The 141,869-nt window shown below is 33.9% G+C and overlaps 14 protein-coding genes, 6 long non-coding RNA genes and 5 pseudogenes across 29 annotated transcripts; 4 read left to right on the top strand and 21 right to left on the bottom strand.

Annotated features, from left to right (window-relative positions):
* Positions 1 to 789, top strand: part of LOC146900822 (uncharacterized) — a 1,037-nt pseudogene extending 248 nt beyond the window's left edge.
* Positions 790 to 2,628: 1,839 nt separating this feature from the next.
* Positions 2,629 to 5,296, bottom strand: LOC146900823 (replication protein A 70 kDa DNA-binding subunit B-like; the record flags this gene model as incomplete). Its single annotated transcript, XM_085736981.1, has 10 exons — positions 2,629 to 3,042; positions 3,131 to 3,296; positions 3,339 to 3,394; positions 3,527 to 3,632; positions 3,894 to 4,048; positions 4,178 to 4,307; positions 4,409 to 4,493; positions 4,591 to 4,718; positions 4,817 to 4,913; positions 5,011 to 5,296. Coding segments are annotated over 10 exons (1,623 nt in total), but the record flags the coding sequence as incomplete, so codon positions are not given.
* A 3,032-nt stretch (positions 5,297 to 8,328) lies between these two features.
* On the top strand, positions 8,329 to 13,549 carry TTN5 (ADP-ribosylation factor family protein). Of its 5 annotated transcripts, none has more exons than XM_085734721.1 (7): positions 8,329 to 8,416; positions 9,012 to 9,053; positions 9,471 to 9,556; positions 9,635 to 9,745; positions 11,469 to 11,631; positions 12,137 to 12,217; positions 13,086 to 13,549. In XM_085734721.1, exons 3-7 carry the CDS (start codon positions 9,492 to 9,494, stop codon positions 13,221 to 13,223), a joined length of 558 nt encoding a protein of 185 aa, XP_085590847.1. In that variant the 5' UTR covers positions 8,329 to 8,416; positions 9,012 to 9,053; positions 9,471 to 9,491; the 3' UTR covers positions 13,224 to 13,549. The 5 variants fall into 5 exon arrangements, with proteins under 5 accessions (XP_085590847.1, XP_085590845.1, XP_085590843.1 ...); XM_085734719.1 differs by having other exon boundaries at positions 9,490 to 9,556; XM_085734717.1 differs by lacking the exon at positions 9,012 to 9,053.
* On the bottom strand, positions 12,638 to 13,131 carry LOC146900825 (uncharacterized). Its single transcript, XR_015022385.1, has 2 exons — positions 12,995 to 13,131; positions 12,638 to 12,892 (listed from the first exon to the last, which is right to left on the bottom strand). It is a non-coding gene; the product is annotated as an uncharacterized LOC146900825 (long non-coding RNA).
* Positions 13,550 to 18,331: 4,782 nt separating the features above from the next.
* On the bottom strand, positions 18,332 to 19,364 carry LOC146900826 (uncharacterized). Its single transcript, XR_015022386.1, has 3 exons — positions 19,149 to 19,364; positions 18,834 to 19,022; positions 18,332 to 18,469 (listed from the first exon to the last, which is right to left on the bottom strand). It is a non-coding gene; the product is annotated as an uncharacterized LOC146900826 (long non-coding RNA).
* Positions 19,365 to 21,481: 2,117 nt separating this feature from the next.
* LOC146900827 (Maf-like protein) lies at positions 21,482 to 25,506 on the bottom strand. 2 transcript variants are annotated; one of them, XR_015021039.1, is made up of 8 exons: positions 25,336 to 25,506; positions 25,179 to 25,253; positions 23,939 to 24,022; positions 22,769 to 22,838; positions 22,589 to 22,680; positions 22,396 to 22,422; positions 22,129 to 22,267; positions 21,482 to 21,732 (listed from the first exon to the last, which is right to left on the bottom strand). XR_015021039.1 is itself a non-coding variant. In XM_085731269.1 (8 exons), exons 1-8 carry the CDS (start codon positions 25,432 to 25,434, stop codon positions 21,661 to 21,663), a joined length of 615 nt encoding a protein of 204 aa, XP_085587395.1. In that variant the 5' UTR covers positions 25,435 to 25,506; the 3' UTR covers positions 21,482 to 21,660. The 2 variants fall into 2 exon arrangements, 1 of the variants encoding a protein (XP_085587395.1); XM_085731269.1 differs by having other exon boundaries at positions 22,129 to 22,209; positions 22,381 to 22,422.
* A 3,306-nt stretch (positions 25,507 to 28,812) lies between these two features.
* LOC146900828 (uncharacterized) lies at positions 28,813 to 36,082 on the top strand. The gene is made up of 15 exons (XM_085731270.1): positions 28,813 to 29,296; positions 30,159 to 30,338; positions 30,501 to 30,558; positions 31,335 to 31,385; positions 31,599 to 31,681; positions 32,512 to 32,599; positions 33,551 to 33,592; positions 33,674 to 33,748; positions 33,834 to 33,902; positions 34,373 to 34,488; positions 34,626 to 34,738; positions 35,007 to 35,086; positions 35,276 to 35,396; positions 35,496 to 35,562; positions 35,665 to 36,082. Exons 1-15 carry the CDS (start codon positions 28,875 to 28,877, stop codon positions 35,792 to 35,794), a joined length of 1,695 nt encoding a protein of 564 aa, XP_085587396.1. The 5' UTR covers positions 28,813 to 28,874; the 3' UTR covers positions 35,795 to 36,082.
* Positions 32,576 to 38,472, bottom strand: LOC146900829 (F-box/kelch-repeat protein At3g23880-like). 3 transcript variants are annotated; one of them, XM_085731272.1, is made up of 3 exons: positions 38,151 to 38,472; positions 36,690 to 37,907; positions 36,130 to 36,473 (listed from the first exon to the last, which is right to left on the bottom strand). In XM_085731272.1, the coding sequence occupies exon 2, from the start codon at positions 37,837 to 37,839 to the stop codon at positions 36,700 to 36,702; it is 1,140 nt and encodes a 379-aa protein (XP_085587398.1). In that variant the 5' UTR covers positions 37,840 to 37,907; positions 38,151 to 38,472; the 3' UTR covers positions 36,130 to 36,473; positions 36,690 to 36,699. The 3 variants fall into 3 exon arrangements, with proteins under 3 accessions (XP_085587399.1, XP_085587398.1, XP_085587397.1); XM_085731273.1 differs by lacking the exons at positions 36,130 to 36,473; positions 38,151 to 38,472 and adding an exon at positions 32,576 to 32,681 and having other exon boundaries at positions 36,690 to 37,977; XM_085731271.1 differs by lacking the exon at positions 38,151 to 38,472 and having other exon boundaries at positions 36,435 to 36,473; positions 36,690 to 37,977.
* Positions 38,473 to 40,454: 1,982 nt separating this feature from the next.
* Positions 40,455 to 42,677, bottom strand: LOC146900830 (UDP-glycosyltransferase 72B1 pseudogene; annotated as a pseudogene). Its single transcript, XR_015021040.1, has one exon. The product of XR_015021040.1 is annotated as a UDP-glycosyltransferase 72B1 pseudogene (transcript).
* Positions 42,678 to 44,588: 1,911 nt separating this feature from the next.
* On the bottom strand, positions 44,589 to 49,389 carry LOC146900831 (Clathrin adaptor complex small chain family protein). The gene is made up of 8 exons (XM_085733854.1): positions 49,224 to 49,389; positions 48,979 to 49,065; positions 48,841 to 48,883; positions 48,355 to 48,416; positions 47,750 to 47,846; positions 45,755 to 45,825; positions 45,253 to 45,344; positions 44,589 to 45,033 (listed from the first exon to the last, which is right to left on the bottom strand). Exons 2-8 carry the CDS (start codon positions 49,045 to 49,047, stop codon positions 44,967 to 44,969), a joined length of 501 nt encoding a protein of 166 aa, XP_085589980.1. The 5' UTR covers positions 49,048 to 49,065; positions 49,224 to 49,389; the 3' UTR covers positions 44,589 to 44,966.
* Positions 49,390 to 50,804: 1,415 nt separating this feature from the next.
* On the top strand, positions 50,805 to 52,264 carry LOC146900832 (Putative methyltransferase family protein). Its single transcript, XM_085733853.1, has 2 exons — positions 50,805 to 51,656; positions 51,770 to 52,264. The coding sequence occupies exons 1-2, from the start codon at positions 50,931 to 50,933 to the stop codon at positions 51,806 to 51,808; spliced, it is 765 nt and encodes a 254-aa protein (XP_085589979.1). The 5' UTR covers positions 50,805 to 50,930; the 3' UTR covers positions 51,809 to 52,264.
* Positions 52,265 to 54,536: 2,272 nt separating this feature from the next.
* Positions 54,537 to 56,406, bottom strand: LOC146900833 (tubby-like F-box protein 2; annotated as a pseudogene).
* Positions 56,407 to 58,379: 1,973 nt separating this feature from the next.
* Positions 58,380 to 60,916, bottom strand: LOC146900834 (putative inactive poly [ADP-ribose] polymerase SRO1). The gene is made up of 6 exons (XM_085736982.1): positions 60,120 to 60,916; positions 59,720 to 59,961; positions 59,399 to 59,457; positions 58,795 to 58,938; positions 58,618 to 58,716; positions 58,380 to 58,418 (listed from the first exon to the last, which is right to left on the bottom strand). Exons 1-6 carry the CDS (start codon positions 60,914 to 60,916, stop codon positions 58,380 to 58,382), a joined length of 1,380 nt encoding a protein of 459 aa, XP_085593108.1.
* Positions 60,917 to 66,927: 6,011 nt separating this feature from the next.
* Positions 66,928 to 68,359, bottom strand: LOC146900835 (tubby-like F-box protein 5). The gene is made up of 4 exons (XM_085734381.1): positions 67,920 to 68,359; positions 67,745 to 67,826; positions 67,372 to 67,489; positions 66,928 to 67,272 (listed from the first exon to the last, which is right to left on the bottom strand). Exons 1-4 carry the CDS (start codon positions 68,247 to 68,249, stop codon positions 67,083 to 67,085), a joined length of 720 nt encoding a protein of 239 aa, XP_085590507.1. The 5' UTR covers positions 68,250 to 68,359; the 3' UTR covers positions 66,928 to 67,082.
* A 5,858-nt stretch (positions 68,360 to 74,217) lies between these two features.
* LOC146900836 (tubby-like F-box protein 5) lies at positions 74,218 to 77,707 on the bottom strand. The gene is made up of 4 exons (XM_085736291.1): positions 76,774 to 77,707; positions 76,595 to 76,682; positions 75,531 to 75,648; positions 74,218 to 75,428 (listed from the first exon to the last, which is right to left on the bottom strand). Exons 1-4 carry the CDS (start codon positions 77,116 to 77,118, stop codon positions 74,759 to 74,761), a joined length of 1,221 nt encoding a protein of 406 aa, XP_085592417.1. The 5' UTR covers positions 77,119 to 77,707; the 3' UTR covers positions 74,218 to 74,758.
* Positions 77,708 to 87,176: 9,469 nt separating this feature from the next.
* Positions 87,177 to 89,043, bottom strand: LOC146900837 (tubby-like F-box protein 2). The gene is made up of 4 exons (XM_085736984.1): positions 88,795 to 89,043; positions 88,527 to 88,608; positions 88,140 to 88,260; positions 87,177 to 88,043 (listed from the first exon to the last, which is right to left on the bottom strand). The coding sequence occupies exons 1-4, from the start codon at positions 89,041 to 89,043 to the stop codon at positions 87,611 to 87,613; spliced, it is 885 nt and encodes a 294-aa protein (XP_085593110.1). The 3' UTR covers positions 87,177 to 87,610.
* Positions 89,044 to 91,576: 2,533 nt separating this feature from the next.
* On the bottom strand, positions 91,577 to 94,077 carry LOC146900838 (tubby-like F-box protein 2; annotated as a pseudogene). Its single transcript, XR_015022722.1, has 5 exons — positions 93,944 to 94,077; positions 93,202 to 93,417; positions 93,010 to 93,109; positions 92,599 to 92,716; positions 91,577 to 92,503 (listed from the first exon to the last, which is right to left on the bottom strand). The product of XR_015022722.1 is annotated as a tubby-like F-box protein 2 (transcript).
* Positions 94,078 to 95,551: 1,474 nt separating this feature from the next.
* LOC146900839 (tubby-like F-box protein 5) lies at positions 95,552 to 97,822 on the bottom strand (annotated as a pseudogene).
* A 113-nt stretch (positions 97,823 to 97,935) lies between these two features.
* On the bottom strand, positions 97,936 to 104,445 carry LOC146900840 (uncharacterized). Its single transcript, XR_015021932.1, has 4 exons — positions 103,347 to 104,445; positions 100,465 to 101,691; positions 99,818 to 99,925; positions 97,936 to 98,162 (listed from the first exon to the last, which is right to left on the bottom strand). It is a non-coding gene; the product is annotated as an uncharacterized LOC146900840 (long non-coding RNA).
* A 7,664-nt stretch (positions 104,446 to 112,109) lies between these two features.
* Positions 112,110 to 114,104, bottom strand: LOC146900841 (tubby-like F-box protein 5). The gene is made up of 4 exons (XM_085733739.1): positions 113,631 to 114,104; positions 113,450 to 113,537; positions 113,019 to 113,139; positions 112,110 to 112,916 (listed from the first exon to the last, which is right to left on the bottom strand). The coding sequence occupies exons 1-4, from the start codon at positions 113,961 to 113,963 to the stop codon at positions 112,244 to 112,246; spliced, it is 1,215 nt and encodes a 404-aa protein (XP_085589865.1). The 5' UTR covers positions 113,964 to 114,104; the 3' UTR covers positions 112,110 to 112,243.
* Positions 114,105 to 115,073: 969 nt separating this feature from the next.
* Positions 115,074 to 123,057, bottom strand: LOC146900842 (vacuolar sorting protein 39-like). The gene is made up of 12 exons (XM_085733737.1): positions 122,517 to 123,057; positions 121,312 to 121,523; positions 120,597 to 120,728; positions 120,335 to 120,478; positions 120,052 to 120,164; positions 118,748 to 119,171; positions 118,050 to 118,373; positions 117,089 to 117,310; positions 116,696 to 116,938; positions 116,094 to 116,537; positions 115,701 to 115,799; positions 115,074 to 115,474 (listed from the first exon to the last, which is right to left on the bottom strand). Exons 1-12 carry the CDS (start codon positions 123,052 to 123,054, stop codon positions 115,271 to 115,273), a joined length of 3,099 nt encoding a protein of 1,032 aa, XP_085589863.1. The 5' UTR covers positions 123,055 to 123,057; the 3' UTR covers positions 115,074 to 115,270.
* A 4,379-nt stretch (positions 123,058 to 127,436) lies between these two features.
* LOC146900843 (uncharacterized) lies at positions 127,437 to 129,132 on the bottom strand. The gene is made up of 2 exons (XR_015023032.1): positions 128,807 to 129,132; positions 127,437 to 127,993 (listed from the first exon to the last, which is right to left on the bottom strand). It is a non-coding gene; the product is annotated as an uncharacterized LOC146900843 (long non-coding RNA).
* A 1,024-nt stretch (positions 129,133 to 130,156) lies between these two features.
* Positions 130,157 to 130,495, bottom strand: LOC146900844 (uncharacterized). Its single transcript, XM_085736985.1, has one exon. It carries the CDS (start codon positions 130,493 to 130,495, stop codon positions 130,157 to 130,159), a length of 339 nt encoding a protein of 112 aa, XP_085593111.1.
* Positions 130,496 to 131,009: 514 nt separating this feature from the next.
* Positions 131,010 to 132,780, bottom strand: LOC146900845 (uncharacterized). The gene is made up of 2 exons (XR_015023285.1): positions 132,558 to 132,780; positions 131,010 to 131,258 (listed from the first exon to the last, which is right to left on the bottom strand). It is a non-coding gene; the product is annotated as an uncharacterized LOC146900845 (long non-coding RNA).
* A 3,015-nt stretch (positions 132,781 to 135,795) lies between these two features.
* On the bottom strand, positions 135,796 to 137,606 carry LOC146900846 (uncharacterized). The gene is made up of 2 exons (XR_015022817.1): positions 137,384 to 137,606; positions 135,796 to 136,044 (listed from the first exon to the last, which is right to left on the bottom strand). It is a non-coding gene; the product is annotated as an uncharacterized LOC146900846 (long non-coding RNA).
* Positions 137,607 to 141,869: the final 4,263 nt, after the last annotated feature.

A 141,869-nucleotide genomic window follows, 5' to 3' on the forward strand; every position in this document is an offset into this window, starting at 1 on the left:
TCCTCCTAAGTCAATTCCAAAAAATCCGAAGAAGCCAACACCTGTTGAAGTCCATATACCACACAAAGACCAAATCCCAATTTGGATGCATGGCTTTATTGAAAAGGTTACGGATGTACCCGATGATGGCCATTGTGGGTTCCGAGCAGTTGCGGTCCTACGTAACTTGACTGTTGATGATCACACATTAGTCCGGTACAACCTTTACAAAGAGCTTATCGGTTTAGAAAATGCTCGCTATCGGAGGATGATTAATGATGATAGGCGGTATAAAGAGGTCTTAGACGCTCTATCCTACGCCGGTATTGGCAATGCACCACAGGATAAATGGATGACAATGCCGGATATGGGTTTTCTCATCGCACAGAAATTCAACCAAGCGGTTGTTGTGTTGTCCATTGGGTTAGGACATTATGTGGTCCACCCCTGCCGCCAAGTATCGCTCTGTTGATGTGTCTAGCATATGTGAACGACAACCATTTTATGGCATTGAAATTGAAGGATGATTATCCAATTCCTCCCACTTGCAACCTATGGAGACAACGCCATCGAGAGGATGCAGACAACTGACCTGATAGATATGCCATCCGAATGGTAGATTATAATGAGCTAAGTCGGGCGGCGGGTCAAGAGGTGGTAGAAGATGATGAAGAATTGTACATTGTTGAAAATCTTGATCCCGATGAGAGGGTTGGTCCTGTTGGTCCTGGTCCTAGTGTGAAGGTTGAAGTGGATGATAGTCCCATTGATCTTTCGGCGCCATATATTAGATATATATCGTTAATTTAGTTGAAATGTATATCATTAGGTGAAATGTGTAATGATATAAATTCAACTCTTTTTTGGTATAATGATATATATATATATATATATATATAAATTTTTTTTGATATAATATTTAAGTTAATTGCCTTTTATACATACATATATAATGATTTATTGAAAAACAATGATAAAAACCACAATGACATGCAAATCCGTTTCAGTTCTGTGTACTGGTTGAATCCGAATTATACAATCCGGACATGTTCGGATTATATAATCTGGAAAGCTCCGTGGGTAATTTTGGAAAAAAAAATAGAGCGCGCGAGGAAAGGCATATGGTGGAAAAAGTAATACTCCATCCGTCCCATAATACTTGACACAGTTGACTTTATTACGCATGTCAATGCATAACTTTGAGCTTAAATATCTTGAATAATATATAAGAAAAAATTATGAAAATTTGATATTTTGAAAATACTCATCGACACGAATCTAACGACATCTTATATGATATTATTTATCTTTGTATATTAGTAGAAAAATACGGCCAAAGTAAGTTAGGTCGAAATTGCACATTTTCAAATAGGTCATCTATTGCGGGACGGAGGGAGTAGTCATTAGTAAATTAGTGACAAATATTTGCGACCAATTCATTGTTGGTAAATAATAGTAATTTTAACTAATTCTTTAGTGACAAATATTTCTCACATATATGATTTTTATAATAGACCATAACAATTACTTAAGGGAAATGTTAACTAGTGCCCCCGGGGTACTCGTTAAGACCTTTAAATGACAACTTATCATGAAAATATATGTAATCAATGCATCGGAAATCGAAATATTTGATTTTTTTTATAAAATAGTTTCTTCTTTTAGAATCCTTAAAGAGTGCCCGGGGGCACTCGTTAACAAAACCCATTACTTAAAAAATAATAAACCATAATTAGTACTCCATTCGCTCATTTTTAAGTGTCGTTCTAGTGTGGATTTTTCGTTCCTATTTAACAGTCGTTTTTGTATTTTAAAGGTATGATTTGTCAATTACTCTTATTTTTTTCAATAAAACTAATTAATGTTATATACTGTATTTGGAAAACTAAAGTTTGTTTTTTAAAACAAAGTTTTTTTTTTTTAAAACAAAGTTTGTTTCTTGTTGTCTTAAAATTTAAACAAAATTTGGTACCTTTAATGATGGTTCCATCAATAGTTAAAATTCTATAAATAAGATGAGTAGTAATTGTTAAAAATTTCAAGCGCAAAGTATAAGAACATATTTGAGAGAAAAATAAAATAAAAGACAACATGAATGTTCAAAAGGAAGAAAGAGTGGAAGACTAATTGGAACGGCTGATGGGAGGTGAGGAAAGAGAAATAGTTAAAGACTCGTTTGACAAGATAGAAGATAGTAACTAACAAATGTTTTTTCCGAGAGAAAGATAACATATTAAATTTATTGGAAAGAGAAAGTGTGTGCAACAAAATAAAAATATATTGGTGGATTAAAATGAGGGTAAAATAGGAAGAAAATGTGCAAAAATACACTTTGCTATTTTAGTGTTAATATTTTAAAACGACACTTTAAAAAGAACGGAGGGAGTATAATATAACATACTTACTTTTTTTTGAGAAAAAAATATAATATACTTACTCTTATTTTTATTTAACGATATAATTAATAACAGATTTAACTAGTTAATTAATGATAAACAATTGTATATAAACAGTATACCCGATCCCTTAAAAAAAAAAAAACAGTATACTCGAATATCCCATATATAATTCATAGATCAATTTGATAATGAGAGACCTAATTCATAGACCATCTTAATTTTTAATGATTAATTCAAAGATCAATTTGAGTTATACTCCCTCCGTTTCAAAATATAAGCAAAATACACTTTTTAGGTTAACTAGTATTAAGACCCGTGCGATGCACGGGAAGTTAGATATGACATTGATTAATAAATAAAGTAATCGTAAATGAAACAATAATAGTTGTAAGTGAGCATGAATTAACGTGTCCAAAATAAAACCAATAAAAACTTGAAGTAATTTAGAATTCTCGTTATCACATCGAATAGACAAATAAAAATAAGGTGTCAAACAATCTTGAGGTCCTTGCTTAATTTTGACAACTTTCCGCAATTTAGTGGTGGACGACCGAGTTTGACAATCAACGTCAATATATGTTGCATCTGAGTCGGCGTTTCTCTTTCTCAAAGACTTGGATGGATGAGTATCTTTAGGAATAGAATTAGCTTCATCACCAAGAAGCTACATGAATAATAAACATTCATAGAAATAGTTAATTTAATAAGTTTTATGAATACTTTTAAAGTAGATATAAAGAATATTTAACTACCTTAATGTTATCATCAGTTTGGGGAGTAATAGGACCTATGATATCAACATCATCATCTTCCTTACCATTCGGAGGAGCAGCATGACACTCAATATAATACTTTTTCTTAAACTCATCAATGATTTCATTGTCATCGGACATCTTTTTGACTGCATAGGTATAAAACCTTTGTTCAACATTTTTTTGATTGATCTCCAGTTTGAAAAGCATTTCCTTATCACGTAAGGTGTCAAAATCGGTTGGATAATCATTTGTGGTCTTTTCCTGTTTTTGATTTGGATTAGAAAACAATTTTTTTTGAAAGGGATTAGTAAACAATTAAAACCAATGTTTATTGTTTTAATAATATAACATAAAAAATACAAAAGACAATATACTTAAGTTCATTATCAATACCATTTGTTCTTTTGCAGTCTTTCCAAAGTGCTGTGAAATAACTCCATCAAACAACACAAAGGTAGTTGACCCACTATCATCCATAACATGAATGTGCACCATAAACCTAAAATGAAAAGTGAATATACATGAAAGATTCAATAACCTTATAAGGAATCACTAACCAAAAAAATCAGTGACCAAAAGAATAAAAGTGGTGATGATGCAACTCGTCGTTTATATAATCATGTACATAGTAAGTTATTAGAAAGAAAAAAAATTGAAATTAGATTTGCTAATTATATAAGTAACCGAATAGAAAGAATAATTGAGTTTAGCTTAAAAAACATGAGTGAATCATAAGAAAAATTAATATCGAAAACGTTACCTTTTTGTAGCATCGACTAATGTATCACATTTTTCACAAAAGTGTTTTGTACAAACAGGTTCAACCTTCTTGAAACACTTATCACATGAAACGTAGCACCACTTCTTATTGGTGTCTATGTCAATAATTTTAGCCAAGACAACACATGCACCCACCTGCATAGTTATTAAATTTATTTTAAGAATAATAATTAGAAAATTAAAACACAAAGATATGGATTAAGAATTATTTAACAACATAGTATAATAGTATAAGTCAAAGCAAATCAACATAAAGTTGTAGACCTGTTTAGCTTGTGTAATATCTGAAATTGTCATGTTTTTTGTTTGGAGTAGATCATTAGACAAAGAAAGTGAAGATTGTGCTATCATCTGGGTGACCCCTTGGGTCAAAGATGCATTGCCAGTTTCCATTCTATCGTAAAATATAAGAAAATCATACTTAACAAAAACAAAAAAACTTTCAATAATTATCAATATATAATATATGTGTAATAACGATAGGTTAGTGCATACCCTTTCTTGTAGGTGCAACATTCTTCAATGTTGGGATTTATAAGCAACTTGGTTTCATTGAATGCATTGGCAATCTCATACATACCTATTAAAATGATACACCAAAAGGTATTAAGTAATATATATCATTAACAATACAAAGAAATTAAAAATAATTACCTTTAAAAAGATAATCTAATTACCACCAAAAACTTTAAGTCGACATAGATGCATAACAACTACAATAGGAAAAGTATTTCCATTTGTGCTCATATAGCTATTCATTTGTTCAGCAAAATGACCCCATAAAGTACAAATGATTGTATTGCTCCTGAAATTTACAAAATAATTTTTATTAGACTAAGAATAATAATTAAAAAAACATCTATATATGTAGTTAAAACAAAGATAAAAAAAAACTCCACTAACTCAAGGTCTTCAAGCATCAAGTCCAAGAGTTTAGTCATTTTTCCTTTTACTTGAACATCCTTAATGTCAGTCGTTCCAACCACATGGCCAATGACATCTAAAAATAAACATGGTTGCAGAATCATAAAGAAGAAATCATAAAAATCTAAAAATAAGTTAATATTTAATTTGTAATTTTAGTATAAAGTACTAACCCATTAAAACATCGTTATCAGTACCACCAATAATGTCCTGAAATTTTGTGAAGTTGAACAAATTTGCAGGAATTTTATCATAAGATGTTTTGGTTATAATAGTGCTTCCTATCAAAGTTAGCTTGTATTTGTGATTTGTTGGCTTAAAATTTCCTTTATTAAATTGGACCAAGAACTTTTCTATAGTATATGAAGCACCCTCTTCAATAGAATCTCCAAGTTGTTTGAAATCCTTGCTTTTAATAGAAGCTTGTATCTTTGACAACTGAAATAAATAAAATATTATGTGAATTTATGTGAATAAAAAGATAATGAGAATTATAAAACTGAAACAAATTCTTTAAAAAAAAATAAAGGTGAAACATAAAAAAACAATGATATAATCTTATCAACACGTCCATAGTATGGACAATCATGAATCAAATTAAAAAACTTCTTTTATTATCAATTTATAATAGTTTAGGTTGTTTTTCGGGTGTGTTTTGGGCAGTCCTGTTAGATGCGGCTGTGCAGTTTGGCTGTTTAATTTTTTTTTTAACAGAGTCACCCAAAAAGAAAGTGTAGTGAATTCAAAATAACAAAGAAGATTATAGTGGAGGAACAGGAACCCCGCGCACCCAAAAACTGCTCAGCACCAACCAAAACAAATAAATCCCCACCTCTAAATTTAATAGGCTAATCGTTTAAATTTAATAGGCTAATTGTTTTACTAACATGTTCATATATGGTTCTTTTAATTTAATAGGCTAATTTAACTGTGATGAAAAACAGAAGATACAACTTGTGAAATACATGAATAAATCAATGATCTTTAATAACAAAAATGGATGGGTATAATAGAACCATATAAAAGTATATAGAGGCATGCTGTTTCATCACACATAACACAAACATGTTATAGTAATTCAATACTGGATGCCTCTTTTGGTTTGTTGAAATCAGGAATTTTCCAAAGATTAACTATACGAACACGTATCTTCTAATCGATTTTTCCAGCAACAATGTCATCAATATCAGTAATATGAGAAGCCATTATTCAATCTACATAGAATTGAAAAGAAATAAATCATGGAAAGGTAGACAAAGTTAAAAATATTAATAGAGAGATACTTTAATCGTTGATATAAAAAAGAAGTTAGAAATAAAAAAAGAGATTCAAAGCAAAAAAATATGACGTACGATTAATTTGAAGCAAGATGATTTAATCGAAGGAAGAAGGATGAAGTATGACTTATAAATCCTATTTGATGTTACTTATATTTTGGCATAAAGTGGCACAGATGTAGACAGAGTTAGTTACCAAAGACAAACGTTAGATGAGGATTTTTTTTCTTTGGTGGCACAAATTTAATGAGAAATTTTAGAAAAACATAGTTAAAAAAAAAACAAAAAAAAACATATGAGGATCGGTGTTTATATTGCCAAATAAATAGAGAAAATAGCACTACCAAAAAAACAGAGAAAATAGAAAACAAACTATGATGTTCATCAAACAAAAAACAAAATAAGATTATGAAAGGAAAAAAAAAACTAAGATTATAAAAAAAAACGTATTTAGTAGTTTATGGCACAAATTTAACAAAAGTTTGTTCAATTGCTTAAATATATATTATTAAATAATAATGTGAAAGAAAAACAAAATAAAATTATGAAAGAAAAAAAAACAAAAAAAAACTAAGATTATGGAAGAAAAAAAAAAACATATTTAGTAGTTTATGGCACAAATTTAGCAAAAGTTTGTTCAATTGCTTAAATATATATTAAATAATAATAACAATAATGAGTTGTCAATATTAAATTTAGCAAAAGTTTGTTCAATTGCTTAAATATATATTAAATAATAATAAGAATAATGATGTGTCAATATTAAAATGACAAAATTAACCTCAAATTTTGGCTCCAAAAAGCTGTTTAAGACAACTTAAGACCTTTTATAAATAAGATTCATTTAATGATGTATGTGGTCCATGTGGTTCATAATATGGACCACATACATCATTAAATGAATGAACCTAAAAAATGAATTTTGTTTATATTTTGAAAAAGAGGGAGTAACACTTTGTAATAATTTTTATCTAAAATAAATAAAATTCAAAATTTTCGATCAATTTCGGCTTTGAATGCATGACATTTGAGTTGATAATCAATTTCGTCTCACTACAGTACGGCGCACAACCAACCCCGTTAGCGTTGGGTTTGGGTCCTTCAATTTCAATTCATCACTCACTCAGTGAGTGAGTGAGTGTGGTTTCAACTAATTCGGAATTCGTCAAAACCCTCGCTCGTACTGCTTCTTCTCCTCACCAACATTTCCCATTATTATCGCTTCTCTTTTCCATCGCATTTCAACAACTTCAATCTGCAACGTACTAATTCTTATCTTAAGATTTACAACTAAATCACAAATTTCGTCCTTAAATGTATGGATTACACATAACATATTGCTCTAATTATTACATATTTATTTGTATAAGGCAAAATCAGATCATCTGGGTTTTTATTGCTTTTTTGTTGTTTTTTTTTCTTTATGTGCTTACACATCCTAGTTGCTATTATTGCTTAAGAATATGAGGCTTTGATTTTAGGTTTTGGCAAATGTCAGTAGTTAGTTTGTCAGATTAATTTTTGCTCCTTCGGCCGGGTTTGAACCCAAGACCTCCAACTCCTTTTTCCCTTAGCTCAATGTTTAACATCACACATCATCACTAACAATAAGATTTGACGGAGAACAAAGTTGATCGGGTTTATAAAATTCGGGACACAAAATTGAACACCTTTACAAATCCATAATAGATATTCATAATGAATTTTAAGACTATGATTGATTGCTATGTTTGTGGAAATTCAAAACTAGATGCATAAAATTATCTTTTTAATTATCACTTTAAAAAAATAGTGATACAAGAATTCAGTTCAAGAATGCTTGACATTTTGGTTTTTTTACCAACTTAAATTGATGAGACGATAGCTAAGTTTTCAAACAACTGTACATCATTTGATCATTGGTGTGCCGGCCCAAAATGGGCTATATATCCCCTTTTTTCCAGCTCTAGGTTTGACTAGCGACTTAGTGCCCTGACCGAGTAGTCGATGATTGGTCGGAGTTTAATAACATAGGCTTATGGACTCTAGTTAGGTTTCATTTTGGTACTGTATTATTATGATTTTTTGTTGCTGAAAACTACATTGATTGGTATTGGAGTTTCTGGTGGGTGTCTTACAGAGGCGGATCCACCATATGGTTGAGTGTTGCTGTACCACACTAGATTATTGCCCAATTTTTTTCACACATACTACGACAACACATACTTTGTCTTCACTTCAGTTCTCTCTTGCAAACTCTCTTCTCACATCAGAAATCGCACCCCTCTTCTTCTCACAACAAATTTTTCTAAGCCAAGCCAAGGTAAGTCAATCAATTCTCCAATTTCTCCTTCCGTCTCCAATCACTTGTTTTAGGGTTTCAGAATTAAGGATTGGGAATTGTTAATTCGAAAATTGTGTTAGACAAATTTGATAGATTATGCCTTAATCATTCAAACTTGTTAGGTAGGATCAAATTTGAATATACATGTCTTTACCGTGGATGCCCTTTAACTGTTTGTATAGGTTCTAATACTCTGCTGTATTTTGTGGTTACTGCTGTATAGGTTCTTCCAACTGTAAATAAATGCACATGAATTCACTTTCTAAATGTATACAATGTTGAGAGTAATGTAGGAGTTCCGAAGTAAAACTGCTCAATAATAAATTATAAACCCTTTAAAGGTTTGAGGAGTGAACTATGTAGGACTTTCCAACTGTTGAAACATCACACATAATCATAATAGTATGTTTGTAAGTTTACACCGTCTTCGATGAATTCAGTTTTTTTATTGTAAGACACAAAGAGAGCCAATGACATAAAAAACTTTGAGGTTATTGCTGTTAACATCTGAATTTCCTTACTTTATCAAAATTAAAGGGAAAGATTCAAAAAAGTAACTTCTTGGCTTTGGCAGGAACCCCAATTTCAGTATATATGACTATGACAAGAAAAATAGGTAAGCACAATGGTTAAGGCCTAGAAATTACCCATGCCCCAGGGCATGGGAGCATAGAAAGAAATCCAAGTGCAGTCGTATTTGCCTATTTGCATATATCTCACAATAGAATGTTGATAATGGTAGAATTGTGTTATGGAAAATTGCTTATTTTTCAAAATTATTCATTATTGCTTATTGTGTTATGTAGAATCGTGCATCGTGGTTCTTTCTACAATTGTGTTTACAAAGTCACTGTTCTTATTTTTAGTATAATTTGCATCATAATTTCTTTGAAATTTTAGCCGCACCAATGTTGAATGTCTAGATCTGACCCTGGCGTCATGGCCCAAAATTATGATGAAAAACACTACCACTGTTTTTTTCCCCCTTTTCTTTTCTATATTGGTAATCTAAAAAAGCAAATTGATTTATCAGGTTTTGGTTTTCTGTCTAGGAATGGGTCTTCTCAGCATCATTCGGAAAATTAAGAAGAAGGAGAAGGAAATGCGAATTCTTATGGTGTAAGATTCTCTCCCTGTTCTCTCCACCATTCTAGATTTTACTACATTAATTATTAATTAGTTGCAATTGTTATGCAGTGGGTTGGACAATTCAGGGAAAACTACAATCGTTTTGAAGATTAACGGGGAGGACACTAGCGTCATCAGTCCTACCCTTGGATTCAACATCAAAACCATCACCTACCAGAAGTAAATCTTCTCTTCATTTTTCACCTCACAAATCACTCTAATTTTATTTGTATATCTCTATACCGATGTCCATTTTTATTTTTCTCGTTTGCTAATTATGTTAAGTCATCATTTTTAGGAATTAGGATATGTGAATAAGAACGTGCTTTTGGTCTTTATTTCAATTGAACATGATTTATGAATTTTGCTGTGACAATAGTAATATACTTTTGTTTTATGAGGATAAACATGTGATATTGCTTCTTAATTTGGTACGGTTGTGGCATATTCTAAAAAAACTTTTTTTCCTTTAAATGCTTTGGAAGTATTTGCTTGTTATTTTCCTTTACCATTACACAATATGCAAGATCATTGTTTATGTTGTCAGCCTTTGTTTTACCGAGTTTCTTACGGTCATTGTTGTCAGAATCCCGATCAGAATCGCGAAAACCCATGATTTAGCGATTTCACTCACCCCTAACGATCCGGATTGTGAATAGAATCCTGAGTAACAAAAAAGTGTGTCGGGGTTTTTGGCTTATTTGGCATGCTACCATTTGGGTGTTGTGAAAAGCTAGAAGTGATAGAATCTTCAATAATGTGACCAAAGGGGTTAAGGAATTGGTGGAGGACATTAAGGTGATGTCGTGGGAATGGAGTTTGAATAGATTGAAGATCCCGATGTGTCTTTTCTACAAATGGTGTTGGAATCCTAGGGATTGTATGTTAAGGTAGATACTTGGGGGTATGTTTTGGGGAGTTGCTGTTTTCGGATCCTTTTGTTTTGGTGCCATGCTGTTTTGGCGCTGGGTGGCTGCGGTCTTCCAGTTCAGGGCTGTGGCTTCTCGGCAGTGGGGTCTGTCTGTGGTGCTGTCTGTTCTCTGTTGATCAGTGCCTTGTGCATCTGTTTCTGTTTTTCTGATTTTTTTGGGTGGTTTGGCTTAGGTGTTGGCCTTGCCGTGTAGCCAGGGCCGTTTCCGACAATTTAGAGGCCCAATTGTAATCTTGACCATTTTCGTTAAAAAGAATTAAAAAAAAAAATCTAACATTGGTTCAAACATGACTTTTACCTACAGACAAATAGACACTTACCTACGAAAAATGACATTTAGTGACAGATTTTGTCGTAAGTAAAAGTGTTATTTTTTTTTATCCTACACCCCAACAATTATACCCTTATCCCTACGAATATTTGAGCCCCCCCATAAATTGGAGGCCTAGCTCCATAGAGCTCCTTGCTCTTGCCCAGGGACGGGCCTGCGTGCAGCACCGGCCTTTTCTCCTGTGTTGTTGTTTTTGTGCCCAGCGGCTCTTTCACTTCTTGTTAGGGGTTGGCTTTATAATAAAGTTTTGCGGTTTGAAAAAAAAAAAAAAACCCGAGTTGAGTAAAATCCCTGCGAAATATGATGAAAACGTGAAATCAACGTGATATTGTGTGATTCCATACGATTCTAACGATCCTGGCTTTGAGTCGTTTATGTTTAAGCTTTGTGACTAGGCTGTTTTATGTTTAAGATACGAGACTTTGAGTCGCTTATGTTTATGATTTGAAACTTCGAGTCTTTTATGTTTAATTGGTTGTTTTATATTTGTTTAAGATTTTAAATATATTACTTTTGTTTTGGTATGATTCTTCAATCTGGGTTGCGATCTTATGTTTTACAATCTTGCTATCCCCATTCGATCTGATGCAAGATCTTGATTCTGAAAACCTTGAGGCTTTTATCTAAATTGACAATGGCAGGTACACTCTAAACATATGGGATGTTGGAGGCCAAAAAACCATTCGATCTTACTGGAGAAACTACTTTGAGCAAACAGATGGTTTGGTTTGGGTAGTTGACAGTTCGGATCTGAGAAGATTGGATGATTGCAAAATGGAGCTAGATAACCTTCTAAAGGAAGAGGTTTGTTCAATACAAATGGTTATTACTTGTCAACATAATAGATTGGTTACATCTAAATACTTAACTGAGGATATTCAGTAATTTTCTTAAGGCATATAATTTCATATCCCTTTTATTTGATCTATTGATTAACAAAGACTTGTGTATCCTCTTTGCTAATGTATCCAAGCATAGTAGTTGCCTAAAATGAATGCTTTAGGAATATTTACCAATGCCTTCGGTGGATACAGCAAATCCTGTTTACTCCGTTAGCAGCTACTTTCCTTTCCTTATGATAACTTGTGCATTTACCTTGTTGGGGAAATAGTTTTTAACGAGAGTACCAAAGCAATCTTAAGTTATTTTGATTCTTTAGCACTTGAAGAAAATGCTCGTTCACCAAAACCAGCTATAAATACTTCTCATTGTTAATAATTTGGGATGCTCAAATGATTACTCTGTTCTTCTTTGGCAGATGAGATTGTTTTATTTTGAAATGTTAATTGTTTTATTTTTCATATGACAGAGACTATCTGGAGCATCCTTACTAATTCTAGCAAATAAACAAGATATTAAAGGCGCCCTTGCACCAGAAGAAATAGCTAAGGTAAGCTTAATTTTATCTGGGCATGATCTTGGTAACTTCGCAGGAATTATGACTAAAAAAAAACATAATATGCTGAGAATTGGCTGTTAGATATTGTGAACCACTTGATACTCTTTAACTAGACGGGATTTTTATATTAGTCCTCATAAGTCATAATTATCTTCCTGCAAGGCTGCACTTATCTTAATAACTACTCGTCGGCCTATAGGAAATGTTGCTTTCTATTAAACAAACCTATTTGTGGCGGTAAACAATCATCAAGATACAGATGTTTTTATTCAAGATACGGCTGTTAACCATGTTCTTTGTGGTATGTATGACTACATATAAAATGATGCAGGTTAGGCTCCTTTAGATACGACTCTTTGTTATAACACTTCATCATGTACATAAAAAAATACGTAGGTGCTTACATAAAACTAAACTTAAAAATCAATCCTTGTTAGATGAGATTGTCTACAAAGATCAAAATGATGTAATAACACATACATAGGTGATAACAATTAACAAAATAAAGTCACATCAGTAAAATAGTTCATTTTTTTGACAATATATGGAAACCCTGGATAACTTCAAGAGAAGTGCACAAGCATATCCTTGCAGTAATGTTTCAACAGAACTAAGTTGATTTCAGAAGTTCCAACTTTCAATTTATTTATTTGAAGTACTCAAACACTGCAAGTATTGCAAAAGTTGAATTTTAGCTGTTTTCGTGAAACAAGGGCTACTAAGCGTAAAAATTAACTAAGGTTAGATAATAAGAATTGTAAATTATACCTGAACCACAATGGGTCAAACTAGTTATCTCTTGGGCTAGTTCAATATATACTTTCTTTAGTTTATTTACTGATATGCTCTAACTGCGCAGGTGTTGAACTTGGAAGCGATGGATAAATCTCGACACTGGATGATAGTTGGCTGTAGTGCATACACTGGTGAGGGCTTGCTTGAGGGATTTGATTGGTTGGTCCAGGACATAGCCTCTAGAATCTACTTGCTCGACTAATTATTCTCATGCCGACATCCATGAAAGGGTTCAAAGCTCAAACTTAGAAGAGCATTCTTAACCCCAATATGCTATCATTGGAAGGCATCCTCCCTGCATCTCTTGAGATGTTCCACATCGAATTTTTACCTCCTCTTTTTCTATTCAATCATTTAATCTAGTCTAGTCAGTGTACTAAGCTTATTTACTGTAAGGTTTTTATGTGAATATGAAGCTGGGAAGTAGAGTACTCCCTCCCCTCAGTATCATATTATTAGTAAAAGAATAACGACCTATAATAAGCATCACTTTATGTTTTCAATATACTATTTATCATTTTATTTCAATACTACCTTAAAATTAATATCGTGTGGATTATTCTCAAGTTTATTATACTATACTATGCGTTTATGATGATGTATAGTTAAGTTAACACTCGATAGTGCTGCTGGTGATTTTATCACTCTAGAATTGCAATCAATTATCAGATGTGTTTGTTTCATGTTTCTTTATTACTCTAAAATCACCATATGGCTGCTTCAAATAGCCAGGATTAGCTTGAAATCATTACAAACTCATCAAATGTCATATTGACCCAAATTTACTAAGATTGAAATTTTGATTCAAACAATATTTGGTATCCCTGTCCTCCGCTTTTTGTTCCCTAACATCTCCTACTGGTACTATCAACAAGCTTGGACAGAGTTTAGCCATAGGCATCAGACCTATTGGTGGATTGTTGAAGATCATGTGTTGATGGTGGTATCACCAGCATAGCCAATGACAGCTTCATAGGCGGAGTTGCAGTTGGCAGCGGATGACGAAGGACATTGGTGGTGATTGTGGGTGCAAATGGCAGTAGAGATTTGACATCATTGTACTCTACCATGTTGCACCTCTTGGGAAGTCCACGATGAGACTTAGATGAAGTTTGTGAATTAGGGAGGTGAGGTTTGAACAGGTTCACTGAGCCTGAACAATATTATTTGACCATTTCTTCCATGCAAGTAGAAAACTGCATTGTGGTGTTTGCGACTGGTAACGATGAAAATGAATACTTGTAACAATGAGCTCTTTATGGCAACAAAAAAACCAACAATCAATCAAACAAAGAAGAACCTAATTTGGTACAGTTAAATGATTGCATGCTTAAGAAACTTGCATAGAGGAAGTAACATGGGACAGAGTCGTATAAAAGCTAGCAATGCATTCTAATAACGGTCGAAGGTTGATCATATATTTATATCTGGTTGTTGCATTTTATTAGTGAAAATTTGATTTCATGAACAACAAAGTACTAACTGATTAAATCAAATACAAATCCATACCTGTGATTAAGGATTGAATCCCAAAGAATAATTGACGGAAACACTTTAAAGTACATCTAATACATCTTGAAAAGATACTCCTAACTGATTTTGCAATCAAAATCTACTCAACACTAAACAAGTACCACACAAGGATATAGTTCAACACGCGTTTCATTTTTGAGTTTTTGATTGGTCCTTCTCTTTTCTTTCAGATCATAATACATACAAAGTTCATTGGTCAAACAATTTACAAGCATGTCATCAAATCTTGCTAGAAATTCATCAATTTATGCAATGTCTCTGCTAAAAAATGTCTCTTTTTTAAATTTACCCTTGTGACAAACTCGTACATAATTTTAAAAATTATTTAGTAATATTTTTATTTTTCATTTTAATACATTTTTTATTTTATCATTTTTATTTTAAAGTATACTTTATAGGGGTAAATTAGTAAATTACTTCCTTATCCTATCATGTTGGATACTAGGAGCCCGTTTGATGCACATCATATGATAAAGATAAGATAAGATGAAGACTATTACTTTTTCCATCCTATCCATTTCTCGCGCACCCTATTTTTTTTCCTTCAAAAATGTCCTTGAAATTTTTGGATTTTAAAATCCGAACTGGTGTTTTCCTTTGTTATTAGGTGAAACACCAAATATTTGGACATTTGCCACCGGTTTTTATCGGTGTTATAGCAAGGTAATGTAAATAGGATATTTGACACTGGTTTTAAAACCAGTCTAACAAATCCATTTGACACTGGTTTTAAGGAATGAATCCCATAGAATAATTGACGGAAATCCCTTAAAGTACATCTAATACGTCTTGAAAAGATACTGTTGACTGATTTTGTAATCAAAATCTACTTCAACTAAAAAAGTAGCACAAGGATATAGTTCAACATGCGTTTCATTTTTGAGTTTTTGATTGGTCTTTCTCTTTTCTTTCGGATCATCTTGCATACAAAGTTTATTGGTCAAACAGTCTACAAACATGTCAAGCAAACCTCTTCAAAGATCAAACATACTTTGATCTTCCCTAGGTGTGAAACATATTTTGCTAGTTAAAAATAAACATATATAGTTGTAATTAAGGATTGAATCCCAAATGATAATTGACGACAATAATTGAGAAGAAACCCTTTCAACTACGTACATCCAATACACCTTGAAAAGATATTCACAGCTGCTTTTTGTAATCAAAATAAACTTTGCACTAAAAAAGTAAACCTTCGATTAACCCAAAAAGTCACATGTGTCTTAGGTTAATCTCAAATCATTTTGTTCTTTTTTAGAAAGACGATTGTCCACTACCTCCATCATCTATAGAGGGGAAGCTACACAAGAGCGAAGAGACATCGTCATGAGAGTTTGAATTCTTGAATCAACACAAATGGTTCTGAGACCTCATGAAAATTGAAAAAGGATACAAACCACAATCACCCAAAAATAATCAAACCGAGTCAATCCAATTTTGTGTGACAATCCTGAAAAAGCAAAAGAAGAGTTTGAAGTTATTATGGAAGATGAAGATGATTCAATTTCATTAGATGAAATATGACACTTTTTCATCGGTGTTCATCTTTTTTTGGTCGATATTACACCGACCGACATATTTTTTTGTGGTATATAATGTAACACAATTTTTTATGGCCGATATGTAACTAACCTTTTATAAATTATATATATATATATATATATATATATATATATATATATATATATATAGGGTTATGTTACAAGCCACTCTTTGGTGGTGTCTTTTATCAAGTCACACCTTAAGGTGTGATTTTCACTTTTTAGTTATAACTTTGATAAAAGACACCTTCCCAAAAGTAAGTTGGTGTCTTTTCGCAAATGCTCATAGAGTAACTTGATAAAAGACACCTTCATAAAAGGTGTCTTCTATCATAACCCATATATATATATTTGACTTTTATGTGGTGTACAAGGCACCGACATTTTATTTGGTTATTAATGTTCCGCATTTAATATTAATATATGTTTCGTCAATAATGTATTTTACCTTTCATTTTGTTTTATTTTGATATTTGTTATTTCATAACTTCTATGAAGTTCAACATGTGTCAAAATGCACAAATTGAAGCTCATGTCCGATATTACGCTTTCAAAAAGACAATTAAAGTTTTCTTAACTCTGACATACACAATGGATGACTTGAAGACACAACTTAACAAATACTTTGTGTATCTTGGTGAAAATCATACTACATCTCATGTATTTGTACATGTACCATGTGTAGATCTTGGGGCGGATAAAGATGAAGACATGTGGGGAACGGTTTATTCTCCCCGAGTGATTCGTGACGATAGCGATGTAGGATTTATGTTTAGGTCGATGGTTGAAAATAATGTGTTATATCTCTGTGTTCGTTCCCACTGTAGGTGCCCAGATTGTCAGTAGAAATTTGATGTCATTTAGTGGGTTTTCTTTAACTTTATTCGTGTATTGTTGTGTAATGTCTTGCATAATGCTTCACTTTTGTTGAATTTCAAACTTTCGCGTAACGATAACGTAATGTCGTATTCGTGTAATGTTAATGAATCATGATAAATTATGTAATGTTGTTGTATTAGTTTTAGTTCATCTGGAATTGTCGTTTTTAATTACAAGTCATAATAAGCTGAAAATGGCTTGATTTTGCAATGCAGATTGCACTGTCTGCTGATACCGATAACAACGGTAGTTAACTACCGTCGAATAGAAGTCAAACGGTAGTTATCTACTGTCGGTAGTATCTGTGTCATTTCAATGTGTTTTTAAGAAGAAATGAATGTGAGAAAATCAATTTTCATATTTTTTTAGTGTTTTGGAAGAATGAATAGAAGAAAGAAGTACAAAAAGATGGAACAAATGACAAGATTGATCCAAATGTCAGGTAATATTTTATTAGAGTACCTCATTTTCCACTAAAATAAAGTAGCATAAATAGTAATGATTTACATTTTAGAAATTAACACTTATCTTGACACAAAATATGCAGACATCGCATCTGTATTTCACGGTTCACAATTATATTAATTTAGATTATCATGTTTGAAGATTTTGCAACCCTAATACAAATTTATCTCATTAACGACATAAATTACTTTATTTAATACTAAAACGTAAGTCATTAACCCCTTAACATACACACACAATAAGCTTGTGAAAATCTCCATTCATGATAATCTAAATTATTAAAATTGTGAAACAGACGAATACAATTGTAATACAATGTTTGTCTGCATGTTTTGTGTCAAGATAGGTGTCAATATAGTATTACTTATTTAAATAAAAGGTAAATTGGGGTAAAACAATAGAATTTCATTCTACCAATCCAAACAAAGCCTTTAGAGAACATTGTCTCCTCTTGAATCCGCTGAAATTAATCGGAATCTAATGTAACAACTTTTGAATATTAAGATCACTGAGCAACAAAAGTTTGCAATTTTATAGGGTATTGATAATTTACAAAGTTTACCCTAACATAACAAAAAAAAAAAACACAACTTTGTTTACCCTTCCTCCTCACCCCTACCTTCCTCCCTATTCTGCTCTATATACCTAGCTGACATTACTCTGTGGTGCTTACAACAAAAAGTTTTCCTATCTAATATTTCCAGTCTATTTACCTTTGGCTGCCATTGGTTTTTATCTTCTTATTGCTTTTAAAAGATGTGAAATTAAATTCCCCAGAAGAAGAACTGGACTGGAACTGGAAGAACTATCACTACTTAAGTCTTCCAAGATATCCAATTTTGCAGCAAATCCATGAGAAGAAGCAGAATCTTTGTTAAATATTTGGCTGGGTTCAGCCATGCCAGTTTTGTTGCAAAGTTTCTTGGAACTGCTTCAAATGAACTTTTTTAGCCCAAGCACAAGGAAATAGTTTAACATGTGATTCATTTTGAGCTCTTGATTGATCCTTCACACAGTTCTAACTCAAATCCTGTGCATTCCAAAGAAAGAGATAAACAAAGTATTAGAAAGATTTTGTGTGCCACGAAGCATTAATGCACTTAAGTAGTGTACAAATTTATCAAAAAACAAAGATACTACTTATAAATCACAAGTAGAGAACGAGTATTATAAATTGATTCTTTATGTAATAATTATAAATAGATGATATGTATTAAAACTTGTATATAAGTAGAGAAATATATATAACTATAAGTAGATGAATCTTTTTTTAAAAAAAAAAACAGATAATAATCCACAAAATAAAAGTTTTTAATTCAAAATAAACTAAATAATATATATGAATTAGAGCACTTAAGAAAAAAAAAATCATGTTTTATTAAATATTTACGTACCTCTTTGTTTTGTAATTTAATCAAAGAAATCACACTCGATGGAGATATATTCCTGACATTACCAAAACGAAGTGTAGAGGAAAACATAACCCAGAAATAGGATAAATATAAGACAAATATAATGATTTTGATATGATCAAGCCAGAGTTGATTGTCCTCGTACTGATTTTTGCTGGCTAGCTCACGGATCTAGTGAAGACAAAACAAATGAAGATTAAAAAGTTAACAATAAGCCAACAAAAAATTGATACAATCAATTACAAGTAAAGATAAACAACATAGTTTGAGAAGAATCGAGTCACAAAATTGATGTACCTCCTCCTCACACGACATCACCAATTTAATCATAGAAGTAGATCTGTGTTAATATATCTTATTTACGAATCAGTGAGAGATAGATAAATAGCTAGATATATAGGAAAATATCACGTTAACAATATGCAACCACAAAATAATCAGGGAAACGAAGGGGAGAGAGGGGAAACGAAGGGAAGAGAGGCAAATACATAGATCTACACTTTAAGATGCGGTGCTTCAACACACGATTATGAGGAATTTATAGAATGCGTTTAGGTTAAAATTTTGTGTTATCTATTGGAAAACAAAAAATAAATATATATTTTTAATAAAAAAATGTCATAATAAATATATTTATTTGAATTATGGAAATTAAATTTTATGCCGATAAATAATGTTTTAAGCCCGTTTATTAAAGAATTTGCAACTCGGTTGGTAGAACAATAATATGCGGGGGGGGGGGGGGGGGGGGGGGGGGTCAGGGTTCGAACCAAAAATTCCCCACCTTTTCCCACTTAGGATCAGTTTTAAGCGTATGATAGGATATAAAGTAGGATAAAGATATGATGTAGACATGATAAGAATTATTCTATCTTGTGTTTATTAGAAACATGGGTTACATATGTTTTAGTCCCTATACAATTTTTCATCAATTTTTAATCCCTTCAAAAAAATTCCGTCACAATTTTGGTCCATGTATTTAAGTATAATCATGTGTATCCATCGAAATTTTGTATAATTTTTTGATAGTCGTATTTTGTAAGTTATAAAAATCTCTCTTGTAAAAGTTTAATTTTTTTTTTTAACCTGTAATGAATTAAATATGAATTTTTAAGTTTTTAGCGCTTAAATATTCATATCTTGTTAAAAAGTTCAATTATTTTTTAGATGAGATTGTTATAAAATTATAAATATCGATATAATAATTTATTCAAAAATGTGAAGTATACACATGATTTGATTTAAAAACAGAGACCATAAGTGGTGGTAGAAAATTTTGGAGGGACCAAAATTTCATTAAAATTTTATAGGGACCAAAAACATTTTTAACCCTAGAAACATGATAACAAATACAATAACATATTTAACCCTAATGGCTCATATTCATGATAGGAATTTGAACAAGTGAAGCAGGATATGATAAGTTCTAATATTAATCTTGATGTGTTATCAAACTCTAGATTGAGATAAGATATGATATAGTTATCATATCCTATCTTTTATCTTGCGGCAGCGGACCAAACCGATCCTTAAAAATGTGAATCCAACTAAAAAAAAATGGAAAATATTATGGAACTTTTCTGTAAATATTTCTAGCTATATGAACTACAACAACCTTATTATCTCTAGATTTTTCTTGCAATTAAATTATTTGCTTTAAATGCCTGTAGATGTTCCTATCTTGTAAACCCTGCATGAAGTATATATAGAGCTCATCCAATTTCGAAGGAAATCTACAACCATATGAGTTTTAGGATTGCTTCATAGTATTGAATGTGTGTTTGATTATAAGGATATGTTTGTAGAGTAGAAAGTAAAGGTCATTGCAGTCAAGCAAATCAAACACACTTAGATTTAATGGAAAAGTCTTAAAAGGAAACTTGAGCATGAAGGGGAAAGCAAGATCAATACGTGTGAGATGTGCCGAGAACTTACAGTACTTGTAACTAAGTTACCTCCAAATTTGTCCAAATTAGGTTCTTCGTTTGGTTGGGTTATTAGTGACTCCAATATACTGAGATATAAGTTTAGATTCGAGCAATATTTGGTATCCTTGTCCTCCACAATTGTTCCCTGAGTCCTGACAGATATACTGGTACTATCGACGAGCTTGAATTAAACAGAGTTTGGCCCTAGGCATTGGACCTATTGGTGGATTATCGAAGATTGTGTGTTTGACGGTGGCCTCACTAGCAAGGCCAACAACAGAGCTTCATAGGTGGAGTTGCAGTTGGCAACGGAGGATAAAGAGCAAGGTCGGTGATTGCGAGGGTAAATGGCAATTGAGAATTGGCATCATTGTTCTCTATGATGCTGCATCTCTTGGGAAGTCCACAATGATAGATTTAGTGGAAACTTGTGAATTGGGAAGTTGAGGTTTAAATAGATTCACCAACCTTGAATCAATAAGACTGTTTCTTCTATTGTAAGCAGTAAGCTGCGCTGTGGTGGTGTGGTTACAACTGGTAACCATGAAGATGAAGCTCTTCTCTGACATGTAATGGATTAATTTCTATTTCCACAGGTCGTTTTGAAATTTAGTTCATTTAGATTTCAATATTATTTTGAACGGTTGAATTATGGAATGGCATGGAGCCTCATGCTGAAACAATACCAGAAACAGAAGAGCATAAAGTACAAGCTTTTGTTGGCTCATGATAAACCAAAATTCAGTAAGGTATCAAGGATTCTTGTTTGTATTTTGTATTACAAAATCGGTGCAAATAAAAACATTTGAATATCATCGAGGTAATATCGCAGTCAGCCAGCACATGGTATCAATCAAAATATAGTTTTACAACTACAGCAGCTATAGAGCTTCCATTATGAGTTTCTCTGTAAGAGCTTTGGAAAGTCCCATCACTGTATCAGTTGATCCAACCTACCACAAGGATCACACAGATCATTTGTTAAGAAAACAGAGTAAAAGGGATTAATCCACATTACATCACCCTGAAACAAACATTCTCTAGAAAATTAACTCAATTGGCATAGATGTCTGAGAAATGAATGAAGGCTAAAGCTAAAAATATTTGCTTTTTGCAGTCATAAAAGAAAGCCCCCCAAAAAAGGGGAAAAAGATATTGGAAAATGTAAAAATTGGAGCATAAGAAAAAAGGTATTAAAGTAATTCACATCATGAATCGTTTTGAATTTTGATGGCAACGAGGGTATGAGTCTACAGTGCAGAGAATGCATATTGCTAATGTGGTCTTGTTATTATGTGCGTGCATATGCTTTTGAGAGTTAGTGCTATTGAGAAAGCAAGATGACTAACCACTGCATCCACAAAAGGCAACGTCAATGGATGTTCCAGCATCAAACCCCCAGCAACATTGAACGTAACTCCGTCATCAATCTGAGAAGCTCCCATCAAATAAGAAAACTCATATAGTATTTGGTTTGACAAGAATTTCCTGAAAGAAAATTTCAAAAGATCAAATGTTTTGAGAAACCGGTTAAAGTACTCTTTTCACCTTCATACTTTGCTCAGTCCAAGGGTGAAAAGTGTACTTCTAAAAACATTTACCAGATTATCAATGACCTCGTCTGGTATTTCAAGGAAATAAACCTGTCATATAGGAACAATTTTACAAATGTCAGTCAAGTTATCTGCGAAGGCTGAAGAGAAATAATGAGTTTCTGAAAAAGCATCTGCAGCATCTAATATACAAGATGCTTCCTAAAATCTAGCAATCTAGATTATAAATGAGCTCTAGGTTAGCAGCAAGTTGTACCTCTGCACTCTCCCATCCCCCATAACGTTTTCCGGTCACAAGGTTAGTCACCACAACAGATCCTACCACAGCTGCATGACTACCAGAATATCCTGCAAAATCACACAATTTTGAATGTAGCTGTTACATCTGCCTATAATTACCAACAACAAAAAAGGGGGGGCTAAAATTCATACAAACCTTTGACAAATTCCCGTGCTTCTTTCTCACTAGTTGGTTTTTCCCTGATTATTCCTCGATATACCACAACCTACAAAACATTTATTTGTAGCAACATAATAAGTTTACAAAGGTTTAAACTTCAGCCAAAAGAAAATTAGGAAAAGGTCATATAGGATTTAGATTGTAACTCAACTTTTGAGCAGATGTATATAGAATGAGATGCTGGGGAAATGAAGACATAGAATCAGAAAGTAAGAATAAACCGCAGAGTCTGAGCCAAATATTTGGCCTGGTGTACGTAATGAAATATGTACAGAAGAACCCACTTGGGTTGGTTTGGTGATGTTGGCTTGGGACCTTGGAGTGTGCTCCTCCTCAAGGTCTCAGGTTCGACTCTCCCCGGTTCAATTTGAGTGGGCTAGTTTAGCTTCTTCAAAAAAGAAAAATATGTACAAAAGAAGGCTTATATTAATACACTAGAAACACAACCAAGTTTTATTTATATATTATGTAGGTTCACCTGCTTTAGTTAATGTTCTCTTTCTCTGGATATCTATCTGTTCCATATAAGAGAGTGGAGAACGAAGCCCATGGCTAGGGAACATCTAGTAAACTTCTGCTTTGGAGGATTCCATACTTTTTGTTCGAAATGTACATTCTCTCCACTTTTTTTATTTTATTTATGCTAACCTACTGTAATTAGAGACTTGACCTTAATAGGTACCCAGATTATCCCCACAACTAGGCCCTTTGTGTCCACTATGAAATTAATCCCCAAGTCGGAAGCAGGGTGTTCGACTTAATTCACACAGGATTGGACTGCCTCCCAACTGGGAGACTCTAGGTATATAACTCAGGTTCTTTTCCGGGAGGATAGTCATATCACAAACTTTCCCAATACCAAATTGGTTTGACCACATATTCTTATTTTGACAAAGCTAAATTAATTTATATGATTGTAAATAGCATCAGAATGTGAGCTGGGGTGGACAACATTCTCAATGAGACTAAGTTGGCAGAACAGGAACAGAAATAGTCACAGATATTATCTGTAAAAAGGAAAACTGAAGTCACGCCTTTCTTCTTCTTCATTTATACACAACTACAATAGCTGTCATTTCTTATCAATGCTGCATAGTTGAAACTTGAAACAAACAAATACTGAAAGATGGAAAGAAGAATACATACAGTGTCTGCAGTGATTAACAATGTTGTAGGAGCATCTGCCTCCAATTGACCATCAGTAAGGAGCCTTTGAACAATAGCATCAGCCTAAAGAAGTATATCAAGGTTAGATCCCTAAATTTAACTTCAAATTGAGCACAACCTCTCAACTTTATGATATACTTTTCTATCATTTAACTTATTTAGGTTCTTATTAGAGGAAGTTTATGGTATTGTGGGGACAACGATCTGCAATGTGCTGTGTTATCGGTCACAACAATCAGATGCAAAGACCTTAGACTGGTTCTTCCAAAATAAACATATTAGAAATCAAACAACAAATATGAACTTGTGGTTCCATTGTCTTTCTCAGCCTTTCAAGTTCAACAGTGAGCAGATTTGACAAGATTAAAAAAGTTCAAAATGAATATTACTTCAAACTAGATATAGTAAAATTTTAGGATGATTCACCCTAAAAACTTCAATCGTTCAGTATGTTTGGTTCTGCAGTGAGAACAATTGATTTTGAACTTCATTATGTAAAATTGATTCTGACTAAAAGTGAGTTGAAGGCAAAGTGATTCATGTTTGGATTTTTTCATGTAAAAGTCAGTTGCACTATAAATTTGTGTATAAAAATCAATTATAGACTCAAAAGCTACAAATCCTAGCTTCAAATAGAATTAATTCTAAAAACAAAATCAATTCTACACGAAAGCAACCAAACATATCAGAATCAATTACGACCTCTTTAGAAGTGGAACCAAACATACGAATGAACTGGTATAGATTTTCGATCATCGTACAACCAACAAGCAAAAACCAAAATCATTTCATCTCACTCCATTTTCCCTCCTCACATTGATTTTCATCTTTTTGTTTTTTTTTTCTCAAACAAAAAAACCCTTAAGTGTTCACAACTAAGTAATCTATAATTCAACTATTCTTCAGTTTTTTAAGCATAAAGGAGACAATGTACAACAATTTACCAGTCATTGGATAGCTAATAAGTAATAACTGCTAAGTTTACTACATATATATACATAGAGCTAAGAAATACTGACACAGACACTAGACACTAACACGTCGTTACCGCTAATAATTTGAGACAATCGACTAATTGAATAAAATCACATGTGTCGGTATCGTGTCAAGTGTTGACACCCCTTGGATGAGAAGTGTCAATGCTTCAAAATATAAGGGACAAAAAGGATTCAGAATGGACAAGTGAAATAATAGATGAAAAGAAAGAAAGCATATATACCTTAGCCTCTGCTAATGTTACAACCAAATCTTCAGGCTTTTCCCTCCTAATGCTTTTCTCATCGATATCTGCAGTCTAGTTAATTAAACTATTTCAATTTCTTTAATCATACAAGTAAATTGGCGTAGTTTGACACAATGCATAATAAATAGCATACCATTATTGTGAATTCGTATCCCATTTCAGCAAGAATTTGTTTGCGAGCTTTAGAAGAAGAACCCAAAATTATCTTGAAAGAAGGATTTTTCGAAGCCATCTATGGTAGTCGGCGTGTTTTCTAAGCTCTTGCTTCTAGTTGCAGAGTTGTGTTCTCAGTTGCTTCCCGAATACCAGGAGCTGGAGGCTACAATAAATCTAAATAAATCCACTCAAAAAGATAAATAAATAATTGAAAATGTTATATTTATTCGTATTTTTATTATAAATTGTTTTGAAATTTTCATACATATTAAAAAATACAATTAACTATATATTAAAAAGATAATTAACATGTTATTTTATCAATTTATCTTTCATTAATGACATAAAAAAATTAAAAAGAATAGAAAATAAAAAGTAGTAAATAATAAAAGGTATGATAAGAAAAATAACATTAATGAATTTTGGTGATGGCCGGGTTCGAATCCCTGACCTTGCATATTTTATGCATCGTCCATACAAATTGAGCTATGCTCATGAGGGCATCATACAATGATATATAATAAAACATAAATATTTTTTTGGGTTAATTATGTTTCTAGTCCCTATAAAATAGCGACCTTGTAAGTTTAGTCCCTACTTAATTTTAATAGCATTTTTAGTCCCTATAAAAAAAAATTTACTTATAATTTTAGTCCCTGCTAAAACAAAGTTTGATTAATTATCCTTAAACTCTTAAATTTTTGAACGATTTTTTTGAGACAAGATTAGAACACTATGAAAGGTTCGTTTACTAAAATTTAGAATTTTCTGACATGAAATGAATTAAATATGAATTTTTTAAAACGACAAAAGTTAAAGATAAAAAGTAATAAAATCTGGATGTAGAAATCAAATTTTGCAATAATTTTTTGCGGACGAACTTTTAGTAATGTTCTAAACATGTCTGCAAAAAATTGTTCAAAAATTTAAGAGTTTAAGCATAAATTAAACAAATTTGAATTGAGTAGGGACTAATACTCAGTGCAGAAAAACAAAATTAGGGACTAAAAATGCTATTAAAATTAAGTAGGGACTAAACTTACAAGGTCGCTATTTTATAGGGACTAGAAACATAATTAACCCTATTTTTTTAAATGACTTGTAATAAAAATAAAGATCAAAAGATGTGAGGAAAAACATTTGAAGACTAAAACTTGATAAAAAAAACATTTGAATACTAATATAAGATTTACCAATCAGTCACTAAAGAGGTATTCACAACGACGAAGGGTATTGAACGGGTTCCACTTGTGTACCATTGGCCAATTTATGTTATATAACATTGTCCAATCAAGGTGTGCCACGTGGCACACCTTTTTTTTTTAAAAAAAATTCAATTAAAAGATGAAGGGGAAAACACGTGAGTAGAAAACTGGGAATCCCTTTGCTTTTCTCCCCTACGACATCCCACCATCAACTTTCTCTGCCGCCGCCACCTCCTTCCGCCGCCGTCCTCCTCTCCGCCGACCACCGTTCCTTTTCTTTTTCTCCCCTGCGACAATCTATTTTTCAAAATTTGATGAATTTGATTTGGAATGGATTTTGAGATTCATTGAGGGAAAACAATTAAAGCTGGTTTGGTTCTAGGTGTCAAACTTCAAACTGATAGACCAGGAATCACAGTTCTATTACAAGACAGAGATGTAGAACCTCAAACTCAGCATGACATGAGAAGAGAACTCAAAATGTTAAATTGTAAGAGAAAGATTAGAGCCATAAAAAAACAAAAAGAAGAGGGAGTAGACTAAAGTTGATCACCGGCCTTTTAATCGGTGATGTAGATTTTGTTGGTTTCCTGTGAAATAATGAATTTCATAGTGTTGTGTTATAATGCTTGGCTGGTATTAACACTATGGCCTCTGTGTTTCTTGTGTTGGTCACTATTTTACTTTCTATAAATCATTCAGAACAGCTTCAATCCTCACACTCTCAAACTCTTTTAAGAATTCAACAGCAACTGAGAATAACTCCACAGATTTAAGCAATTGGAAAAACTCCACAAATTTTTGCTTCAGCTGGTTTTTGAAAAGGAGAAGAGGGATGCGTTTTTACCTTTTCTCAGTCTTCTACTCTCACGTGTTTTCACCTTCAGCTTTAATGTTCTTTTGCAGTCGAATGTTTTTGACAGGTGGCAGTGGGATTCAAACATTATTGATGGTTACACTGTGAGAGGGGCATATCAAATTCTGACAACACCAGATTCCAACACAATTGTACAAACAGATGAACTGGTTTGGCATAAGCAGGTTCCTTCGAAGGTTTCCATTGTTGCTTGGCGCTTGTTGAAGGATAGGTTACCCACCAAATTGAATTTGCAGAGGCGCGGCTGTCTTCAAGCTTCGGACAACACTTGCAGTACGGGTTGTGGATTAGCAGAATCAGCATCACATTTGTTCTTGCATTGCGAGGTTTTTAGTGCTCTTTGGCAGCGTATCCGGTCTTGGATAGGCATATGTGGCGCAGATCCTCAAAACATTCGTGACCATTTTTATCAGTTTATTCATTATTCAGGTTACTCGAAGGCTCGTCGGTCGTTTCTTCAATTGATTTGGTTGCTGTGTGTTTGGCTTCTGTGGACGGAACGTAATAACAGGGTATTTAATAGCATAGAAACATCTATTGAGCAACTAGTAGAAAAGGCAAAATATCATTCTTTATGGTGGCTAAAGGCTCATAATGCCACGTTTGTGTATGGTTATCATCATTGGTGGTCGGACCCTTTACATTGTTTGGGTATCGACTGATTCTTGTAAATTCTTTCTTTGACTGTTTGTTTCCGGGGTGGCTCCTTAGGTACACCTTGTACTTAGGAGTGTTACACTGCCGTTGTTAATATATTTCATTTTGATTTCTTCAAAAAAAAAAAAAAAAAAAAAAGGGTGTGCCACGTGGCACACCCTGATTGGGCAATGTTATATAACATCAAAATGGCCAATGTTACACAAGTGGAACCCGATATTGAACATACAAATTCACAATACCAACCAAGTCAATCTCCATCCCCAACTGAGTTTTTTTTTTGTTAAAGAACTAAAAATAAAATTTAAGATATCCATGGAATAAAAAACTTATTTAAACCAAAAATATATGTGTAAAATTAAATACCACTGTTTAAGAGTGATTAAACAGAAGTAATAAATAAAGGGGAATTAGTCACTTTAGTCCCTGAATGGGGAACGATTCATCAATTTAGTCCCTGAATGCAGATAAATTGCAAAATAGTCCCTGAATGTAGACTTTTTTAGTCAATTTAGTCCCTGAATGTAGACTCCGGTAGTCAATTTAGTCCCTGAATGTAGACTTCGTTAGTCACTTTAGTCCCTGAAATTGACCATACAAGGACTGTTTTGCATATTATCTGCATTCAGGGACTAAATTGACGAATCGTTCCCCATTCAGGGACTAAAGTGACTAATTCCCCAATAAATAAACTCCAAAAACATAAGATACATTTATCAGTCAACACTCTCGAGAGTGAAACCAAAACCTTCTTCAAGTCCATCACAAACACACCAAATGTGGCGAAGGAAGTTCACCACCACCATCTCCGGCAGCGCCGCCGCATTGACGGACAAGAAATGGGATGCACTGATCATCGGCGGCGGCCACAACGGCCTAACAGCAGCAGCATACCTAGCACGTGGAGGTCTCTCAGTTGCCGTCCTCGAACGCCGCCACATAATCGGCGGCGCCGCCGTAACTGAGGAGCTTATTCCAGGTTTCAAGTTTTCTCGCTGCAGTTACCTCCAAAGCCTTCTCCGACCGGCAGTTATCAATGAACTGGAGTTGGCAAAGCATGGATTGAAGCTTCTGAAGAGAAATCCGTCGTCCTTTACACCGTGTCTTGATGGAAGATATCTTCTCTTAGGACCTGATAAGGATCTTAATCACTCTCAAATTTCTAAATTCTCAAAAGCTGACGCAGAAGCTTATCCCAAGTATATTTTTTTTATCTCTTAATTTTGATGTTTTTTGGTGCTATTTGTGTGAATTTTGATTTTTGTAGGACTAAAATATTAGAGATTAATTTATATACACTGACAGTGTAAAACTTGTTTACACATGCATCCAATCAAAACATATAGTAGGTATTTGCAGAGATACTGTAGGAACTAACATAAAAATGTAGCATCACGAAGTAATTTGATTGGACACATGTGTAAAAAAGCTTTGCACTGTCGGTGTCTACAACTTAAATCCAACATATTATGTTATTAGTGGCATTCTAATGTTACTAGTTTAAATTAAATGATTAATGTGATTAATCTTTGAAGGACTAAATAGAATTGAAGGTTTACTCAGACAATACAATGCCATAGAATAGATCTAGATTATGATCTATTAGCTTTGATTAGATAATCATAAAATTGAAGTATTGTTTGCTTTGTCTTGTAAAAAATGTGTGTACTTAATGTAATTTGCTTGGAAATATGTCGGTGTTATATCTTCAGTTAGTTTCTGGAGGTGCATTTACTTACGTGCTTTCTGTATGGTTTTTGACTTAGAAAAAAATACATCTTTTGTGGTTAGTACAAACGATCCTTGAGAAAATTATAGATTTGAGGAAATCATGGGTGGTTAAGTTAAGAAAATACGATTAAGCAAAGAAAAAGTTAAGAACATATGAAAAGAACCCATATAATTGCACCTAAGTTTTCTCCTTAGTTTATTAGCCTCTTTGATGAATTCAACTTGACGTACTTATCTTAAAGCTGCATTGATTGAATGCCATGATTTGTCTGTGTTTTTCGCCCATGTGTTCCTTTCATTATTCTTAATTCTTTTGTTTTCATCATTCAGATACGAGAGTCAGCTTGAGACCTTCTGTAAATTCATGGATCTAGTGCTGGATTCATCTCCACCTGAATCTTTGCAACATAAGTCATCTCTTAATGAACAACTGAAGAATAAATTACAGAATTCAGTATTTTGGGCCAGTTGTTTGCGGCACGCAGCCTCCATGGGGCAAAAAGATATGGTGTAGGTGTTTGTTTCTATATTAGGATTATGAATTTCAAATTTTTGTTTTTATAAGCTGTAAGTTGGTATTGCTGTGAATACTTAACTGAAACAGTAACTAGTAATTTAAAATTATGAATTGCAGCAACAATCTACATAATATCTGTTTTTTTTATATGGCAGGGACTTTATGGACCTTTTGTTGTCCCCAGCTTCGAAAGTATTGAATAACTGGTTTGAGGTAATCTTATGGTCTTCTAAACATTCTTATCTAAAATGAACGACTCGTTTTTGTAACCGGATAGATATAAAGACAAAAAAAAGAACGACTCGTTTTCCTTTTCACTTTGCCCTTCATTTTGAAAACTCTGAATATGCTTTTTAAATAGTACATATGTCTTAATTCTCTTAGGTTTTAGACTGTGATCACATCTTGTGTCTCTGAAGTTTGTAGAACTTCCTTTTAATTTCCTAATTGACTAGTTCAACTAGACACTGGCTGCATTTTGGTTTAATGAATCAAAATTGCACATTATCTTGTTTACATCCATGACATGACACCATCCTGTAGTAGTTCTTCCATCTATTGGCATCTATTCCTTTATTACATTTTGTTAAGATCCCACACTCAATATATGGTTAAAGTTGCCTATGTAATGACTTGGGAAATCCTGCACAATTAAGCTGATTTCTTAGGTTTAGTTAAGCCTAGTTCGCTCTCAATTCTAATGTTGAATTGAAGCCTATTGGAAACCTAATATTGGGCTACCCATAGATGTCTAGTCCTGCAAACTTCATACTCTAGATGTTCGTTCTTGTGTTCAAGAGGGCCTGTTGAGAGCCCTCATTGACTAGATATATGGGCAAAGTACCCCTTATAATGACTTTAAAGTTGAGGTAGACCATTTCGTTAAAAACTCTTATACATCTTTTGATTATTGCTGTAAGTTTCTGTTACTATATTTACCTTCACTTAGTGGTGTAATATCTAGTTTTTGTTTGACATTATTTCTGCAGGCAGATGTTCTGAAGGCAACACTTGCAACAGATGCTGTGATAGGATCTACGGTAAGAGCTGTTATCTCTAGTGTAAAAATGCATCATATTGAAAAAACATTTTTTTCTTCATCCTTCTTTGTGTGTTTGTTTGTGAGAGAGTGTGTGTGTGTTCGATATTTATAAATTGTAGTATAACCATCCTACTCGGTTTCTCCAATAAAAAATGAATAGAAATGTTTCATCTTTCATGGTGAATGTAATATTTCTAAATCTGTAATGCAGGCCAGTGTCCACACCCCAGGAAGTGGTTATGTTCTGCTACATCATGTAATGGGAGAATCTGATGGAGAACGTGGAATTTGGTCGTATGTATCTCTGTTGCTAGGTTGATATTTTATAATGAGCATAATGAGAATGGAAAACTGTTATTTGCCAAAAATACGTTTCCTATGCTGGAATAATTTGAAATAAAATTTAGAAGTACTTTTTGGTGCATGTTACACAAAAATATTTTTCCTTTGCTAGATTAATTTGAAATAATATTTTCCTAATTCTAAATTTATCAACAAACATGCTGCTAAAGGGTCTAAAATAGTAAAATTTAATAATACCTGCCAATCCAACATGTAAGTATTATGCAGCTTGGGGTGGCACATAAAATTCTGTGTAAAAGTACCTTTGCCTTAAGCCCCAATTCTTTCAGGGCCAAAAGAAGACATCAATATAATTATTCCTTAGCATTTGTGAAACTAGAATTTACATTTCATGTTTGACCTTTATTCTGAACAATAAATTTAGTAGTTTTATTAAGTATTGCAATATCCCTAGCATCACAAATTACTGGTGGTATGCTAAAACCTACACACTACCCTATTACCCCAAGATGAAGTTTTCGTTTTTTATTTTTTTTATCTTCTTCAATGTTGAATGGAATTTTCTTTCGTCTCCACTGCTGTCTTTCTTTTTTGTACAGAGAAAAACATGCATTTCATGCATATATACAATTACATTCATACTTTTGAATAAATATCACTGGCATTTCTAGCTGAAGAAGATATTCTCAAATAACTTCTGACCAACAGTTACCTAATTTATAGTTTAGACATTTTTCAATTAATTAGCTATCCTTTGACTATAGCTTTATTTTATACTGTTTATTCAAAGTGAGTCAATAACATGCCATTATTCAATGTAGATATGTTGAAGGTGGAATGGGCTCAATATCCAAGGCTATCGCTAGTGCTGCTGTGGCAGCTGGAGCACATGTTGCAACGAATGCCGAGGTTTGTCATCATCAATAATCTCTATTAGCTTTCAAATTGACTTCTTCCTAGTCTCTCCATATTTGGCATCAACTGTCACATTCTGAGCCCGATTCAGGAAAAAAAAAAAAAACTGTCACATTCTGAGCGGACTCTGATATTTTAGTGGCTTGGATCTTAAACTCAACCAGAAAACAGAAAAAGATTTGTCAAGGGTAATACAACTAACAAGCAGAATTTTACATCAACATATTATTGGTTATAGGCACCATGGATAGTTGTAGAAAATATTTCTGATATTATTTTAGTAGTAAATAGATTACAGACGCTAATATGTTTATATAGATTACTCTACACACCTATCGGGCCTGATTAATGGTTGGATACAATTATTACACACATAATTACAGTGTATACGTCTATTCACAACAATGGTCATCGTGAAACTTGGATATAAATGGTCTATTTTAGACATGATTCATAACAGGATATGACCATCATTTAATCCCTGCAGCAGTCCACCTACTGGCCAAAGGTTTTTGATTGCTGTTGCTATTGTATCTACTAGTTGATTGTTGAAAAGACTATTTCCTAATTAAATTTAGGGTCATGTTAACCAGTGCCCCCGGGGCACTAGTTAAGGAAGTAAAAATAGAAATTTTTCATAAAAAACAACTTGTTGATTGTTGAATATTCTACTTTTCACCACTTCTCAATGCAAAGTTTCTATATTAGTTTTTCTTAACAAGTGTCCCTGGGGCACTAGTTAACATTTCCCTTAAATTTATTCCTAACCAAATAATAAAAACAACTTGAAATATCTTATAAATAGTTATAATTTTAGTTCATAAAAAACAAAAGAGGGATAAGACAATAAGTGGTTCTTCTCTTTTCCGACTTCCCCCTCCCCGCCCTTTTCGTTATATTTTCTGCTGAGGTTCTAACCACCTGTGATATTCTGCATTCTTATAGGTCTCTCAGTTGTTGATCAAAAACTCTAGCACTGTCAGCGGGGTTAGTCTTGTCCGTTTTTACTCAATCAAGTGGGTTTTTATGGTGAATCATAACAATAAGTTTTGGAAATATGGCTTACAGGTGATTCTTGCTGATGGTACTGAAGTGCATGCTTCAGTTGTTCTGTCTAATGCAACACCTTATAAAACTTTCATGGTAAATTCTCAAACTAGCCGTAAATTCAAATTTCTCTGGCACCTGTATTTGGTTCTAATTTATAATATCAGCTATTATGTACCAGGATTTAGTGCCCAACAATGTTCTCCCTGATGATTTTTCTCGGGCAATTAAGCACTCTGACTACAGCTCTGTAAGTTAATTTACTAATTTTTTTTCTTCTCAGTATGTTTCTTTTCTAATACCCTCAATTTCTACTTTGTGTCATTTCATTAAAAAGAATAGGTAAGATTAGAATATCTAGACAGCGTGCTTATATTTGATTGTTTGCTGATGAGGATGAATGTATGGAATTCATCAATGGGAAAATACTCAAATAGCATCTCTTAAATTATCAAACAGATGACAAACCTGGGATAATATTTTCAAAAACAAGAAGCCTGTGCTAGGATAGTTGTAATTTACAAACAATATGAACCTTTGAATATTTTTATCTTTTTTCCCACTACTTATTCATGAAATATGATTAAGTTTGATGCTTGCCATTGACATTTGTTTTCCCCCCGCAGTTTCACTAAATTTGCGGAAATAAGGACGCAATTTTGAGGAAATCTTCACATAATTTTTTTTCTTCCATTAATTGGTTAATATCTTCTGAAACAGGCCACCACAAAAATAAATGTAGCGGTTGATAAGTTGCCCCAATTTCAGTGTTGCAAGTCAAATCATTCTCAAGCTGGCCCAGAGCATGTTGGCACTATTCATATAGGTTCAGAGAGGTATGCTCACCCACTATGGATTCATGCTGTGTAGTTTTCAGAACATTTGCAATTAGTAGTGTTCTATACGGGCAGTTGCAGCTTGTTTATTTTCAGAACATGTCAGTTTTTCTTTGCCCTTGACTATTTATATTTAGCATGGAGGAGATTCATTCTGCATCTCAAGACTCGGTGAATGGAATACCATCAAGAAGACCGGTCATTGAGATGACAATTCCTTCCGTATTAGACAAAACTATATCTCCACCAGGTACTTGAAATTTCGCATATTAGAATGTTCTGATGCATTCTGTTTATAAGAGGGAATTTAGTTACTTTGCTTTCAACGCATTTGCAATATTTGTTCTGATTTATCTTATCACATTGTTGAAACGACTTAGTTTTATCTTCCAAATTCCATTAACTAACAACATAACTTCCTTTTTATCACCCATCTCGTATTATATCTGTTAATGACCCTTCATAATCTTTGATACATGTTTATAACATCTAGTTAATGAAATCTATTTTCTTCATAGGTATGCATGTGATAAACCTGTTTGTGCAGTATACACCCTACAAACCATCGGATGGAGACTGGCAAAATCATGAGTACAGAGTAAGCTTGTTTTGGATGTACTAGTTGCATTACTTTTTTTATTTTGTTATGCGTTTCGGTGTCCAATTTTATTTTGTTATTCCTTGATCATGCACTCTGTTTGCACGTGGCTGCTTGATGCTAAAACTATTTGTTGAATGTTTTATATTAAAAGGTGCTTCATTGTATCTCATCTATCCTCCTCTTCAGGAATCATTTGCACAAAAATGCTTCACATTGATTGATGAATATGCACCTGGTTTCAGCACATCAGTCGTTGGTTATGACATGCTGACTCCACCAGATCTTGAAAGGGAAATCGGTTTGACAGGTAACAAAACCATTCTCTCAGTATGAGTTGATGTTCTACTAGAAAGCACTAGTACATTGTCAGTTTGTCACTACTAACATTTGACCGGTTTTTTGACAGGAGGGAATATATTCCACGGTGCTATGGGTTTGGATTCTCTTTTCCTCATGCGACCTGTAAAAGGATGGTAAAATAAATCAAGTGACTTGTGTTAGAAATTTAGAATCTGTTTCCATTTTTTGACATATAGCTGATAATTACTTGGTTGTTTTTGTTGATTTGGACTTAGGTCAAACTATAAGACTCCACTTAAAGGTTTATACTTATGCGGAAGTGGAGCACATCCTGGTGGTGGAGTTATGGGAGCACCTGGACGCAATGCTGCCCATCTAGTTCTTCAGGATATCAGAAAAACATGAGTGATGATAATTGTAGCTCAATCCCAAGTTGTTAATGCCTGCAAATAGGGTTGGAAAGATATTTCTTTCAGTGGTACCAGCGGTATTTATATGCTCGAGCTTTATGTGATGTATTGGTTAGATGGATCACAAAATTGATCTACCGAATTATATTAACAATTGCACAAGTTTGCAGATGTTGTAACATGTATTTTATTTTAGAGAACTTGAACCTGTAATCCTTCAAGACAAGCTGGCAATTTTGCTATACATTGGTTCAAATTCATTACTGAGTTATATTTCTGGCAATTTTAACCTCTTCTAGCACTTAGAACGGTTGTAAAATGACCTTTTTTGTGTCGCCATTATTTACAAAGCCTTTAATGAATGCCATAAAGTTTAATTTGGAGGATGTTAGCTGAGCCGGGATAAAACTGTAAAAATCAGAACACCATACACCACAATGCTTCAGATGAGACTGCCAAAGGATTACCGATGCAACTTTCGTCAACTTTAATGATAGTGTTGGAGGGATTTGAGGTGTCATATGTTTCAAATTTTACTAATTTCAAATTTCATTTTCTTTTTGGCAAAATTTTAAAAAAATTCAATTTTTTTCAATTAGAATTCAATATATTAATTTTAAATTTTTTATATTCATTAGGATGATGAATGCAAGACCAACATTGAAGAGTCTAACCTATAAAAATGAACATATGGTAGTGCTTAGCAGAAATTTCCAATTAACAACTTGAAACAAATATGTATGAGATTCAATTCTGTATAAAATAATACAAGCACACACAGATAATCATCTGTTTATGGACAAAGCCTTAAAAACACAGAATGAGAGATTAATCAGACCTTTTTAATACATGTAAAAGAATACGAGGAAGAGTCATGTTAGCATACTTACTTTGTGTAGCTCAAGGTGATACGAAGCTCTCAAGGTAGACTATTGGATCCATACAACTCCTGTTTTGATGCTCGAACATGTGAGAAGTACCAGTTTTTGAATCATAGAGACCCAACTTCCTTGGCATTGAATGACGATAATACATTAGCAATTTTTCATCCTCTGTGATGTATAAAGCCTTGGCATTGGGAACCTCATCTCCTCCCATGTAAGGAACACTGTACACTATATTCCATGAGTCATTATTTCCGAATTCACTCATCATCCATACATCCACCACATGCATATCATTATTACTTGCACATAAGCACAAGCTGTCTCTCAAAACCCCCAAGGTCACACGACCCTCTCCAGTAGTAGGAGGAAGCAAAAGCTGGTTGTATGTCTCAGACGCCAAATCAAGAGAAACAATGAAATTGGATACCAACCAATTAACGGTCCCACTCAGATATAGTCCTGGTTCAGAAACGTTGCCAAGACATGGAAAGTCATCGATCCTCCTCCAAGAATCCGTACCCAAAGTAAAAATACTAACTTTATTAGTGTGGGAAGAAAAGAAAGAAGAAACGGCGACAATCTTATAGCTAGGGTGATGATATCCGAAGGTATAGAAGGAATTTTGAACTCTTTTTTCTCTTTTTCCATGAAGTTTCATAGGGCGATGCTTACTTTCCGCAGGGGGGAACAAGCGGAATCTTCTAATGGAAGGGTTCCACAAAAGAGGGAAATGGTCATGAACGGTGAAGCAGAGGATGCCATCGTAAGAGGAAACACGCAAAAGGGGATTGATGTTCAAAATATCAGGGATGCTGATTAAGGTGTGTGAGATTGACAACATGCTTAAAATAGAAGGAATAGGGGAATACCAGAAACGTGGATTATAATAAAGGAGGCCGTCGCGAGTGCGATTCCCCATATTGGTTGCATGGCACACCCCCATTAGATGATGGTGATTCTTGGAAGCCTTAGCCATGCGAAGGTAATTCTCAGTGAATTGAGAACTCGAGATCCGAGATTTCCACTTTTTGCATATACATCGAAGTTGAAGGAGTAGCTTCACAGGAAGTTTATACAGTATATCTTCCACCAGTTTGAAGGGTAGAGTGGGAAGTAATGGTGTAGTCCTGGTGGAAGTGGTTGCGTGGTTCATTTCTGTTCAGCTCAACTCAATCGAACAACAAAGGATTCTTCTGATAATAGTAGTATAGAGGGCAAATGCTGAAGTTACATACAAAATAAGAAACTGTTAGAGGAAACACTTAACACGAACACGGAAATAGAATACAAAGCAAGACTAATAAAAATGGTAAAGACTTAGAGGGAAAAATCAAATACATTACATTAAGGTGCTTTATAGAGCAAGGAATCTGACAACCTAAAGGGAAATATTTGTGATATTATATATCATATGACTAACAAAAATACCAATCAAATAATTCTTATTCTTATTTTTATACACACCTAGCTCAAACTCTCTAACTTGCACAGTTTATGTACTGTAGTAATTAGTGCCAATATATTCAATCACTGCAATAAACAAAAATGAAAGACCCTTAATTAGGATCCTCTCCAAACACAAGATCTATGATAAAAGCTCAAGTTTTTACAAACCCGTAACTCCTTAAGCATAAATCATTCATTCATACTATAAAAGAAGAAAGCATGAGAAAGTAATCATCTGATTTCAAGCATGTTCTTAGTGTTACAAACATTATGAATCAGGCTTCACATATGAAGGAAATTGAAAGTGTAAACTAACATCAATGCTTCAGATGAGACTGCCAAAGGATTACCGATGCAACTTTCGTCAACTTTAATGATAGTGTTGGAGGGATTTGAGGCGTCATATGTTTCAAAGACTAATATCTCGAGTCGGATAAGACTATAATAAATGGCAAAATTCTTCTTAAGAGATTTAACATTGCTGCATGCTCAAAGTTGAATTCGAATTTAAATCTCTAATTATGTTGGAAGATATATGTCATCATCTTATCCATGTTCATGACTTTTAAAATTTTGATATTTAATTCAATATAATCAGGATTTTTTATTTATTTTATATTCATAGTGTCACTTTAGCATTTAATTTCAAAGTTTGGTACATGGCATTATAAAATGTTGGGTTTCAAGGCAAGTTTCTTCTAAACACCAACAAGTGTGCCATCCAAATGTCAATATTATCAACTCGAGTCGGATAAGACTATAATAAATGGCAAAATTCTTCTTAAGAGATTTAACATTGTTGCTTGCTCAAAGTTGAATTCGAATTTAAATCTCTAATTATGTTGGAAGATATATGTCATCATCTTATCCATGTTCATGACTTTTAAAATTTTGATATTTAATTCAATATAATCAGGATTTTTTATTTATTTTATATTCATAGTGTCACTTTAGCATTTAATTTCAAAGTTTGGTACATGGCATTATAAAATGTTGGGTTTCAAGGTAAGTTTCTTCTAAACACCAACAAGTGTGCCATCCAAATGTCAATATTATCAATTGAGTAAAAAATATTATAATTTTTTTAGACAGATAGAAGACAATAACCACATGGAAACTCAAATAACCACATGGAAACTCAAATTCGCACGCATCAATTTGATATTTTTGACAGGGATTTGTAGACAAAAAATTAGTACAATATTAAAATCTTCTAGTCATACTTCGATGCCGACCTTGAGATTTGATCAGTTTATTTTACTTTCTACATGCAAATTAATTAAGGTTATTTATCTACTCATAGCTCATACAATTCAATGTTTGATTGTCTCATCCGTTTGATTGTTGCATTTTATATGATATACTCGCTATCAACACATTTTATATTTTATCCTACAACCCCACGAAAAATATCTTATAAGAGGCCAGATGAATTCATTTCACATTTTATTTATGGAAAATGCTAAGTGCTTTTATAGCATATGTTAATATATCAAAGATAGATAAAAAAAAGACTATATTTTACATTCGATGAGCAAGTATGACTCCACTGATAGGTAGTAAATGGTTATAGCACTTGATCGATTTTTTTCTTTCTTTTCAAGTAGTATAGTGTCTAGAAACTCACCTGTTAAGGTGAATAAGTGGGGTGTCAAGGGATCAAACCCTGACCACTACATATATTATGCAATGTCATTACCAATAAACTAAGTTCACGAGGACGACCGATTTTAATTAATACAAGGCTCTTATCCACGGTTGGTAATTAATACAAGGCTCTTATCCACAGTTGGTATTGCATAAGTGGATTCCATTTTAGACCGTTCAAAAATTTATCCTTACTTATAATATATATGTTCGAGGGGTTTGGTAATCCAACAATCAAACTCGAGTTCCGTTATCCAACAATTAAACTCGAGTTCTCCTAAACTATTCCTTCTTTAGTGGGTTTCACTAACCACTTTAGTCAAATTACTTATTAGTATAAAAAAAAAAGTTGTTAGAGCACAACGATCGTTATCTCCCAAGTGTGTTATTTGTGCTATTCAAAGTCTAATGCAATGCACACGCAAAACGCAGTCAATACATCATTTCAGGCTGCATCAAACTGGGCGGGGCGATACCAACAATGGATCCTTACAAGCGTAACATAGAAGCATCATTTTGCTCAGATTGAGTTGGATTGGTATTTGCATAAGAACGACATCACTGAATTTAGAGACATTATGGTTGTTTGTAAACATTTTTTTTTTCTCCTTATGTTGAGTTTATTAGAAGACAAACGAATTTGATAACTCATCTTTTGCAAGGGTAGTCTAATTGATAGCTATAGTTCAAATATTTTCATTGATATACTAATTGTATTGAACTTCTCTAAAAAAAACTGTATTGAACCATGAAATGCCATATACATGTTTTAGTTAAAAAAAACAATATAACAGGGAGTGGATCCTCTCCAGTGGAGATTCCTCCTATTTTCTACAGTGCCCCACTATCCACCTTTAATTATATTCTCTCTCCTTTTTTGGTATTACAAACACATTATCTCACCTATTTAATGGAGGGTCTGGATTACACATGAGAGAAAATCACATGAGACAATTTCCTAAGATTCTGATTCCTTATAGAGAACCAAGAAACAAGGATTGTTTCTTTTAGTCACCAACTAAAGGAAAAACACTAAAATGAATTCTCAATCTCGCACACGTTCTATTATTCCACCAATACTTGATTAAAAATGTTTCTGAACATCCAATTTTTCCTTACATCTGTATAACTTTGATCGCATCCAAAATTGTGGTTAATTCAACTGACTATATAGTTAATTTAGATCACGTGCAAAATTATGAAATTGTGGTTAATCATGTAGTTGAATTAACCACAATTTCGACCGTGGATTGAATTAACAATCTACTAAAATGATTTAACCATACTTTGAACGGAATTAATATGTTGCAGATGTAGAAAAAATTATTGTATAAATAAAATTACCAATACTTTTTTTTACTTTGCATTGCTTTCCATTCGAATGGCAAGTTGAGAAAGTGCCCTTGTGGAAGACCCATCTTCTGCTAATGCAGCAGTAGAAGCATATTTAAGTTCTTCAATTCTTTGTTGAATCTCACTTCTTTCTTCACCAAACATTAAATCTCTAATCACCTTAGCAATTTCCTCTCTTTCTGCAATGCCACTCTCATTAAATTTTACCTTCAAACCCACCTTAAGTCCCTCTATTAACAAAATAGCATTCAATCTTTGCTCGCCAAACAACGGCCAAGTTATCATTGGCACTCCTGACGCAATGCTCTCGAGTGTTGAATTCCCACCACAATGTGTTAGAAATCCACCAGTTGAAGTGTGGCTTAGGATTTGAGCCTGTGGTGCCCAAAAAGAAACTACTAACCCTTGTTCTTTGGTTCTCTCTAAGAACCCATTTGGTAAGTATTTTAAAGGGTCACTTTTAGCACTATGGTCACCTAGAATTTCAGAATTACTAGGTTCTCTCAAAACCCACAAGAATTTTTGACCACTCAACTCTAACCCTAAAGCTAGTTCATTGATCTGTTCTTGAGATAAACTGCCTCTACTTCCAAAGGACACATACAAAACAGACTTTGGTTTTTGATTCTCCAACCACTTTACACACACCGATTCGTTTAACTCATTTGAACCTGTTTGTATGATCGGTCCAACGAGATAAACTAATTGTTTGTTGTTACTCTGCTCCTTTTCCATTAAGGCTCTCACTGTACTTTCCTCCATTTCTGAGAAGCTATTAATCAATACACCATCAGCAAGAGAGAATCTCTTGGTTTGCCGAAGAATTGTCTCGTAGGCAGTACTAGACCGATCTTCAAAAAAAGTACGAGGGAGATCTTGGCCGCAAATAGGTATACAACCCGGAATTTGAATAGGTTCAACGTGATCCATGTACTCACCCGAAACTTGTTCATCAAGTATTGGCAAATACAAATGTAGTGAAGTTGTCATGGCAGAAACAGGGAAGTACATGAAAGATAAGATGTTGAACTCTTTCGCTATTTCTAATGCTTGGTTTGCAAAAGGATCAACAACCATTGCTACAACCGGGGTGGTTGAAGTTGAGCAAAGCGAACTCAACGATTCGCGAAAAGATGGCATAGATTTAGTAACCCCAAGTTCAAGTTGCATGGTAACTTCTTGTGGTAGGTCTTGTTTGTATATTGGAGGGAGGAAAGTGCAGTGTATGGTTGAGGGAAGAGATTCAAGTAATTTGAGGGTGGCTGGGATAGGTGCATCAATGTTGGGGAAGATGCAAGTGATATGGAAGTGGTTATGGACTTGAATGAGTCTCTTGCAAAACTCAATTACAGAAGATTGATGGCTAAATAGAGGGATTGAGGTTACTACTATATGACTAGTTGGTTTTGTTTCGGCCATGGAATGGAATTGGAGAGAGTTGCTAGCTATAGATTAGTGATTTGGTTTATGGTTTATGATGTTGCTCATTTAAATTATATATATTGTTATAGATCTAGACATTTTTTATGAGTTTAATGCTAGACTGGCTCACAACTCCACTATAATATTGACACCGTTTGTTTAACACTCACTAATATTTGTTGGAGGGGTCTTGCCGCATAGATCAATACATAGTTTTTTTTTGACAAAAACAAAACGATATTCATACATTCAAATCGAAATCGATGTACATCAGATAGAAACATCGCTAAAAACGTAAAGGGTGAATCTGCGAACAAACTCACATCACCCAAGTTAATAGCATACAACGGCAAAATGCCTACAAATAATATGATAAAACCTAAGTCACCGAAATACACATGCTTCCGGATCTGCAACGTTGACGCCCAAATCATTGGTTGAATTTGTAATTGATTGATGTAGATCTTTCAATAGGAATTAAACGAACAACGCGACAAGACGCGAAATCAAACGCCGCACAAGGCGACGAAAAACACAACGCCACACTTAGACGACGAAATCACAAAAAACACAGAAGGAAAAACTTGATATATATATATATATGAGTTAGGATCCGTTGACACCAGGTGTCAACGGATTCGTTGACACCAAATCTCAACCGTTTATTTTATTTGATCAAAGGCTAATTATAGAGTCACATTTTTATTTATTGTGCATCATTTCTTTTAATCACACACTATTAATGTATTTAATGATTACAAAACCCAAATTGGAAACATGATCGTATCATGATCCTCCTTGTTTTCTTGTCTACAAAATTAAAATACTCCATAACTGAATAATTGAAATACTCCATAACTGAATAAATGAATTGGAGATGCTTGAAAAATGATTACGATGCTTGAAAAATCCTCGTTCTTCTCTTAATTAGTGACAGTATATTTACACGATAATTTGAAAGTTTTATAGAAAAACTCATAATATCTTCACATGACATATCATTCTCCATCTCCTGAACGTTTATCCGTTTTTTCTTTTAGCAAAACTCATAAATTGATATTATAGCAAAACTCATGATATGAACTCATATGCCCCTCATGATTAATTCCTCGCATGGATTCCAGGCCATGAAGACAATTTATGCCAGATTTATTAAAACAATAGCAATTGCAGAGGAAAGTAGTAAATATAAGATTCCATAAAAGTATTTTGAGGAGTTTTATTTTATTTGTGAAATTTTAGGTTTGGAGATTGAGTTTCTGAAATAATTCAGTTTGTTGATCAATTATAATTTTGAAATAGATTTCAGCCTAATAAATCACAATTCTCTCTTAGTATTTGAACCTGTACAATAAAATGAAATGAAGAAGAAGCTGTAATTTTCATTTAGAATAAAAGAGACCGATGGTTGAGATGGGGAAATCTGAGCAATCATCATGATAAAGATATGAAAAACCAGAGGTAACAAAGATCAGGGAAAATGCGGAAAGTAATGATCATGCGAGATTTCAAGTAAATAAATATTAGCCCTTTGATCAAATAAAATAAACGGTTGGGATTTGGTGTCAACGAATCCGTTGACACCTGGTGTCAACGGATCCTGTCTCATATATATATATATATATATATATATATATATATATATATATATATATATATATAGGGTTATGATAGAAGACACCTTTTATGAAGGTGTCTTTTATCAAGTTACTCTATGAGCATTTGCGAAAAGACACCAACTTATTTTTATGAAGGTGTTTTTTAGCAAAGTTATAACTAAAAAGTGAAAATCACACCTTAAGGTGTGACTTGTTAAAAGACACCACCAAAGGGTGGCTTGTAACAAAACCCACATATATATATATATATATATATATATATATATATATATATATATATATATATATATATATATATATATATATATATATATATATATATATATATATATATATATATATATAACGTTAATTTAGAATTGTTGAATTTCTCACAAGATCTTTTTGCGATGTATTGGTTAGAGGGATCACGGAATTGATCTACCAAATTATATTAACAATTGCACAAGTAGTTACTATATGTTAAAGGATATCCAATATTCTTCATGAATTACAATAGGGAAATGTAGGAACATATATTTATACAGTCTGAACATTTCAAGGCAATGCAGCCAAATAGATAAACCAAAATTGGGATCTGTTGTGAACATTGAATGGCCAGTAAATAAAAATTCACCAATTGCTTATCAAACTCATCAGTAGCAACCATGGTCAAAACTCGGCTTGTTAAGGGTGTCAGTTTTTGTTTCAATTAGAAGAACAAAATCACATCCAAGCTGACTTCCCTGACCAGAGATACTTCGCTTTCCAAACAATGCAGTTCCTTCCGTAATCTTAAAGGAAAAATTAATTATTACCGAGACCTCCAACTAGAAACGGATTTTGGAACAAGATTGATTGCACTGGATGCTGCTTCAAGCCTGCTTCGCATATAATAATTAGTACATGTTTTCCACAAAATATGAAATTAAAACAAAAAAAAATGTAAAATAAATTGATTTCATTTATCACGTGATTCTATTGCGAAAAAAAAATTTAAGAAACTATTATTATGCTGAAAGTGAAAATTCTTTAGTTTCTAGTTAACTATAATGTGAAAAAGATTAGCCATGTTAAAAACCAGTGGAAAGAGAGAGCACTTCGATATTTCTTCAACAGCCTTCAGAACCTCAGCTGAACTTGTCTCCAACACCTGGCCTCCGAAAATAATCTCATCTAATATAGTATGCATCTGCAGGCAAACTCATTTTTCAGGATCACAAAGATGGAAATTTAAGATGCAAATATTACTGTATTGACACTATTGAGCTATTAAGTAAAAGAGTGGATTTATTTCCCAAGTCAGTGCTTCCAAAACAACCCATATTTAGTGAAAAATAAAATATCAAAACAGTACTGTCAATTTTGACTGCGGGGTAGCTCGAAACAAAAATTTGTTTGAGAATTTAACAAGTCAAACTCGCAGACTGCAGCACACTCCAGAAAATCCCATATATATGCAGCAGAATATGTTACCCTAAATCATAATACAGTTTCTAGTTCATTGGTGCTATAAATTAGATTGCTATATCAAGTCAGTTTATGACTGATACGGAATATATGATTTATTTATAGTCAAGGGCACAAAGCAAACAACCTTACCTTACTATAGTTGAACACTACGTCAAGCTCACAAACATTTCTGAAGCATTTGTCCAGTGTTTCAACAAAGACTGAAGGCAGAAAGGGACAAGGTAAGCAAATTGCCACATTAAATTAACAATCATGTAAAAAGAAGTTGCAAAATATGACTGGTCTTGCATAATGCAAATAATTATTCCACTAGAATCCATCATAAAACATGCAATACAGTTGAAATGGCTAGATAAAATGACTGAATTAAGTTAAATAGATTATTAAAACTGTTAACTTCCACAGCTCCAAAAGTAAAAATTGCAGAATCAAAAAAACATTTAACTCAAATAATAATTCAAATCAAGTTCTTCAGAAAAAGGTGAGTTTTTGTGCTAATTTGGTATTTGAATCAACAACATTTTCCATGCTTATCTATGAGAACTAATAACTTACCTACCCCAGAACTTTTTTCTAAATAAAAAAATCTAGAATATAAATCTGCTGCATATCATCGTTTTATCTATCAATTCTGTTGCATGCTTATGGTGTATGAAACAACTAAGCGACATCAAATGATGTTTGGTCTACTACATATGTGGATCAAATGACATCGTTCAGTCTAGTGGAGATTGGAATGATCAATAATGGGAACCACCATCAAAAGAATTATCTTTTAATCAAATTAATAGGTAAACCCAATCATATCTTCACCATTTTGAACAATGCTAACATTGTCGGTTAATAACCTTAACTCTTTTAAACAATGTTACGACACTTCTAAACCTCTCTAACTTACAGGTTATAGATGATATGCAGCAGATTTTCAAACTTTTGTACTTTTCCCAAGGTTTACTTCACATTCGACATTGAATACCAATGGGTGTTTGATTCAAGATATGTAAAGTTAATGGTGAAAAGGGAAGCTTGATGTTATAAATCTCCTACGAGTATCGTCAAAGGCAGACCATGGAGGAAAGCCAAAAATCTGCCATATAAAGCTGCCATAAAGCGCCACAGGCACCGCAGTCCTTCACAGATTGGCCATGGCGGTTGTCAAAAAAATCTGCCACCACAATTTGCCATGGTGCCTCCATGGCTGATATTTGACAACACACTCCTACTATGTGCAGGTCTCATGGAAACAATTCCAACCGTTGTGCCAATTTAGGGAGTGTGAATTATAATTATATAATTAATATTTTATGTAATATTTGCAGGGAATAGCTTTCAAACTTTATTTAATTATTTTAGTTAGCTTTGGCATAGTACGGTATGTTTGAAGTACTAGAAAAGTTTCTCTCTTGTCAGTTAAGTTTTATTATGACACCTTCTGTTAAGTTTCCAAGTGTTAAATAGGTTATCATTTCAGACCCACAAGGTTCCAAAAATTATAACCACAATTTTGTAGTTTAACTCCAATCACTCCGAGTCCTCAACCTATCACCGATATAAAGCAGCTTCTATTGTGGTCTTCCCCTACATAAATAGCGAGGGGAGAGTGCTCCCTTGGGATAACCTTGAGTGCAAGGTTATCATGTTCCTATTATTTCCATTCAGTGATGATACCAGAAGATTATGAAAGGAATTATTCATTTGATTTGTCAATTCTGTCCAGTTTTGGGGAATTTGTTTGGAATCGAATTCTTGGGTTCCTAACAAATTATGTGTAAAACCAGTGTTGCATCATTGCGCTACAATTATTTAATTTTAAAATTTAATGTTATTATAATAGATCATTAGCAGGCTTAACAGGTTTCTATCCACAGTCAATTAAAAATCTATGGAGTTAAAATATCCCTACTCCCATATAATATTGTCGGATTATGTTGGCTTTCAGTTGTCAGCCAAAAGTTTGTAATTTCTGTGAAAAACTTCTCAAGACATCTGAAACCCAAGAACACCAAAGGATTGCAATTAACCCATTACTATGTAAAATTATTTAAATAGAAAAAGACACCTTTGGATTTTGACCCCTAATGCAATGCAAAAAAAAAAAAAAAAAAAAGTTGTCCAGGAATCTACCTTGTATCAAATCAAGCATAGCGAGCTCATTCTCAGAACCATCAAATATGAACACAAAGTATAGAGTTGCAAAGTGCTTGTAGACAAGGCGAGCATCCTGAAGAATAATAAAACAAACGAATTCATACTTCCATTCTTCACATGTATAAGAATGAATTAATATTATTTCAATGAAAAAGCACATGATTGTTAAAATAAATTAACAAAGTAACACCAACATTAGTTGGCTGCCAAAATAAGAAAACTACTATATTTGAGATGTGAGAGCAATAGTAGGTTTAAAAGCATGTCACTGAATCTCAATAAAGCACACGTCCCATATTAGTCCTTCCAAATTCTAACTTTTTTGTTTGAAAACAAGTTCATGGTAACTTAGTTCTAGCTTTGCTCGACCTTCTCTTTCAACCAAATGCCACGATAAGACAACAGCATAAAATATTTATACACAGGTACACTACAGTATCAACAAACAACTCAAAGAAAAAGTCCTAATCACAGCATTTTTTTTGGTTAATTTCAATGTCTCTTTGATGTTAATTAGGATAGGAAAATTATGAAGCTGACAAATCAAAACTAAAGCAAGATAAAATGGAAGAACAAAATACCGGGCCAAAGAAGGATTCAGCATCCACAAAATTGCTAACATGTTCAGGTCTACTGCATAAGACTGCAAAAGCAACAAAATTCACATAAGAAACCAAGTTAGAAAACAAAATAAAACAAACACACACATGCACAAAAAGGAGGAGTAAACCATCAAATTAGTCCTAAACTTGTAAAACGCTCTCAAATAGATCCCTAACTCTATTAAACTATCAAGTTGGTCCCTATATTTAACCCCTTACTATCAATTAGGTCCCTACATTTTAACTACTTACTTTCAATTTGGTCCTTATATTCAACAACTCACTATCAATTTAGTCACTAACATACTCTCAAAACGACTAATTTAAGTTAAATTTGAAAGTGTCTGTGTTAGCGACCTTTTTGAAATGTTCAAATCTTAGGGACCTATTTGAGAGCAACCTACAAAGTCTGGTACGAAATTGCTGGTTTACTAAAAAAAAAAAATATAGTTTAGATAGAGAAACCTGCAAACACATTTCGAATAATTTCCTGCTGTTTTTCCGCAGGCTGATCTAACACAACACAAAAACAATGTTATAAAATTGCATTTACAAAGAATTTTTTTTGAAACATAATTGGCAAAGGTATGAAGAGAGAGTGACCCGAAATTCATAGAATTTAGCTAGACGAGGCTTCCCTTGTGTGTTCATCACAAGCACTGCGCTTATCATTTTGTTATTACTTACTTTCTGCAAACAAGTAAACCAAACTTAGTTTACTAATCATAAATTTGGATGAATGATAGGGAAAAATATGAGAATTACGAAAATGAAGCGAATCGTGAGATGAATAGGATCAACTACACAGAGATCATAGTGTTGAGAAGGATTAAGGGATCTGGAAGTACCAGTTAAGTCGCCGGTAACGGTGCCGGCGTGGAGTCTCTGATCGAACTAATCGCCGATAGGCTCAGTTTGAAGAAGGATTTCGCTAAAGTAATTTTATGAAACGCACCGTTTCAATAATTCACACTAGGAGCTCTCTACACGATATAATTTGTTTTTTTTCCTTTCAGGGAAATAAAATTTGTTAAATAATAATCCTTCAAAAAGAATTTGTTAAATATTCCAAACAAATTTTTTAATAATAAAGTTGAATAAAAATTTTGATCCCTTATATCTACACGCTTATATAATTGATCTTCTATTTTAAAATCTACATGTTTTGTTCATATACTCATCACACATCACTCATCACACACACACACACACCCACACATAATGGTGTGCCTCCACTATTCATATTTTCTGGCTCCGCCACTGATGGTAACATCTTTCCCACGCGAGCGAGAATCTTGCCTCGACGAATACAATTCCCATATTTATGTAACCGTCGAATGCCACGGTATGTCTTACAACGACTCGTGCACTTCATCACTGTATAAGTGGACTCCTTGTACTCCCAAAATGTACAATTTATCTAAACCCTTAACCTTATTTTAAAGCTTTTATTGACTTGAACGTCAGAGTGTGTACAGATACACTCCTTCGTCGTTCTAGAAACTCTCAATGCCTTGAACAACCGTATCAGACGTCTCCTCTCTGATTAGTAACGATCGGTTTCCTTCATTTTAATTTTTATCCAAAGAAGCAAGATAAATTAAAGTATGATTTTGTTTCAAATATGTGATTTTTTATGATTTAGGTGAATTGTGTCATAAGGGCAGAAAAGTAAAGCCCGTTTACAATGTGAGTATAAAGTAGGCTTAATAGCAGTTTTCGCTACCCTAACTTTCACGAAGTTGCGATTTTGACCCCCTAAGAAAAAAACTACAAAACCGCCCTCTAAGTTTTGCAATTGTAGCAGTTTTGACCCCCAAGGCAAAAAAAATAATAAAAAAATAACACTGGCACCTCACTTAGGGTGCCACGTCAGCGTAGACCGAGTCAAAATTGGCTTTGGGGCCAAAACTGCCACAGGTGCAAAACTTAAGGGTGTGTTTGGATCACCAAAGAAAGTGAAAGGAAAGATTGTAAGAGGAAAGATTGTTAAAGGAAAGAAAGTATGAGGAAAGTGAATGGAAAGTGAGATGATTATTTAGTTGTTTGGTTTGAGTGATAGTATGAAGAAAGTGAAAGGAAAGATAGTTATATTGTTAGTAAATTGACATAAATATCCCTACATAAAAGATAAAAAATAGCATAGAAAAAGTTGGAATATGTGTTGTAAAAACACACAAAACAGGAGGGCATTTCGGTAAATGCAGCAAGAATAGTGGAATCTTTCCACTTTCTGCTCTCCTGAGTGCAGAAACAATTCTGCCGTGGGACCCAGCCAAAACTTTCTTTCCTTGGTTGTATGATGGTGTGCCAAACTATGGAAAGAATATATTTCCACTCTCTCTCTTCCACTCTCCTTTCTTTCATTGGAACCAAACACAGCATAAGGGATGATTTTGTAGTTTTTTTTCTTAGGGGGCCAAAATCGCAACTTTGAAAAAGTTAGGGGCTAAAACTGCTATTAAACCTATAAATTATAAACCCAGGAGTCCCAAACCTCAACCATCGACGGCGCTATCACAAGTCACAACACAAAGTCAACACTCGTCAAAAGGATGTCTGACTCCGACGAAGAAACAAACCCATTCCCCACCGTACAACCCAATCTACTACCTAACCTAGAACTACTTCAAACCCATTTCCTCCATTCGATCCAATCAACGGTCACCATTCGCTCACTCCCATCCCAAGGTCTCTCCTTCCAGCTCTGGCCCGCCGCCACCTCTCTCGTCACTCTCCTCGACAACCACCGCCTCAACCCCACCACCAGCCCCCTCTCAACCGTCCTCTCATCCCTCCACACTCCACCACGCATCCTCGAACTCGGCTCCGGCACCGGCATCGTCGGCATAGTCGCAGCCGCCACACTCGGAACAAACGTAACCCTAACCGACCTCCCTCATGTCGTTCCCAATCTCAAATTCAACGCGGAAGCTAATGCAGAAGCTGTGGGGTCCAACGGTGGTAGTGTTACATTTGCATCCCTTAGGTGGGGTCATGCTGCTGACGTGGAAATGATTGGAGGAGAGTTTGATGTTGTGATAGCTTCAGATGTGGTGTATCATGATCATCTTTATGGACCGTTGATTGAAACGTTAAGGTTGATGTTGATTAAGAAGGAGATTGTGTTTGTGATGGCTCATATGAAGAGATGGAAAAAGGAGAGTTTGTTTTTTAAGAAAGCTAGGAAGTATTTCTTTGTTGATGTTTTGCATGTTGATGCTCCTTGTAATGGTTCTAGAGTTGGTGTTGTTGTTTATCGTTTTGTTGGGAAAAAACTTGTAAGTTGATTGAATGATACCATTTCAAGTTTATATTTGTTTGTTTGGTTCATTGGTTGTTGTTCTCTACTTTGCTTGTTCTTGACAATGATTTTGTTAATTTTCCAAATCAGGTATGTACAAGATTCGTTGAATCTGGGTCTAAAGTGTGATAAAAACAACTATAAGTGGAAATGATTACTAATAAGAGACATAGAAGGGCCATTTGATTAAGATGTCGGATTTTATATGTCAAAGTCCCAAGATTCCATGTGGACATGCTTCACTATTGTATTGTGTTTTTGAAACATGTTGCGCACCAGGGATGACAATGGATAGAGTCTTGGTCAAGCAGTATTGACTTTAATTTAATTAATTAATTGAAAAATGAATGCAAACAATTTTAAGATGATGCTCTCCTTTATGTTCGTGTGTAATTTTTGTTAGCAACATATTGTTGCTTCACAAACTTTGATAAGTTTCTTTATAGAAGAAGTGAATTAGATTTTTTAAGTTTTTATTTTAAGATGATGTCTTTGGTAGTGTTGTGGGTTGGATGTTGATTGAAATTTTTTGAAAGGTATTGAAATTGGATTGATAAGTCAAAATTTGTCACTCCTATTATGAAGTTAATTATTGTGTCGATGCCCTTGTTAATAGAAAAATGATATTTGTACAATCATTTTGATACAACTTTTGTACAATTTTATCTCTCATACTCACATTATCTTCTTATTCTCTCTCTTACTTTTTTCTCTCCCCCTCTCTCTCTCTCTCTCTCTCTCTCTCTATATATATATATATATATATATATATATATATATATATATATATATATATATATAGTTTTTGACCAATGAGAAGAGAGAACAACAAGATTGTCCCAAAAGTTGTACTAAAATAGTTGTTCAAATATCATTACTCAAAGAGTTGTAATTGTAATAATCTTACACTTTAATTTTAGAAAGACATGTTGGAAAATGTCAACATCTTACATGAATTTCATTCATTTCATTTTGTAAGATTAGTTTTTGCAATTACTCGCATAGATACTTTAATTTACCAAAATAGGATTTTAGAGTTCAAGTTATCACTTGAGTGAATTCAATATAGGTCTAATTTAGACTAGCTTCTAGTTTACCTCAACTTCTTTTAGGTTAAATTAAATTAACGATTCTTTTGTTTTTTTGATATGTAGCCGAAGTGATAAGACATCTGAAACTCACATACACAACGAGATCTCAAATTCAAATATGAGTAAAAGTGTCTAACATAACAATATCGGTGTTGTCACTTAAACCTTGAGACTTACAATTTCATGATGGGCGGGCACATGGTATGCTGAGTAATGAATTACTTGTCTTAGAAATATAATAATTTCAACTGCTTCCTCCTAACATTTAGCATCTTTGACAGTTTTTTCCAAAAATTAGAAACTAACTAAATTTGAAGGCTTGTGTTTTAGAACATGCCTGGCTTGGCAGCCTCGTGTCACAGATCTTGTTGAAATGTGATTTCAGAGATTGTTTTATAAATAAAAAACAAAATGAGTGAAGAAGGATTGTGTAGTGAGAATAAACCTAAGAAGTAGTTAGTTTCTTTATGTGTGTTCTAATTTATGTATCCATGTATGAGAAAGAAAAGAAACAGGTTGACAAAAGAGTAAAGTGTAGATTTTGAAAAATCACCTTAAGTTTGGTGATGTTATGGTGATTTTGTCAGAAGAACTACAATAAACCATTATGATTTTACAAAAAGTATCACAACATCAGAGTACCTTGACATGAAACCAAACATGTAAACAAACATGTAATGCGTGGAATTGCAATTGGATTGGTACTAATCTTTGTGTCGCTGATTTTGAGGTTAGTATTCCGATTCTCTAAAGGCTTTGAGCAATGCTAGAGTTGTTGATCTAGTTGATGCTAATGGAGAGTGGAATTTACACATGATGAATGATTTGCTATGCAGTACCAGATACATCAATAGTCATGAGATTTGGAATCAAATTTGGAGGGTACGGGTGCAAGAAAGAGTCAAGTTTTTTATTTGGATTGTTTTGCATGAAAGATTGATGACCAATTTCCAGAAAAGTAAAATGAGAATTAGTAGTCCTTGGTATGTGCATTGTGAAAACTGAAGTGGAAACAATTTTACATGTATTAATGGATTGTCCCATTGCTATGGCTTTATGGATTAATTTAGTTCCATTGGAAGCTAGATATTGTTTTTTTAGCGCAGACCTGATGCGTTGGGTTGAGCTTAACATGGCTAATTCTTGCTAGTCTAATTTTGATTGGAAGGAATATTGGGCTGTAGCTTGTCATCTTCTTTGGTTTTGGAGAAATAAGGATTTGCATGGCATGGATTTTGGGAGACCACATAAACCGTGGATTGTAATTCAGCAAAGGGTGAGTCATTATAATACTGCATTGCATAATAATAAGCTGCATGATATCCCGAAACAGCGGCTTTTCATTAGATGGACTACCCCTCCAATGGGATGGGTTAAATTAAATACAGACGGTGTAAGAGGCGGATTGAAGTCAGGTTGTGAAGGCTTATTGCGGGATTCTGATGGCAATCATATATGTGGATTAGCTAAGTTCCTTGGTGCGTGTAATGCATTCGTTGCTGAATTATTGTGCGTGCGAGACTTTGTTATTTTTAATTTGTCATCAACTAACTGCATTTCAATGCTTCAATTTATCCAAAAATACAAATAAATATTTACATATTATTAAAAGAAAATGAAAGAGAAACATATATCATGCCTTTCACAGTGGTACAAGCCGATCTCCTAAGAAGAGATTACATTCACTTTTACCACAACAACCAATTGGTATCACTTTTAATTACCCATAACAAATAATTTGAAATGTTAAAAGATTAAAATAAGAGTTGTTTCTGAACTAACGAATAATTTGATTAACAATTAACAAAGACAAACAATTAACAATAATAGAATAAAACTAGTCCGGCGTTGAGTGTTGCTACACCCTTCAGGTTAAACTTTCAAAATAAATTCTAGTTTTAGAGGAGTCCCACATTGGAAGTTTGTGATAAGTGGAAGGGAAGATTACTAGATGTAATCAAGCAGTGTATAAGGTGAAGCTTTGCATCTATGCTGACAAAACAATTCTCTCCCAAAATAGTGGAAATTGCATTTCGAGCGAACTTATGCTCTGTTTTGCAAATTAAAAGTGCAGCAAATTCTGTGACTGTGTTTTAACCTACAAGTCACAGTTCTTGGTGCTTGATTAACTCTCTGCATTTTTATATGCCACGAATCAAGCAGATGGCAAAGGCTTGTAAGGAAGAGAGTGGATAAGCGTAGTACATTAAGAATATATCTTTTCTAAACTGCTTTCCTACATGCAAGATTGGCCAATTTTGCAATGCAGGAGAAACATTATGAGATCGATCAACTACAAGGTCAAAGTTTCTCACAGTTTCCACTCTAAAACGGCCCATGAAGTCAGCACCCCAACCATTGTGTTGCTCATCCCATATAAGAGTCTTGTTTTTGAGTATAAAGGTCTCAAATGAGACTTGGCTCAGTGCTGGTGAAGGAGAAAAAGTTTCATCAAATACAGAAGGTTGAATGTCGTATATAGTAAACTTGGTGCCCCAAAAATTTGACCTGCCATATGTATAAAAATCAAATTGTGAGGATTATACGGGGGTGTATGAAAAGCAATAAAAAGCTAAAAAATCGTTTCTATCGACCAAAACATACCGCAGTTTACAAACATATTTGTTATTTGCTTGAGAGTTGAGAAAAATCATCTCCGGTCAAGGATATGACGAAGTTGGACCGTCATATCCTTTTCGCGGCTAATAACAACTTACTCTTATCATTCCCTGCCATGCAATTACAACCAAACCAAAACAAACTGCTTAAATGCGTATGTCATAAAATACATGTAAGAGAAATAGGCGTTGCTGAGAATGAACCACAATCGGAATGACAAGAAATAAATAAATAAAAATCCTTAAGTTTAGAGCAAGTAGGTTGAAATTCAACATTCATAGTCATGATTTCAAGCTTGAAGAGTAAATGAGAAATTTGAAAATAGATATTCAATGTCTTTGAAAAAGGGATGGTATGTTTCTGCAATGAAATACTTACATTGCATCAAATACATCAGGATGTAGAAGTTCTTCTGTTCCTCTTAATAAAGCAAAGCCATGGATAAGCACGGGGACCAGGCTATTCATACACATGAAGAAAAGAGAACATAAAAATCATGAGGGAAAAGACTAATTTGGATTAGACCAGAAAGTGGGTGAATAATTTATTACCTGCTTCAATGAAATAGGAAATGTGATCATTCCACATTGCGGAAGAGTCTTGATGATCTCTTTTGTGGCAGACCTCCATGATTTACATACCGAAGCACAAAAGACGACAGCAGAACGCGCAGGCCAATATCTCTCACTCTCTTCAACCCTTCGGATTATGTCCAAAAGCAATTCATGTGGTAGACTTGCCCATTGTCCCTGTTGAATAGGTTCAATTGGAGATACATCCAGAGCAAGATGTGAGTTTGACTGATAGAGAAAATTCTCGCTCTCAGCACCCGGCTTTGATATTCCATTTTTAATCCCCTTGATTTCTCCGACCATGCTTTTCAATGCCATGTTTTAACACTCTTTAGTAACACAAAACTGCACCTATCCAAATGCACAATTTTAAACTCTGATAGTAACAAAAATACAAAGGAAAAGACTTTTGATAACCAAACAAATACAAATATTTATTTTCTCATAACAGATTACGCCTAGCCCGAGTGCATAGAAAATTATCTATCATCAAGTCAAACAAAATTGGATCTGAATCATCTAAAATAAGAAACTCATTTTAGAGGCTGGACTGTAAATTCTGTAATCAATGGTTAGTATGACATATACACATGTAGAGTGTATTGCCATATCATTGATTTTGTTACTTAAGCCAAATCCCCCAAAACTTAACTATCATTTGGTCATATATTCATCATTATATAACTTATGAACTATGAAGCACTGACTCATACACTGACACATGACACGTCAACACCGACAATAATTTAAGAAAATAACATCGTGTCGGTGTAGACACGACACGTATCCGACACTGGTGCACGCCTAATGCAAGGAGTATTTCTGTGCTTCATAGCAAAAGAATATTAACAAGGTTTATTATTATGGTCACAGTAATACCTACAAAACTGAAATTCTGCACTAAAACTTTAAGAATTAAAACACTTCATGTTATTGGCAGAAATATTACAAACAAAGAATAACATTATTGGAAGAAATATATGGAATAGAAAAACAGTGAGAAAGCAATTGCCCACCAAGATTTTTGAGAGAATCTCTCCCAAATAATTTCCTATTTATGTAAACTGCATATTAACACTTGTAACCACACTGATTTTATTTTATTTTTTCCCGAAGTAATAACCATAATTCCACTTTCAGTGCCACATAACCTAGTAACCAATTCGTAACATTTGGCTCTGAGTCTGACTGCGACTGTTTCTCGTAACCTGTTTTGACTAAATGTGCGCTATGAAGCACGAACACCTCTAGGACTAGGTGTGTCGCGGTGTCCAACATGTGTCAGTGTCCGACACTCCTATGACATCCGTACGACACGTGTCGAACCGGTGTTCTAAATAATTGATTTTTTCTTTACTTCGACACTCGTACGATCTGTGTCCGACACATATATAACACTCATATGAGCCGTGTCGGACAACTCAAACAAATATATAAAATAGTTTTTTTTCTCTCTTGCTTCCTCACACCATAGATAAAGAGTTACATATGTTTTTAGAAATGTTGATCAACTAGTGGTTATAGACATTATAATTGATTATATCGTTTTTAGCTTTTTTGATAGTAGATGAATAAATAAATGTCAAATACTATGATATCTTGTTGTAGAACTTTTTCTAATGACATAAATTGCTCAAGTTAGATGTTTATATATGTATTTTAATTTTCATTTTAGGCCGTCTTTAAATAAATTAACATATATTTAACGGTGTCAGTGTCCTATATTTTTTACATTAGCGGTGTCGACGTATCCGTGTTGTGTCAGGTGTCTGTGTCGGAGTCCATGCTTCAAACTATGTTAGCGACTGTTGCATTACATAAAGAAATTTTTCTAAGTTAGATTATTGAAAACTACTTGAGATCGTTAATGTCACAAAGAAGGTTGAGTTCTCTAGACATTTTATGTATTGAAAAAGATATGATAAAACATATCAATGCAGACACGATTTTAGCGACTTTTGTATCTCGAAATGCTCCTAGGAATTGTTTTGTATGAGCATTTGGATATTAAATAAAAAATTCAATGTTTTTTTGTATGAAGTATGATGTTTTTATAAGATTATTTCTTAATGTAATAAAAAATATCATCTGCAAGTAAACTATTTTCACACTTTGAGAATTCAAAAAATTTTATACTACTTATTAATCATGGCCCAAGTTATAGGTTCACCTTCGACCGTCAAAATCTCATAAACGGGTATGAGTACATATGATCACCATGCATTTCTAAATAAAACATTATAAGTTTCAGTAGCAAACTTACGCAACAATTCCATATCAAAACTGAAAATTAGGATGATAAAATGAAATTTAAAAAAAAAAAATCTCCTAGGAGCAAACAATATCACATCTTCATATTGACAATAGTTAACTCAAAGTGAAATATCTCTGCCTCCTCATTTGAAAGTCTCACTCTTGCTAAATGTTTGAGCTGTTTGATCCTCCACGTGGTTGTGTCTGCAAAAAGTCAATTAAACATTAGGAGGCATAATCAAATTGCAAAAGATACTTCATATGATCCCACAATGCATAAGTTAAGCATAATATATGTAATTGCAATTTCAAGTGATTTTGATGGGACATATAAAGACAACAAAAGATCAAAATGTACGGTACTTCAAAGCCAAACTAAATTTCTAGAGAAAAAAATTGATACCTTAAAATAAATATTATTATATATCGCAGATTTCAACATATTATCTCCAATAATCAACCTCAACTTCCGCTTGAAATCATCATGGGAAATCTTCTTTGACTGCAAAAACATGACATGATACATCAGTAATATTTTAATATTTAAGACACGGGCATCAATTGCAGCTCACTTACATACCTTTAACAATGTATAATGGGTGTAGATAAGAAACATAATCCGGGAAGGAACCATTTTTTTTATGGAAGCAAAAAGCATTAAAAATGGAATCCAGGGGGACCTCGGAGATCTTCCCGTGTTAGCAGGGATTATAGTAACATTTGCCTGAGGTATCCCACAAACCAAAATTGTTGAGATAAAGGTAATAAAACAAAACGTTAAAAGAATAAAAACCATAAGAAGAATCTCATAAGATAAGACTCCTAAATGTGTCAATATATCAGAAGATAAAAAAATATTAGGATAGAAATGTGTGCACTGGAGAAAACATTCTTAGATTTAAAAAAAATGTTAAAATTTGGTATTAGTTTGGATAAAGGTAATAAAACAAAACGTTATAGGATTAAAAACCTTAAGAAGAATCTCATATGATGAAACTCTCAAATGTTTCATATGAATGCGTGAATATTAGGATATAAAAAAAATATATTAGGGTGGAAAGGTGTGCAATAGAGAAAGCATTCTTAGATTTAGAAAGAAAAATTGTTAAAAATTGGTATTAATATTGCCTTTTACATAGAAAATCATGAAAACACAAGATGTAAAATTAATTAAAAAAACTTACAGTGTCCATTGTAGAATGCTCAGAGCCATCTTTCTTACTCTCATTTGAACAAACATTTCCTATAAAAAATATCATGTGTTGTGATTAAGAAGTCTTTTTTGTTGTTAGAAGAAATATCAATCATATAGCTTAGCAGCATAAGCAAATTAATGGTTTGCCAAACAAGAGTGAAGCGGTTAATATGTTGAAAGAATTATATATTAATTGGTTTTTCGATGATTAACTCCTTCACGCTTCAACGATAATTATGTAACGATACAAAAACATATATCTAACACTAACATACAAGGTAAAAAATTTGTTAAAGAAACATTACTTCACCTTTAAAATCCAAAGGGGCCTTGAAGCTGACAACAAATTCAGGGTAGATATGCGTGTTTCTATTCATGTTCCAAACCACATAGTGCTCTGGTCTGTGAATGTCATCCACCCCATTATCATATTCGTAACCACTTGAACAATGTTGATCACTACCTGGACGAAGAAGCTCCATTTTCCCCATTATGACACGACATAAAACCAAATGCTTAATTTCATTTTCATCAACATCACAATAAAGTGAACTGTAACACATGTAAAACTAAATCCTCTTAGCGTTCAATTAATAATAATAATAATAATGATGATGATGATGATGATGATGATGATGATGATGATGATGATGATGATGATGATGATGATGAATGAATGAATCTCAATGTTAATTCATATAAAAACTAACCATGCATAAGGACGAGCCACAGTTGCAAGATGAACACCAAGTCCATATATGTCATTGAATGGAGATAGTCCATAGCGACGAAGTCCATATTCCGTCATTTTTGACAGTTCCTCTTTAGAACAAGCAAGCCACGCATAGCGAACATTGGCTTCCCCCCGAATTCCTTTTGTGAGATCAGCTTGCTTTTGGAATAACTCCAGTCGTGTTTGCATTGACATGCCTGAGTTGCGGTAAATATCAACAATGTCAGACTCTGTAATGCCCAAAGCAGTCATTCCTGTAAGAAACATCTCCCGTACAGAATCTTCGTCCAATTTTCCATCTATAGATTCAGTGTAAGCATCTAAATCTGCATCTAGCTCTTGCCTAATAGCTCCACCAAAAACTTCAGGAAAAAAGCAATTCCCTTCCTCGTCAATCCAAGCAATGGGTTGTTGAAAACCCGTTTTCAAGTCTAGATGATACATATGCAAAAAATCTAGCAAAACCTCTTGACCATCTAACTCTACCTCCACATTTGCTTTATTAATTTTGAATTTTTCCTTAACCAAGTCAACAATATTCTCTGGATAGTCCAACCAATTGTTGTTCTTATAAAACATCAAACGTATGGGAATCCCACTTTTCCTATTGTTCAAATAAATCCTGGCCAAGAAGCTAGAAATACCAAGACCAGAGTCATATGGTTTACTAACACCTTCAACCAATCTCATTTGCTTGACAACCACATTTGTTGATGTTGAAACTCCACTCAGATGTGCAGTTCCATCCAATGTCTTTGAAGTTTTTGCTTCCATTTCTATCCACTAGATGACTATCTGTATACACAAGCTAAAATATAAAAGTCCGATAGCAATAGGTAATTAGAACTCTAGACCTTGAGTAACAAGAATATTTGGTAATCCCTAGATGATTAAATTATTTAAGAATATTGAACTAGTATAAAGAATCACGTGTTCATCATAATAATATAATGTTGATATTATAACAAAGATAGTCAATACAAGCACTTCTTGGAGAGCAAAACAAGTAATTTGAAACAATTGGACAAGTAATTAAAATATTGTAACATTACAAATAGAACATAATAAAATAAAACTTCGCAATAAAGTTTGAAGGGTGCTTCAACATCATATTGTTGCGTGTACTAGAAATTGACCAATATGATAAATGTGGAAATTTATACTCTACAGCGCTACACAAGACACTTCAAGTAAACCCATAAGCATAAAGTATATTGAAGTAGTCTTTGATGACTGTGACTTTCCAACAAAACAAATGTATTTCTGCATCTCTTCATAAGCCTTCAAAATGAACACTTAATGACTGTTATGATTTTCTTAAACTGACAAACCTTAGTCCATTTCTTATTTACTCATAAGAAAAAGTTGTGCAGAAAAAGTTTCAAACTTGCCCATACATGGGTATAACCTAAAGCAACATTTGAGAAAAACCTTAGTCCATTTCTTATTTACTCATAAGAAAAAGTTGTGCAGAAAAAGTTTCAAACTTGCCCATACATGGGTATAACCTAAAGCAACATTTGAGAAAAAACTAGTATGGATTCTCAAGAATCATCTTCAACACACAAGAATAAATTAATTCAAAAAACATATGTGAGTTTCAATATCACTTCCAAGCTCCAACGATAAAATCATCCCCAAAAATTGAAGAAAAGGAATAACTCAATTCAAACACAAAGAAGAAAAAAAAATCATAACTCAGTCCACTTAAGCCACCCCATTAATCACAAATTCAATCAAACACACTGATAAACCAAAAACAAAGTAAATTTCAATAATTGACACTCAAAATAAAAAACAACAAACAATTAATTAAATAATAAATAAACTAAACAAAAGCAACAAGACTTTAAAAGTATACCTGAATGCAGAAACACACACAACAATATAATACCAAACAATTTCACTATTAATTTGTTCTAACTTTAAAATTGCCCATCTAATTGGAAGAGTAATGGGTCCTTTTTATACTAATTCCAACCCAAAAAGATAAACTCTAAACTAACCCATTATGCGGGTTGGGTAGGTCACTTCTAGAATGTTGAGTAAGCATCTAGTCATTGTTCATTGTATTAGTTTTTTTTCTTCAACAATTCACAAATCTTTATCTTTTTTATCCTTCTAATGAAACTATTTCCTATTTTGAAATCGATTTCTAGAATGTTGAGTAAACATTTAGTCATTGTTCATTGTATTAGTTTCCTTTTTCAACAATTCACAAATATTTTTTATCCTTGTAGAATACAATTGTTTCCTATTTTAAAATCGATTATCATTTTTATCCTTCTAAAATGAAACTATTTCCTATTTTGAAATCGATTTCTAGAATATTGAGTAAACATTCATTGTTCATTGTATTAGTTTCCTTTTTCAACAATTCACAAATATTTTTTTATCCTTGTAGAATACAATTGTTTCCTATTTTAAAATCGATTTTCAAAGGTTTCTTAAATCATATATTTTTCTTTATCTTTAATGTGAAATTCAGTCTTTATCTTTAAAGTGAAATTCAGGTATGGAAATTTGCTAAAACTTCAGATTTTTTACTTTAAAATAATGATAATTGTTATGGTAATAAATTTCTAAATAATATTGAAGGGGACATTGGCAATTCTTGCGTAAATGATTTTACTAAATACTACTTTTAACTATGTATACTTGTTTACATTTTTTGTTGAAAAGTGTAAATTAGTTTTGCACTAACATCCTTTGAAATTTAATGTCACCTTCAATATTATTTAAAAATAGCTTGTTTTTCGGTCAAAAAAAAATAGCTTGTTTTCAAATCCTTTTAAAATTTACTAGCATAAAAATTTATCATTATTTAAAGTAAAAACAATCTATAATTTTAACAGAAAAACAATCTATAATTTTAACAGATAACCATACATGAATTTCTCGATAAAAGAAAAATCATTTACGAATGAACAATAAATCAAATATCAAATTAAAAACAGAAAGAATTTTTTTTTTACAAAGATAAAAGAGATATGAAAATTGGGGAAGAAGAAAACTAGTTCAAACAATCATAATTTTCGTACCATTATAAATGTTTAACTTCAATTTTAACTACTTCTAAAGTCACATGTATGGTTAATTGTGATTTACTGAAAGTGTAATATTTTTTACGCTAATGTTGTATATAAATTAAACTCTTAAAATAATGAAAAATATATGTATAGTTATTTTTATAAAATTTTAAGATTACCATGCTATTAAAATAATAATTAATTGTTACAGTTTTCAATTTTAAAATAATTTATATTATTTATTTAGAATTGATATTTAAAATCACTTTTAAAAAAAATGAGGGAAAGTTCACAAATTAAACAAAATAGACATTCGAAAGAACTTGAGTTCGATTTCTGATACTGATAGAATAATTCTTGGTCAAGGTATACTTTCCTCACAGCCAAACTCTACAGTACCAGATGTGAGTTGTTAGTCTAACTATTATCTTGTTGTCTAAGACATATATGTATGATATTTTTTTTAGTTCAAATGTGGGTGGTTAGTTACACATCTACTACGTATAAATAAAATATTTGTTATGTAAAAGAAATGACCCATATTTTCAGTAATTTGATATTTTGTTAGTATTATTACTCTTTCTTTTGTAAGTTTAATTTTATTCATGAAAGTTTTCAATCATCAAAAAGGGAAGAAAAATAGTAAGACAAAAGACCTATTGCATTATAGTTTGAATTTGATGATGATAAACTTTTGTTCAAAAGATAAGCTTGTGATATTTGTTGTGTTATGAACTATTAATATATTATGTTTGAACATATATAGATGAAATATGACTAGTATTATAGGGTAAGTAACAAAATTATAAAATATTTTAGCATTCTCTAGATAAAATTCATACAATTTCAATTATTATCAAATTTATTGGTGTGCATGCCAAACCAATTGATGATAATTGGTATCTTTTTCAACATTATACATTTAAGGGTTAATTATGTTTCTAGTCCCTATAAAATAGCGACCTTGTAAGTTTAGTCCTTACTTAATTTTAATAGCATTTTTAGTCCCTATAAAAATAAATTACTTATAATTTTAGTCCCTGCTAAAACAAAGTTTGATTAATTATCCTTAAACTCTTAAATTTTTGAACGATTTTTTTGAGACAAGATTAGAACACTATGAAAGGTTCGTTTACTAAAATTTAGAATTTTCAGACATGAAATGAATTAAATATGAATTTTTTAAAACGACAAAAGTTAAATATAAAAAGTAATAAAATCTGGATGTAGAAATCAAATTTTGCGATAATTTTTTGCGGAGGAACTTTTAGTAATGTTCTAAACATGTCTGCAAAAAATTGTTCAAAAATTTAAGAGTTTAAGTATAAATTAAACAAATTTGAATTGAGTAGGGACTAATACTCAGGGCAAAAAAACAAAATTAGGGACTAAAAATGCTATTAAAATTAAGTAAGGACTAAACTTACAAGGTCGCTATTTTATAGGGACTAGAAACATAATTAACCCTACATTTAATGCATCAGTGGAAACTCATATTGTTTATGGTGACGAGAGTTGCTAACAACAAACGTTTAAACAAACACTCACTTATTTGTAAAGCTACGATTTATAAAATATTAAAAGTTTTCTTGCTAATGTGTGTGTGAATGTACACATGTTGAAACACATATTTATTACTGATATACATGGAACGTGTAAGTGTAGGCTCATTAAAACGAGGGCACACTAATGCTATTAGTTGGAACTCACTGAAATAAGTAGATCTTATCCCATACTATTTGTTCTTTTTCAGATAAGCAGGTGCAGAAAGGTAAGAGCGTTGCAGACTGATTTGGAACGGATGACTAATTATTGAATCTTGCTATTTTGTTACGTGTTAAGTTTATGGATCTTTGTAATGTTTACGCTGTTGAGCGTTTTATTTTTGAAGAACCAGACTTTGTAATTTTCCTTTTGATGTCTTTAATTAAAAATTTTGTCAAGATTGTTTACATTTGGTGTTAATCCTTGTTTGTGTCTTGGAACCAAAGTGTATCTTTGTATCTAAATCTTGAACTATCTTTATTCAAGTTTATCTTAATGCTCAAGTTGGACGAAGTGATATTTTTTGATGTGGTTGAATTATGTAATATTAATTATGCATGTATCAGTGTAACCTTCTGAAATAATTCTAGACCATTTTGTATCAGGGTGTGCTATATTTATGTCTTGGTATATTCCTGATTGCTTATATGTCAGCAAAAACTGCATTGTCTTTGATTCTCATTGGAGGGTTTACTATGAAATTGTTCTTCCATATTGTTTGATGTCTCACATGTTTATGACTCGTACACTTATTTCTGTGAGTTCCAACTAGTAAATTACACTCATCTAAAAAGAACTGAGAGTACGAGTCATAAAATTAGACTCTCAGTTATTTTTAGATGAGTCTAATTTACTAGCTTGCTTTACCTTTCTAGTAATAAAAAGACTTTATTTTATAGTTTTGGGTATTACCTAACACTAATATCTACATTTTTCTCACTCTCAATGAGTAATGGTAATTTACTATCATCTAATATGTAATTAGGGCCCCGTATAATGTTAAATGGATGGTGAGTAGAGAGGGCAAGTAGAGGAAGATTGAAGTCAGATTGTGGAGGCTTATTGCGGGATTCCAAAGGCAATGGGATGTATGGTTTTGCTAAGTTCCTTGGTGCGTCTAATGCATTTGTTTCTGAATTATGGGGGGTGTTCGAAGGGTTACAATTGTCTCAGTTGAGGGGGTTCCAGGCTGTGGAGCTTTGTATTGACTTCGAAGCAGTCATGAATAATTTGAAGGGAGACAAGATGAGTAGTGTGGTGATTAATTCAGAAATCCAAAGCTTGTTAGAATTGGACTAGGAGGTCAAAGTTTGTCATTCGTATCGTGAATCTAATCGATGTGCTGATGCTCTAGCAACTATGAGGTGTGATAGTGATGAGTCTTGGTGTTTGCTTCAGTCTTGCCTGAGTTAGATTAGTCAGCTGTTATTTGCTGATGTTAGTGGAGTTTCTACTCCTCGTCTAGTTGCTTTGTAGTTACTTTTTTCCCTGGCTCATGCCCTGTTTTTTTTCCACAAAATAAACATGTAAGGAAGGGCTAATTAATTGAAAATCATGGTAAAAATGGTGGTTAATTGTGTTTAGTGAATGGTTAATGAGCTGCGAGACTTTGTTATTTTAATTAGTCATCAACTAACTGAATTTCAATGCTTCAATTTATCCAAAAATACAAACAGATATTTACATTATTAAAAGAAAATGAAAGAGAAACATATATCATGCCTTTCACAGTGGTATAATCTGATCTCCTAAGAAGAGATTACATTTCCATTTTTACCACAAAACCACCAATTAGTATCAGTTTTCAATACCCATAACAAAGAACTTGAAATATTAAAACACAAAAATAAGAGTCTGAATTTTTTTTTTATGTTAAAATTGAATAAGCAAGTTGTTTTTAAAGAAATTACTAATTTGCTTAACAATTAACAATAATAGAATAAAACTAGTCCAGCGTTAAGTGTCACCCTTCAGTTTAAACTTTTAAACTGATAAATAAGCAGTGTATAAAGTGAAGCTTTGCATCTATGCCGACAAAACATTTCTCTCCCAAAATAGTGGAAATTGCATTTGGGGCGAACTTATGCTCATGGTGTTTTGCAAATTAAAAGTGCAGCAAATTCTGTGACTGTGTTTTAACCTACAAGTCACAGTTCTTGGCGCTTGATTAACTGTATACATTTTTATTTGCAACAAATCAAGAAGATGGCAAAGGCTTGTAAGGCAAAGAGTGGATAAGCGTAGTACATGGTGAATATATTTTTTCTAACCGGCTTTCCTACATGCAAGATTGGCCAATTTTGCACTGTAGGAGAAACATTACGAGATCCACCAACAAAAGTTACAAGCTCAAAGTTTTGCACAGTTTACACTTGAAAATGGCCCATGAAGTCAGGGCCCCAACCATTGTGATGCTCTTCCCATCTAAGAGTCTTGTTTTTCAGTATAAAGGTCTCAAATGAGCCTTGGCTCAGTGCTGGTGAAGGAGAAAAAGTTTCATCAAATACAGAAGGTTGACTGTCGTATAGAGTGAACTTGGTGCCCCAAAAATTTGACCTGCCGTATGTATATAAATCAAATTGCGAGTATTATAAGGGGGTGGAAGAAAAGCCTATAGAAGGCTAAAAAAAATGTTTCTGTCAGAGCAAAACATACCTCAGTTTACAAACATATTTGTTACTTGCTAGAGAAAAATCATCTCCAGTCAAGGATATGACGAAGTTGGACCTTTTTATCATTTTCGCAGCTAATAACAACTTACTCCTATTATTAACTGCCATACAATTACAACCAAACCAAAACAAGCTGCTTAAATACGTATGTCATAAAATACATTTAAGAGAAACTGACGATGCTGAGAATGACAATAAATAAATAAAAATCCATAAACGTAGAGCAAGTAAGTTGAAATTCAACATTCATAGTCATGAGTGCAAGCTTGAAGAGTAACTTAAAGATGAGAAATTTGAAAATAGATATTCACTGTGTTTGAAAAAGGGATGGTATGTTTCTGCAATGAAATACTTACATTGCTCCAAATACATCAGGAATGTAGAAGTTTTTCTCTTCCTCTTAATAAAGCAATGCCATGGATAAGCACGGGGACCAGGCTATTCATACACATGAAGAAAAGAGAACAAAAAAAATCATGAGGGAAAAGACTAATTTGGATTAGACCAGAAAGTGGGAGAATAATTTATTACCTGCTTCAATGAAATAGGAAATGTGATCATTCCACATTGCGGAAGAGTCTTGATGATCTCTTTTGTGGCGGACCTCCATGATTTACATACCGAAGCACAAAAGACAACAGCAGAACGCGCAGGCCAATATCTCTCACTCTCTTCAACCCTACGGATTATGTCCATAAGCAATTCATGTGGTAGACTTGCCCATTGTCCCTGTTGAATAGAATCAATTTCCAAAGCAAGATGTGAGTTTGACCGATAGAGAAAATTCTCGCTCTCAGCACCCCGCTTTGATATTCCATTTTTAATCCCCTTGAGTTCTCCGACCATGCTTTTCAATGCCATGTTTCCTGTAGCAACACAAAACTGCACCAATCCAAATGCACAATTCTAAATTCTGATCGTAACAAAAATACAAAGGAAAAAACTTTTGATAACCAAACAAATACAAATATTTATTTCCTCCTAACAGATGCATTTTATGCAGAAACTTTACTAGACTGAAAACATTGAAAATTATCTATCATCAAACAAACAAAATTGGTTTTTAATCATCTAAAATGAGCAACTCATTTTGGAGGTTGGACTGTAAATTCTGTAATCAATGGTTAGTTCAACATATACACATGCACAGTGTATTGCCATATCATTGATTTTGTTACTTAGGTCAAATCCCCCAAAATTGAACTACCATTTGGTCATATACCCATCTTTATAATAACTTATGAACTATGAAGCACAGACTCATACACGGAAAACAATTTATGAATATAACATAATTCAATCGGTGTGTGTCGGTGTTAGACACGATAGGTATCCGACACCGGGACACCTAATCCAATGAGTATTTATGTGCTTCATAGCATAAAAATATTAACAAGGTTTATTATTATGGTCACAGTAATACCTACAAAACTAAAATTCTGCACTAAAACTATAAGAATTAAAACACTCTGATATATGAAAGCACTTGCCCACCAAGATGTTTGAGTGAGAATTGAAATATATGTCCCAAGATCTCTCCCAAATAATTGCCTATTTATGTCAACTGCATAACCACACTGATATATGAAAGCACCAAATGAAATGATTGTGATTAGTGATTAACTAGTATGGGTACCCGTGCCAAGCACGGGCTAGAATTCAAGCATACTTAAGTAAAATAAATGTTGTATGTATCAAGTGTAAGTTACATTTCAACATTGAATAAAAGAGTGGAGGCTGGACAACATATAAGTTGGAAGACTCATATACTTAATACCTTAAATATTCGGTGAAAATGTAATATCATTCTCACTTGGATGATTGCTCTAGCTCCAATGGATCGATCCACACCACCGTGAGTTCCCCCATAAATTCCAACGGTCGTAACAAAACTCGGTTCGACTTTGTATCGGAAGCGCGAGTGGGAGAGTTGTTATTGTGTCAAATGTGAGTAAAAGTTCAACATTTGAATTCAAGAGTAGATGTTGAGCAACATAATATATCTAATGTCTTAAGATTTAAGGTGAAGATGTGGTGTCAATATCACTTATGTGGTTTCTTTTAGTCTAAAGTGATGATTAAACTAAATGTATGATCCCCGGTAGTAAGAAAATTATGAACTATTTTTTTTAAGTTTTTAGATGTCATGTATTTCTTTCAAACATTAATTTTAAATGAAACATGTATTAAATTTGTATGAATAAAAGCTCTTGCCAATTTGAGATTTTGAATGAGTCGCTTATACACATTACTCATTTATCTTTTAATAATAATACTTAATAAGAATGTAATTTCTTCAACAAATGAGTTCCACAAATAACTATATTGTTATATTCCAACAACACTTATTTATTTTAAAATAATTTATTTAATTAGATCTGTATAAAAGTGAAGAGAGTCGTTTCATAAACATTATTCTCTATTAGGCCCACCACTGTTTATTATGGTGTTAACCCTATGGCTTTAAAGGTAAAGGGGTCCTAGTAATCTTAAATTAAGTTGGGAGGTTAGTAAAGTTTGACCATTAACTGTTCCACCTAGAATCAAACTCATGTTTTCCATAATAATTCGTCGTTGATGGAGCTAATTAACCACATGAACAAAATTTCTTGTTTTATTTATTTAATTTTTTAATTTAACATCGTGGTGATTTTGTTTGAATCTACAACAATTAATAATCAACATTTATTTATCCTCTAAAAAAATTAACATTTATTTATTCAATATTGGTATTAGCATCTTCTTTCTATTTTCATAAACTCCTAAAACATACAACACTCATGACATTCATATTTAAAAATGGTTTTTATAATATATCATTTCCATTATTTTTTTGGAGAGAATATCCTTTCCGTTTATATAAATTAGAGCAATTAGAAAAATATACTCATGAGATATTTTGTATCTTTTTTCTCAAGTACTCCAGTGGTTAAATTCACACAATGAGGGGTATAAGTTTGAACATTGACACATGCATATCAATTTCAATGGAGCTTCCAACCGAGTTGCAATTATAGGACTGTAAAATTTATTTGAGCATTAATATGAATTATGAAATTAGAATTATTTGAAATATTTTTACTAAAAAAACATTGATTGTAATGTGATTGAACTCAAGTGGTTAGTGAGTTCCAAATTAATTAGGAAACCCGAGTTTGATTTTTCAGTAGAACAATCTTTCGATCAAACTCCGGTATACAAAGAGTCCTTTACAACAAAAATATTTTTTTTCACAATGAAAAAATTCCTATTTTGAGAGGTAAAAAATTAATTACTTCACAAATGTTTATAATTTAAATTTAATTTCAATTGAATACCGGTATTAATCATATTTATGTGGTTAAAGGTCACTGCATGAAATATATTAACAATATAAATATAAATTCCATATTAATAAAAAATGGGAATACAATCTTGGTTTAATTTCAAAGTAACTTTTTAAAAATTAGCAACAAATTTGCTTAATTTTTTTTTTTGTAGCAATTCTCATGGTCCAAGACAAAAAATTGTAAATTATAATAAGTGATGATGGTGCTATGAATAAGAAACTTCTATAATAAGCTGAAAAAATATAATGTAGATAGTATAATATTTAAGGCTTTAGTAAAAAAAATTAAGGCATTTTTTTACCAAAGTTTAAGGCATTGTTGTATACTTAGAAATATTTTATCACAAATAAATTTTAGCATATGTGGTCATATCAATGAACAAAGTTCATTTAATTAAATGTCATAATATTTTCAAATGAAATTCAAGATGATAAAAACAACAATTGGGACAAAGACTATCACTGAAATGAATAGAAAAGACCGTGTTGGCTCTTTTTTTGGATTCGATTTATGTCCCTAATTTTTTATCGGGTTAGATTTACATCCCCTACTTTTTTTTCTCCATAAATTTTATTTTTATCTTAAAAAAACTTGTTAGTGTAGATCCTTAAAATGTCAATTATTTTCTATTTTTAATTTGCAAAATGTCTTTTTTTTAGGGAATTAGCAAAATGTCTTGAATAATATTTAAAATGAAAGACATAAGATTTTATTGATTATCATAGTTTAAAAGTTATATATTTAATTAAGAAAAAAGATATCGTATAAAACAAATGTTTTTTTAATGTCAAATGTTAGTAATTAGTTGTTAGATTTTTTTTCTTTCCCGAAACAAAATTAATTGTTTTCTTCTTCATCCAATTTTGTACCAAAACCTATAACATCATGGAAAAACACATTTAAACGAAACCAATAAATACATTGAATTAGAAAATTGATATAACATTAAATGCTTGCATGATTTTGCATCTTTTGTAGAAAAATAAAAGAAAAAAATGTCATGTCCACATGCTATGTTATGGTTGAAAGTTGAGTGGAAAAACAAATATTTTGCTTGTTATACGAATTATATTTGTTGGAAAAAAATTATATTTAGCTTATTGTTAAAAAATACGTGTATGATTGAAACCTTTCATGATTTTGTTAAATCTAATTGGTCAAAAATTAAGACAAAGGGTGCATGAATCCATTTGATTGGTTGAGAAATCAAACAATGATAATAATTTGATGGTTGTCATTGAAACATGTTTTTTTTAGGAGGCAAAGTGCCATTGAAAGATATTAATAAGAAATCAAAAATTCATTTAGTTTTGTTATTATAAGACTTTTGCAACTTTCCACTTAAAAATAAGGTAATTAATAAAAATATTAATGCAATTTTAAAGCATATGTGATTATTAATTTTAATAATAGAATGAATGATGGATACAAAAATATGACGTTGAATAAAACATAATATTTTTTCATTTAAAAAACATAATAATTTAATAATCTTTAATTAGGATATTAATTTTAAAAATAGTATAAACTCATTTAAATATTTAATTAGGATGAAGGAAATAAAATATAAATGATTGTAAGGTTTACTATTTTTTTGAAAATGCACTTAAAATTTTAGGGTAGCACCTTGCTCCCTTTTAGTTAAAGAAAAAGGAACTTTTTGACTCAAAAAACAAAAATCACAGGTGCCATAAAATTGATTTTCTATTATGTATTTCTTATCTTTTTTCACTCCAAAGTTATCGATTCAATCAATTTTTTGAAAATAGGATGTATTTCTTCTTCTCTATTGACTGGTTTCCATCTCAAGCATAAAGTAGCAAAAAAAAAATCAAAAACCAAAATAACATATAAAAGAGCAAGATATTAAAAGTAAAATAACAACATAAGAAACATGAGAAAAAATAAACAAAAAAGAATAGATAGATAGAAAAAAATTGTGAGTATTGAGGGATTAAAATAAAACAAAAGGGATATGAAAGTGATTATATTTGAACGTGGTAATAGAGATCCTTCGTATATATTCTAATTTATATGTGATGCATTTCTTCTTTTCTCTTGATTGGCTTCCACGTCCAAAATAAAGATCCGAACAAAAACAAAGAACATTTGTTTTTTGACAGAAACAAAAACAAAGAACATATAAACACCAAAAGAAAATTGAAAAGAGAATATGAATAAGAAACATCAACCAAAGAAATCACATAAAAAGGAACGTAACAATAAGAAATGTTAAATAAACAATAAAAAATAAAAAATAAAAAATAAAACAAAAAGATAATGAGGTTGAAAGTCGTGATTTTTTATGGGAGGAAGAGGTAGATGAAAATAATAAAAAAATCATATTGTCTATATATAGGGGGAAAATCATATCATGATCAATTTTGATTGGTTGGTGAAAAATAAGTGAGTTATGATTCAATTTTGATTGGCTAATAGAAAATGAATGAGTCAAGATACATTTTGATTGGTTGATGGAAAAACATTAAATGAAATGGGGTGTATGAAGATGCCACATGTACTTTTGCTCAAAGATGTAAGCTTTTGTATTATATAAAGATAAAGATAAAGATTAGAGTGATCACGTGGAAGAGTATATATATATATAGATATATTTTTTTTTTTTTGCTGAAGTAATAACCATCATTCCACTTTCAGTGTTTGCTCAAAAAAAAAAAAAAATTCCACTTTCAGTGCGTCATAGTAACGGATTCCTAACATTTAGCTCTGACTGAGAGTCTGAAACTGTTTCTCCTAACTTGTTTTGACTAAATGTGTGTGCAGCCTGCTTTGGGCCCATTTCCAGGTCCGGCCCGACTATGTTATTATGCGTCTCGTGGGTTGCTCAACCTCTGAAATAAATCTATCGTGAGTTACGTTCCGATGCAAAATAAGCCGATCGATCCTGTCTCCCGATAAGTTTTGTGGAAATTATGATCTGATCAACTCTAAGGGCTTGTGAGTATTTGGCAAAGTGTTATCAGGTGGTTTCTATATTAAAAAAAAAAAAACAAATAAATATGTAATTTTTTTGGACATACTATGATAAAAAGAAATAAAAAATAAACAAAGCTTACCATTGATAGTCTAGGAAAACCATGAGTACTTGAAACAAAATGTTAAGAACTTGACACACCACACATAAATGTATTGAATTATTATTGTCTATGCTTATAGAATTTGGAAGAACTCAATTGGTATCATTGATTTCATTTGTTCACATGAAACAGTCCAAAACAACTACACATTTTCATTTAATTCTGATTCTACAACTTCAATTTTGTCATATAATATTAACATACAAGTTGATAAATTTGAATTTAAATATACACTTGAAAATCGTGATTAATTGTGTTTAGTGAAGGTTATTGAGCTATGAGACCTTGTTATATTCATTAATAATCAACTGAACCGCGTTAACCACATATTTAACATATCATGCCTTTCACAGTGATGTATCATGCATACAAACTAGCAGTCTAGTACCCTGGTAAGGCATATCCAGACAACAACCAATTAACGATTCGGATAAACTGCAAAAACACTAGTCCCTATTTTCTTGGAAAGCAAATTGAGTTCATCTTTCACATGTGGAAAGAAAATTGAGAAGAAAGCAATTTACTTTGTTATAAAATATAAAAGAACAAGTCCAAAAGTTAACAACAATAGGATAAAATAAAACTAGTCCTACATGAAGTGTTGCTACGCCCTTCAGTTTAAGACTTTAAACTAATAAATTGTAGTATCTGAGGAATCTCACATCAGAAGTTTGTAAAAAGTAGAAGGGACGAGCATTACAAAACACTTCACTTTTGAAAATCAGAAAATGCATGTCCCGTATGTCAGTTTCTAAAATTTCAGTTTTTTACTTTGAGCGAACTTATGCTTATTCAAGCCGCAGTGGATCTATGGTTCATGGTGTTTTGTCAATTAAAAGTGCAACGGATTCTATGACTATGTTTTTGCCTGCATGCCACAGTTCTTGGTGTTCGATTAACTCACTTTTCTATTTTTATATGCAACAAATCAGCTAGATGATGATCAGAAATGTAGTTTGAGGGCTCTCAATTGCGTCAAGCAGATGGCGAAGGCTTGGAAGGCAGAGAGTGGGTAAGAGTAGTCCATGACGAATATGTCTTTTCCGATCTTTCCAAACTGCAAGACTACCCTTTCTCGTTCTACCGGAGAAACATTATGGGATGGATCAACAACATCTTCTACAAGTTCAAAGTTCTTTGAAGAGCGCACTATTTCACGACCCATGAAGTCTAAACACCAACACTTTCGCTGCTCATCCCTTATGCAATCCTTGCTTTTGAGCAACAAGGGTTGGATCGAGCCTTGGCTCAGTCCTAGTAGCTCTGATGGGCATGCAGAGTATGAATTTGTCATTGGACTTTTTCCCTTCGGTGCTGGTGAAGGAGAAAAAGGTTCATCAAATATTTTAGGTAACAATGTTGGAGACGGGGCGTTTCCCCCTTCCTGAATAGTGGTAACAATGTTAGAGTTCATGATGCAGTACATTCTTCTTGGCATTTTATCGAAAAACTCATAGGAAATGGTGCTAACAAGATGGCTACATGCTCGAACTCTTCTTGGTGACACATGCTTAGAATTAAACATCCTACTTGGTCGAAAATTTGGTTGAACTGCAGCATCATGTGGAGGTTGACTGTCGTATATAGTGAAATCGGTGCCAAAGAAATCAGACCTGCCATACATATAAAAATCAAGTTGTCAAGATTATAAAGGGATGGATGAAAAGCCAATAGAATAAAAGGGTAAATCAATGTTTCTATTTACTAAAACTTGCCTGACTTTACCAACATATTTGTTGCTGGCTTGACAAAAATCGTCTGTTGCCAAGGATATGACAAGATCGGACCTTATCTTTTTGGCAGCTAATAACAACTTATTTCTCTCATTCTTCGCTATAAAATTACAACCAAACCAAAACAAGCTGCTTAAATACATAGATCATAAAATGAAACAAAAAAGTAAATAAAATCTGTTGATGTCGAAAATGAACCACAACCTAAATGAAAATAAATAAATATAGAGAAGTGTTAAATATTACGAAGTTTGTCCTTAATGAATTGCAAGAATAACAAATTTGTATTCCGTCTACTCATTAAGCAAAAAGTTACACAAATCACATATATGAACCAGAGCAAACGGTTACAAGCGGGTTTGATGAAAAACACGTATTCCAACCACACTTTCTTGCTGCAAGGCTTCGTAACATTTATCACAAGTAAAACCCATACATTTGGAGCAAGTAACCTGATTATGATCTTTATGATAACATTATAGATAATGAAGGTTACAACAATTCATCTATTAAAGATCCAAGGATGAGAAAGGTAAGTAAAGTTTTTTTCTTTCTTTCCAATTATATATTTTGTTGAATACCTTGTATTCTTTTTTTTTTTAAATAATGTGGATATTTGTTTTTGGTGGTATTATAGAGTTTTCTGTATCATATACTATATGCAGTGGAGGGTTATTCACAGAATGTGAAAACAAGAAATCTTTTAATCAATCATTCTAAAAAAATAATCAAGATAGCTGATTTTGGTTTGGCTAGTGAGTTAGGTGATCCTTACATGTTCTAAACTGAAAAGGTAATGTTGTTCTTTTCATTTCTCGTTCAATTAGTAATCTAAGATTTTTTATTTTTTTTACCAAGTAATCTAAGATCTTATTCACATATAGACATCACATAAACAAAACCCAAAAACTTAGGGCAAGTAAGTTGATATTCAACATTCATAGTCATGAATGCAAGCTTGAAGAGTAACTCAGATGAAAAATTTGAAAATTGATATTCATTGTCTTAGGAAAAGAGATGGAATGTTTCAGCAATGAAATACTTACATGGCTCCAAACCTAAGTACAGCAGGAATGTAGACGTTCTTTTATTCCTCCTAATAAAGCATTGTATCAGATAATCACTGGGACCGGGCTAGTCACACGCATAAAGGAAAGAGAACATAAGAAACCGAGCAATACGAATAATTTGTATCAAACCAGAAAGTGGGAGAATAATTCATTACCTGCTTCAATGAAATAGGAAATGTAAGCGTTCCACATTGCTGAGGAGTCTTGACAATCTCTAATGTGATGGACCTCCACGATTTACATACCGAAGCACAACAGACAACAATGGCACGGGCAGGCCAAGATGTCTCACTCTCTTCAACCCTACGGATTACATCCAAAAGCAATTCAGGTGGTAGACTTGCCCACTGTCCCTGTTGAATGGGTTCAATTGGAGTTACATCTAGTGTAACATGGGACTTCGTCCGACGGAGCCTATGCTTGATCTCAGCACTCTTTGATATGCTACCTAGTTCATTTTTCATGCCCTTGAGTTTGCAGACTATGCTTTTCAATGACATGTTTCCACACTGCGTCGCAACACAAAACTGCTCCAATCTAAATGCACTCTTCTAAATTTCTGATCCATATAGAATAGAAAAATTAACTTGTGATAATGAAAGTAACAAATGAAATGATTTGTGATTAATTAGCAGTTCTGATTATTTCCCAACTACAGTAAGAAGGGGTCTCTGGAAAGAAGGCATTGTTTTATTGTTTTGCTGTAGGAGTAACTTGTTTTAACCACCATTCCACGGTTTAATATAATTTCAATTTTCAACTGCTTCCTCCTAACATTTAGCATCTTTGACAGTTTTTTCCTAAAATTAGTAACTAACTAAATTTGAAGGCTGTTTTAAAAATCCAAAAAAATAAAATAAAATTGAAGGTTAGTTTGTAAATCACATTGCACAGATCTGGTTGAAATGTGATTTCTGAGATTGTTTTATAAATAAAATACAAAATGAGGGGAGAAGGATTGTGTCGTGTTATGTAAATAAACGATGTTGATATTTGACTCAAATTTGAAATTGAAGAATATGTGAAATCGTGGCACGTGGTTTGGGCATCGTGACACGATTTCGTGATAAGCAGCTTGGGTGAGCCACTAGAAATATCGTGGCACAAGTGCATGAAATTGTGGCGCGATTGTTGGATAACGGTCAATTCATAGTGCATAAGAACTTGCAATCGTTCCCTCAAAAAAAAAAAAAAAAGAACTTGCAATTGTGGCACAATTCCTCGGGATATGAGTTGTATATAACATTCTTCATTTTTTTAGTGAGATTGGTAAATAGGTAACTTTACGGTTGAGTTTCTTGAATTGGGAAACATTTGTAAACACTTTGGGTAATGAGATTTATTAGAGGAACGATCAAAAAGCTTATTTTGTGGGTGTGGGTGACTTGAAAAATGAGTAGAAATTAGAGTTTGTTCTGTGACTTTTTAAGCTAATTTCTTGTAACTTATTTTGGACCAAACTGAGTAAACAACATTGGTGTGTTGTTTTCTTTCTCTTCTTTATTATCTTTATTGCTTTGAATATGCTTGTAGTGTTGCTTCACACTCAGATCTAAGTATGTTTGTTGTTATCGCTTGAGGTTACTCTACTCATTGATTGCTACTTCCGTTGCTCAACACATCTAAGTTTCGTTAATGTGATTATTTGTTCGAATTCACAACAAACGAAAGAAGTAGTTTGTTTTTTTTGATTGTGTTCTAATTTCACATACATGCATCTATGAGAAAGAAAAGAAAGAGGGTGAGAAAAGCTGTAAAGTGTAGCGTTTGTAAAATAACATTAAGCTTGGTAATATTATGGTGAATTTGTCAGAATTGTGACGAAGCATTATGATTTACAACAACTATTGCAAAATTACCATACATTGACGTGAAACGAAACATATAATTTTTTTTTGGTTGTGTGTCTGATTAGTTTGTTAATTATGATGTATATCCAATTAAATAATGAAAAATGTTAACAAATGTTTCCCCTTCTTTAGATGTCCATAAAAACACCTCTACCCACCTTTTATGAAGGGTTGCAAAAGACTCACACGATCAGGTGAGAAATGACATGTTTGATTAGGTTAAAACTAATGATTTAGTCTTTAAAATATTACCCCTTCTACAATTTAGCAATTCTAAAATAAAATAAAATAATCCATAAGTATATAAAATATGTAAATTTAGTCCCTTGCTCGGAACTAAATTAACAAATTTCATTTACTTTACGGACTAAATTGATAGATATCATATATTTTAAAGACTATTTATTATTATTTATATAATTTATGAACTAAATTGAAGAGATAGTGATAGCTACTAAGTTATGGTTTATTCTTGACACAAACGTTGACAAAAATTTCGACAACAATGGAGGTGGTTAAAAAATACAAATATGTAGTGTGTTATGTTCGGTAAATGATTAATAAATATTAATAATGTGTCACTGCACCAAAAAATATATATTAATAATAATAAGTGTCATAATTCATTAACAAATTTCATTTACTTTACGGACTAAATTGATAGATATCATATATTTTAAAGACTATTTATTATTATTTATATAATTTATGAACTAAATTGAAGAGATAGTGATAGCTACTAAGTTATGGTTTATTCTTGACACAAACGTTGACAAAAATTTCGACAACAATGGAGGTGGTTAAAAAATACAAATATGTAGTGTGTTATGTTCGGTAAATGATTAATAAATATTAATAATGTGTCACTGCACCAAAAAATATATATTAATAATAATAAGTGTCATAATTCATTAACCGTCTGCTAAACACGACCATTCACGATTATGAACATCATTAACCACAATTTCAAGTGTTCAAATATTTACATTTTCCTATCTATTAAGGGAGCTTCTAAAAGTTAATTTTTATCTTAATGTTTGATTCATTTTTAAATTGTTGATTACTGATTAATGATCAATAGTAATTCATCTAGTAATGCTTGCAACATCTTGGACTTACATGTATTATTTTATCGCTGGCATCTTTAAGATGCAAACATAGTTGATGATATTATGTGATAGTCTGAAGTGTTACACTTTGTGGGGTGTTACACTTAAAACAAAGTAAGATAAAATTAGATTAATTGTAGTCTTGTTAATTTGATGAATTGATGATACTACGATGACTTAACTTTTGATGCCACTGTACAAACAGTGGGGTGTTACTCACTGCATTTTTGATGCTATAGTGTTAACTTCACCAGAAAAGTCATTTTCATGACTTCACCATAGAATTTTCCTATCATCAAAATTATGATATAGTTCCTTAAAAAAAATTATGATTAAATATGCATGATTTTCACTCATTCAAATAAACATGACTTGATATTCACCGACCACAATTTATGTTCATATATATACTTGAAAATAACGATTAATTGTTTTTAATGAATGATTAATGAGTTGCGAGACTATATTAATTGATCATCGGGTTGCCTTAACACCATATTCATAGTTGACCACCACTGGATTTGCCTATCTAGAGAGATGGATGTAGAAATAAAAGTTAGAATTGGAAAAATTCCACCTTTGTGCAGAAGAATGACTTGTTAAAGTGATTCCAATTGTTAATCTTTTTTCAGATAAATAAAACGGCAAAGTCACTGTAAACTCACACATACAAGTAGAGGTGTCGGGGTTTGAACCCCAATCATAACGTCCATCCTGACAATTTCGGTATTTTTGTCGGTTGAGTTAGGACTCGTGGACTCCAATTATTAATCTACTAACCTAATGTTGGAACACTAGTTAAAGTCTAGTGAAAAAATTGGAAAGAAAGAAAACACTATGAGAAACTAGTGTGTGGGTATGTGACTTAAAAATGTCCCACATTGGAGAGTCACCCCAACTAGTAAGTGTTTATATAAGGGTGGGGTGACCTCCAAGGGTGTGCCCTTGGGGTACCCATTTTTGTGAACGGGTGTGCCCTTGGGCTTGGGCTTGGGTCGTGGGTTGGAAAATTGATATATATTTTTTTGTCACTTGAAAATGTTAAATTAATTAATTAATTTTTCATTATACGAAAGCGTTCGCGTAACAAATTAATGTGTTACATTTCGACCCGATCCAAACCAGTATCCAGAAACTTCCGGATATTTCCAATTACGCGTTTGCATTGCTTAAGGATTAAGCAAACTTAATCCCCAAGTCACGCGTAAAACGCGTTTGCTTAAGGATTAAGCAAACTTAATCCCCAAGTAATTCTCGCGAACTCTGCCTATAAAAGGAGAGCTCCCCCCACTCATTCTTCACACCAAAATCTCACAGTTGATGCTTCCTGTGCGATTTTCTCTCTTCTCCCTTCGATTTTAAATCGTTCTTCTTCTTCTACTCCTTTCTGTCCCATCGGTTTCGAATAGAGCGGCTACGTACCGTATCGAGTGGCTTCGATCATACGATTGAACCATACTTTGAGGTGTAATTCTCGAGCGACTATATACTGTGCAGTATATACTCGTAACAGTGATCTGGGCTGTTTTATCCTGGAGACGGCGTGGTTGATAGTCTACCTTGCACAAACTAGGGTAGTGCCGCGAAACGTCTTAAAGAAAGCGACCTGGTCGTGACTCACCCAGTAATTTCGTTCGGTATAATTTTTTAAATCGAAAAACAACAATTTTAAGACGTTTCGGAAACCATGAATACCAACAACGAAATTACTGTATCTGGAACAGCTGTCGATTTCAACAAACCGTTTAAGTTTCACGGTAGTAACTTCAAGCGTTGGCAAACAAAGATGATGTTTTTTCTAACTACGAAAAAGGTTACCCACGTCTTGAAGGATAACATACCCGTGATACCATCGATGTCGGTTCCTGTGGAAACGACTAGTAATGGTAAGACAGCAGTGGCTACAGATGCTTCTATATCTGTAGCAAATGCTGAGTTGGAAAGGCTTACTGCCGAACATGCTGAAAAGGTGAAACAGGCTGAAAAGGATATACTCCTCTGGAAAGAAGAGGATTACCTGTGCAAGAATTACATATTGAACTGTCTTGCGGATCATCTATATGATCTGCATCTGATTCATAAGACAGCTAAGGATGTTTGGGATGCTCTTCAGAATAAATATAACACTGAAGAGGCTGGCTCAAAGAAATTTGCTGTGAGCCGGTACCTAAACTATAAGATGAACAACGAGAAATCTGTCGAAGAACAATCTCAGGAGCTTCAGAATATAGCTCATGAGATTTTTGTTGAAGGAATTCAATTACCTGAGCAGTTTCAGATTGCTGTGATAATTGATAAACTGCCCCCTGCTTGGAAGGACTTCAAGAATGCCCTTAGGCATAAGACTAAGGAGTTTTCTCTTGAAAGTCTGATTACTCGACTTCGTATTGAAGAAGAGGCAAGAAAACAAGAACTGAATGAAGAGGTGTTTGCTGTCTCGAACAGCAACACTAAAAAGAAATCTGTGGGTGCTGTTCTGAAGCCTGCTGGCAAACAATTTAAGAATCAGAACCGTCCTGCAAATAAGAATTCCAATCGGAATAAGAATGGGAACCCACAAAAGGTTCCAAGAGCTCAACCATCAAAGAATGACCCTGCTCAACCGTTTAATTGCTACAATTGCGGACAACCAGGTCATATGGCACGAAAGTGTAGAAACCCATCCACTCGACCGGCTCAAGCTCAGGCTCACTTGACAACAAATGAGGAGCAGCCGTATACTGCAATGATAACTGAAATCAACATGGTGGGTGGATCTGATGGTTGGTGGATAGACACTGGTGCATCTCGCCATGTCTGTTATGAACGTGCTATGTTCAAGACATACACTGCTGCTGAAGATCAGAAGGTGCTGTTGGGAGATTCTCACACCACTGAAGTTGCTGGAACCGGAGATGTGGAGCTGAAATTCACCTCCGGGAAGACTCTCATATTGAAGGATGTGCTGCACACTCCTAGAATTAGGAAGAATTTAGTTTCTGGTTTTTTACTGAATAAGGCTGGTTTTGAACAAATCATAGCATGTGATATGTACTCTATTACTAAGGATATGGTTTTTGTTGGGAAAGGGTATGCTACTGATGGTATGTTTAAGTTGAATCTTATGAATAATATTTCTCCTTCTGCTTATATGTTGTGTGATTTTAATATTTGGCATGCACGACTCTGTCACGTTAATAAACGAATCATTTCTAATATGAGCAATCTCGGTTTAATTCCTAAGTTATCTTTGAATGAATTTGAAAAATGTCAATTTTGTAGTCAAGCAACAATAACAAAAGGATCTCATAAATCTGTAATAAGAGAAACCGAACCATTTGAATTAGTACATTCTGATATATGCGAACTTGATGGTAACTTGACTAGAAACGGGCAAAGATACTTTATAACTTTTATCGATGATTGCTCTGATTACACTTATGTGTATTTAATGAAAAACAAAAGTGATGCGCTTGATATGTTTAAAAATTTTGTCAAAGAAATTGAAACTCAATTCAATAAAAGAATCAAGCGCTATCGTAGTGACAGAGGCACTGAATATTTATCACACACATCCAATGAGTATTATAAAGAGCACGGAATCATTCATGAAACAACTGCACCTTACTCTCCTGAGATGAACGGTAAAGCGGAAAGAAAAAATAGAACCTTTACCGAATTAGTAGTTGCCATCATGCTTAATTCTGGTGCAGCGCCTCATTGGTGGGGGGAAATTTTATTAACTGTTAGCTACGTGCTAAATAGAGTACCTAAAACTAAGAACAAAATTTCTCCTTATGAAATTTTGAAGAAAAGACAACCTAATTTGTCTTACATTCGAACATGGGGCTGTTTAGCCTATGTAAGGATTCCTAATCCCAAGAGAGTCAAACTTGCAAGTAGAGCCTATGAATGTGTATTCATTGGGTATGCCTTGAACAGTAAAGCATATAGGTTTTATGACCTAAAGGCTAAGGTGATCATAGAATCAAATGACGCTGATTTCTATGAAACGAAATTTCCCTTTCTATCAAGAGATAGTGGGGGTAATAGTGGGGGCGCAAACATGAACACTACACCTGATCACAATCCAGTAATCAGAAATAGTGATGAAAACATCATAACTGATGTTACAGAACTTCGAAGAAGTAAGAGAGCAAGAACTGCTAAAGAGTATGGACCTGAATATGTGGTCAATACATTAGAAGAGGATCCATCAAATCTCAAAGAAGCCTTGTCTTCCTTGGATGCAGACTTATGGCAAGAAGCCATAAATGATGAAATGGATTCTCTACAGTCTAACGATACTTGGCACTTGACTGAACTGCCTCCAGGCTGCAAACCAATAGGTTGTAAATGGATTTTGAAAAAGAAACTGAAACCTGATGGAACTGTTGACAAATACAAGGCACGCCTTGTAGCCAAAGGTTTCAGACAAAGAGAAAATATAGATTTTTTCGATACCTACTCACCAGTCACTCGAATCACATCCATAAGGGTACTAATTTCCTTGGCTGCTGTTTATAACTTGATAGTACACCAAATGGATGTGAAAACTGCTTTTTTGAATGGTGAGCTGGAAGAAGAAATCTATATGGAACAACCTGAAGGTTTTGTAGTCCATGGACAGGAAAGCAAAGTATGTAAGTTAGACAAATCTCTGTATGGTCTAAAACAAGCCCCTAAGCAATGGCATGAAAAGTTTGACAACTTAATGATTTCGAATGAGTTCAAAGTGAATGAAAGTGAATGAAAGTGACAAATGTATCTACTACAAGTATGATAAAAACATTTGCACTATCATATGTCTATATGTAGACGATCTACTCATATTTGGGTCAAACATTCCTGCCATAAATTCTGTGAAATCACTGTTGAGTAACAACTTTGATATGAAGGACCTAGGAGAAGCTGATGTAATTCTTGGCATCAAGATTACTAGATCAGATAAAGGAATTTCCTTGGATCAGTCTCATTATATTGAGAAGATATTAAGGAAATACAACTACATTGATTGTAAACCTGCAAGCACACCTTATGATCCAAGCGTAAAACTTTTTAAGAACACTGGAGATGGTGTTAGACAAACTGAATATGCGAGCATCATTGGCAGTCTCAGATATGCCACTGATTGTACTAGACCCGACATTGCCTATGTCGTGGGACTCTTATGCAGATTTACAAGTAGGCCAAGCAAGGAGCATTGGCATGCTATTGAGAGAGTCATGAGATACCTGAAAGGGACTATGACATTAGGACTGCATTATCAAAAATATCCTGCTGTACTTGAAGGGTACAGTGATGCAGATTGGAACACCTTGTCGGATGATTCCAAAGCGACCAGCGGCTATATATTTAGCATAGCTGGAGGAGCTGTTTCTTGGAAGTCTAAGAAGCAGACCATTCTGGCTCAGTCCACAATGGAATCTGAGATGATAGCACTAGCTACTGCTAGTGAAGAAGCAAGTTGGCTAAGATCCTTGCTAGCTGAAATCCCTTTATGGGAGAAACCGTTGCCAGCTGTGTTAATTCATTGTGATAGTACCGCGGCTATTGCAAAGATTAAGAATCGTTATTACAATGGTAAGAGACGACAGATAAGGCGAAAACACAGCACGATTAGAGAGTGTATCTCTAATGGAGCGGTTAGAGTTGATTTTGTACGTACGAATGAAAACTTAGCTGATCCTTTGACGAAAGGACTTAATAGAGAGAAAGTCCGAGAAACATCCAGTAGGATGGGACTAATGTCTATAGCCCACTAAATGATGGTAACCCGACCTATATGACTGGAGATCCCAAGATTTAGGTTCAATGGGTAAAAACAAGTCATGAAGTGGTAGAACATGCTATGAGAGAAAGAATATAGAAAGCATGATCCTGCAGCGAAAGAAGGATGAGTTAATGGTAACTCTTAATGAGATCTATACTCTAATTGAGTGGGGTACACAGCTACAGGAGTACCCTTGATAGACTCACCTATACGAATGTGAAACTTAGGCCGGTCCTATGGAATTTTGAGGCAGAATTTCTAGAGCATTCGTTAAAACCGGGATACACGTGCAGGGCCTTAAAACGCACGGGCTTTTAGAATACACCTATGAAAAGGTTTGTGTGTGGATTCTATGTCTGAGATAGAGTTCAATGCTGTAAGCAACTCTTGTTAAATCAGAATACCTTCCACTATGCAAAGGTTCAAGTTGTTAACAACACCTTTGTATATTAGCAAATCTTATGGAAACGTTTTACGTTATTTCTCGAAATCATTTTGAAGTCAAGTGGGGGATTGTTGGAACACTAGTTAAAGTCTAGTGAAAAAATTGGAAAGAAAGAAAACACTATGAGAAACTAGTGTGTGGGTATGTGACTTAAAAATGTCCCACATTGGAGAGTCACCCCAACTAGTAAGTGTTTATATAAGGGTGGGGTGACCTCCAAGGGTGTGCCCTTGGGGTACCCATTTTTGTGAACGGGTGAACGCTTACAAAATACATATATCACACGCGCGACGACGACGCCGCCGTCCGTCCGACCGGCCGGGACGGGCTTGGGCTTGGGTCGTGGGTTGGAAAATTGATATATATTTTTTTGTCACTTGAAAATGTTAAATTAATTAATTAATTTTTCATTATACGAAAGCGTTCGCGTAACAAATTAATGTGTTACATTTCGACCCGATCCAAACCAGTATCCAGAAACTTCCGGATATTTCCAATTAAAGAAAACGCGTTTGCATTGCTTAAGTATTAAGCAAACTTAATCCCCAAGTCACGCGTAAAACGCATTTGCTTAAGGATTAAGCAAACTTAATCCCCAAGTAATTCTCGCGAACTCTGCCTATAAAAGGAGAGCTCCCCCCACTCATTCTTCACACCAAAATCTCACAGTTGATGCTTCCTGTGCGATTTTCTCTCTTCTCCCTTCGATTTTAAATCGTTCTTCTTCTTCTACTCCTTTCTGTCCCATCGGTTTCGAATAGAGCGGCTACGTACCGTATCGAGTGGCTTCGATCATACGATTGAACCATACTTTGAGGTGTAATTCTCGAGCGACTATATACTGTGCAGTATATACTCGTAACAGTGATCTGGGCTGTTTTATCCTGGAGACGGCGTGGTTGATAGTCTACCTTGCACAAACTAGGGTAGTGCCGCGAAACGTCTTAAAGAAAGCGACCTGGTCGTGACTCACCCAGTAATTTCGTTCGGTATAATTTTTAAATCGAAAAACAACACCTAATTTTATTTCTGAAGAACACTAGGTGAAAGGAGAGAAAAATATCTGCTCCCTTCCAATGCTCCAATTTATCCCAAAAAAACAAACAAATATCATGCATTTCACAATGATATCATGCCTACAAACTGGTACAAGCTGATTTCCTAACAATAGATTACAATTTACAGTGCCACTTTCACCACAAAACATTCAGTTGGTATCAGTTTTCAATAACCATAACAAAGAACTTGAAATATTAAAAGACAAAAAATAAGAGTCTGAATTTTTTTTATGTTAATATTGAAGCTACAACTTGTTTTTAAAGAAATTACTGATTTGATTAACAATTAAAAATGGCCAATAGAATAAAACTACTCCCACGTTCAGTGTTGCTACACCCTTCAATTTAAACTTTCAAATTAATAAATTCTAGTATTAGATGAGTCTTACATAAGAAGTTTGTAATAAGTAGAAGGTGAAGCTTTACTTACACCTATGCTAACAATACATTTCCCTCCGAAAAAAGTGGAAATTGCATTTGGAGTGAACTTATGCTCATGGTGTTTTGCAAACTAAAAGAGCAGCTAATTCTGTGACTATGTTTCAACCGGATTTGGATCATCTAAAGTGAGAAAATCAAGGGTTTTACTATAACAAATTCATGATTTATTATGATGATGGACCAACAATATCTACCTTTAATTTGTTAATCAACGATTGATATTTCTCACTTTACACTCTAAAGTGAGTTGCTCACGTTAGAGGAATTGGATCAGTTTTTGCCTGCACGTCACAGTTCTTGGTGCTTGATAAACTGTGCATTTGTGCACATTTTTATTTTATATGCAACAAATCAAGCAGATGGCAAAGGCTTGGAAGGCAGAGAATGGATAAGTGTAGTGCATGAAGAAGATATCTTTCCCATCCGCGCTTCCTAATTGCAAGATTGGCCATTTTCGCACTCCAGGAGAAACATTATGAGATCGATCAACAACAGCTACAAGGTCAAAGTTTTTCATAGATTCCACTTTAACACGGCCCATGAAGTCGGGGCACCAACCATTGCGCTGCTCATCCCATCTAAGAGCCTTGTTTTTTAGTATAAAGGTCTCGAATGAGCCTCTGCTCAATTCTGGTAGCTTTGATAGGCCTGCAAAGTATGAATCTCTCATTCGACGTTTTCCCTTCAGTGCTGGTGAAGAAGAAAGAGTTTCATCAAACACTGGAGGTTGAGTGTCGTATATAGTGAACTTGGTGCGCCAAAAATTTGACCTGCCATACGTATAAAAATCAAGTTGTGAAGACTATAAGGACCAGGATGAAATGTCGATAGAAGGGTAAATCAATATTTTTATCGCCAAAACTTGCCTCAGTTTACCAACATATTTGTTGCTTGCTCGAGAAAAATCATCTGCAGCCAAGGATATGACGAAGTTGGACCTTCTTATCCTTTTGGCAGCTAATAACAACTTATTATTCTTACTCTCCGCTATACAATTACAACCAAACCAAAACAAGTTGCTTAAATACGTAGGTCATAAAACACATGTGAGAAAAACTGACAATGACAATAAACCACAATCGGAATGACAATAAATAAATAAAAAACCATAAATGTAGAGCAAGTAAGTTGAAATTCAACATTCATAGTCATGAATGCAAGCTTCAAGAGTAACTTAAAGATGAGTAATTTGAAAATTGATATTCACCGTCTTTGAAAAAGGTAAGGAATTTTCTTTGCAATGAAATACTTACACTGCACCAAATACAACAGAAATGTAGAAGTTCTTCTGTTCCTCCTTATAAAGCAATGTATCGGATAATCATGAGGACCAGGCTAAGCATGCACATAAAGGAAAGAGAACATAAAAAACTCGAGGGATAAGAATAATTTGAATTAGATCAGAAAGTGGGTGAAGAATTAATGTATTGCCTGCATCAATGAAATAGGAAATGTGATCCTTCCACATTGCTGAAGAGTTTTGACGATCTCTTTTGTGACGGACCTCCATGATTTACATACCGAAGCACAAACGACAACAACAGCACGCGCAGGCCAAGATGTCTCACTCTCTTCAACCTTACGGATTATGTCCAAAAGCAATTCACGTGGTAGACTTTCCCATTCTCCCTTAGGAAGAGGTTTAATTGGAAGTGAATCCATAGCAAGATGCGACACTATCCGATGGAGCAAACACTTGCTCTCAGGACCCTGCTTCGATATTCCATTTTTAATCCCGTTGGGTTCTTGAACTATGCTTTTCAATGACATGTTTCGACACCTTACAAATTCAGTTGCAACACAAAACTGCACAATCCAATGCACACTTCTAAATTTCTGATCCTAACCAAAGGCAAAAACTTGTGGTAACTGATAACTAAACAAATATAACCATTTAGTTCCTCATAACAGATGCATTTCACACAGAAATTTGTCTATACTGACAGCATTGTAAACATCAGCAACAAAATTATCTAGCGACATGTCAACAATTCGAATCAAAATTGGATCTGACTCCTCTAAAGTGAGCGACTCATTTTAATGTTTCGACCGTAAAGTGAGTAATTAATTATTCATCAATGATTAGTATTACATATAAACATGCATGGAGTGTATTGCCAATGCCATATCAACCTTTCTTTGATTTTCTTAATTAAGCCAAATCCCCCAAAATTTAACTACCAACTGGTCATATACTCATCTTCATAATAATAACTCACTAATATTATCAAGGTAATTATAAAACAAAGGACATGTTATCACGGTTTATTATATATATTGTCTCCGTAATACCTGCAAAATTAAAATGCTGCACTAAAAACACTCCATGTTGTGATTAACTTGACATCCTTAAACAATAGTATCACATTTTGCAATCTAAGATTAATATTTCAAGCACACACAATCTTGACAGAAATAGATTAGAAAAAACTAACTTGTTTATTATTTCCCAACTAGAGTGAGGAAGGGATCTCAGGGAAGACTAGATTTGTTTTTGTGTTTCTGAATGAATAACTTACTTTAACCATAATTCCATGTGAGTGACACAAATACAAACATAATAATTTCAACTGCTTTCTCCTAACATTTAGCATCTTAGACCGTTCCCCCTCCCTAAAATTAGTAACTAAAAACTAAATCTCCAAGTAGCTTTGGAACACGCCTGGACCGGCCCAATCATGAATATTTCAAAATCATCTCTAACGGTGACTCTATTAAACTGTTAAATTGGTCCATATATTTTATGCAGTTATTATCGATGAAGTTTCTGTATTGTAACAACTCTATCAATTTAACTTCTATATTCAGGGTCGAACCTTAGGGAGTGCAACAAGGCCTCAAAATTCTGGGGTCCAATTTTTAGAGAAACAAGAAAATTGACTTCTAATGGTCCGTAGATAAAGGTTCCTTGATATTAATCTGACTATTTAGTTTAAATCTACCTACATTTTGTATGTAAGTAAAGGGCAAACAAGAAAAAGACGACTCAATTTTTTTTATTAGGGATTAATATTTAATAGTTGAGCAGGGTCTCCAATTTGATTCGGCCAGCCCTGCTTGTATTTAACCACTCATTATCAATTTAGTCCATACTTTATGTCAAATGACTAATATTCATAATGATCTATTTGAGAGCGTCTTTGTGGTTTTCTCTTTATTTACTAATAATAGAAGTTGTAAAAACTTGAAAATGGATAAAAAGGGCTGGTTAAACTGATCGAAGAAAGAAGAGATCAATACAAACAATTAAAGAGTATGTATCTAAATTCGGAGAAACAAGGGTATGTGTTATGAAACATGGTATCCAAAGATAAAGATGAGAGAAAGCTACGGAACTCTTGTATTGATGATAATGAGTAATAGTACAAATGAGGAAGTTAGTTACTTTAACTACCTGAATCCTATCTATTACTTTAACTAGTAATAGTAAGACAACAAGCAAGAGAGGAATTCTCCATGGCTTGATGGCCTCATCTCACATATATCGACAATGGATGGTGCTTGGTTCAAGTATATGATTTCTGAAGTTGTCTTCTAAATATACAAAAATGAGGGAAGAAGGAATGTGTCGCGATAATAAACGAAGAAGAGTTTGTTCTTTTGTCGCGGGTTTCATTCTAGATAATTACTATAACCCAATTAAACATGTTTTTTTAATAATAAAATAAGTTTTCGTTCAAATGTTGAAATAACGAGAGTATAAATAAATCAGCTATGTTAAATAAGTTGGCCAATTTCTCGTAGGTCATTTCGCTGCAGGATTTAATCTTGCACCTTGCAGTTCTCGGTTGGAGACTTGACATCTTCAAAAAAATACAAATAAATATAAAAGTTTTTTTTATGATTTTGTTCAAAAATAAAATATAATAAAATAAAAAATTGACTATGAATTGAGACATTATGCATCCACATTTACAGAATGGATTTAGATTATTTTTTTCTCCTTCGTCCAGTTTGAAAGAACCTCTAACTCCTTATCACTTAGCTTAAACCGGTTGAGCTGTCATGAGTTTGATTATTAATATACTATAATAATAATCAACTGTTGAATTAATGAAACTCATTGTATCTGGTTGAGCTGTTGTATATATATATACATGTATTGAACTCTTGTAACTCAATTCAATGTTAATTTACAATTCTTCAATATTGTTGAAGTTCTCTATAGTATGCAGTTGAAAAGATATTCTATGAAAAACTCAATTATCAACTTGTGTGTTCATATTCTATGACAAATTTGCAGTTGTAGAATTGGAATGAAAATGCATAAAACACTATTCTATGAAAATGCATAAGACAATATATCAAATTTGCTTTTCAAGAATTAATTTCCATAGAATCAGTAAGTGGCTCCGTTAACTTTTCTACTTAATTTATCTGCAACAATTATTTGTTGAAATTAACCGGAAAGAAAATAATTGTCAGTTATTTCTTGACTCCAATTTCCTATAACACACTTTCGGGCATAAGTAAAGTAAATAAATTTTGAAAGAGTTTGATTTCTTGATCCAACACCACTAAGAGACAGAAGAGATTTAGCAGATGAAAAGATATGCCGATATAAGTTTAGGGCGCGGAAAAGGCAGAAGCCAAGCAGATGGCAAAGGCTTGGAAGGCGGAGAGTGGATAAGAGTAGTCCATGGTGAATATATCTGTTCCAATCTTTCCAAACTGTAAGATTACCCTTTCTTGCTCCTCAGGAGAAACATTATGAGACGGATCAACAGCAGCTACAAATTGAAAGTTTTTCACAGATGCCACTGTAACACGTCCCTTGAAGTCTAGGTGCCAACCCTTGCACTGCTCATCCCATCTAGGAGCCTTGCTTTTGAGTGTCAAGGGCTCACTCAGTCCTGGTAGCTCTGATTGGCTTGCAGAGGATGAATCTCTCATTTGAGTTTTCCCCTTCAGTGTTGGCGAAGGAGAAAACGTTTCATCAGATACTGGAGGTAAAGATGTCAATGTCAGGGCATTTTCCCCTTTATGAATAGCTGAGACAGGTATAGAATTCATGATGCAATGTATTCTTCTTGGCGAGTGGACTTTGGAAATGGTGCTAACAAGACGGCTACATGTTGGAGCAATTCTTCCGAATGTTGATCGACAATTCTTTGGAGACGGTGATATCTTATTATTAAATATCCGGCTTGATCGACAATTTGGTTGAACTGCAGCATCATCTGGAGGTTGATTGTCGTATACAAAGAACTTGTTGAGCCCAAAACTGGACCTGTATAAAAATCAAGTTGTGAAGATTATAAGGGGATGGATGAAAAATCGATAGAATAGAAGGGTGAATAAATGTTTCTATCCATCAAAACTTGCCTCACTTTACCAGCACATTTGCTGGCTTGAGAGAAATTGTTTGCAGCGAAGAATATGACAAAGTTCAAACTTGCTGTCCTATTGGCGGTTAATAACAACTTATCAGGTTCATTCGCCGCTATACAATTACAAGCAAACCAAAAAAGAGATGTTTAAACACGTAGATCATGAGATGCAAAAAAAAAAAAAAAAATTGTCGATGAATGAAAGCTTGAAGAGTAACTTAAAAGATCACAATATGAATGACAATAAATAAATAATAAAACCCATAACTTTAGAGCAAGTTTGTTGAAATTCAACATTCACTGTCATGAATGCAAGCTTGAAGAGTAACTCAAAGATTAGAAATTTGAAAATTGATGTTCATTGTCTTAGAAAAAAGATGGAATGTTGGAGCAACCGAATACTTACATGGCCCCTAACCTAAGTACAACTGAAAAGTTTGAAGTGATGATTCTCTCATTTTGTTCCTCCGAATAAAGCACTGCATCGGATGATCACGGGGACCGGGCTATTCATACACATGAAGGAAATAGAACATAAAAAATATGAGGGAAAAGGATAAATTGGATTAGACCAGAAAGTGGGCGAATAATTTATTACTTGCTTCACTGAAATAGGAAATGTGATCCTTTCTCTTTGCTGAGGTTCAACAGCACGCGCAGGCCGAGATGTCTCGAGCTCTTCAACCCTACGGATTAAGTCCAAAAGCAGACTTACCCATTGTCCCTGTTGAATAGGTTCAACTGGAGTTACATCGGGAGCAACATTTTCCATGCTTTTAAATGACTTGTTTCCAAACTCCGTAGCAACACAAAACTGCACCAATCCAAACGTACAATTCTAAATTTCTGATTGTGACAAAAATACAAAGGAAAAGACTGTCGATAACCAAACAATACAACCATTTATTTCGTTATAACAGGTGCATTTTATGCAGAAATTGTTAATGCTTTGAAAATCCTCTAAAATGAGCAACTCATTTTTAGAGTTCTGACAGTAACCAATGGTTATATACATTCACAAAGTGTATTGCCTTATCATTGATTTTGTTACTTAAGCCAAATCCCTCAAAATTTAACTATCATTTAGTCATATATATACTCATCATTATAAATAATAACTTATGAATATTAACAAGGTTTATTATATGGTCAAGGTAATACCTACAAAACTAAAATGCTGCACTGAGACTTTAAGAATTAAAACACTCCATGATGTTATTAACATAAAAAAAGTGTCACAGTTTGCAATCAAAGAATAACATTACAAACACACACACACACACACACAATGTTGACAGAAACATATGGAATAGAAAAACAGTGATAAAGCAATTGCTCACCAAGATGTTTGAGAGCTTGATAATGAGCTTGATAAGGATCTCTCCCAATCAATATTCAATCCCAAATAATTGGCTATTATTTAAACTGCATATTAACTTGTAACCACACTGAAAATTAACTTTTGATAATGATTATTAAAGCACCATGTGAAGTAACCATCATTCCAAATTCAGTACCACGTAACTGATTCCTAAAATTTAGCTCTGGCTGAGACTGTTTCTCGTTATTTATTTTGACTAAATGTGCAGGTTTGGGCCTATTGGCTGGGCCGGCCCAATTATGCTACTAGAAGCAGCCTCTATGCGCCTCGTAGATTGCTTAACCTCTACAATAAATTCGAGCGGGTTTTGTAGCAAAATAAGCCAATCGGGTCCTGTCTCCCAATATATTTAATTACGTGATCAGGCGTAATGTTGCAATAAATTCGAGGGGGTTTTGAGTATTTTGCATTGCCTCAAGGATACAAACTAGAAGGGAAAATATGTGGAGGTTGCAAAGAAATGATGGTTTACATGAGCACCTTGAATGATCTTATTTGCTGTGGTTTCAAATTTTCACTAGACACTGCTTCTAGTTTATTCTCTATTTTTTTTTTTTTGGTCCAAAACTTCTAGTTTATTCTTGAAGATGTTGTCTATGCTGGTTGAAATTCGTGAAGACTTTTTTTGTGGGTAAATTGTAGTGTTCTTGATATAATTTTTTTTAGAGTACATCAATACAATACTCTCTCCGTCCCATTATACAACGTTTCGGCATTTCACACGTATTAAGAAATGTAATTGACTTTGTATGGAAAAGAGATGTTATAAGTTGTTTTACAGAATTGTCTTTAATAAATTTTGTGTTATTGTGTTCATGAATCTTTCTTTAGACACAATTTTGTCACAATACCTTGGAACCAATATAAGCAACTCAAATAGTATTTCAAAATATTGTCTCTTCGCTCTTAAAAAAAAAAGTACTGGTTCTTCTGTTTTGGACAATTATTACAAAAAAAAAGATTTGTAATGGAGTGCTTGTGATTAATTTTGTAACATCTTCAAGTGTTATCAAGTGCTTCCTATATTAAAAAAAAAATAGATAAAGAGAAAAAATAAATATATAACAAAATCTCGACATACGAAGATACAAAAAAAAAAAAAGTTGTTAAGAACTTGACACAGCACACATAAAAGTATGGGATCATTATTGTTTTTGTTTATAGGATTTTGAGGAACTGAAGTGGTATCATGGTCATAAAGGATACATTTTTATGTGATTTTTAGGACTAGTGTCTTTTCTAGCTTGTAGATTCATTTGTTCACATGAAACAGTCCAAAATAACTTCTCATTTTCATTTAATTATCATTCTACAACTTCAATTTTGTCATGTAATAATTAATAATAGGAAAATGCTACATTGAGTGTTGCCACACACTTCAGTTTAAGCTTTCAAAATAATAAATTATACTAATAAAGAGTCCCTCATAGGAAGTGTATAAGGTGAAGCTTTGCACTTATACGGACAAAAATAGCGGAAATTGCATAGTAAGTCGGTTTCTAATGTTTTATAATTTTTATTTTGAGCGAACTTATGGTCGTGGTGTTTTGCAAATTAAAAGTGTAGCGAATTATGTGACTATGTCTTTATTTTTATATGCAACAAATCAGCAGATGATGATCACATTACATTTGACATCAATCAGATGGCAAAGGCTAGGAAGGCAGAGAGTGGATAAGTGTAGTCCATGGTGAATACATCTTTTCTACCAGCCCTTAGTAACTGCGAGAGTGGCCATTTTCGATCTGCACGAGAAAAATTACAAGATCGATAAACAATGGCTACAAGGTCAAGGTTTTTCACAGATGTCACTTTAACACGCCCCATGACATCAGGGCACCAACCATTGTGCTGTTCATCCCATCGAAGAGCCTTGTTTTTTAGTATAAAGGTATCGATCTGGCCTTGGCTCAGTCCGTGTAGCCTTGATAGGCTTGCAAAGTATGAATCTTACATTGGATGTTTTCCCTTCAGTGCAGGTGACGGAGAAAAAGTTTCATCAAATACTGGAGGTTGACTGTCGTATATAGTGAACTTGGTGCTCTAGAAATTTGACCTGTCATATGTATAAATATCAAGTTGTGAAGCTTATAAGGGATGGAATGTTACTAAAATTAAATACTTACATTGCACCAAATCTAAGTACAGCAGGAATGTAGAAGTTATTTTGTTCCTTCTGATATAGCATTGTATCGGATGATTAGAGGGAACGGGCTATTTATACACATAAAGGGAAGACAACATAAAAAACCTGAGGGAAAATAAAATTTGACCCGAAAATGGGTGAAGAATGTATTACCTGCATCAGTGAAATAGGAAATGTGATCCTTCCACATTGCTGAGTTGGCGTAATAGTCTCTTTAGTGACCGACCTCCATGATTTACATACCGAAACACAAAAGACAACAACAGCACGCACAGGCCAAGATGTCTCACCCTTCGAATTATGTCTAAAAGCAATTCGGGTGGTAGAGTTGCCCATTGTCCCTGTTGAATAGGTTCAATTGGAGTTACATCCAGAACAATGTGTGACTTTGACGGGCGACAAAGCCAATGCTTGCTCTCAGCACTCCACTTTGACATTCCATTTTTAATCCCCTTGAGTTCGTGGACTATGCTTTTCAATGACATTTCTCCACACTCCGTTGCAGCACAAAATTACACTGATCCAAATGCACGCGTCTAAATTTCTGAGCTAAACAAAAATACAAAGGCATAAACTTGTGACAACCAAACAAATATATTTAGTTCCTCATAACAGATGCTTTTCTCTCAGAAATTGTTCTAGACTAAATACATTGGAAACATCAACAAAATTATCTAGTGTCAAGTCAACAACTGGAAACAAATTTGAATGTGGCTCCTCTAAAGTGAGCAACTCATTTTAGAGTTTGGACTGTAAAGTTAGTAGTTATTCATCAGTGATTAGTATTTACATATGTACATGTATAGAGTGTATTGCCTTATAAAGTTTATTTGATTCTTTTACTTAAGCCAAATCCCCCAAAATTTAACTACCATTTGATTATATAATACCCACTCATCTTCACAATAATAACTCATGAATGTTATCAAGGTAATTGTAAAAAAAAAAAAAAACTAGGATATTAGCAAGGTTTATAAAATCAAGATAATGCCTACGAAATTAAAATGCTGCACTAAATACACTCCATGTTGTAATTAACTTGGCATCCTTAAAAAATACTATCACATTTTGCAATGTAAGATTAACATTACAAACACACACAATCTTGATGGAAATAGAAAAGAAAAAACTAACTTGTGACAATGAAATGATTTGTGATTAATTAGCAGTTCTGATTTATTTCCCAACTAGAGTAAGGAAGGGATCTCGGGGAAGATTAGATTTTCTTTTTTTGTTGGATGAATAACTTGTTTTAACCATCATTCCACGTTAAGTGCCACTAATAATAATAATTTCAAACTGCTTCCTCCTAACACTTAGCATATGAGACAGTTCCTAAAATTAGTAATTAATAACTAAATGTGCAGGCAGGCTGCTTTGGAACACGCCTCGGCTAGCCCAATTATGTTACTAGGTTTGGATGGTTGCACAATAGGCTCCTCAAAATTGCTCACATTTTTGAAATAAAAGTCAATCGGAAGTTACGACCCAATCGGGGTTTACAGACAAAAAAAGTCAATCCGAAGTTAATTACGACCCGTCTCATTTGACCCACACACATTGTGTGTTTTATTTATGTATTAGAAAGTTTACTTAAAAATGTGATATTCGATAAAAAGGGGCATAAATATCCGAACGAGTAAACAACCAAATTAGTCCCTGACTTTGTAGATCTCTCTCAAATACGTCCATGACTTTATGAACATATCAAAAAGGTCCATGACTTTGTTGATTATTAAGATGTTATGATAAGAATCAATTGTTGGATTAATGAAATTCATTTTTTATGTTTTCACGTAAAAATAAATAGCAAAATTGAAACACCCCTACTAGAAAATTACCTAGGATATCTAGCATGAGTGTTAAACTCGGCATCGGGTACATTAAAATTTCAATAAATAAAAACTCTGACCAAATCTTAGAATTTCTCACCTGTTAATTCAGAAATAGTACCACCGACTTGTACTTTATATTGTCCAGCTACTTCTGCTTCTTCATCAACAACCATCCTGTCGTATAATAACTTGTATATCTGAAATAAATAAAAGGGATTGGGGTGAGACAAGATGTCTCAGTGAGTTCCACCTATCCTAGGCTATAGGCAACCTCGGGGAACCTAGGATCGCCATCTGTTTCTAAACTTAACCCATTTCGGGTTTATACGATTTCATTATGCATCACTGAGCGATTAGGGGATAACTAGAATCGCTGTCTGAAATACTATTTTGATCATATAATAAATATAGTCATACTCATAACTTTAATCATAAACATAACAATAATCATAAACATATACCCAATCTATCGTATTCTGATAACAACTAGTTTCGGCTAACTAAGCCGGAGTTCCATTACTAAAATTCCTCATTTCCAACGATTAGTAAAATGCCCACAAAATATTGCTTCGTAGCTAATTCATTCCAAACATAATTTTCATATCGATACACTTCTCTAAATAACAAAGCTACTGAAATTTAACACATTCTCGTATACTTTATCATCTCATCTCATGATGTGAATTTACTATCAATAAAGTATATAAATTATTTTCTCATTTATACAACTCAATATAAATTATCTCATCAGTATAAAATATTTTCTCATTTGTACCATTCAATATAAACTATGTCATCATTTATCTCTTTTCATTATTTGTACATAAACCACATTATCTCTTCGTTGTGGCGAACGGAAATATACCACATTATCTCTTCGTTGTGGCGAACGGATTACTATGACCCGTACGTCATAGGCTACATTGTCTCTCGTTGTAGCAAACGGATTACTATGACCCGTACGTCATAGGCTACATTATCTCTCGTTGTAGCAAACGGATTACTATGACCCGTACGTCATAGGCTACATTGTCTCTCGTTGTAGCAAACGGATTACTATGACCCGTACGTCATAGGCTATGACCCGTACGTCATAGGCTACATTATCTCTCGTTGTAGCAAACGGATTACTATGACCCGTACGTCATAGGCTACATTGTCTCTCGTTGTAGCAAACGGATTTTTCATATTTTCTTTCTTTCTTTTTCTATGAGCATGTTACTCATTTCAATTTTTCTCCTCATTCCATTTTTCTGTGATTTTCTATAATTCAATGTGAGCATATTACTCATAGGGTGCATTTCAAATTTTCTCTCAAATCATTTCATATGCAATTAGGACATCAATAACTTTCTAAGTTTAACTTACCTAGCATTTATTCATCAGACCACTTCAATCACAGTTAGTTTCGGTACAACAAATTTAATTTACTTTATAGCACATACTAATATCAACCATTAACATACCAATAAATTAATAACTTTAATTCTCTAACAATCGAAACATCAAACATATAATATGCATATGACTGCACTATTTCCTCAGCTATATAGACTCATGTGTGAGTTCTTTAAATTCATTATTAATTTGCCCAACATCTTAATTCATCAATTTCAATCTCTAATTCAAATGTTCATACTCATCATCAAAATACCCCAAACCTAATTCAGAAATAATCATTCTACTATCTCATTTTTATTATGTTTCAAATGTACCAATCATATGGCATGATAGTCATGCTTGCACAGTCGGCCAATAATCATAAAAATGGTCTATTTATTCATATTATCTCAATAATCTAACATAATCATAATTGATCCCCAAAGGTGGGTTCTAAGCTAAAGGAACTCACCTCTAAATCGAACATTATGCTGAGTTCACTTCAATATCCACTTCTGCATCTCCCCGCTATGCGAGGCTTCATGCTCGCCCGGTGAGCTAACACAATTAAACCCATATTCTGCACAAAATCCACATCAGACCCCATACTTCAAAATTGTCTCCAGACCTCAATACTGAACCGAAATTAGTGAAACTGGTACTAAAACGTCCGTAATTTCGTTAGCTAACCATAGCATTAAAAATCACTTGATTCCAGGTTACGGAGAGCAAGTTATTACTGTTTTAGTGGAGCCCTGTCTCAAAACCCGTAACCAGATTCCAGCAGGATTTTACAAACTTTAAATGCACTTTCCGAGTTCGTTTGTTGTCCGAATCATACAAAATTTATGTCCAAATCGAAGGGAATTGAATGTTGAATCTAAATCTCTAACAATTATTATCTTTCAGGCTACACAGCAAGATTTTCGACCCATAATTCACAATCTATCCAATACAATTTTCTAACAATCTATCCATAAAATTCAGTCATGGTTCAGCCATAATTAATTTCAACCCACCATTACATAATACATTAGAGACAGCACATAATTCATAATAATACCACCATTGTGAAAATTCAACTACTCAAATTGGAGGTCTAAAATCTAATGAACTCACCAATAAACAAAGCTACCGCCCTCTGCTCTATCTCCTCTTCTTGCTTCAAAATACCAATCACAACCAAACACCATTAGGATTCCATACTTGCATGCCTCTCATGAACTTGATTTGAACAAAATCCAATTTTGAGAGAAAGGGGAAAATGGAGCGGACAACAGAGGAGAGGGGAAGAAACTAGTTTAGCATCATGCTTTAATGGTTCCTAAGATCACATTTATATAATTGTATGTGGGATTGGTGGAAAATTTGGTAAAGTGGTAGTAAGGGAGGGGAAGACCGAGAGAGTTTTTTTTTTGAGTAAAGAGGAAGATATTTTTAAGTTTTTTTTTTTTTTTTGTGAGGGAAGTGTGTGGAAGATTATAGAAAATTGTGGATTTTTCCACTTAAATAATCTTGAGTGGCAAAATTACAATTCTGCCCCTTGCTAAAAAAATCTTATGGAGGGATATTACATTCTACCCCCTTAAGAAAATTTCGTCCTCGAAATTTTTAAGGATTTACTTGCTAATAAGCATAAATAATTCCTTTTGCTAATCATGCACCCTTAAGTTCGCACTCTGAATTATTTCTTCATATCTTACATCATACTCCTTATACTGTATCTTCTGTTAAGGTTTCATTCATTCCTAAATTTCTTACTTTTCTTGTATCCACATACGAAGTAACGTTCAATAATATTAAAGTACTCCGTCTTACCCATAACAATTTATATCCCATCTTGAAAAAAAATCCATCTTCATAAATCACCAGCCACTTGTGGCGTTAAATACTTCCTTAACAAAATTCATTGTATACTTCCAGACTTTTCTTCTTCGTGTACTTCATTTCTCCCATGTTCCATTTAGCTCTCAGACATTTGTTCTAACTGTCATATACTAGTCTGAGTTGATCAGGCTCAGCTAGATATGGTATTTAGAATAAACATCCGGAACACAATGGTCCCTACTTCTTTTATTGAATTCTAATAACCCAAGGCACAATCTGAATCGACCTGCTCTGATACCAAATTGAAACACCCCTACTAGAAAATTACCTAGGATATCTAGCATGAGTGTTAAACTCGGCATCGGGTACATTAAAATTTCAATAAATAAAAACTCTGACCAAATCTTAGAATTTCTCACCTGTTAATTCAGAAATAGTACCACCGACTTGTACTTTATATTGTCCAGCTACTTCTGCTTCTTCATCAACAACCATCCTGTCGTATAATAACTTGTATATCTGAAATAAATAAAAGGGATTGGGGTGAGACAAGATGTCTCAGTGAGTTCCACCTATCCTAGGCTATAGGCAACCTCGGGGAACCTAGGATCGCCATCTGTTTCTAAACTTAACCCATTTCGGGTTTATACGATTTCATTATGCATCACTGAGCGATTAGGGGATAACTAGAATCGCTGTCTGAAATACTATTTTGATCATATAATAAATATAGTCATACTCATAACTTTAATCATAAACATAACAATAATCATAAACATATACCCAATCTATCGTATTCTGATAACAACTAGTTTCGGCTAACTAAGCCGGAGTTCCATTACTAAAATTCCTCATTTCCAACGATTAGTAAAATGCCCACAAAATATTGCTTCGTAGCTAATTCATTCCAAACATAATTTTCATATCGATACACTTCTCTAAATAACAAAGCTACTGAAATTTAACACATTCTCGTATACTTTATCATCTCATCTCATGATGTGAATTTACTATCAATAAAGTATATAAATTATTTTCTCATTTATACAACTCAATATAAATTATCTCATCAGTATAAAATATTTTCTCATTTGTACCATTCAATATAAACTATGTCATCATTTATCTCTTTTCATTATTTGTACATAAACCACATTATCTCTTCGTTGTGGCGAACGGAAATATACCACATTATCTCTTCGTTGTGGCGAACGGATTACTATGACCCGTACGTCATAGGCTACATTGTCTCTCGTTGTAGCAAACGGATTACTATGACCCGTACGTCATAGGCTACATTATCTCTCGTTGTAGCAAACGGATTACTATGACCCGTACGTCATAGGCTACATTGTCTCTCGTTGTAGCAAACGGATTACTATGACCCGTACGTCATAGGCTATGACCCGTACGTCATAGGCTACATTATCTCTCGTTGTAGCAAACGGATTACTATGACCCGTACGTCATAGGCTACATTGTCTCTCGTTGTAGCAAACGGATTTTTCATATTTTCTTTCTTTCTTTTTCTATGAGCATGTTACTCATTTCAATTTTTCTCCTCATTCCATTTTTCTGTGATTTTCTATAATTCAATGTGAGCATATTACTCATAGGGTGCATTTCAAATTTTCTCTCAAATCATTTCATATGCAATTAGGACATCAATAACTTTCTAAGTTTAACTTACCTAGCATTTATTCATCAGACCACTTCAATCACAGTTAGTTTCGGTACAACAAATTTAATTTACTTTATAGCACATACTAATATCAACCATTAACATACCAATAAATTAATAACTTTAATTCTCTAACAATCGAAACATCAAACATATAATATGCATATGACTGCACTATTTCCTCAGCTATATAGACTCATGTGTGAGTTCTTTAAATTCATTATTAATTTGCCCAACATCTTAATTCATCAATTTCAATCTCTAATTCAAATGTTCATACTCATCATCAAAATACCCCAAACCTAATTCAGAAATAATCATTCTACTATCTCATTTTTATTATGTTTCAAATGTACCAATCATATGGCATGATAGTCATGCTTGCACAGTCGGCCAATAATCATAAAAATGGTCTATTTATTCATATTATCTCAATAATCTAACATAATCATAATTGATCCCCAAAGGTGGGTTCTAAGCTAAAGGAACTCACCTCTAAATCGAACATTATGCTGAGTTCACTTCAATATCCACTTCTGCATCTCCCCGCTATGCGAGGCTTCATGCTCGCCCGGTGAGCTAACACAATTAAACCCATATTCTGCACAAAATCCACATCAGACCCCATACTTCAAAATTGTCTCCAGACCTCAATACTGAACCGAAATTAGTGAAACTGGTACTAAAACGTCCGTAATTTCGTTAGCTAACCATAGCATTAAAAATCACTTGATTCCAGGTTACGGAGAGCAAGTTATTACTGTTTTAGTGGAGCCCTGTCTCAAAACCCGTAACCAGATTCCAGCAGGATTTTACAAACTTTAAATGCACTTTCCGAGTTCGTTTGTTGTCCGAATCATACAAAATTTATGTCCAAATCGAAGGGAATTGAATGTTGAATCTAAATCTCTAACAATTATTATCTTTCAGGCTACACAGCAAGATTTTCGACCCATAATTCACAATCTATCCAATACAATTTTCTAACAATCTATCCATAAAATTCAGTCATGGTTCAGCCATAATTAATTTCAACCCACCATTACATAATACATTAGAGACAGCACATAATTCATAATAATACCACCATTGTGAAAATTCAACTACTCAAATTGGAGGTCTAAAATCTAATGAACTCACCAATAAACAAAGCTACCGCCCTCTGCTCTATCTCCTCTTCTTGCTTCAAAATACCAATCACAACCAAACACCATTAGGATTCCATACTTGCATGCCTCTCATGAACTTGATTTGAACAAAATCCAATTTTGAGAGAAAGGGGAAAATGGAGCGGACAACAGAGGAGAGGGGAAGAAACTAGTTTAGCATCATGCTTTAATGGTTCCTAAGATCACATTTATATAATTGTATGTGGGATTGGTGGAAAATTTGGTAAAGTGGTAGTAAGGGAGGGGAAGACCGAGAGAGTTTTTTTTTTGAGTAAAGAGGAAGATATTTTTAAGTTTTTTTTTTTTTTTTGTGAGGGAAGTGTGTGGAAGATTATAGAAAATTGTGGATTTTTCCACTTAAATAATCTTGAGTGGCAAAATTACAATTCTGCCCCTTGCTAAAAAAATCTTATGGAGGGATATTACAAAAATGCTAGCCCCAATCCGTAGACAAACGATTTAAGGGTAAGACGAATTCCCCTCAGCCGATTGAAGGTTAAGCAAATGAAAACACAGACGAACACGAGTTAGTCGAACCTTTCTCGAGTCTATTGAGGTTTTGAAACTCGTGGGATGTTGGAATTAGTCAAAACATCGTGGAACTTGACAATTGAGCATTGTACTCGTGTTATATGTTTACAACACCACCAATCAAAGAAACTATAAGCACATAACCATATTATGAAGGAAACGAGAAATGTCACAGAACTGGGAAGATCAAGCCAAATGTGAAGCTTCATGTATCCCCAACAATGGGAAAATTCAAGCATTACCCGCGTAAATAGCCGAGCAATGCTAAATTCAGTAGGTCACTTTGTTTTTAACTGTAGGACTAATGATTGTCTATAAATATTTGACTTCGTAAATTTTTAAACATACACAATCAGTCAAGCAAGTTTTTTGCGCATTCTATCACTTTATCGTTCTTCTTTACTTTTCAATTTATGCATTTCTTAGTTCAATAGTTCAAAAACATCCAACACACTATTCTTAACACTCTTTGGAGTAGTTAAGGAATCCATAGTCGAGGGGTAAAGTTCGTTCCTCGCTGTAATCGCTTGAAGAAGAGGGAATCATAGTTGAGAGTTATTAGCTGATACCTCGACTAACTTTCAAGTTCGAAATCAGTTTATAATTAGTTATTAAGTGGAATATCTTTAAGATAAATTCAATATATTTTCCTTCTTATTTGTATCCTTGAGCAACATTCAAAATGAAAGGCAATGCAAAATCCATCAGTATACTTGTAAGTTGTAAGTGTCATTCAAAAAAAGTCAAAGATTATCAACTTGTGTCTTCATATTCTATGACAAAATGACAGTTGTAGATATTGGAATTAAAATGTATAATGAAAATGTGAAGTTATTTTGAACTGTTTCTTGTGGGCTGACCCAAAATACTGGAATTCCAATACTTTTAGTTCTCAAGATGGTCCCTATAAAATTCAAATAAGGACTAAAAGCGAATTAATTTTTTTTGAGAGACTAAATTTAAATAGAACATGATTTTATAAGGATTAAAAACATATTTAACTTGAGTAGCAAGAAATTAACCGATGCATGCTTACCTGAAGGTTCTTACCGTCTCAAGGTCACAATAACTGACAAATTACATACATGTTACTAGATTTTCTCACAAGGATTCCAAGAAATAGAAGCAAGTTCTGCTGATAACATTCAATTTTTTACTAAATCAAAGAAATAAAGAAACAAATAATGTGTAATAAAATTTAAAAAGAAAACTTCAGTTAACAGAACAAGCTCCACCATGAGCACAAGTTGAGCCCATAAAAACAAGTGTTGCTTGTGTAAAGAATGTAATATAGTAGTTATCTCCTGCTCTTTCTAAAAGAATTGTATATAGTTAACATTCATACGCATGAACATTAACAACTTACAATTCAGTATTTAAGCTGATCAAAAGCTTCATCAGCAAAGAACATTAGTAAATATGTACTCCCTCCGGTCCTATTTATAGGAGAAATTTGGGTCAACAAAAGTGGATGTATTCGGTCCAATTTTTTAACTAGATACATTAACTTTTGTTGACCAAAATTTCTCTTATAAATAAAACCAGAGGGAGTATGTTATGAGTGTGGAATGCCCAATTGATAAAAGTGCTACAAATGATGACATGGCAAATAAGAAGGGATTGAGACGTAGCTACAGGATCAAAGGGAATCATCCAATGTGGTCCCAGTTTGCTAGTAAATGAAGGGATATTAAAGTAGTGGTAGTAGAATGAATGTGGTGGGCATTTTGTGTGATATCACTTTCTCTCTCTTTCCTTATTCTCTCTATTCTACCTTATCTTTCTGTTCATAGTACTGGCTAGTTAGCCATTTCCAGTATTTTTTTGTTAAGTGAATTGAATGAAATCAGTGGACAAGCAACACTCCATTTAATTGCTTGATTCATATTATTATTGCATTTTTATTCTGTTATCACATAACATTGGTGCTTTCATCCTTTCCATGGCCGACAACACAAGATTGAAGGAATTGACCACCGAGTTACGTCGTCAAGCGGAAGCGCAAGAGAAATCCGACGTCGAAAACAAAGCGAGATTTGATCGATTGGAGGCGATGCAGACAGCTTCAGATCTGAGATTCAACCAACTCGCTGCAACACTTGAGAGGTTCATGCAGCAAGCACCACAACACAACGTCTCCCATGGAAACACGAACTCAGGCTCAAGCTCTAGTGTGATTTCTGCAACAATCGCAAGTTCACAGTCAACATTTGTGGGTCATACGCAATCAGCAGTGGTGGGAAATCAATCGACGTCAAGTTTGAGCTCTCAACCATTTCAGGTGCGTCATATTAAGCTGGAGTTTCCAAGATTCAATGGTAAGCATGTCTTGGATTGGATTTTTAAAGCTGAGCAATTTTTTGGTTACTATAATACTCCAGATCCAGAGAGATTAATTATTGCTTCGGTTCATTTAGAACAAGAAGTAGTTCCTTGGTTTCAAATGGTGAATAGATCTCGTCCATTTCAGTCTTGGAATGATTTCACTAGGGCTCTTGAACTTGATTTCGGTCCTTCTATATATGATTGTCCTAGAGCATCTTTGTTCAAATTGCAACAAAACAAATCTGTTAATGAGTATTATCTGGAATTTACAGCTCTCTCTAACCGTGTTTATGGTCTCAGCAATGATGCTTTAATTGATTGTTTTGTAAGTGGATTGAAAGATGAATTACGCAGAGATGTCATGCTTCACACTCCTATTTCTATTGTTAAGGCTGTGTCATTAGCAAAACTGTTTGAGGAGAAAATTGCTGCTAACTCCAATCCAAAACAACCACTAAAACCATATACACCAGCCCAACCTCACCAACACCGAGCCCCCTTCAATCCAACCAGAAACGATCAAAATCAAACTACTGAAAAAGCCCCCAACCCACCCTTACTCCCTACACCACCAACAAGACCTATGAGCCACCTTCAAAAGAACCCTGCAATTAAAAGAATTTCACCTGCAGAGATGCAATTGAGAAGAGAGAAGGGCCTATGCTATTTTTGTGATGATAAGTTTTCATTTGCTCACAAGTGTCCTAACAAACAATTGATGCTACTTGAATTAGATGATGACCCTGATCCTCCTAATACACCTAGCCAAACAGTAGTGACTAGTGACACAGAAACACAAGAAGTAGCAGAGCACCATCTATCCCTTAATGCTTTGAATGGAGCAACAGGGATGGGAGTAATTCGATTCAAGGGATACATTGGTCCTATTAGTGTATCTATTTTACTTGATGGAGGTAGTTCAGATAGTTTCATTCAACCAAGAATTGTTCATTGTCTCAATTTACCTGTTGAACCTACTGAGAAAAGCAATGTCTTGGTTGGTAATGGTCAAAACATGAAAACAGAAGGTGTGGTTAGAAAGCTGTCATTAAAAGTGCAGGACATAGACATCACAGTCCCTGCTTACTTGCTGCCTGTAGCAGGATCTGATGTGATACTAGGAGCTCCGTGGTTGGCTTCTTTAGGGCCTCATGTAGCTGATTATTCTGTATCCAAATTGAAGTTTTATATGGATGGCAAGTTTGTGACGTTGCAAGGGGAAAGTGACAACAAACCTGCAGTGTCCCAATTGAATCATTTTAGAAGGCTACAACACATGAATGCAATTTCTGAGTTATTCACCATACAAAAAATTGATCCTGTTGTTATAGAAGATAACTGGGAAGGCATGCCAGTGAATATTGAACCAGAAATGGCCACCTTGTTGCATACTTATAGAGAGATATTTCAAATACCCAAAGGATTGCCTCCTAACAGAGAGTTGAGCCATGAGATTCTGTTGAAAGAAGGAGCACAACCAGTGAAGGTGAAGCCTTATAGGTATCCGCATAGTCAAAAGGAACAAATCGAAAAAATGGTGCAGGATATGTTAGAGGAAGGAATTATTCAGCCTAGTTTGAGTCCTTTTTCGTCACCAATCATTCTAGTAAAGAAGAAGGATGGGACATGGAGATGCTGCACAGATTATAGAGCTCTGAATGCCATAACAATCAAGGACAGTTTTCCTATGCCCACTGTGGATGAACTACTTGATGAATTACATGGTGCACAATACTTTTCAAAGCTTGATCTGCGTTCTGGATACCATCAAATTCTCCTCAAACCTGAAGATAGACATAAAACAGCATTCAGAACTCATCAAGGTCACTATGAGTGGCTGGTGATGCCATTTGGGCTCACAAGTGCCCCTGCTACATTTCAAAGACTCATGAATCAGTTGTTTCAACCACTGTTGAGAAAATGTGTTCTGGTTTTTTTTCGATGACATTTTGGTTTACAGTCCATCTTGGCATTCTCACTTGAAACATGTGGAAATTGTATTTCAGATATTAAGTCAAAATGTGTTGTATGCAAAGCTATCTAAATGCTCATTTGGGTTAACCGAAGTTGAATATTTGGGTCATGTGGTGTCTGGTTCTGGTGTAGCAATGGACAAGACTAAAGTGATAGCTGTGTTGGAATGGCCTACTCCAACGAATTTGAAACAATTGAGGGGATTCTTGGGACTCACTGGCTACTCTAGAAGATTTATCAGATCTTACGCTACTATAGCTGGTCCCTTAACAAATTTGTTAAAAAAAGATGCATTTAAGTGGGATGAAAATACTGCCAAAGCTTTTGACACATTGAAGCAAGCTATTACTACAGCACCGGTGCTTGTGCTGCCTGATTTCTCTCAACCGTTTGTGTTGGAAACAGATGCCTCTGGTACAGGGGTAGGAGCTGTACTAAGTCAGGGAGGTCATCCCATAGCTTATTTCTCCAAAAAAATGGCACCTAGGATGCAACTTCAGTCAGCTTACACCAGAGAATTCTATGCTATCACTACTGCCTTAGCCAAGTTCAGACACTATCTCCTTGGACATAAATTCATACTGAGAACTGATCAAAAAAGTCTGAAAATCTTGTTGGATCAATCTCTCCAAACCCCTGAGCAACAGGCTTGGCTTCACAAATTCATTGGATTTGATTTCCAAATCGAATATAAACCAGGTAAGGACAATCAAGCAGCTGATGCTCGGTCAAGAGTAATGTCTCTTTCATGGTCTGCACCTGAACATGATTTTTTAGAGCAACTGAAGAAAGAAATTGTCAATGACTCCCACTTGCAAACAATAGTACAACAGTGCTTAGACAATACTATGGATGACATAAATTATACGGTGAAAGAAGGGTTATTGTACTGGAAACATAGGTTGGTAATTCCTATGGAGAGTAATTTGATTCATCAGATTCTCAAGGAATACCATGATACACCAATCGGAGGGCATGCAGGGGTGACTAGAACCTTAGCAAGAGTTGCTGCCCAGTTTTATTGGCCAAATATGAGGCAGCATATACAGAAGTTTATTGAAGCATGTGTCACTTGCCAGCAGGCTAAATCTGTTAATACAACTTATGCAGGGCTACTTCAACCATTGCCTATTCCGGAGCAGGTATGGGATGATGTAACTATGGATTTTATTACTGGATTGCCACTATCTTTTGGTTTTACTGTTATTATGGTCGTGGTAGATAGGCTGAGTAAATATGCTCATTTCATGCCCTTGAAAGCTGATTATTCAAGTAGGACTGTTGCTGAGGCATTTATGAATAATGTAGTAAAATTACATGGAATGCCAAAGTCAATTATCTCTGATAGAGACAAGGTATTTACCAGCAAATTCTGGCAGCATTTGTTTCAAATGCAAGGCACAACATTGTCCATGAGCACAGCTTATCATCCTCAAACGGATGGACAATCAGAAACTGTTAATAAATGTCTCGAAATGTACTTGAGATGTTTCACATTCAAGAATCCTAAGACATGGTTTAAGGCACTTACTTGGGCAGAACTATGGTATAACACTTCCTTACATACTAGTTTAGGTATGTCTCCATTTAAGGCACTATATGGCAGGGAACCCCCTATGTTAACACGTTATAGTGTTAATAATTCTGATCCCACAGAGGTGCAGCAACAGTTAATGGACAGAGACAAGATACTGGTGGAGTTAAAAGAAAATTTACTGAGAGCACAGCAGGTTATGAAGAGCAATGCTGACAAAAAGAGAAAAGATGTGTCTTTTGAAGTAGGGGATCAAGTGTTAGTGAAATTACAACCATACAGGCAGTCTTCTGTAGCATTAAGAAAGAACAACAAATTAGGCATGAGGTACTTTGGTCCATTTACTGTGATAGCCAAAGTAGGAGCAGTAGCTTATAAGTTACAATTGCCCGAGACAGCTCGTATTCACCCGGTCTTCCATGTGTCCCAATTGAAGATTTTCAAGGGTCTCACTGCTGAGCCATATTTTCCCTTACCACTTACCACAATGGAAGAAGGTCCTGTCATACAGCCGGAAATGATATTGAACATACGCAACATTTTCAGAGGAGATCGAAAAGTGGAGCAACTGCTAGTGAAATGGAAGGATATGCAGAACAGTGAAGCTACTTGGGAAGACAAGCAAGAGATGTTGGATAGCTACCCCAATCTCAATCTTGAGGACAAGATTGTTCTTGAAGGGGAGGGTAATGTTATGAGTGTGGAATGCCCAATTGATAAAAGTGCTACAAATGATGACATGGCAAATAAGAAGGGATTGAGACGTAGCTACAGGATCAAAGGGAATCATCCAATGTGGTCCCAGTTTGTTAGTAAATGAAGGGATATTAAAGTAGTGGTAGTAGAATGAATGTGGTGGGCATTTTGTGTGATATCACTTTCTCTCTCTTTCCTTATTCTCTCTATTCTACCTTATCTTTCTGTTCATAGTACTGGCTAGTTAGCCATTTCCAGTATTTTTTTGTTAAGTGAATTGAATGAAATCAGTGGACAAGCAACACTCCATTTAATTGCTTGATTCATATTATTATTGCATTTTTATTCTGTTATCACATAACAGAGTACTATATATTATATCATTCACTAAACATGGTTTTAATTTTTCTTTCAAAAAAAAAAAAACATGGTTTTAATTTTAGTTGTATGCCTATGAAACAGCATACAAATGAATTCTAGAATCAATACAACTCGTGCAAGGGGAGGAAAGAATACTAATGATCGCATACTCGAGATTTTCACTCATAGTAACTAGTTTGCAATTTGCTTTGGTACGTCGTACAAGTTCGAGAACGCAACATGCCACTCTTGAAATATAAGATACATGGAGGTATACCGACTCGGTACATTATTTGAATTAATGGTACATTCTAATATTTTAATTGGTATGCTATCAATATTATTTTATCAAGTCTAGTTAAAATACAAAATGAAACACCAATAACAAATGACAAATGCCTTGAAATATTAATAGACAAAAATAAGAGTCTTGAAATATATTATGCCAATATTTATTATGCATGACGTTTTTAAAGAAAATACTAATTTGATTAACTATTTAACAATTATTATGAAATAGTATAAAATATACAAGGTGACGCTTTGCACATATGCAGGACGGACATTCCCCTCTCGAAAAAACGGAAATTGCATGTCCCTTTTCTAACATTTCATTGCTTTTTCTTTGTACATTTTGAGCGAACTTCTGCTCATTCAAGTTGCATTGATTCTCTGGTTTGTGGTGTTTTGGGAGTTAAATGTGCAGCGAATTCTGTGACTAAGTTTTTACCAGCATGGTACAGTTCTTGGTGCTTGATTAACTGTGCACATTTTTATATGCAAAAAATCAGCAGACGATGATCATAAATGTATTGCTCTCATTGACGTCAAGCAGATGGCAAAGGCTTGGAAGGCAGAGAGTGGATAAGAGTAGTCCATGATGAATAGATCTTTTTCAATCTTTGCAAACCGTAAGATTACCCTCTTTAGCTCCGCCCGTGAAACATTATGAGACAGATGAACAGAGGCTCCAAGTTGAAAGTTCTTTATAGATGCCACCACACTAATATGGCCCGCGGAGCATCGTCCCCGACACTGGATCGGTTGATCAAAATATGAGCGAGAGATGTTTATGAGTGTCAAGGGCTCGATAGAGCTTTGACTCAGTTCTGGTAGCTCCGATAGGCTTCCATGGTATGAATCTTTCATTGGACTTTTTTCTTTAAGTGCTGGTGAACGAGAAAAAGGTATATCAAATATTGAGGGTAACGATGTTGGAGTCGGAGTGTTTCCCCCTTCATAAAGAGCTGAGACGGGTATCGAGTTCAGGATGCAGTTGATCTTTCGTGGTGTATCAATGACAGTGATCACCTCATAGGAAACGGTGCCAACAAGATGGCTACATGCTGGAACTCTTCTAGGTGACACTTGCTTAGAATTCAATATCCCGCTTGGTCGACAATTTGATTGAACTGCAGCATTATCTGGTGGTTGACTGTCGTATATAGAGAACTTGGTGCACCAAAAATTGGACCTGGCATATGTATAAAAATCAAGTTGTGAAGACTATAAGGGGCAGGATGAAAAGCCAATAGAATAAAAGGGTAAATAAATGTTTCTATTGACTAAAACTTGCCTTACTTTACCAACAAATTTGTTGCTGGCTTGAGAAAAATCGTCTGCTGCTAAGGATACGACAAATTCGGACCTTCTTATCTTTTTGGCAGCTAATAACAACTTATTACTCTCATTATTCGCTATACAATTACAACCAAAACAAAAACAATCTGGCTTAAATACATACATCATAAAATGCAAAAAAAGAAAAATTAACGATGCTGACAATTTGTGTCAAAAAACGATGCTGACAATGAACCACAATCATAATGACAATGAATGAATAAATAATTAAATAAAAGAAACCCATAAATTTAGAGCAAGTAAGTTGAAATTCAACATTAGTAGTCATGAATGCAAGCTTGAAGAGTAACTAAGATGAAAAATTTGAAAATTGATATTCATTGTCTTAGAAAAAGAGATGGAATGTTTCAGCAATGAAATACTTACATGGCTCCAAGCCTAAGTACAACAGGAATGTAGACGTTCTTTTGTTCATCCTAATAAAGCACTGGATCGGATAATCACAGGGACCGGGCTATCCATACACATAAAGGAAAGAGAACATAAAAAACATGAGGGAAAAGAATAATTCGGATTAGACCAGAAAGTGGGTGAAATAATTGATTACCTGCTTCACTGAAATAGGAAATGTGATCCTTCCACATTGTTGAGGAGTCTTGACGATCTCTAACGTGGCGGACCTCCATGATTTACATACTGAAGCACAAAAGATAACAACAGCACGTGCAGGCCAAGATGTCTCACTCTTTTCAACCCTTCGGATTATATCCAAAAGCAATTCAGGTGGTAGACTTGCCCATTGTCCCTGTTGAATAGGTTCAATTGGAGTTACATCCAGAGCAACGTGGGAATTTGACCGACAGAGCATATGCTTTCTCAATATGCTACCTATTCCATTTTTTATCCCCTTGAGTTTGCGGCCTAAGCTTTTCGATGACATGTTTCCACACTCCGTTGCAACATAAAACTGCACCAATCCAGATGCAAGCTTCTAAATTTCTGACATTAACAAAAATACAAAGGCAAAGACTCGTGATAACCAGACAAATATAACCATTTAGTTACTCATAACATTCTAGACTGAAGGCAATAGAAAACATCGCAAACAAAATTATCTAGCGTCAAGTCAACAATTGGAAACAAAATTGGATTGACTCCTCAAAGTGTGATTATAGATTTTGGACTGTAAAGTGAGTAATTAATTGATTAAATTATTCAGCAATGGTTACTATTACATATGTATGTATAACTAACCATGAGTGTATTGCTATATCAACCTTTCTTTGATTTTCTTACTTAAGCCAAATGCCCTAAAATTTAACTACCATTTTGTCATATACTCATCTTCATAATAATAATACCTTCAAAAACAAATCTTCATAATAATAATAATAATAACTTATCAATATTATCAAGGTTTATAATTATGGTCGTCGGAGTAATATCTAAAAAACTTAAATGCTGCACTGAAACAATACATGTTGTGATTAATTTGACATCCTTAAGAAATGGTATCACATTTTGCAATCTAAGACTGATATACACTCACAATTCTTTCAAAAAATAAATAAATACAAACACTCACAATATTGAAAGAAATAGAATAGAAAAACTAACTTGTGATAGTAAAAGCAACAAATGGAATGATTTGTGATTAACTGGCAGTTCTGATTATTTCCTAACTATAGTAAGGAAGGGATCTCGGGGAAGACTAGTTTTCTTTTTGGTGATTGAATAGCACAAATAGGAACAGAATTTCACCTGCTTCCTAACATTTAGCATCGAATATTTCTTCCTTAATATTAGGATCATATTAGTAACTAACTGAATGTGCAGTGTACTTTGGAACAGTCCTCGACCTATTTGCAGGGCCCATTTGTATCAACGATCCACACACATTAAATTGATTTTAATTGTTAAAATAATTATTCTTTCAAAAAAAAATGTTAATAAAAATACTTATTTTATTTTTGACCATTTGTATCAACGATCCACACACATTAAATTGATTTTAATTGTTAAAATAATTATTCTTTCAAAAAAAAAAATGTTAATAAAAATACTTATTTTATTTTTGAAGAACACTGGGTGAAAGGAGAGATAAATACATGCTCCCTTTCAATGCTTAGATTTAACCCAAAAGTCAAACCAATATTTACCTTAGCTCATGCCTACAAACTAGTACAATCTGATCTTCTAAGATTAGATTACAGTTCCAATTTCACCAAAAAAAATTGATACCCATTCTCAAAATGCCTTTTTCAGTGGAGACACTTTGGCCACAGCTTTCATACTTTGAGAATCTCTGAAACACACAAAATGCACTAGAGTTTTCCCATTCGGATAAACTGCAAAAACACTAGTCCCTATTTTCTTATGGCACAAGGAACACATGTTATCATCGCTAATCTGTATAACTGCTTTCCTCTTATTGTATAGTTCATCTTTCACCTGTGAAAAGAAAATTGTGTCGTTATAGATATGTACCCACATTGTAACAAAACAGAAGCATTTGAATGTGCAAAATTAGACGAGAATTCAGATCTTAATGATGATTTCGATAAAACCCAACTGAGAAGTTGTCAGTTAAGATATTTCATTATATCCCTAAAGGCCAATCCTACCATTTTCTTCTAACAATCTTAAATAAAAATCTTGATTGCTGATGTATGTTTACCTGAAGGTTCTCGCTCTGTCTCAAGCTTCTGACAACTGAACAATTACGATACATTTCACTAGATTTTCTCACAAGGGGCCCAAGAATTGGAAGCAAGTTCTGCAGAAAACATCCAATTGTTTACTAAATCGAAGAAATAAAGAAACAAATAATGTCTAATAAAATATATTAAAAAAATTCAGCTAACAGCACAAACTCCACCAGGAGAATAAGTTGGACCGATAAAAAAAATGTTGCTTGTTATATAGCTACGAACCAACACCAAAATTGGAAAAATTACCATGAAGTCATAAACCATGTTCTCTTCAATAAGCCAAAGCTAATATAGTTATGCATTGACGTTATGTTTGATGAAATAAAGAGAATTCCATCACCTCATTTCCTCAATTATACCTGCAGTTTGGTCTCTTTTGGTAGGAGTTTAAGGGCCTGGGCTCCATTGATTCTATCCCACCTGCGGCTTAACAAATCGAGGGCCTCATCAAGCATGATAGAAGTACCATCTTCCTCAGTAAATTCTTCTGTGTCAGCATCACTCCTACCACTGTCGCTACTCTGACTAGCTTTTGCGTCCTCTGCAATCTCTATTGCAGCAATTTTCTTTGATCCTCGGCTCATAGTTCTTGATAATGATTTTGAAGTAACTTTTCGAATGGATTTACTCCGGGGAGATAATAGATTTGAAATTTTCTTTTCGTAGTTCTTGGTCATCCTCCGTGGATTCAGATAGATTTGCAGAAGCATTAGGTATATATTGCTGAGAGATTTTACAGAAGACTTATGGGCAGATTCATACACATGATCACAATAAGACAATGCCAGTTCTGGAACATGAAGCTACAAATGAAAAGGGAGTTCACTTATTCCCATTATATTCACAACAAAACTAATATTTATGTAAAATACATGTTGATGAAGCAATTAAACTCAAAATGTATTAAACCCTATAATTGTTGTTTACACACTAAAGACAGGATGGTATTTACTTGATATACCTTGTGAACATACAAAGATAATGCTAGTTCATGTTGGTTCATTTTTCCTAACAATATTGCCCGCTCTTCGTATAAAGCATCTGATGGAAGAAGTTTCAGAAGAGCTTCTGGATTATATCCTGATATACTCTCCAAGGCAGACAGTAATTTTTTCCTTTTAGGGGAGTAAACTTTCTCGTCCCATTTCTGTTGAGAACTTAAATCAGCGTGCCAATCAAGTACTTCAGAAAGATAGATATGTACCTGCATTGCAGAGTGCAGCAAGTAAATAGAGATTTTTCTCCTATTATTAATCAAATCAACCATGAAAATACCAGAGAAATGCTTTTGAAAAAGAAAAATAGAACTGTGTTGGTCCTTAGAGTCATTGAATCAGATGCCAAAGGACCTCACCATTTCATTTTGCAAAGTTCCGGATACGGCATCCTCATTCATAGAAAGCACGAGCTCCAAGTATGTTGCTTGCAAGTTTGGAGCATGTTGCTTCAAATATAAGTTAACCATATCTGCTGGAATATTTCCAGACAAAAAGAGCTCAATAGTTTGGGTTGGGCAGCTTTCAAGAACAAGCATGGAGTACTCTAGAACAAGTGTTGGGTCTGTTTCACAAAGTGGCTGCATCAGAAACCCACCAAATCAGGAAAAATAGCATCAATTAACAATAAGCAATGCATAATGGAAATAATAACACCTTTAAAGAGGTTTGGATTCTTGCGAGAACTTCAATTCATGCATGACAGAAATTGAATACATATTTTTAACTAATCCGCTAAGTGACTGCAAATATTTTCCCATCCAGCTATATGGCAGAAGAAAAAAGGACTAAATTATCCAATAAAATTAAAACAGCTCACTGTTGTCCATTGTCCCCACATTACGGCTAAAGAAAAAATGATGTTTGATAGCGAAATTCCATCTGATGGACACTACTAAATAAAATTAAAAAGGGAAATGCTAACTTGTGCCCTTAAGCCACAAGTTTAATAGCCAAATGTAGAAACTTAGTTTTGGAAATTGTGCATTCAATGTCTTGAAAAGTTAAAAACTTATTTTTTCAATACAAAATTTATGCTTTAATTCTTTTTTTAGATTCTTAACTTGTGCCCTTAGGGCACAAGTTAACATGACCCAATTAAAAATCATTCCTTCGTTTAAGCCATGATAAATACACCAAAAGTAACAGCGCCCTTATTATCTGATCACAGATTATATAATGTCATATATCCAGACTTTGTTGCTTCGTCGCACTATGTTAAATCAATCATTTTATTGAGGAAGAAAACATATAGGCATGACAGCTGTTCAAACACATAGAAGCAAAATGTTTATCAGCAAAACTATTGACCAAATTTACCTTGAGGTACTCGATGATGGCCTCGGGCTTGAATCTATGAGCAATCTTGGACTGGCTAGACTCTGACTCTTTCACAGATTTATTAATAATTTCAAGGGCTTCCCGGTGCATGGAGTTGCACTTGTAAAGTTCTACTAAAGCAACATGATAACTTCCTTCTTGAAGTATCTCTTCACATATTTTCAGATCACAGTAGTTAAGACCTCTCAATAAATTTTCAGCCATAGAAGGTTGTCCAGTTAGAAGCATTGCTTGGAGTAGAGCAGTATCCAATATTGAAGCCATCTCCCGAGCTTCTGAGCTAACAGGTATACTCCCATGCCTCTGACACCAATAATTTTCCGAGTAGTAACTTCAATATCAATTGTGATCAAAACCAATACTAGTATTGCATAGCTTTAACGTTACAAAAAGGATTAAGGACATCTAATGTCCCACAGCTTCAGCATTAATCTTGCATACATTGTTTAAAGAAATTTACACTACTTCAATATGTATATTACTTTTTGTCAACAAAGTACTATACAAGTACGATACTTCCCTCTTTGACCTCCAAATATATGCACGAGTTGTAAATTCTAGCAAGTCTACCCCAAAAGCATTTGTCGTTGCATATTGAAGATAAATAGAAACATTAATTGTACAAGCACCACACGTGATACATGGAAAAGGAACAAAAAAAAAAACTCAGTATTTACCTTGTTTATTTTCTTAAACCTATTATAGGATTCAAAGTTATTACCAACTGCATCAAAAACTACTTCCTCGGTTCCTTCTGCAGTGGCCTTCTCAATAATACTATGTCTCTTCTTGTGCAAAAATTTTATGAGAGCCATTAGCATATTATGGCTCATTTTTTTCGATTCAAGTTCTGCATTGTCATCCAATTCTGACATATTAGATGCTGAAGAGGGCTCCATATCATCAGACATAGACGAACCTCTGGAAAGATGCAAAGGATCCCCAAAAATGTCCAACTTGTCTGAATCATGAACAATAGTTGTCTTTGGAAGGATAATGGATGTATACAGAGAAAGAACATAGGTTATATCTACTTGAGATGCTAGGAAATGTTCCATTGACTCCTCATAGCTTCCATTGTCAAAAAGATAGTGGGCATACCTATAATGTAGCAAAACAACATTTAACAACTTAGTGAGAAAATTGAAAAATGAGCAATGAGAAGCATGTCAAGATTTTAGTACTTTAGAATTTCACAAGAATGAATGAAATGCAAAAGATTCCACAAAATATATTTCACCTATTATTATTGAAGGCATCATTATGCAACCCATGTCAATAGCCCAATAACCATATGCATACTGGTATTTTGGGGCTAGCATACATAATTGAAAACACCTTACATAAAATCTCATATTTCAATATCTTATTTATACTCTCAAATCTATAGAGCTGAAACATGGGCTCTTAACTTGTTGATACATGGCAGGACAATATTACAACACTATACCTTAACTAAAGCTATATAGGTTTGCTTAAAGAGTTTCATTTATTTTAGTTATTAAATTATTACCACTAATTTTAAGATTATTTTATAGTGTAGTTAATGATATTTATAATTAAACTATGTAACGAGTGATGGAATAATACTTGTGACATTATTTATCTAATCTAATTAAATTAATTTTATAATTTATATGAAACTAGATAATAATGGACAAAATATATATGGAAAGATATCAAACTCTCTTATATCAATACAATTCTTTCTTTTTGTCTCTATAAATTACAGGGTCAAAATTATTTAGATATTTCTTTTGAACAGTAGGAATTTTCGATGCATTGCATAACCACACGTCCACGCCCTAGTTGTATGATAATTAAACCATCAATTTGTTATCATTTTAAGTTTTTTGTCAACTAATAAAATTAATTTTATTAGTTGACAAAAAACTTAAAAACTGTCTTCTTTTTTTAATAAAGAAAACTGTCTTGTTTGTTTCAATTTCTTTAACAAGAATAATCTAATATAGCTATGAACCTTATATGAATCGAATCCTCCTTTGCAGCTCGAAGATTTGAATCTTCAGGTGGAAGGAGCTTGCACAATGACAAAGCTTCTTCGAAGTTACCAGCAGCTGTTAATTGGACAATCTGCAATGAAATAGTACAATCCTTAACTTGAGATATAATAACAAAACACAAAAAAGTATAATATATAGCCAAGAATTGGAAAAGGAAGTGAGGTATTTTTGTTGTTTTCTCATTTTCACTAGAACCCAAAACAGGTATGACATTATGAATATTGATCACATTGCAAATACCTGGGCTCCAAGAGGAACAGGAAAGAGGCAGTGAACAGAATTTTCTAAAGCAATAATCACTGAATTATTGCTCTGGCGAAGATGACGTACATTTCGAAAAACTATTGTTTGTATCAATGGATATGGACCTCGGAGAGATCGAATCTGTAATGCAAGCAACACAAAGTGTAAAGATGCACAACCTCTCCATGCAAAAAATAAAATAATAATCTCTGAAACTTATTCTTAATATCCAGAAGTTTGACACCAAATACTTAGTTACCTCCAAAAATCTTGGCAGCAGGGCTAAAGCATATGGATTCTGAATTACAACTTCTGTTGGGGCCTCTGACCAACAAATCCTACCTTCTGGACGAAGTTTTCCGTTTTGATCCACAATGACGCCAATATTATCCTAAAAATGCACCAGAAGAACATCAGTTTATCTGACTCAAGAAAATGCAACAGCGTGAAATAGGAGGTTTTGAAAAGAACGTTGGTGAATATTTTGATTGCTCTCCCCTGCTCTAATAGTAGCTAGATTTTGAGTTCCCACATCAATATTTCTAACATTTCTTATTTATATCCAATTGAACATTCTTTGGGCAATCAATATTGGGAGTAATGAATTTATACAAGTACATGAACAATATTCAACTGTTTGATTTATGTGGTACTGCCCCAGTGGCCGAAAACATTTTGTCTCATTGTTGTTGTATGTATAACTGATAACTCCCTACCTTACCTAAGTCCGAGCAGTTTACAACTCCAACCCCCTGCCTTTAGATCAGTTTGAACATGGTCAATATATCCATCCAACATAATTTCATTGGCTCATTGCCAACATTTCATGGAAAAGTAGAACGTGCATTTATCACATAAACTATATTCTAACTTCTACGCACTTTATGCCTCTAGGAAACGAATGTACATGTGATATATGAAACAATTACCACTGGCATATATATCATTCAAGAGTCAAACAATGAAGTGAATACCTTGCCCAAAAGGAGCTCTCCGGAAGGAAGAGATACCACCAAAGGTGGCGCTAGCCTCCCAGAAGTAAAAACTTCAGATATTGAACCACTCGTAGCATTCAGAATCATGTACGCTTTTCTAATCCCCAAACATATATTCTCACCACACCAACTCATCGACTTCACCACATCAGGAACACCAAAGTCTTTCACCTCCACAAATCCTCTACCACCTAGGAAAAACACCAGCAACAGGTCATCATAATTAAGGAAAGACAATCACATCAAAACAGTAATTTTGGTTTGCTCATCTGTCCGACATATATTTACATTAGACACTTCCAACTATATTTATGTTCTTTTCCTTGTCCTGTTTTCTAAGCTTCTATACCAATCAAGTTGAAAATTACCACAGTGAGTAAATAAATAACATCACTTTACTACATTTACAAATTTAATGATCAAGGATTAAGGGAATGAATTCTTGTCTTCTCCATAGAAATGGGTTTTTATTCCCATCAAAGCAACCAAAAAACTGAAAATCATTCTTGGTGAACAAACCTCTCTCCGGAAGATCTTCTTACGCTGAGACTGCTCAGACTAGTACTTAGGGCTCGTGGTTTAGTTGATTATTTGTGTTTGGTTAAAATTGATAGGTGTTTAGACCTATGCAATAATCCTCTAGGTTGGCCTATGTTGACATCCACATGCCATTGGCGCCATCACAAGTAGTAAATATAATGACGATCTTGCACTATTGGTATAAACCAGTTTTACACTGACAGTCCAATGAAAATTCAATATTTTGCAGTTATTTTAAAATACAAATACAGCAAAGCGGTCTTATGATGAGTGAATCTTCATTAAACTTTACAAGTTTTTATATAATATTAACTAATACTACCATTTTCATTTATCAAAACATATGTAGCACCGACACTTCTAATAGAACCCGTGTTCAGTGTCCAACACATGTCAATGTCTGACATCAACACATGTAACTACATTCAATTATGCCATTTTTTAAAATTATCATTAGTGTCAACGTGTCAGTGTTGTATCTGGTGTCTGCGCTAGTGTTGGTGCTTCATATAACAAAACACATCAACTACAGCTACTACATAATGCATAGATATAAATTAACTGAAATCAAATTAACTTCAAAAACTAATACTAATCAAGTTAAACTAAAAGAATGAAAATAGCATTGAATGAGATGAAATTACCGTCGTGTCTGAAGATACAAACACGCTTCTGCCTCGCGAAACACAAGAAGCCTCTATGTTCATCCCAACAAAAAGCATTAGCACCTTTCGCTTTGGTAATAACCGCAATAGTTTCAAAGGTAGGAAGTTTATGAAACGCAATTGATTCCGATAACGAAAGAAGAAACTCTCTCGATTCCACCACCTGCATTGACATCACAGCCTTCTTCGCAAATCCGTTTACCTTTCTCTCTAACACATACGCTTCCTTCCGCATTTCCTCCGGCGCCGATGCTGATTGCTCCGGTGCGTAAACGAGGAGAGATCCGTCGGAGCATCCTAAGAGGAGTTTGGAACCGTAGGATTCGATGGATTCGATTTTGGAGGGTGAGTTTGTGAGAAGCTCGAAGGAATCGTAAGCACTGTGCACCATTGTTGAGAAATTGCATTGATGAGTGAAAATGGAAGTTTCAGGAAACGATGTCGTTTGGTGGAATGGAATGGTTCTTTGTGTTGTTGATGGCGGGGAACGCTTATGGTGTGAACTTGTGTAGTTCATTGTGTTAACTAGGGCTGGCAATGAACCGAACCAACTCGTCAATAGTTCGGAATTCGATTCGACAATTAATTCGTTGCACTTGGTTCATGAACCAAATGAGCTGAACTTGAGTTGAAAATTAAGTTCGTTAAATAAATGAGCCGAACTTGAGCTATATATAGTCCGACTCGGTTGGTTCATGAACTGACTCGATAATATATACACATATATATTTAATTAATTACAAGCTTCCTCTAATACTAAAATTATATGTATACTAATTATAAGTAAAGAGATCCTTAAAAAAAACGAGAGAAAAAAAAGAAGCTAATAATAAACTAGTGCAAGCTTAGGCTTATAACCACACATATGTATACTATAATTTGTCCCACATCGGTAAGTTTACACAAACTAGCGAGGATGAGTAGTTATAAATAGAAGCACATTAGTTTAGGCAGCGCAACAGTAGTAACTGTGAGGTGCGCATGCTCTTTTACTTCTGCGCATGCTCTTTTCCTTCAATAGTTTAATACTATTTTGATTTTTTGAAAAATAAATTAAAAGGTTATGATATACTTTTTTTCGACAAAAATAAAATAAAAAAACTTTTGAATTATGTTACTCGAGCAAGCGAGTTGAACCTAACGAGCCGAACCGAGTTGTTCGTGAACTTTAAACGAGTCGAACTCGAGCCAAAAAAAATGGTTCGTATCGAACTCGAGTCGAGTTTCGAGCCGAGTCAATTCTTATCGAGTCGAGTCGAGCTCAGACGAGCTCGACTCAGCTCGGCTCATTTCCAGCCTTAGTGTTAACCGATCAAACTGTCATCAGGAATTTTTGTTTAATTAAAAAACTTATAATTTTATTTTTTAGAGGAAAAAAGCTTAATTTTATTTTTTAGAGGAATACAACTTATAATTTTATTGTGTAAAGCTCATTTTAACCCACTTCAAATTTTTTATAAGATGAAATTTAAGTTGAACGGATGGTGCTTTAATAAAAGACCGGAAATATCTTAGAGATCATAGATCACATACTTTATTCATTCAAAACTTCATATAAAGGTATTAGGAGACTCGAATTCAGGACTTTTCCGATTTAAAACTTGTCTTACTAATGTAATACCAAACTTTTGGAGTTGACCCCTTAAATATTATTCTGTGTGTAACATAGTCTCTAAATACAATTAAAAAATTATACGGAATTTTCATTGTGTTAAATAGATGTAATCAGAGAATGACAACCAAATTCAATCAAAGTTTTGAACATTCACTTATAACTATTGGATGAGTCCAACTTATGGAATTTTACGGAATCTTTAGCAACATGTTCATTTTTACTACATACTACCTCTGTCCCTAATTATAGGGCCCTTTTAAAAAAATAACGGGAATTAAGATAGTGGATATTTGTATTAAATACGTTTGTAATTACTATTGTTTTTACAATTTTATCCTTTAAGAGAGAGTGTTGGTTTATGTTTTCAACATGTTATTTATTGCTGATTGAAGAAAAATATGTATAATAAATAGGGGCATGTATGTAAAAAAAATTAATGTAGTTGGAAATAACAAAGGAGTCTTATAAAAGGGACAAAAAAAATTCTCAAAAAGGTCTTATAATTAGGGACGGAGGTAGTATATTGAAAATAATCATTTTATCATTGATTTCTTTAAAAAAAAAAAATCATTTTAACATTAATATTGATGGCTCGTTTGTTCCTTCTAATGGTAGCACTTCCATTATCAGAGATGAATTTGGAAAAAAGATTCAATATTTTCATTCTAAAATTAATTCCAGCGGCAACACATTAACAACTGAAATGATATCTTTGAACTATGGAATCTGTCTTGCCCACAATCTTTGTCTCAAACATGTTATCTTTGAGGTTGATTCTTCGACGGTGCATACTTTTGTTCATGCAGGGATTGCTCCTTCCTCCCCCCTTCAGTGTATTCTTGATGAGGCTCTACACCTTCTTAGATTCTCAGATTGGAAAACAAATTAAAAGTTAAACTTATCAACCAGGATGCCAACATGCTGGTTTTACTGCTTCTTTAGGCCATAGAGCTTCGTATACTTTATGTATTTTAGAGAATTCTAGTCCTTTGCTACACTCGTTCCTTTTTGCTGATTGCAAGACTTCTATCTTGTAATCTTCTTGCTTATCGGTATTTAATTCCATTTCTACCAAAAAAAAAAAATCAAATGTAATTGAAATATTATATGATCATCTATGACGTTATTCTTTCCATTCTTTTATAAACTTTGCGGTCAATGTATATGACGAGTGTGTATACGAGGGAGCGAAGGAGGGTGAGAGAGTTAGTCCTACTCAATCCAGATATACTCTTTTACTCCATCCGTCTCTATATCTAAGCATCCTTTTATTAGAGGCAAAGGGTGCTTACATACAAGGACAAAGGGAGTATATAAGAACACGAATATGTTGTAATTAGGGACAAAGGGTGTCACATTTAGAAGAAAATTTTTGCTTTTTCAGATTCATTAAATAATTGATGTTGAAGGTAAGAAAACCACAAGAATGGGTGGTTGAGTTGTGTTAGCTTTTTCTTCTTTTTAAACTAAGTCCAGAGTCTGGAGCAATGTTCAGATTCTAATGCAATGGATAAAGTAAATATATATATATATATATATATATATATATATATATATATAGAGAGAGAGAGAGAGAGAGAGAGAGAGAGAGAGAGAGAGAGAAGAGAAAGATACAAAGCAATTATTATGGTTCCTTCCATAATACGGAAGTAGTCCAATCCCCCTTGCACTTCCAGGAAGATTTCACTATAATTCAATCTGATTACAAATGCTCAAGCAAACAAGCAAGAGACTTCAAATACTCAAGCACACAAGCAAGAGATTTCCTATGCTCAAGCACAAACGCAAAAGACTTCTAAACAAACAAATTACACAGAAATAAGTTTGGATTGAACACTTGATATACAATCAGTGGTGTTCAAAATACAAAACAAATCAGACTCTTAAGACTCTAGAATTTCTAAGATATGAAAGTTATTAAAAAATTCTAAGTGTTTGATGCACAACAATTTCAGCAGAGTTTTGGCACAATTTAAATGTTGTAGAGTCTCTATAAATCTTCATTCCTTTATAAACTTTCTGGTCTGTGTATATGTGTATATGAGAGAGGGAGGGAGGGCAAGAGAGTTAGTACTACTCATTTCCAGACATACTCTTATATATAAGAACACAGATGTGTTGTAATTAGTGAAAATCCTGCATGCATCGAAGACCATTGGATTAAGATCGGATGGTACAGATTTAAATGATTTATTTTTTAATAATTAAAATTTCAAGCTTTAAATATAATTTATCCGATCACATTTAGAATAAATTTTTTGCTTTTTCAGAATTATTAAATAATTGATGTATCTGGACTATATTATAATTCAGATGCATCAATTATTTAATAAATCTAAAAAACAAAAGTTGTTTATAAATGTGATCAAAGAGATTACACGATCACCAACTACAATAAATGCGACTCAATATGGATTCTTGTCACGTTTTATGATTTATCAATATCTTTTGAAACAATATAGGGCCTAGTAAGGATAAGATTAATCGTAAGTATTCATCATATCCAATGTACTATGATTATACTCCTTATATCATAATCTTTGTCGATTGAATATGCAATTCCTTAAGTCACCATAGTTTAAAACACATCATCATCTTAAATAGAACAATTTTTTCTTCATATTATGATATGTTTTTAAAGTGTGGTTGTAAGTAAAAAATGTTGTAGTAGAATTCATAGATAACTTTCATCATGTTGCTAACTAGAGGAAGCTCATTTAATTGTTTTCAGAATGATTCACCTTCAGGTTATACCAAGTGGACGATTGGACTAGGACTGAACTTGACGCTCTGGGGATCGTTGTTCATTAACATGGTAAAGGAAATTGGGAAGCAATATTAACATATCCATTTATGCTAGTTTTAATGAATAAAACTCCAAAAGAACTAGCCACAAGTGACATTTCAGATCCTTCAAATAGAACTAGCATTATCAATTAGCACCATGCTTTCTAATGGTACAAAGATACATTCTAATTCTTCAGCAAACAATGAGGTAGAAGTTAGGCCTCGACTCCTAATATTTTGATTGGAACTACTGTTTACCTGTGTTTTTGGTAAACAGTATGACTAGTTTTAAATTATTACTTGCAGGATCAAACTAGAAATCCTAGGGCATTTTGTGCAATGATTTTTCAGAAAATATATGAATGTTCATGGATTTGCTTACGAACAAGATGAAGAAAATTGTTTTATGATGAAGATAATTGTCTTTTGGCATAAATCAATAATATGTTTGAAGATTAAAAGAATATAAGACTTAGAATTTTAAAAGGCAAATAAACTTAAAGAAAGATAAATTGCATTGCATTAAGTAAAGATGGTTCAGCAAATCACTGTTACATACATTCTTCACTTGTTTCTCTAAACACTGGTACTTTGAGTTTATAGAACTTTTGTTAATAATTTGTGAGCCATTTTTCTATGAAAAACTACTGTATATACATAAGAAAATAACTAACTATCAAACTAACGACTAGAAACTAAATCTTTTCGACAACTTTAGCTTGTTTTCCACGTGTCTGGACCTTTGATCTTGCCTCTTTAGCGAGAATTTGAAATTATTTAAGTCGAAATCCAAACATCTGTCAAATTCATTTGCTGTCGAAACCATTCTTCCTCTTTGGACGTAAATTGTTTTTTAGTCTTGATCATCACTTTTCTCTTTTAAAGATATGATCCAAAAGGAAGGATGAGATCTATGACGAGTTCCGACAGATATACGACGCGACTAACCACTCTGATCCTAAGGAAGTGAAAACTTCATATACAAGGATCATGGCTATGGTGAAGTCGTGTCTTCGTGATTTCAATATATGATGCTACTTGCACATCACATTTTCTGTCGAAATGAACATATGAAAATTTATGTTAACAACTAACACCACCATTGTTAATAACAATATGAGTTTGGTTGGACAAAAATTGTAATGGTTAGTAAAAATACAAATAATAACATAAACGTCCAACCTAAAACAACTATTCTCATGAATGAGTTTGACAAAATGACATCCCTTATTGTAACTCTGCATATTTTGAAATGTTTATTTTATACAACATCTTATTGTTTATGTTTTTTTTAAGGACTTTGCATAAAAGTAATATTTTTATTTCAAATATTGTACCTCAATAGTTTTACTTAACTACAAAAGTTATATTTAAAATAATTTTGGCTTCCTAGCACTAGAGGTTGTTCACCTTCTACATAGAGTTCAAATGATCATGCATAACAATATCATGTCTTCTAGGTCCATGAATGTTGTTTTTACGAGAATTGACATTGTCATTCAAAAAGGTTTAGCGGCACAACTTGTTGTTCGCTTGCCTTATATTCATATGTAATTTATCCTTGATATATATTACAATAGTATGTCGTTATAAAAAAAATATATTACATTGTACTTAAAAATCCAGTGAATAATAATTGCTTATAAATTGATTCCTTGTGGTAGGAGAATTTATGAAATACATAATAAAAAAATTATATATCGAGTGGAGAAAATATATAAAACATTATAAACCAATCACTAAATCATACCACCAAGATAAAACCTAAAAATTCAAATAAATAAAATAAATTGAATTCAATCATAGTAAAATCAACAAATTAAAAATAATAAACTTGAAGGAATTATAAGTGTATCTTCTTACTGACATTTAATCAAAGAAATTACACTCGTATGATGTTACTCAGTTCCCCGTTGAGCTGATCTGAAGTGAAAATCCATGAATTGAGTTTTGTTGCTTCACTCGTGGATCTGGTGGATGCAAAACAAAATAAGATTAAATAGGCAAAAGGAACCGTACAAATAGACCCAATAAATTGCAAAACAATGTGAACAACCTAAAATTTTTCTTGTAAATAATAATAACAAATTTTCCCCTCTTAGACATAATATGCTCAATTCAATCATAAAAGTCAACAAACACATACATAATTTATATATAGTGAAAGATAGATAGAAAATGAAAGATTCAATTTACCGATCTATTCAAATTCAGAAAAACAAGGGAAGAGAAAGAGGGAATATAGATTGCAGTTTTTGAGAAGTGTTATTTTTGGGTGAGGAATAGAGAATGTGAGGCGCTTATGAAGAGTGAAAGGGGGAGGCTAGGGTTTTGTAGCGAGAATCAAGGATGTTGGGCTATTCGGGTATCGAGACCCAAACTCGTTTCTATTTTTTTTCCTCATTTTTTTATGAGTATTACTTTTCCCACCCTATGTCTTTCCTCGCGCGCCCTATTTTTTTTCCCAAAATACCCCTAGTCCGGATTATATAATCCGAAGTTATTCCGAAATATTAAATCCGGATTTATACAACTATTTTGGCACTTCATCCACCCTGATGGATGATGATGCCAGTTATGAAATATTGTTCCGGATTATATAATCTGAATAAGTTAGATAGATTCCGGATTATATAATCCGAAACGTGTAAAGCACCCCGTTGAAAGTCAACAAAAGAGGGGTGGTGAATGATGGTTCCGGATTACATAATCTGGAATGTACTAAACATGTCCGGATTATAAAATCCGGAATGCATCAGTACAGAGGCAGAAGCCATCTGTTTTGGCTGAGCCTCTGTTTTAGAACTGATTCAGTCAATTTTTTTGGCCTTTGACCATATGCAAACCAACAAAGAAAACTATAACATTAAAATTAACAACACAATATAATTTTTAAACTTTAATTAAACATAATTATTCAAATGGTACATAACATAATTATCCAAAATATTCAAACATTAAAATTACATAAAACACAATCAGCCCCTAATAACTACACTCGTACCACCTCCGCCTCTGCCACCACCTCTGCCACCACCCCTGCCACCATCAGTAGCTGCCGACGACGGTAAACTTTTGCATCATGCACCTCTCTCAAGGCATCCTCCAAATGCTGCCATTCCTCACACCCTTTCGGCACCAGACCGCATCTCATCACATCATAGATGTGGTCTCTGATGCGGCTCATCCTTCCGCTAAGCTGTAAGTATGCAAGGTCTCAATCATCTTGAGCAGCTTGGGCATCAAGGACCTCACGCTCTGGTGGCCTCGGCATCGGTACCGGCATGTCTGGAAGAATCATGCATGGATGAGACACCTGGTAAAACCACTCGATGTATCCATCTGCTACCTCCACACCATGGACTGCAGTCTCTCCCAACTCCTGAGGTGTCAGAGCATAATCAAGTGCACGCTGAAAGCGGTTTGTGATCTCCGCCAAGTTAACATCAACAGGTGCACTCTGAACGGGATGTCTCGGTATGGTCTGAACAAACCCAAACTGGCGAAGCACCCTCTCAGCAGATATCTCACCATGCGCTCTGTGCATCTCAGCCATCCAGAGTAAAGGCTGGCTGATAGGGCCAAACCGCAAGTGCACGGCCTATCGAAGTAATAGTAGTAAGTAAAAGTATCGTTCCGCTAGGGAGTTGTTCAACTTAATTAACCTTTAGTGAATGATTAGAGGGAGAGAAAGTTTAGTAAAAAGGGGTTTTGATTGCTGAAGATAAAAACAATATTAATAAAAAGCCTCGGGATCATTAGTTCATCATAATGACAAATCTTTCACTAGACAAAACCTAAACATCTAATTTCATGGTTTACACACTGATTTCTAAAGACCGGTTTCCCTTAGCCCCTCACCTTTCCAATGAAAGTCCGGTGAGAGTTTACTTCTAGCAACCAAGCCTATTTCGCTGACATGATTACTAGAAGATGCATAGAAGATTGAAACTACTCTTTGTCTCAATAATTGCAAAGACTATTTTGTAACACCCCGTTTTCCCAACATAAAAATTTCATTTAAAATCAGAGTATTTAATTCATAATGGAATGTCACACACTACTTTAACTTCTCAAAACAGATAATAATAATTATCCTTCAAATTCAACATCATGAAAATCTTAAAACTGTTGCAGCGGAAAATAGTTCAACATTTAAAAGTCTTGGCACGCAGGCCTTATTGGAAAATCTCATAAATTAGTTCATAAAAGAGACACGTAAGGAATAGAAGTAAAAGCAAGCCCCCATCCCGTTACGTATCAGAGCACCTAGACACCAAGTGAAGAGTCCACTCATGAACGCCTCTAATCTTTATTACCTGCACATTACCCACGGTCGAGGCAACATATACGCAGAAGGGGTGAAATTTCATAATCAATACATTAAGCATATAATCCAATACAATGCATTTAACAACTTAAACATTAATAACATATCATCAATTAACAATTAGCATATTTTTCATTTCATAACAAACACAATCATCAAATACCGTTACTAATTTTCATCGCAAATCATAATCAACTTAACACTCAACTTGACGACACAACTCATCTTTGACCATGCAACTCTATCAACTCAACAATAACTTGACAACACAACTCATCTTTGACCATGCAACTCTATCAACTCAACAACAACTTGACAACTTAAACAACATGAAACTTCTTGATATGCAAATGCATGTGGTACCATTCAACAACAAAATGAGCATAATAAGCTCTTCAACGTGTGAGCACAAAGGCTGCCGGGCCTAAAGCCCCCAACTTTAATGAGCACAAAGGCTGCCGGGCCTAAAGCCCCCAACTTTAATGAGTATGCAATGAACTCAAACTTCCAACAACTTAGACAACAACGTGAACAACTCGTACGACTCATAATCATGGACAACTTCTTAAATTCCAACAACATAGACCGACTCATGCAACTTCAAGACACTAACAGTCAACAACAGGAAACAACAGCAAGATACATCATTTAATAACACTTGAATGCGTTAACATCATCTAAGGAATGAATTACATCAACTTAAGTATCATAAAGCATCATAATATCATTCATGCAACACCACTACTAATCTCAGTCACCTAACATACTTCTGGAGTTTATGAAAGTATCCTAAACAGCTCTCTTACTTACTTCTAAGGTCAACTCAAGACTATACTTGCGAAAGGATCGCATCGGGACAATTTTGGGCGACTAACAGCCTAACTCGCAGTGGCGAGTGATTCTACTCGCAGTGGCGAGCTCAAAGGTCTGGCTCGCAGTTGCGAGCGATGTTACTCGCAGTTGCGAGTGTCTTGGGGTAGCTCGCAGTTGCGAGTGTTTTTGCTCGCAGGTGCGAGCGATGAATGTCAGTACGGCCAGAAACCTAAAAATTCCAACTTTTCTCTTAATCTCCTAATTCTAACCTCAATTCAACATCTAATTATCATCTTATGGTATATCTAAGTTCTGTACACTAATTTAGCATCAACCTAACATCTTTTCATGATTCAATCATCAAATTCGGTCTTAAACCTAATTCCCAATTCTCACCAAAACTTAATCTAATCATGCTAAATTCATCCTATAGAATCATACTCTTAATAATATTGAAAATTAGTCTCACCCTTACCTGGATTGAAGCTTTCACATCACATCATCAACGGCAACTAGAAATTCAATTAGTTTAATCATGGTTGCTTTATAAATCCGTGAAGAGGGATATGGTTGATTTGCAAATCCATTGACAACATTCGATAAAACCAGCAATAATAGATGACGGCTATTGGAATCCCTCCATGAATCAATAACGTCTTCTGAGACTTATAATTTGCCTACTATGCGAGATTTCTTTCTTAGGGTCATTAGGTTCCTTTTTGGTTGTGTGCGGCGCAGGAGGTATATATATATATCATATTTCCAAGATATGTATTTATATATAAATTAGGTTATCATAGTCCACAAACATACACACTTTGATTTTTCAATAAGACTTCCGTGTCCTCCAATCATTATATATATGTATATGTTTATAAAGAAACTACTTCTAATTCCGACTATATACTTAGCAACTAATAAATATGTATAAATTATCACACCAATTTTCTAAATTCACAACACAACCCCACTTCTAATATTTGTATTTTATTTTAATATCTTATTTTACTTGATAATAAAATAAGTCACCCAACGTAACAACTTCACAAAATCATATACTCCTCATAATTCATTTATAAATCACTCAACTTCATGAATCATATAATTCACACATATCAATCATGTAATCACTTAAATCATAAATCATATAAGCATATATTTATAAATATATTCAAAACCTCGCTAAATTAATTAAATAATTAAGACGGGCGTTACAACTCTCCCCAACTTATAGAATTTTCGTCCTCGAAAATTTACCTCAAGCAAACAACTCTGGATAAGACTCCCGCATCTTACTCTCTGGCTCCCACGTCAAGCTTTCGCCAGTCGCTCCATCCCAAACGACTTTCACAAAAGGTATCTCTTTGCCTCTCAACTTCTTCACTTCACGATCCTCGATCCTCACTGGTAAAGTCTCCACCGTAAGGTTGTCTCTTACGCGCACATCGTCTCTCTGGATCACATGGGACGGGTTTGGAACCTATTTCCTCAGTTGTAACACATGAAACACATCATGCAAATTCGATAAATGCGGTGGTGAACCCACTTGGTACGCCACCATTCCAACTCTTTCCGATATCTGATACGGACCAATAAACTTCAGAGTCAACTTCTTTGACTTCAATGCACGACCAACACCGGTCATCGGAGTAACTCTCAAGAACACATGGTCTCCCTCTTGAAACTCAAGATCTTTCCTACGCCTATCATGGTAACTCTTCTGTCGACTCTGCGACGCTTTCATCTTTTCTTGAATCATTTTCACCTTCTCAGTAGTCTGTTGAACAATTTCTGGTCCTAAAACCACACTTTCACCTGTTTCAAACCAACACAACGGAGTCCTACACCCCCGACCATACAAAGCCTCGAAAGGTGTTATTCCAATATTTGAATGATAGCTGTTATTATAAGTGAACTCTAACAACGGGAGATGACTATCCCAAGTTCCACTTTGCTCAAGTACACACACTCTCAACAAATCTTCGAGTGACTGAATCGTTCTTTCCGACTGACCATCTGTTTAGGGATGATAAGCCGAACTCAATCTCAACTTAGAGCCTAAAGCCTCTTGCAAACTCTTCCAAAACCTAGAAGTAAATCTTGGATCTTTATCTGACACGATGCTTGAAGGGACACCATGCAGCTTCACAATGTCTCGAATATAAATCTCTGCCAACTGAGCCACAGGAAAACTAATATTAATCGGAAGGAAGTGTGCCGACTTCGTCAATCTATAACAATCACTCAAATAGCGTCATTCCCTTTAGGAGTATTCGGCAAACTCGTCACAAAATCCATGGATATACTATCCCATTTCCATTCTGGTACATCTAACGGTGTCATCAACCCAGCAGGTTTCTGATGTTCTACCTTCGACTTCTGACAATCAAACAAGAGTACACAAATTGTGCCACATCACGTTTCAATCCAGACCACCAAAACAACTTCTTCAAGTCATGATACATCTTTGTATCTCCCCGATGAATACTCAAGTTACTCCTATGACTCTCTTCAAGAATCATCTTCTTTATCTCCTCATAGTCTGGAATACAAATCCTACTTCAAAACCTCAACACACCTTGATCATCGACCTTAAAGTCACCATCTTCAGTCTGATTACTAGCAACCAACAAGTCCACAAACTTAACATCAACCTTCTGCGCATCTTTAATGCTCTTCAAGAAATCATTATCTATTTTCAGCATTCCCAGCTTAACACTCTGAGACGACATTTCACAAACTAATCTCAAATCTCTAAACTGTTCAAGCAATTCAAACTCCTTAACCATCATAGCAGACATATGTAAAGTCTTCCTACTTAAGGCATCTGCAACAACGTTAGCTTTACCCAGATGATAATTCAAACTAAAATCATAATCCTTCAACAACTCGAGCCACCTTCGCTGTCTCATATTTAATTCCTTCTGATCAAACAAATACTTCAAGCTCTTGTGATCACTAAACATCTCAAATCTCGAACCATACAAGTAATGTCTCCAAATCTTAAGCACAAATACAACTGTAGCTAATTCAAGATCATGAGTAGGATAATTTCGTTCATGAATTCTCAACTGTCTTGATGCATAAGCAACCACCTTACCATCTTGCATAAGTACACCACCTAAGCCCAACTTGGACGCATCACAATACACCACAAAAGGTTCATCAGGTTTCGGCAAAATCAAAACTGGAGCCGTCGTCAAACGCTTCTTCAACTTCTCTCTTCGGCAGCAGACACTTCCTGATGTGCCGGTAAGATCGAACAACAATCTCTTCAAGAAAACTTCGGGAAATCCTCACACAATTTGCAAGTTATCACTCACTGGCTGATTCTCAATAGACAGTTACGCCATCAACGAAACCATCAAAATTCCATCACGTGCTAACTGCTTCAGCTGCTTAGTAGACAAAAACTCTGCTCCACTTTCTTCTTCGGCGGAAGAAAAGTACACCGACTTACTAAAACAATTAATACGAACATGGTTGTACTCCAACCAGTTCATACCAGGTATTGGTTCTCTACATAACAATTAACAATAAGTACAACTTAGATACAGTACAAAACTGTAAAACGACACAACGCGACTCAACTACTTGGCCGGACGGACCGACTTGCTCTGATACCAATTGTAACACCCCGTTTTCCCAACATAAAAATTTCATTTAAAATCAGAGTATTTAATTCATAACGGAATGTCACACACTACTTTAACTTCTCAAAACAGATAATAATAATTATCCTTCAAATTCAACATCATGAAAATCTTAAAACTGTTGCAGCGGAAAATAGTTCAACATTTAAAAGTCTTGGCACGCAGGCCTTATTGGAAAATCTCATAAATTAGTTCATAAAAGAGACACGTAAGGAATAGAAGTAAAAGCAAGCCCCCATCCCGTTACGTATCAGAGCACCTAGACACCAAGTGAAGAGTCCACTCATGAACGCCTCTAATCTTTATTACCTGCACATTACCCACGGTCGAGGCAACATATACGCAGAAGGGGTGAGATTTCATAATCAATACATTAAGCATATAATCCAATACAATGCATTTAACAACTTAAACATTAATAACATATCATCAATTAACAATTAGCATATTTTTCATTTCATAACAAACACAATCATCAAATACCGTTACTAATTTTCATCGCAAATCATAATCAACTTAACACTCAACTTGACGACACAACTCATCTTTGACCATGCAACTCTATCAACTCAACAATAACTTGACAACACAACTCATCTTTGACCATGCAACTCTATCAACTCAACAACAACTTGACAACTTAAACAACATGAAACTTCTTGATATGCAAATGCATGTGGTACCATTCAACAACAAAATGAGCATAATAAGCTCTTCAACGTGTGAGCACAAAGGCTGCCGGGCCTAAAGCCCCCAACTTTAATGAGCACAAAGGCTGCCGGGCCTAAAGCCCCCAACTTTAATGAGCACAAAGGCTGCCGGGCCTAAAGCCCCCAACTTTAATGAGTATGCAATGAACTCAAACTTCCAACAACTTAGACAACAACGTGAACAACTCGTACGACTCATAATCATGGACAACTTCTTAAATTCCAACAACATAGACCGACTCATGCAACTTCAAGACACTAACAGTCAACAACAGGAAACAACAGCAAGATACATCATTTAATAACACTTGAATGCGTTAACATCATCTAAGGAATGAATTACATCAACTTAAGTATCATAAAGCATCATAATATCATTCATGCAACACCACTACTAATCTCAGTCACCTAACATACTTCTGGAGTTTATGAAAGTATCCTAAACAGCTCTCTTACTTACTTCTAAGGTCAACTCAAGACTATACTTGCGAAAGGATCGCATCGGGACAATTTTGGGCGACTAACAGCCTAACTCGCAGTGGCGAGTGATTCTACTCGCAGTGGCGAGCTCAAAGGTCTGGCTCGCAGTTGCGAGCGATGTTACTCGCAGTTGCGAGTGTCTTGGGGTAGCTCGCAGTTGCGAGTGTTTTTGCTCGCAGGTGCGAGCGATGAATGTCAGTACGGCCAGAAACCTAAAAATTCCAACTTTTCTCTTAATCTCCTAATTCTAACCTCAATTCAACATCTAATTATCATCTTATGGTATATCTAAGTTCTGTGCACTAATTTAGCATCATCCTAACATCTTTTCATGATTCAATCATCAAATTCGGTCTTAAACCTAATTCCCAATTCTCACCAAAACTTAATCTAATCATGCTAAATTCATCCTATAGAATCATACTCTTAATAATATTGAAAATTAGTCTCACCCTTACCTGGATTGAAGCTTTCACATCACATCATCAACGGCAACTAGAAATTCAATTAGTTTAATCATGGTTGCTTTATAAATCCGTGAAGAGGGATATGGTTGATTTGCAAATCCATTGACAACATTCGATAAAACCAGCAATAATAGATGACGGCTATTGGAATCCCTCCATGAATCAATAACGTCTTCTGAGACTTATAATTTGCCTACTATGCGAGATTTCTTTCTTAGGGTCATTAGGTTCCTTTTTGGTTGTGTGCGGCGCAGGAGGTATATATATATATATCATATTTCCAAGATATGTATTTATATATAAATTAGGTTATCATAGTCCACAAACATACACACTTTGATTTTTCAATAAGACTTCCGTGTCCTCCAATCATTATATATATGTATATGTTTATAAAGAAACTACTTCTAATTCCGACTATATACTTAGCAACTAATAAATATGTATAAATTATCACACCAATTTTCTAAATTCACAACACAACCCCACTTCTAATATTTGTATTTTATTTTAACTAGTATGGACACCCGTGCCAAGCACGGGCTAGAATTTTGTCATAGTTGAGGGAGACAATATTATGATGTATCTAGTGTCAGTTAAATTCAAACATGGGATAAAACAACGAAGGTTTATTAACTAATAAGAGGGAAAAAAACTAATACTTAAGCATGAAATTTTTGGATGAAGACGCAGTATCATTCTCACTTATGTGGTTGCTCCATCTCAAATGTGTCGATCGACCGGTGCTGGCTCCTCCAGAAAATCCAACGATGGTATGTTATTTATGTTTAACATTGCGGAGGAGAAGTTCTTGGTGATGGAACACAGATATTGTGTCAAGTGTTAGTAAAAATTTCACTTTGTATGAAATAGTTTATGTAAAGAAACATATAAGTGAGGTAACCCATATATCTAATGTTTTAAGACTTCAGGAGAAGATGTGATGTCAATTTTAGTAATGTAGTTAGTCTTAGCCCAATGTGATGATACAATCAATTGTAGACTCCCGCATAAGTCCTAATATTATGATGATTTATTTTGTTAGTTTCTGAGTGTCATTGAATTCTTTTGGTTTGAATTTTAGTTCGTCATTCACTTTCATGCCATTTTTTTTTATTCAACCTCTGTTATTTCTAATTCCTTCACTTTAGGTTTTTGGTGGGATATGACAATGAAAAAATATAGATGTGTTATGCTGAGTTTACAAAATACATGTTTATTAGACATTTTAAATTGATGTTTTTTAATGAGACTAATACTTTGGTAACATAATTACTCAGTAATCTCTAACACCTTTTACAAATCTATATAATTACATGCAACTCACTCTATTTTCTATACCATCACGGATAAAACACGCACTCCTTAATTTTTTCACTTATCTTTTTTCTCGTGTTCAAATTCCTTTTTTTATCTTATTTCTTTTTCTAATTTACTTTATATCTTCTCATGAAAAAAACAAACAAAAACATTCATATATGTAACCGCCACTAACCCACATTTTTACCATGTTGTGCCTCTGACCTCATTTGACTATCACACCATATCAGATATACAGAGAGTCTTACATTTAAGGAAGAGATGTTAATGTACCATGTGTGAGTTAAAATTATAGATTGAATGAAATAGTATATATTGAACAACATATAGGTGGGAAGACTAATACATATAATGTCTTAAGCTTTTAGGGTAAAGATATGGTGTCAATCTAACTTGCAGGATTTTTTTCGTAGTCAAATATGATGCTCAAACCCATTATAGGCTCCCTCAGAACTTTGAACATTATAATGAACTTTTTTTAGTTTTTAATTGCTTAATTTTTTATATTAAATATAAGTTTTTGGATGTTGTTCCCTTTCATGCAATTTTTTTTATCCAACCTCTACATTTCAAGTACTTTCACTTAGGGTTTTTAGCACGATCTGACAATGAAAAATACATATGTGTTATGTTTAGTTGTAGTATATGTTTATTAGATATTTTAAATTAATGTGAACGTTTTTTTATTGACTATAATTTTGATGAAATAATTATTCATAAATCTCTAACTCCTTCAAATAACCCAAAAAATTACCATTAACTCTATTTCTAATATTACCATGGACAAAACACGCTTCTTTTTCCTCGTATCATTTGTCTCATGTTCAAAAAAAAAAATTATATTTTTTTTCCTACTTTTCTTTCTCTCACTTAATGAAACATGGGAACATAATAAATCTTCATCCATGAAACCATGATCAACCCACCTTTTCTACAATATTGTGCCTACGTGTGATCTTACTTTACTATGTCACCATATCACAAACACAAAGAGTCTTACACTTAAGGAAGATATGTTAATGTGTCCATTTTGACTTAAAGTCCCACATTAGATGCAAAAATACATGTTAAGAAACATATAAGTGAGATGATCGATATACCTCATACACTAAGATTTTGGATGATGATGTGTTGTCAATTGTATGGTTAACCTTAACCTAATGTGATGATCCAACTCATTGTAGTCACCATCAGAACTCTGGACCTTTTTCTTTTGTTACTGAACTCTGAACATTATGATGAACTGTTTTGTTAGTTTTTAGATGTCATTTATTTAATTTTAATATTAAATTGAAGTAGATGTTGAACAACATATAAGTTATATGACTCATATACCTACTACTTTAAGCTTTAGGGTGAAGATGTGGTGTCTAATCACTTGTTTGGTTTCTTTTAATCTAACGTGATGATCAAACTCAATGTAGGATCCCCCGAAACTCACAACAATATGATGAACTGTTTTTTTAGTTTTTAGATGTCATTTGTTTAATTTTGGCTTAATTACAGTTTTGGTTCTTCTATTTTCACTCACTCACGGAAATTGTCCTTCCATTTCAAAATTACACGGTCTTGGTGCCTCTTTCAGATTTTTGAACTTAAAAATGGTGATATGTCATATTTAAATTAAAACTTTAAAGGAGTTTTCATGTAATTACATGGGTATTGATCATTCTACATCATCAGAATAAATGCAAGGTCATCTAAAATATGTCACATCATTGTTTTTTAGTCTAAAAATAGCAGAAAGGGACCAAAATACCACTAAAAAAACAAAAATTAGTGAGGGATAACATGAAATCCCTCTCTGATTCTGTTACTAAATTTTGCGACCAAAGAATTTATGAGGGATTTGATTTTTTCTGTCACTAATTTTCCTCCCTAATTTTGCTTTTCCTAGCAGTGAAGCTGAGTGATTTTAAAATGAACGGACCAATTCATGAGTTGCGGAAAATATGGGACTAAATCTGCAATTAAGTCTTTAACTTTTCAATCTTAAAATTTAGTTTTTGAATGTCATTCTCTTTCCTGTGAATTTTTCATTCAACCTCAATTATTTCAAATTTATTTACTTTTGGCCGTTTGTGGTAAATGATAATGAAAAAATGTCAATGTGTTATGTTGGGTTGATAATTATATGCTTATTAGATATTTAAAAATATGCGGTGTTTTTTTAATTGAATCTAAATTTTTGGTAAAATAGTTGTCCAAAAAATCACCAACTCCTTTAGTAAAATCATAGATTTATCATACAACTCACACTGTTTTCTATACCTTCACAAACAAAACACAAAATGATTAGTTTTTTCCCTTATCTTCTCTCATGTTCAAATCCTTTTTTCGTATCTTTTTTTTTACTTCTAATTTCCTTTCTCTCTTCTCATGTGAGAAATGAATATAAACCTCCCTCAATGAAACCATCACTAACCAACCTTTTTAAACATATGTTGTCTTCATTTGATATTATTTGACTATGTCACGTAATTATGGACACAGAGAGTTACAAACTTGAATAAAAGATGTTAATGTGTCAAATGTGAGTTAGAATTCTATAGTGGATATAGAAGAGTTGATTTTGAATAACATATAAGTGAGATGACTCATATACATACTACTGGCTTAAGGTTTTGTGTGAATATGTGATATCAATCTCACTTGTATGGTATCTCTTAGTCTAATATGGTGATAAAACTCAGTGTAAGATCCCTTGGAAGTTTCAAAGTTATGACGAATTGTTTTGTTAGCTTTTATATGTCATTTTTTAAAAAAATTTATCCTAAATTTTGATTATTGAACGCCATTCGCTTCCATGCTATTTTTTTTATTCAACCTCCCTTATTTCAAATTCCTTCACTTTTGGTCTTTTTTTTTTTTTTTTTTGATGAAAGGATGCAGAGAGCATCATATCAAATCATTAAAAGAAAAGAAGTACAAAAAAGAAAAGGGGGACCGAGCCAAAACCTTTTCAAAAGGTGACAAATCTGAAATTGGGCATACCCAACCTATTCCTATTGTACTCCCTCCTAAGAAAGTCAGGAATGTTATCAAACCAAAATAAGTCTAAAGCAGATAAAGATAAACCAAAGTTCGCAAGACTATCCGCACAAATATTCCCTTCCCTGTAAATATGAGAAGCACAAAATCTCATACTATGCGTAAT

The sequence above is a fragment of the Medicago sativa genome, chromosome 8, assembly GCF_051527215.1.
Source record: "Medicago sativa cultivar Bolivia chromosome 8, Bolivia_mono, whole genome shotgun sequence".
NCBI classification, from domain to species: Eukaryota; Viridiplantae; Streptophyta; class Magnoliopsida; order Fabales; family Fabaceae; genus Medicago; species Medicago sativa.

Excerpts from the sequence above, each read along its gene's own strand:
- TTN5 (XM_085734719.1), top strand. The coding sequence starts at position 9,032 with ATGACTATGACAAGAAAAATAG. Across the intron at positions 9,746-11,468 it reads AAAACCATCACCTACCAGAA|GTACACTCTAAACATATGGG; the intron begins GTAAATCTTCTC and ends TGACAATGGCAG. Across the intron at positions 11,632-12,136 it reads ATAACCTTCTAAAGGAAGAG|AGACTATCTGGAGCATCCTT; the intron begins GTTTGTTCAATA and ends TTCATATGACAG.
- LOC146900827 (XM_085731269.1), bottom strand. The coding sequence starts at position 25,434 with ATGGCTTCGAAAAATCCTTCTTTCAAGATAATTTTGGGTTCTTCTTCT. Across the intron at positions 22,210-22,380 it reads ACGAGGTCATTGATAATCTG|ATTGATGACGGAGTTACGTT; the intron begins GTAAATGTTTTT and ends GGAGCTTCTCAG. Across the intron at positions 21,733-22,128 it reads TGCCTTTTGTGGATGCAGTG|GTTGGATCAACTGATACAGT; the intron begins GTTAGTCATCTT and ends TCCTTGTGGTAG.
- LOC146900828 (XM_085731270.1), top strand. The coding sequence starts at position 28,875 with ATGTGGCGAAGGAAGTTCACCACCACCATCTCCGGCAGCGCCGCCGCA. Across the intron at positions 31,682-32,511 it reads GGAGAACGTGGAATTTGGTC|ATATGTTGAAGGTGGAATGG; the intron begins GTATGTATCTCT and ends TATTCAATGTAG. Across the intron at positions 33,749-33,833 it reads CACCTTATAAAACTTTCATG|GATTTAGTGCCCAACAATGT; the intron begins GTAAATTCTCAA and ends ATTATGTACCAG.
- LOC146900829 (XM_085731273.1), bottom strand. The coding sequence starts at position 37,839 with ATGAACCACGCAACCACTTCCACCAGGACTACACCATTACTTCCCACT.
- LOC146900831 (XM_085733854.1), bottom strand. The coding sequence starts at position 49,047 with ATGATAAGCGCAGTGCTTGTGATGAACACACAAGGGAAGCCTCGTCTA. Across the intron at positions 48,884-48,978 it reads CTAAATTCTATGAATTTCGG|CCTGCGGAAAAACAGCAGGA; the intron begins GTCACTCTCTCT and ends GTGTTAGATCAG. Across the intron at positions 45,034-45,252 it reads GCTGTTGAAGAAATATCGAA|GCTTGAAGCAGCATCCAGTG; the intron begins GTGCTCTCTCTT and ends TATGCGAAGCAG.
- LOC146900832 (XM_085733853.1), top strand. The coding sequence starts at position 50,931 with ATGTCTGACTCCGACGAAGAAACAAACCCATTCCCCACCGTACAACCC. Across the intron at positions 51,657-51,769 it reads GTTTTGTTGGGAAAAAACTT|GTATGTACAAGATTCGTTGA; the intron begins GTAAGTTGATTG and ends TTTCCAAATCAG.
- LOC146900834 (XM_085736982.1), bottom strand. The coding sequence starts at position 60,916 with ATGGAAGCAAAAACTTCAAAGACATTGGATGGAACTGCACATCTGAGT. Across the intron at positions 58,939-59,398 it reads AGCATTCTACAATGGACACT|GCAAATGTTACTATAATCCC; the intron begins GTAAGTTTTTTT and ends GGGATACCTCAG. Across the intron at positions 58,419-58,617 it reads ATAATAATATTTATTTTAAG|ACACAACCACGTGGAGGATC; the intron begins GTATCAATTTTT and ends GACTTTTTGCAG.
- LOC146900835 (XM_085734381.1), bottom strand. The coding sequence starts at position 68,249 with ATGGCATTGAAAAGCATGGTCGGAGAACTCAAGGGGATTAAAAATGGA. Across the intron at positions 67,827-67,919 it reads TTCCTATTTCATTGAAGCAG|CCTGGTCCCCGTGCTTATCC; the intron begins GTAATAAATTAT and ends GTGTATGAATAG. Across the intron at positions 67,273-67,371 it reads AAATATGTTTGTAAACTGAG|GTCAAATTTTTGGGGCACCA; the intron begins GTATGTTTTGCT and ends TACATACGGCAG.
- LOC146900836 (XM_085736291.1), bottom strand. The coding sequence starts at position 77,118 with ATGTCATTGAAAAGCATAGTCTGCAAACTCAAGGGCATGAAAAATGAA. Across the intron at positions 75,649-76,594 it reads GTACTTAGGTTTGGAGCCAT|CGAAGAATGAGAGAAATAAG; the intron begins GTAAGTATTTCA and ends GTAATTTTATAG. Across the intron at positions 75,429-75,530 it reads AAATATGTTGGTAAAGTCAG|GTCTGATTTCTTTGGCACCG; the intron begins GCAAGTTTTAGT and ends TATGTATGGCAG.
- LOC146900837 (XM_085736984.1), bottom strand. The coding sequence starts at position 89,043 with ATGTCATTGAAAAGCATAGTTCAAGAACCCAACGGGATTAAAAATGGA. Across the intron at positions 88,609-88,794 it reads TTGTTGTCGTTTGTGCTTCG|CCTGGTCCTCATGATTATCC; the intron begins GTATGTAAATCA and ends GTGCATGCTTAG. Across the intron at positions 88,044-88,139 it reads AAATATGTTGGTAAACTGAG|GTCAAATTTTTGGCGCACCA; the intron begins GCAAGTTTTGGC and ends TACGTATGGCAG.
- LOC146900841 (XM_085733739.1), bottom strand. The coding sequence starts at position 113,963 with ATGTCATCGAAAAGCTTAGGCCGCAAACTCAAGGGGATAAAAAATGGA. Across the intron at positions 113,538-113,630 it reads TTCCTATTTCAGTGAAGCAG|CCCGGTCCCTGTGATTATCC; the intron begins GTAATCAATTAT and ends GTGTATGGATAG. Across the intron at positions 112,917-113,018 it reads AAATTTGTTGGTAAAGTAAG|GTCCAATTTTTGGTGCACCA; the intron begins GCAAGTTTTAGT and ends TACATATGCCAG.
- LOC146900842 (XM_085733737.1), bottom strand. The coding sequence starts at position 123,054 with ATGAACTACACAAGTTCACACCATAAGCGTTCCCCGCCATCAACAACA. Across the intron at positions 121,524-122,516 it reads TTGTATCTTCAGACACGACG|GTGGTAGAGGATTTGTGGAG; the intron begins GTAATTTCATCT and ends TGTTTTTCCTAG. Across the intron at positions 118,374-118,747 it reads GGTTTAAGAAAATAAACAAG|AGGCATGGGAGTATACCTGT; the intron begins GTAAATACTGAG and ends TATTGGTGTCAG.
- LOC146900844 (XM_085736985.1), bottom strand. The coding sequence starts at position 130,495 with ATGGCTGAGATGCACAGAGCGCATGGTGAGATATCTGCTGAGAGGGTG.